Source organism: Euleptes europaea, chromosome 15, assembly GCF_029931775.1.
Source record: "Euleptes europaea isolate rEulEur1 chromosome 15, rEulEur1.hap1, whole genome shotgun sequence".
Lineage (NCBI taxonomy): Eukaryota > Metazoa > Chordata > Lepidosauria > Squamata > Sphaerodactylidae > Euleptes > Euleptes europaea.
In genome coordinates this window covers 54,491,460-54,625,268 of record NC_079326.1, presented here as the reverse complement: position 1 = coordinate 54,625,268, position 133,809 = coordinate 54,491,460, and the positions used below count along the sequence as shown (strand labels likewise).

Here is a 133,809-nt window from a genome sequence, read left to right as displayed (position 1 = left end):
CGCCTGGAGATCAATTGTAGTGGGTGATCTCCAGCAACCACCTGGAGGTTGGAAATCCGGCTTGTGGGAAGGGTTGGCACGCAACATCACCTGGGCGGGAATACCTGGCTGACTCTGACCACACATTCTACAAGACAATGTGTGGTAAAATACTTTATACTGCCAGGTAGGATAATACAGATGACATGGCTGATCCTGGGGGAACTTTGGATGTTTCTGCAGGTTTATCAATAAACTCACTCTGGTGTGAGTTAGCATTCGGAAATGCAGTATTTTGTGATGCGGTTTCATTCAGTCGGAACCATTCCATTTTCAATTATATCTGTCTTCTGCAGCCTCCTTCGTTCTTCACAAGATTTATAATTTCGTTTAAAGATGATCTGTACAGTGGTAACATTCCCAAACGGGCATTTTGCTCAGTTAACCCCAGGAAACCATATTGTTATCTGTTTTGCTACAGCTCTCCTGGTTACGAAAAGGAGAAACCTTCTGACACTGTGGTTTTCCACATGCGCTGAGATAAAAAACCCTATGAACCTCTGAAAGAGATGATAATTTCTTAGATGCTGTGCCAACAGTGAAGAGATAATATCAAACTGGACTCAAATCATGAGAAATGTTCTTCAACTGTTTAAAAAAAAAAATCTGCTAAGAAGCCCAGAAAGGGCTCGAGTACAGACCCCAGCTATCTTTGAATCTAATTTTACATTTGTGAAAAAACCCTTCCTGTTTAATCCATGCCAGTAATGGCAGGATGGATTTGGAAATGAACTTATTTCGTTTATACCCCACCTTTTCCCCCAATGGGGATCCAAAGTGGCTTACGTTGCTCCCTTCGCCTCTCCCTCCATTTTCTCTCCACAACAATCCTGCGAGGTAGGTTAGGCCAAGAGTGTGTTGGGACTGCCCCAAGGTCACCCAGCCAGCTTCTATGGCAGAGAAGGGGTTCAAACCTGGGTCTCCCAGAACCTATTCTAGCAATAACTACTACACCACGCTTGCTCTTGGGATACCAGTTCACTTGAGATGAATATAATAGGTTCTTGACTAAATATGTCCAAGCTCAAAGGCTTGGTTGATATTCTGCCAAAATGGCTGAGCTGTGTAAACATTTGGCTGCGTGGAGACCCGGCTTGCATGAGTCTCCCATGCAAGAAAGCATGGAGAAAATAGCCACTTCGGAAGGTGGACTCTATGGCATCGAAGTCCCTCCCCAAACCCAGCCCTCCCCAGGCTCCACCACCAAATTCTCCAGGTATTTCCCAACCGGGAGCTGGCAACCCTACTCCCCTGCCAGCCATGACCCAGATAGTCCAGGCTAGCCCAGTAGCTCTTGGAAGCTAAGCACGATCAGCCCTGGTTCAGTACTTGGATGGGAGACCACCAAAGAAGTCCACAGTTGTTACAGAGACAGACAACGGCAAACCACCTCTGAATATCACATTCCCCCTAAAGACCCTACAGGGTCGCCATAAGTTGCCAGCAATTTGAGGGCACGTCCCACCACCAGTACTGCCTGCTTCCCGGAGAATCATGAGTATGCTTAATTGGCATCAGGTTTCCTTCAAAGGGGGAGGGTTCTTTTAAAGATTTGCTAATATTGTTTGCACACCCGGAGAATAGGGTTGCCAGCCTCCAGGTGGTGGCTGGAGATCTCCCGCTATTACAGCTGACCTCCAGGCGACAGAGATCAGTTCCCCTGGAGAAAAGGGCCGCTTTGGCAATTGGACTCTATGGCATTGAAGTCCCTCCAGTCCCCAAACCCCACCCTCCACAGGCTCCACCCCCAAAATCCCCAGGTATTTCCCAACCTGGAGCTGGCAACCCTACTGGAGAATCACCTCCAGCATGCAGAACCCAACCTTATCTGTGGCTTCGGCGGCCCCATTTCATCGCCCCACTGAACGCGCTCAATACTTCTGTATTAGAAGGAACTGGCTGGGGGGCTACATGGAATCACTGGGAGGGGGAGGAACGCTGGGGGAACCCTCCCCCTCCCCTCCATCATCTCCCCCCATCCAGGACTGTCCAAGCTCTCGGGACAGTTAATTTCCCCCTCCCCCTGGTTTTCCCTTTAACTGACTTCCAACTGTTTTCAAATTCCATGCTTCTGAAGCATAGTTCGTCCTAATCGGTATGGTTTTGGAGGGGTTTCCTTCCTCCCTTTTTCTCTTGGTTAAGTTACAGTCATGTTTTCCTGCATACTGGGGGAGTTCCCCAAGGGGGGGGGGTGCACCCTGGCTTTTCTGTGGTCTCAATTTTGCAGCGTTTTAAGATTCAGCAATAGGATGATAAAGCCTTTCCTTGTATTCGGCTTTTGTTTTGTCGGTTCTGGCCCCATCCTGCTTAGGTTTATCTCCAATTTATGCATGCATTTTTTTTTTTGAAATTTCGGGGTTTTGTTGTGTTTTTTCCCCCCCTCCAGGATTCTCCCGGTCCTTTTCAGACCACTTTTACCCAGATCTTTTTCTGGAAGATGATTTTGGTGACTTTTTCCTCGTGCATAAAGTTTCTGTAGGGTTTTCTTGGTCCCACCCACCTCCAGCCCCTTTTTCAATGGGTGAAAACGCATGGTCACTTTATCCTCCTTTAATCCCTATTTCGGCCAGGATTCAGCCAGGATCGAACACATGCATTTCGCCTAATGTGCGTTCGATCCTGGCTAAAATAGGGATTAAAGGAGGATAAAGTGATCATGCGTTTTCGCCCAATGATTGTCAGCATCGTCAAACCTCTCCCTAACCTCCCCCTAGACCTGAAGACACATGCTTTTTGTTTTCGTTCTTTTAAAAATGGCACTAAAATAGTGATACATTGATATATCATTGTATTGATAGGTCAAGCAGGTTCTCTTAATTCCCAGCTTTCATTTTTTTAAAAAATCTCTGGACCCTTCTTTTGCACACATACAAGGAAAAAGGAATATCTCCATATCATTCCAACAGTATCATTTACCTATCATTCCAACGGCTATATCGATATATCAATATTTTAGTGCTGTTTAAAAAAATGCAGCCATTAATAGTTATTTCGATATAAGCATGTGCAAAAAATAAAAAGGGCCATGCTATGACGCCACTGATGTTCAAAGCACCCCTCTCTTGAAAATCCTGATTTTTAAAGGCACGTGTGGAAGAAAATAACCAACTCCACAACGGTGAAAATGCACAGGGAGGACAGGGGTGCGGAAGAACCGTGCCTAACCCGACTACAGTGCTTGTGGGTAGACTTGCCAAGAAAACCAGGAGAAAGTGGAGCGTGCGGAAAAACCCCTACACTCAGGAGACTCCAGTCCCCCACTCACAGTTTTTCTCGGCAAGTACATCTGACCACAAGTCCACCAGCTGCTTCGACTTGCAGCAGCCACCAACCGAAGAAGAAGAGTTGGTTTTTATATGCCGACTTTCTCTACCGCTTAAGGGAGACTCAACCCGGCTTACAATCACCTTCCCTTCCCCTCCCCACAACAGACACCCTGGGAGTTAGGTGGGACCAAGAGAGTGTGACTCGCCCAAGGTCACCCAGCTGGCTTCATGCGTACGAGTGGAGAAACAAATCCAGTCCACCAGAGTAGCCTCCGCCGCTCAAGTGGAGGAGTGGGGAATCAAACCCGGTTCTCCAGATCAGAGTCCACCGCTCCAAACCACCACACCGCGCTGGCACCGAGAAAGTCAACAAATCGGAAGGCGTTGTTATTGACCCCGCGCTGTTATATGCTTAATAAAACATGAATAATAAAAAGGCAGTATGTGCTGCTTGTAATTCATCCTCCTGACGCAGCCGACAGGAACCACATAGCTGATATTTACAGCTGAGCTGCATTCTTTTCTTGACACGATTAGGCAGTCCAATTTCAGGGGAGGTCTCCAGGGAACCGGAAGCACAATTAGCTTGTTTATGCCCAAGCCTGAGTTCAATAAGACTGGCTTCCTAATGTGAGCTTCTAGAGGAGCCTCACTCCCGGGAAAAAAAAGCATATTCTGGTCAGCTACAGCGGTGTAGACCCACTGAAGTCAAGGGGACTACACCAGGGCAGAACGATCCCAGCCCTCCAATGTCCCTTTGGGCTTTTATCATTTGCATATAAAAAGCTTACAAGACAAGTTTACAGGGTGTTGCTTGTCGCTGAGAAGATAAATACAGGTAGGGGAGGGGCCGTGGCTCAGTGGCAGAGCAGCTGCTTGGCATTCAGAAGGCCACAGGTTCAATCCCCAGCACCTCCAGTTAGGAAGAAGAGCCAGCGTGGTGTAGTGGTTAAGAGTGGTAGTTTGGAGCGGTGGACTCCAATCTGGAGAACCGGGTTTGATTCCCCACTCCTCCACGTGAGCAACGGAGGCTAATCTGGTGAACTGGGTTGGTTTCCCCACTCCTACGCATGAAGCCAGGTGGGTGACCGTGGGCTAGTCACAGCTCTCTCAAAACTCTTTCAGCCTCACCTACCTCACAGGGTTGTGGGGAGGGGTCTGTTGTGGGGAGGGGAAGGTGATTGTAAGTTGGTTTGATTCTTCCTTAAGTGGTAGAGAAAATCAGCATATAAAAGCCAACTCTTCTTCTATGCTGACTTACTCTACCACTTAAGGAAGCACAAACCAGCTTACAATCACCTTTCCTTCCCCACAACACACACCTTGTGAGGTAGGTGGAGCTGAGAGAGCTGTAACTAGCCCAAGGTCATCCAGCTGCCTTCACGTGGAGGAGTGGGGAAACCCACCTGGTTCACCAGATTAGCATCCACCGCTCATGTGGAGGAGCAGGGAATCAAACCCAGTTTTCCAGATCAGAGTCCACCGCTCCAAACCACCGTTCTTAATCACTACACTACGCTGGCTCTCTAAGGACTAGGCAGGTAGGTCATGTGAAAGACCTCAGCCTGAGACCCTGGAGAGCCGCTGCCAGTCTGAGTAGACAATACTGACTTCGATGGACTAAGGGTCATATTCAGTATAAGACAGCTTCACGTGTCCATGTAGAGTATCCCTTATCCGGACATCCCATATCCAGACTGATCCAAAAACCGGACTCTTCGAGCTGGGATGCAGGCAGATCAATCCTTCCTGCTTTCAATGTTTCCTTTCACCTAAAAAACAACAACATACAGTGTACACTGCATCGTAAACCTGCCATTGTTAGTTTGTTTGTTGTTGCTCTTCTTTAACAGCTGATACAGGTAATTTGGTGCGATGATTACACCTTTGCTTTCTGATGGTTCAATGTACACAATGTTATTAAAAGTATTGCTTAAAATTTCATTCAGGCGATGTGTATGAAGCGTACATAAAACACAAATGAATTTGGGTCCCATCCCCAAGATATCTCATTATCTATATGCAAAAATTCCAAAATATTCCAATATACAGAAAGATCCGAAATGCGGACCAGTTCTGGTCCCAAGCAGTCCAGATATGGGATACTCAACCTGTTTGTGATCTGAAGTTGGGTACAATCTGCATGTATTATAAAGGCTAAGCTATTGATTCATGCCACCCTCTCGAGCTACTAGTCAAAATGGATAGTAGTCATGATGCATATCTATTCTCTCCAGGATCAGAGGAGCATGCCTATTATATTAGGTGCTGTGGAACACAGGCAGGATGGTGCTGCTGCAGCCGTCTTGTTTGTGGGCTTCCTAGAGGCCCCTGGTTGGCCACTGTGTGAACCGACTGCTGGACTTGATGGGCCTGCGTCTGATCCCGCAGGGCCTTTCTTATGTTCTTATAAGCAACCATGCCACATTTTACATGCTCTATGAACGCCTACTTCGAGAGCTGGGAAAAGTACCGAAGAGGGCAACCAAGATGCTTATGGGGTTGGAGCACCTCTTCCTATGAGGAAGGGCTGAAGAGTCTGGGACTTTTTAGGTTAGAAAAGAGAAAACTAAGGGGGGCATGATAGAGGTTTAAAAAAATTATGCATGGGGTAGAATGAGTGGACCCTGACTTGGATAGCCCAGGCTAGCCTGATCTCTTCAGATCTCAGAAGCTAAGCAGGGTTGGCCCTGGCTAGTATTTGGATGGGAGACCACCAAGGAAGTCCAGGGTGGTGACGTGGAGGCAGGCAATGGCGAATGATCTCTGAAAGTCTCTTGCCTTGAAAACCCTACGGCAGGGGTTGGGAACCTTTTTTCTGCCAAGGGCCATTTGGATATTTATAATATCATTCGGGGGCCATACAAAATTATCAACTTAAAAATTAGCCTGCTATATTTGGTCAAACATTTAGCCAAGAGGCACCGGAGACGGCTCCGAGTGTCTGCCACATAGAGCGACTCACTTTTGAGCTCTGGTGTCCCCAGCTGGGCCCAAGAGATTCAGGCAGGGCAGCATCCTTCTGAGCTAGAGATCTACCAGGACCCATGAAGGGCCAGACTAAATGATTTCGAGGGCCTTATACGGCCCCCGGGCCTGACGTTCCCCACCCCTGCCCTATGGGGTTGCCATAAGTCAGGTGTGACTTGACGGCAAAACAAACAAACAAACCCCTGTACTCAGTGCCATTTGAACTAAACATCTGGGAAGAATTGGAGAGTAATGACACCTATTCCTGTATTCAGAGATATATTGACATGAATTATACCTTAGGCTGGAAGAAGGCGGGAAGTTCCTCAAGCCAAAGGAACCTTCCTCAGCCTATTTTAGGGCTCTATCGCTAATACTGCACTCAAGAAAAAAAATGGCTTTCATGCCTATAAGAGGATGCGTCTAAAATCTAAATGGAGGGCGGCAAATGAGCCCAGTTCTGTTCCATGCACCAGAGGACTGAAACTGAGTCACGGTGAAACTGACCAAATAAGCAGCAGCATATATTTCAGTGTAGCTACTCCTGCACTCACAAAAACTGTTCAATCTGAAACTGACCAACTCGCAGTGAAACTGACCAAATAAGCAGCCTCATTGTATTCCAGCATCTTGCAAACAAACAAACAAAAAGATGGCTTCGGGGTTGGATGAAGGCTGGGAAGGAAGAGGGGGAAGCGAGAACAGGGGCATAGGGAGACAAACTCGAAGTTAAAACTATGCACAGAAGCGGCAATCGATTTGGGCTCGACAAACCTCGTGGTAAAACAGTATCCAGAAAATTTTGTTGCTACTGGACTCGAATCTAGCTGTGATTATTCTCTCTCGCTGACTCTGTATTTAACTTGAAAGTTGACATTACGGCACTTGGTGGCCTTTGATGGCTCTCTGTGGTTACTACAAGTCCCTGGAATGTGTATCTCATCCTACCTGCCTGGAGAGATAATTTTGCATTGTTGAATGCAGACGGAAAAAAAGAACGCTACAGGTAGGTTTGCTTTTTGGAGCTTGCTGGCATTAGGAAACAGCAACGGTCTGGCGTGGCGTTGAGGAACAGATGCGACTGTAAGGAGTAAACAGGAGTCTTGTTACCTTCGAGAGAACAAGAGAGCCAGAGTGGTGTAGTGGTTAAGAGCAGGTGGACTCTAACCTGGAGAACCGGGTTTGATCTCCCACTCCTCCACATGAGCAACGGACTCTAATCTGGTAAAACGGGTTCGATTCCTCACTCCTCCACATGAAGCCTGCTGGGTGACCTTGGGCCAGTCGCAGTTCTCTCTGAACTCTCTCAGCCCCACCCACCTCACAAGGTGTCCGTTGTGGGGAGAGGAAGGGAACTAGATTGAGACTCCTTAAAAGATAGAGAATAGTGGGGTATAAAAACCAACTCTTATTATTATTCTAGCATAAACTTTCATGGCCTGTTTGGTCAGATGCAATGAGATTCAGATTTGACTTCTGCACCTTATCAAGTGGGCTGAAGTCCGCTAGATTTTAGTATAAATGTGTCCATAAACCGATGTGCATCTCATGAAGTGAGCTTGGGCTTATGAAAGCGGATGCTGGAATTGATTTCTGTTAGTCTCTAAAGCACCCCTGGACTCTTAAACGTTCGTTTCAAAATACCATAAAACGGGAAGGCATTTTGGTTGTTTAAAATGAAATCAGGTATTTTTAATGCCAGGGCTATAAAAACACTATCCCCATGAAGCTAAAGTAAAGACAAAGCCTGTGTATGCTTCCATGCCATTCTGGGACAAAAAAGAATGTTCTAGAAAGCCCACCGTTGCGCTTGCCTACAATTGCCAACTCCGGAAATTCCTGGAGATTTGAGAGGTGGATCCAGAAGAGGATGGGGTTTGGTGAAGGGAGGGACCTCTTTAGAATACAATGCCATAGAGCCCACCCTCCAAATCATCCATTTTATTAGGGTCGCCTGCTCTGGGTTGGGAAATACCTGGAGATTTGGGGGGGGGGTTGGAGTCTGGAAAAGGTGGAGTTTGGGGGTGCCATAGAGTCCACCTTCCAAAGCCATAGAGTCCACCTTCAACGCCATAGAGTCCACCTTCCAAAGCGGCCCTTTTCTCCAGGTGAACTGATCTCTGTTGTCTGCAGATCACTTGTAATAGCGGGAAATCTCCAGGTCCCACACGGATGTTCGCAATCCTAGTATAATGCCATACAGTCCGCCCTCTGAAGCAGCCGTTTCCTCCAGAGGAGCTGATCTCTGTCCCTTCCAGATCATTTGTGCTTTTGGGAGATCTCCAGGCCTAGGGCGGCCAGCAACAGGATGAGAAATACCTGGAGATTTGGGGGTGGAGCCTGAGGGGGGCGGGGTTTGGGGAGGGGAGGGACTTCAATGCCACAGAGCCCACCTTCCAAAGCGACCCTTTCCTCCAGGGAAACTCATCTCTGTAGTCTGGAGATCACTTCTAACAGCAGGAGGTCTCCAGCCACCACCTGGAGGCTGGCGACGCTACATTTTTCTCCAGGGGAGCTGATCTCTGTGGCCTGGAGATCAGCTGCAAACCCGGGAGACCTCCAGCCCCCACCTGGAGGTTGGCACCTCCGTGCCCGGCCGCCGGCCAGCCTCCCTTCCCCTCCCCACCCGCGGAAGTGGCCGCCCGGCTCCGCCGCTGCGCGCACCAGGAAAAGAAAAACGCCCAGCTGCCAGATGGGGAAAGCCGGCTTTCCCGGGAGCAAGCCCCCTTCGCCAACACGGGCCCTGCCCCTGAGTAGACCCCCTCCCTGAAAACCGTGCGGACTTTCATCTAGATGATATGAGAGTCTATCTGTGATCTAGGAAGCAGCCCCAGCCAGGGCGAAGCAGCCAAGGCGGGCGATGCCCACCCGCCCCGCCGGGATGGAGGGAGGGGCAGCCGGGCAAAGAAGAACAGAAAGAATAGACACCCCCCCTCCTCCAAAAGGCGCCCCCCCCGCCGCCGCCACCCCCATCCCCTCCCCATCCATTTGCAAGGTGGGGGAGCGCGGCAGGGATCGCGATGCAAATGATAAAGAAAGAAAACACCCCCCCCCCGGGGCGCGCGCCTGGCTCCCAAAGGCGCATCCGCCGCCCCCATCCCCTCCCCATGCATTTGCAAGGGGGGGGGGATCAATGCAAATGATAAAGAAAGAAAACACCCCCCCCCCGGGGGCGCGCGCCTGGCTCCCAAAGGCGCATCCGCCGCCCCCTTTCTTCCCCAGGCATTTGCAAAGGGTGGGGTGGGGGGGAAGCGCGGCTCCTGGCGCCCCTCTCCGCCTGGGCCCCCGGAGGCGCTGCGGGGTCCCCCCTTCCCTGCTGCGCGCCCCCGGGAGGCCCGGAGCGGCGTCCCTCCCTCCCTCCCTCCCTCCCTCGGTGCGCGCGCGCCCCCGGCCTTGGCTGGACTCACCTTGCTGGCTGCGGCTACGGCTGCAGGTGGCGGCGGCCCGGGCGCTGCTGCCATCCCCGGGGAGCGCTGCGGAGAGGGAGGGGAGGGGAGGGGAGGGGGCGTCGCCAGCCCGGCCGGCAGCGCTCGCCTCCCCCGGCGGGCTCGGGCGGAAGGTGCGAGGAGGGGCCGCCGCCAGGTGCAGCCCGCCGCCCCGCCTCCCGCTCGCCTCTCTCCTCCCCCCCCCCCCGCCCGAGCCGGCCCGGCCGCCTCCTGCGGCCGCCCTGCAGCCCCACGGCCCATGTGCAGAGAGCCCCGGGTGGCCAGCCTCCAGGTGGGGGCTGGCGATCGCCCGCCCGCGGTTGAAATGCAAAGGTGACCATGCAGTTATCAGAAAGACGGAGGAGGAGAGAGGGGAAGCCGGCGTCAATATTTGAATTAATTAGTGATATAGAATGGAGAAATGTTGTTTAGATCATATAATTATCTTAATGAATGATGGAAACTACTGTAATATAAAAACAATTAAAAATGTTATATATATAACACACACACACACACACATATATATGTATAACATATATATGTTAGATAGATAGATAGATAGATAGATAGATAGATAGATAGATAGATAGATAGATAGATAGATAGATAGATAGAGGGAGATCTCTCTCTCTCTCTCTCTCTCTCTCTCTCTCTCTATATATATATATATATAAAAGAGATCTCCCTCTATGACAGCTGATCTTCAGGCCACAGGTGCCAGTTCCCCTGGAGAAAAAGCAGAGTGGCCAAACCCACCGGGGCTGGTGAATTATTTGTTTGAACAACCCCCAGGGGCTGGCTGGAGATCTCCTGGATTTGCGACTGATCTCCAGGCCACGGAGATCAGCTCCCCTGGAGGAAATGTAGGGTTGCCAACCTCCAGGTGCTGACTGGAGATCTCCTGCTATTACAGTTGATCTCCAGACTACAGAGATCCTGGAGAAAAGGGCCGCTGGGGAAGGTGGGCTCTATGGCATTATAGCCCTGGCAGGAGTCCTTCCCCTTCCCAAACCTCTCCTCAGCCTCTACCTACCCCGAATCTCCAGGTATTTCCCAACCCAGAGCTGGCCACCCTAGGGCCAGGATATGAAGAGGCTTGTGCTATGACTGGGGTTGCCAACCCCCAGATGGGGTGTGGCGATCTCCCGGAATTACAAAAGATCTCCAAACGAGCAACCACTTCCCATGGAGAAAATGGCTGCTTTGGAGGGGAGACCCTGCAGTGTTATATATCAAGGAGGTCCCCCCTCCCCCAAACCCTGCCCTCCTCAAGCTCCATCCCCCAAATTTCCAGGTATTTCCCAATCCCGAGTTGGCAACCCTGGCGCATTGAGGTCCCTCCCCTCCCCCACACCCACCCTCCTCATGGCCTCTCCCCAAATTGTCGGAAATGTCCCAACCCAAAGTTGGCAACCATGGTTTCGACGCCGCACTCTTTCAAAGGGAACCCTTTGGAGGAAGGCGGGAGAGGCCGAGCAGGGCCTTCCATGCCAGGACTGGATTTCCCCCTTTTCCAAGACGTCACACAAAACCTTGGTGTCACGAAGCTCTCCAATGTGCTTGTCTGAATGCCAGCTGCTCCCATGACCATGGCTAGTTGGTGGTGGGAAAGGCCATCAAGCCACAGCTGACTTATGGCGACCCTGTAGGGTTTTCCAGGCAAGAGACAGTCGGAGGCGATTTGCCGTTGCCTGCCTCCCTGTGGGTGGAGAGGGTTCTGGGAGAACCGTTACTGGCCCGAGGGCACCCAGCAGGCTTCATGTGGAGGAGTGGGGAATCGAACCCGGTTCTCCAGATCAGAGTCCGCCGCTCTTAACCGCTACGCCACACTGGCTCTCCTAACCAGGAGTTGAGGGTGCCAAGCAGGTTTGTTAACTGGCGTTAATCTGAACTCATGGTTTTTGTGTGACCAACAAACACAGCCATTCTTGTTAAACCCCTCACATGCCCCCATGGCCAGAGCAAAGGAAAAGAATCATGGAATCGTAGAGTTGGAAGGGACCACCAGGGTCATCTAGTCCAACCCCCTGAACAATGCAGGAAATTCACACCTCCCTCCCTCCCAGCCTCCCTGGAGCTGAGCCAGGATTCGACCATTTGCAAAGCACATCCTAGTTTCACATAGGCTAGGTTCATGCTGCGTCTGCATCGTAAGAATAACAATCTCCTTCTCTTACTTGCTTTCACAACAGTCCTGCGAGGTAGGCAGCCCATATTGGTTCTGACGCCTGAGAATCCATTCTTCGGCTAAGACATTGTACTCCACGTTCCCGGAGGCCTTCTAGCGGCCCACAGGAGAGAGCTGGGTTGACGCTGCAAAGGATGGAGAGAAACTGGAACCTGGGCTCTGAATTCAAGTCTCCTCCTGGGGCCCCGCAACCTCCTTGCTTCACAGAGCTGCTGCCCTTGGACTTCCCGCGCCTCCCCTGCTGGGATTTGGCTCCGCAGAAGGGAAGGGAATTACGCAGTGGCTCGGCTCACGCTGTTTGTATAAGGAGGGAGAGAGAAAGCCGGCAGCCTCCCCTTGCAGAATCAACTTTGGGAGTGTCCCGGCAGGAAAGGAGGCTGCCTGGTCCGTTGAGGAGGGTTTGTTCAGCGAGGAGCAGAAAGCGGACCTCAACGTCCTCGAGAGGAAGTAGCTTTGCGATCCTCGTTGTGTCAGACGACAGTTGGACACCACGTGGATCTGTGGTCACAGGGCTTCTGCCACATGGTGGTGCCGGATTAGGATAGAGCCATAGGCCCTTGTGTGTGTGTCTTTGTGTGTGTTAAGAGGGGTGGATTCTAATCTGGTGAACTGGGTTTGATTCCCTGCTCCTCCGCATGAAGCCTGCTGGGTGACCTTGGGCTAGTAGTCACAGTTCTCTCCGAGCTCTCTCAGCCCCACCTACCTTACAAGGTGTCTGTTGTGGGGAGAGGAAGGGGAAAAGATTGAAAGCCGATTTGATTCTCGGAGTGGTGTCGTGGTGAAGAGCGGTGGACTCTGATCTGGAGAACCGGGTTTGACTCCCTACTCCTTCACATGAGCGGCGGACTCTTACTTGGTGAACCGGGTTCGATTCTCCACTCCTCCACATGAAGCCTGCTGGATGACCTTGGGCAAGTCACAGTTCTCTTAGAACTCTCTCAGTCCCGCCTACCTTAGAAGGTGTCTGTTGTAAGGAGAGGAAGGGAAGGTGATTGTAAGCCTGTTTGATTCTCCTTAAAAGGCAGAGAAAGTCGACATATAAAAACCATTTCTTCTTCTTCTTCTTCTTCTTCTTCTTCTTCTTCTTCTTTCTTCTTCTTCTTCGCCATCGAGTCACAGCCTACTTCAGATGACCCTGCAGGCTTTTCAAGGCAAGAGACATTCAGAGGTGGCTTGCTATTTCCCTACCTCTGCACAGCAACCCTGGACTTCCTTGGTGGTCGCCAATCCTAAGTACTAACCAGGGCCGACCCTTTAGCTTGCAAGATCTTATCAGATGGCCAGCCTGGGCCATCCAGGTCAGGGCTCCCAAGGACTTTGGGGGGACGGAATTCTTTCCCTCATCATTTTTTGCAGCCGGATCCTTAGGCACATTGGCTCAGAAATACACCCTTCCGAGCTCAATGGAAGGAGTTGGATAGGATTGTAAACCTTAATCCTTACCACTGACCACTCAGAGAGAACGAGGTGTGACCTTGCCTGCATGTTTGAAATAGGGCAGGGTATCTGTATTTAGTCAAAAGGAAGCTAAGGATTGTTGAGTCCTATTCTAAATTCCTCTTTATCACAAACTGCCTATGTGGCTTCTTATTTGGTCAGCTTCACAGCGTTTGTGGGTCAGTTTCAGTTCTTGGAAGGATGGAACAGAGCCAGGCTGATTTCCACCCTCCTCTTATATGCGTCCTCTTATAGGCATGAAAACCTTTTGTGTGTGTGTGAGTGCAAGACTACCGATAGAACGATTAATGTCACAAATGACCATGCAAGTGTTTTTATGTGTTTATGACCCCTGCATTAAGTTACTCAGAAACAAATTGGTCGGGGTGTGTGTGTTCGGACCCTTCTCTGCTTTGACTGTATTATGGCCGCGTTTCAGATAAAATGAAAGAATCCTGCTTTGGGGCTGGTGACGTATTTCAAAAAGATACACCGCAGCTAATTACAAAGCAGCATTTTCAGAGGGGAGGGACTCACGCGTGGTTCAGAAGCTCCACATTTTCGCTGTTGGTCACAAGGTACTCCTGGAATTTCTTTGGGGCAAAAAGCCCCTGTGCATAGCGTTTTGAGAATTTGACTACAAATACTGTGCAGTTAGAAAACAGCAGATTCAGCGGAAACAGACCGTCCATAAAAGACCATTTATAGGCACACTTTCTCCAACCGTGGACTTAAAATTGTCCAAACTATCTGCAAATGTCCAAACATGCTGCAAAATCAACACTATTAATTTTGAAACTGATAAACCAGATTCAAGTAAGTAGATTGCTACCAATAAACCCTTTGAAATAGTTTCGCTTAATTTTCACTTTCTTCCTAGGCCTGCCTTCACGTGTTTCTCTATCTGATCCTACTTAAAATTCAGCCATGGGCCCGATTAAGATAAGAACTATGAAGTTTTAAGTCTCTGTCTAGTACAGTTTTTCTCATCTAAAAGACCTCTGTTTTTCCCATTGGGGAGACGTATGATTACTGATACAGGTGTAGTCTAAAACTAGTCTGACGTATCGCTATGCCCTCGGAACAGAAGCCTTTCACTGTCAAAATACAGCGGAGCCATTTGGAAGAGGGTTAATTCAATCAAACTGCCCGAGACAGGACATTTTGATTTATAACTGAGATGCCATAAACTCTGGATTATGACATCAGTGAAGTGACTCAGCTATCTGGAGTGGCTGGCAACAGCTATAAACGGAAACGGTGGAGAGAACGGTGAAAAATAAGCTTTTGCCGTTTCCGTGAGAGCTTCCTTCTTGCCATATGAAGAAACAGAGGAACCCGGAGAAGAACAGAGAGCCAGCATGAGAGAAACAGAGGAACATCACCCAATATAATAGGCATTCTCCTCTGATCCTGGAGAGAATAGGGATGCACCATGACTGGTATTCATTTTGACTAGTAGCCATGGATAGCCCTCTCCTCCATGAACATGTCCACTCCCCTCTTAAAGCCTTCCAAGTTGGCAGCCACCACCACATCCTAGGACAGGGAGTTCCACAATTTAATTACGCATTGTGTGAAGACATGATTTAACTATGGGTAGCGTGAAGCCTTACCTACCCCACAGGATTCCTATGAGGATAAAATTGAGAGAGATACTATTCTCTCCAGGATCAAAAGAGCATGCCTATTATATGAGGTGCTGTGGAACACAGGCAGGATGCTGCTGCTGCAGTTGTCTTGTTTGGGGGCTTCCTAGAGGCACCTGGTTGGCCAAAGTGTGAACAGATTGCTGGACTTGATAGACCTTAGTCTGATCCAGCAGGGCCTTCCTTAGGTTCTTATGAATACTAGTCATGATGCATACCTATTTTCTCTCCAGTATCAGAGGAGCATGCCCATTATATTAGGTGCTTATTGGGACACAGGCAGGATAAATGCTGCTGCAGCCGTCTTGCTTGTGGGCTTCCTAGAGGCACCTGGTCGGCCACTGGGTGAACAGACTGCTGGACTTGATGGACCTTGGTCTGATTCAGCGGGGCCTTTCTTATGTTCTTATAAGAGAGTCATATACACTGCACTAAGTACATTAGAGGAAAGGCAAAAGATAAGAAATATAATAGAATGGATCACAGCCGTCTCCCTCAACAACAAAAAATGCAGTGGTGAGAATTGGTTCACCTCGTGATTTGATTCCTGGCAGGTGACTATTAAAGGGACAGGAGCTCTGGAGAGAAAGAGGCCAGCAGCCTTTTTTTAAAAGCCTGTTATTCATTTTTGTGGCATCTTTTCCCCAACCCTTTCTTGATTGATACCATCAAACTAGATCCTGTTTCTTGAATGCAGATCAGTCCCCAAACCTGCCTAGCCGGTTTCTGAGAGGCAAATGTCACAGACAGACGGGATGTTCACAAGTCTGAGGAGGAGGGCGTTGTGGTCTCACATATCTTCCCTAATTTACGCAGTGCAGTGAAATTTATGGTTGCCGGCTTTTAAAACCAGGAACTGACCCTGTTACCAGTCTTAGTTCTTGCAAAAGCACATTTGGCCATGAATGAAAAATAGAGCTGTCCCTTTGGCATTTTCAGCATGTCTGTTAATCAGACGGCACAGGGAGAGCATTTAGCAATGAACAGCTAAAGCAAGTGTCCCCAATAGGGTTGCCAACCTCCAGGTGGTGGCTGGAGATCTCCTGCTATTACAACTGATCTCCAGCCGATAGAGATTCACCTTAGAGAAAATGGTCGCTTTGGCAATTGGATTCCATGGCATTTAAGTCCCTCCCCTCCCCAAATCCCGCCCTCCTCGGGCTCCATCTCCAAAACCTCCCACCGGTGGCGAAGAGGGACCTGGCAACCCTACTCCCTGTGCATTGCTGCACATTTCTCCTGCGTTTTCTGGATTCATGTTTAGCCAGCATCCAGAAAACATGGGGAAAACACACAGAAAAGTGGGGGAAACACATGGGGGAGAGCGAGGCGACCTCTGACGGTCAGAAAATGCCAGCAGTATCAGAACTGTATTAGAGAGAAGTTGGAAATAATGACAACAATAGACATGAGAGATATCAAGATATTAATTCTTTGGAAGATGAAGTAGTCCGTGCGCTGCTGAATAGTAATGAATGTATTTTCCTTTCCCTATTTCACTACCTTTTCTGTATCCTGAAAATATTAATAAAAAAATATTTAAAAAACAAAAAAGAAAATGCCTGCATAATCAAAGCAAAGGGCTTTAAATTTAAGTTGCTGCAAACCAGCACTTTGCAGACCCGGGGAAGTTCCGGTATTGGGTGAGTCGATCATGCAGGCCATATGTGTAGGCTCATTAGATTTGCCACAAGCCAGGGAGTTTAGCCGGATAAACGGATGTTGCCTTTGTCATTTGTAAAACGTCTGCAAGGTTTATCCAGAAATAGGCTCTTTAGCCTGTTCTCTGGCACATTCAAAAAAGAGCTGACATTCTTTATATTTGGGGCGGAGCCTGAGGAGGGCGGGGTTTGGGGAGAGGAGGGACTTCAATGCCATAGAGTCTAATTGCCAAACCTCTGTCGGCTGGAGCTCAGTTGTAACAGCAGATCTCCAGCTAGTACCTGGAGGCTGGCAACCCTACCCCCTGTGCCAGAATTTCCTTCTACCGTCCATCATTTGGCATGGCCCGGTTAGCATTAGAGAAGTACCTAGGTGGTTCTTGCTTTTTGCAAAATAGAGCCAAAGCAATTGTACATTTTTACTATCCAGTTATCAGTTCTCACTGGCCTATTTTCCAGAGTAGATCACATCTCTAGCCTTTGCTCAAACCGTCTGCGAGATTATTTTTGCAAGAGGAAAGTCACCCCTGGCAGAGGGCATAGATTTATTGATTTGCTGTTTACATAACGCAGCGGCAGTTCCTGTGATAAAAGCCCTTCAGGAGTATTATTAGACAACCAAAACAATATTTACTGGCAACACACGGGTTACCTGCACATTAAAGGCCTCGCCAATTAAAATAGCTAAGGGATAAAAGGGATAAAAAGGTGAACAAATAAAACAGTGTGCTTGCTATATGGCTTTCAATTAAAACCAATTTAGTCCAACTGTCAAGCACTGGCTCTGCTGCCAGCGGTTCAGGGCTTGTGAGAATATTCCTGTCAGGGAAGGGAGGAAATTGCAGCAGAAACCAAAGTGCTTTCAGAAGAACTGCCGTTGCGGAGTTCACAGGACTTATTGCCAAATTTAACTTGTGTAGGGTTGCCAGCCTCCAGGTGGGGCCTGGAGAACTCCTGGTATTACAACTCATCCTGAGAGATCAGGTCCCCTGGAGAAAACGGAGGGTGGACTCTATGGCATTATACCTAGGGTTGCCAGGTCCCTCTTCTCCACCAGTGGGAAGTTTTCGGGGCAGAGCCTGAGGAGGACGGGGTTTGGGGAGGGACTTCAGTGCCATAGAGCCCAATTGCCAAAGTGGCCCTTTTGTCCAGGGGAACTGATTTCTATCGGCTGGAGATCAGTTGTAATAGTAGGAGATCTCCAGCTAGTACCTGGAGGTTGTAATCAAAGTTACAGTTGTAGGCTTATTATAAAAATGTAAACCACTGACAAAACATATAGTGATTAATATATTTACAATGATAATTATTCAGTATGAGACATATATTATAGACACATTATTGTTTGCATAATGTTAACATAGAAGTAGCATGGTTATATGCTTCACCATGTACATAACATCTCATCTCATGGACATATCCATGGAGGAGAGGGGTATTCATGGCTGTTAGTTAGAATGGATACTAGTCATGCTGCATACCTATTCTCTCCAGGATCAGATGTGCAGGGCTATTATATTTGGTGCAGTGGAACACAGGCAGGATGGTGCTGCTGCAGTCGTCTTGTTTGTGGGCTTCCTGGAGGCACCTGGTTGGCCCCTGTGTGAACAGACTGCTGGACTTGATGGGCCTGGGTCTGATCCAGCAGGGCCTTTCTTATGTTCTTAGAGAGTTTCGAAGATTGCAGAGACCTTTTTAAACATAATTGAACTGAACCCCAGGTGGAGACCCCACGGTTCAGGTGCATCGAAGGAGCACCCACTCCTCTGGTTATGCGCTGCCCTGGAGTAACCGCAGCAAATGCGTGTGGTGTAGCAGTTAGAGTGCCGGACTAGGATCTGGAAGACCCAGGTTCGAATCCCTATTCGTGCCATGGAAGCTCGCTGGGTGACCTTGGGCCAGTCCCATTCTCTCAGCCTAACCTACCTATCTCACAGGGTTGCTGCGATGATAAAATCGAGGCGAGGGGAAGGATGCAGGCTTGGCCAGGGATCCTGGAGGGTTGGTTTTTTGTTTTGCCATCTTCTGGGCATGGAATAGGGGTCACTGGGGGTATGGGGGAGAAACCACATTCATGAGGGCGTCTTCCAGAATCAGACCTTTGGTCTCTCAAGGTCCGTAATGTGTACCCAGATTGGCAGTGGCTCTCCAGGGTACTAGAGTGGCCAGGCTGCATCTGGCAACCATCAGGAGGTTTCGGGGGCAGGGACATGGGGGTGGGGGGGGGACAACATTGTGTGTGCTGTTATATCACTTTCAAGGAAAACCCAGAAGTGACATATGGTAGCTCTAGAAATCTTCGGTAAAACCACAGTTTGCGGCAAGTCCTAGAGCTGCCTGCCCTCACTTCCAATGGGATGGCAGCTGCCACCGAAACCACGCTTTAAAAAATGTAGACAGTCAATCAGCTGCCCTGCTGGACAAAAGCACCCCTTTTCACCACCCACTTTCTATAAACACTTGGCAGGTGCCAGGAAAGGTGTCAACAGGCACCATGGGGAAAGCACTGTGTTGGGGAGAGCCAGCGCGGTGTTAAGATTGGTGGTTTGGAGCAGTGGACTCTGATCTGGAAAACCGGGTTTGATCCTCCACTTCTCCACACGAGCGGCGGAAGCTAATCTCGTGAACTGGGTTGGTTTCCCCACTCCTCCGCATGAAGCCAGCTAGGTGACCTTGGGCTAGTCACAGTTCTCTTAGAGCTCTCTCAGCCCCACCTACCTCACAGGGTGTCTGTTGTTGGGAGGGGAAGGGACGGTGAATGTAAGCTGTATTGGTTCTTCCTTAAGTGGTAGAGAAAGTCGGCATATAAAAACCAGCTCTTCTTCTTCTTCTCTGGTTTAGAAGGCGCTTTTAGGTTTGTTATGCTAAACCTGAATTTATTTTGTTTTTCTCAATACATTTCATTTTTGTTTTAACGGTTTCGTTATTTAGCCCAGTGTCACTCCAACGCCGTTGCCGAGCCAAGCAGAGTTGTAGCTGCCTCTCACACGTCTGCTTGTTCTTGAAATACAGAGGCGAAACAGTCATCCAAGCAAAGAACGCAAAGCCCTCAAGAGGATTATCCAAACCGTCTACCCCTACAGCTATTCTTGTGTTTTTTTCCCGATGCCTACACACATGTCAATTTAAATAAACTCGTTTGGGAAATTATGCAGAAGAGACCGAGCGGAGCTGTTGTGTGCCGGCATTGCGACTCCCCCCTCTCCCCACCGAGCCTGGGAAGAGAAATCAAATTGCTCCAGACTTGGTTTCTCACTTCCATTTCGTAATTTCTCCCTTCTGGGGAAGCTCTTCAGAATATAAACTGACATCTGTTGCTCTGTCTTCGCTGTCAGGCATAAGAGAGAAGATCTTGGCCTTTTATGCATGGCCGTTTCCCTCGTGGTCACCCCTCCGAGGACTCCGGGTCTTTGTTTGGATTATGCACGCCGTTTCCGACCGTCAGAGGCCACCTCGCTCTCCCCCTGCGTTTCTCCGCTTTTTGCCCGCATTTCCAGGGACCTGTTTTATCTCAAATTTGAAAGCGGGGGCAAAATGCAGGGAAATGCAATGAGAGAGCAAGGCGACCTCCGACGGTCGGAAACGGCATGCATAATCCAAACAAAAACCTGAAGTCCTCGGAGGGGTGACCGCGAGGGAAACGGCCATGCATGAAAGGCCTTTATATAGCCCACTGGACCATTGTGAGCCCAGTGGGTATCCTACAGTGCTATCCTAAGCAGAGTCACATCCTTCTAAGCTCATGGACTTCAAGCTCAGAACTCCACTGAGGTCGCCACTGCCAAAAAGAGATCCTTTTCTGGCCCACAGTAATGCGCCTCCTTAGCCGTCTGCTTCCCCGTAGGCTCCTCCTTACAATAAACTATACACAGCAGTATGGACCACAGGGTTGCCAAGTCCCCGGTGGTGGCGGGCAAAATCCCACCAATCCACCCCACAGCCCTCTGGCCAGCTGAGGGTCGGCGAGCAACATGTGCTTGCGCACCTGCACACCGCACCGTCATTTCCGGGTTTACCCGGAAGCAACGTGGACGTTCTAGCAACCTCCATCAAAACTATGAAAACCCTAGAGTTTCAGTGGAGATTGCTAGAGCGTCCACATTGCTTCTGGGTAAACCCAGCAGTGATGTAGGTGTGGCATGCAGGGCATGTATGCGCATCAGGCCGGGCGAGTGTGTGCAGCGCGCGCCCCAGCCATGCACCCTGAAAAGCTCCCGCCGGTGGAGCTAAGTGACCTGGCAACCCTAACCACAGTCCCTAACCAGGTTGTCAGCTCCGGGTTGGGCAATACCTGGAGATTTTGGGGGGTGGAGCCTTGGGAAGGTTGGGTATGGGGAAGGAAGTGACCTCAGCAGGGTACAATGCCATAGATTCCACCTTCCAAAGTGGCCATTTTCTCCAGGGGAACTGATCTCTATCACCTGGAGATCAGTTGTAGTCCCAGGAGATCTCCAGCTACCACCTCGAGGTTGGCAACACCAGTCCAGGTAACTTTGTGAACCCAATCATTGATCCGGGTAACTTTGTGAACCCAATCACCAGTGCAGAAAAGTCCTCTCTAATTGTTCAATTTTGCGTAGTTTGTGGAAAGCCAGGAGAGCGGGAGCTGTCCTGACCTCCTTGGGCAGAACGTTCCACAGAGTGGGGGCCACAACGGAGAAGGCACATGTTGATTTTGCCCATTAGCAGGGTGGCCCCTGCAGAAGTCCCTGCTGACCTGAGCAAAGTTGTTGTGGCAGAACACAAGGAGAGAGGTGGTCCCACAAATAAGAGGGGCCAAGGCTTTGCATGTGATGTGTGTGTGTTAAGTGCCGTCAAGTTTCTTCCAACTCATGGCGACCCAATGAATCAATGTCCTCCAAAACATCCTATCCTTAACAGCCTTGCTTAGGTCTTGCAAACTGAGGGCCATGGCTTCCCTTATAGAGTCAATCCACCTCTTGTTGGGTCTTCCTCTTTTCCTGCTGCCTTCAACTTTTCCTAGCATGATTGTCTTTTCCAGGGACTCTTGTCTTCTCATAATGTGATCAAAGTACGACAGCCACAGTTGAGTCATTTTTGCTTCTAGGGTCAGTTCAGGCTTGATTTGATCTATTGATTTATTTTTTTGGCGGTCCAGGGTATCCATAACACTCTCCGTAACACGCTCCTCCAATACCTTAAACTGAGCCTGGTATCTCTTATATAGGAATGGTATCTAAGAGAATGGGTACATTAAATCATTACATTTGACTGATCCTGGATGTAATGTAATGTAACCTGATACAGAAGAGTTTTAAAAACGAAACCCAAGAGCAAGATTGCCACCTGGGGACTCTCTCTACCATTTCTGCAACATAACATTTGCAGATTTCATCAACAAACGGGTTGTTTTCGTGTCTTTTAAAAATTCTCAAACCAGAAAATGGATGCCAAGTCCTCATCCAGCGCCTTAACATTTGAATGAGAGCTCAAGCAAATTCCTACATCCATAAATCTGGCCTTTCAAAGGAACTACTTTGGCAGTGGGGTGTGTTTCATAGCTTCTACTCATACCCTGACCTGGATTGCTCAGGCTAGCACCGGCAACCCTCTCTAGAAAGAGTACTTAAGACGCAGGGGCCACAACTCAAAAGGCCCTGCTAAATGCCACCATCCTTTCTGCTTCTCTTGAACCTAGGGCTGCCGAACTCCAGGCTGTGGCTGCAGATCTCCAGGAATTACAACGGATGTCCAGACTACAGAGATCAGTTCCCCAGGAGAAAATGGCTAATTTGGAGGGTGGACTCTAAGGCATTATTATACCCACAACGAACTCCCTCCTCAAACTCCACCCTCCACAGGCTTTACCCGCATATCTCCAGGAATTTCACAAACTAGAGTTGGCAACCTTAGCTGGACCAAGTGACTCTGGAACAAGGTCTCCCAACTACCCTAGGGAGTGGGGTTGTTCAAATGGCGAGAACGCTCCTCCATTTCTAGTTTTGTCATATATACATGGTGTAGTGGTGTAGTGGTTAAGAGCAGTGGTTTGGAGCGGAGGACTCTGATCTGGAGAACCAGGTTTGATTCCCCACTCCTCCCCATGAGCGGCGGAGGCTAATCTGGTGAACCGGGTCGGTTTCCCCACTCCTCCACATGAAGCCAGCTGGGTGACTTTGGGCTAGTCACAGCTCTCTTAGAGCTTTCTCAGCCCTACCTACCTCACAGGGTGTCTGTTATGGGGAAGGGAAGGTGATTGTAAGCAGGTTTGATTCTTCCTTAAGTGGTAGAGAAGGTCAGCATATAAAAACCAACTCTTCTTTTTCTTCTTCTGTACTACTCATTGAACAAGTATTTTTTACTAATGATTCAGCATTTTTGTGTGGTGGAAAGCGCCGTCAAGTCACCGCGGCCCCGTAGGGTGTTCAAGGCAAGAGATGTTCGGAGGTGGTTTGCCATTGCTTGCCTCTGTTTAGGCTGAGAGAGTTCGGAGATAACTGTGACTGGCCCAGAGTCACCCAGCAGGCTTCATGTGGAGGAGCGGGGAATCGAACCCAGTTCTCCAGATTAGAGTCCTCCACTACTAACCACTACACCATGCTGGCTCTCAGCATTTTTAGCACACCCATAAGATGTTCACCCTATTTTTCATGGTTTAAGATTATCTAGGCATTTCACAACCATGAAATTTAAACTGCTTCCAATTTAAGAAAACAGTGCACATATTTATGTTTTTAAAAAAGACAGATGTAGCTTCTTACAAAATCGTTCCTGCTTGGAAAACAGTACATAAATTGGCTGAAACGTGCCTTGCATTTCTTTTAAACGGGTTCCCATCTTGTATTTTCACAGCACCCAAATACACTGAAATGTGTAAAGTAAAGCTTTTCCTGGCATAAAAATAAATAATGGGTAAAGGTCCAACTGCTACATTTCTCTGAGTTCTGAAACAACAGCAGATGATACAATAACAATATAATTAATAATCATTGGGATTGCCAGCTCCGGTTTGGAAAATTCCTGGAGATTTGGGGGGGGGGGGGTTCAGGCTGAAGGGCAGGGTTTGGGGAGGGACTTTAAGAGGGTTTAATGCCAATGATTCCGCCCCACGCCCACCTCCCAGGCAGGGCAGCTTACGTGCCAGGCAGAAACCCAACAGGGCAGACTACGTGCCAGGTAGAAACCCAACAGGGCAGCCTACATGCCAGGCAGGGCAGCCTATGTGCCAGGCAGAAACTTAACAGGGCAGCCTACGTGCCAAGTAGAAACCCAACAGAGCAACCTATGTGCTAGGCAGGGTAGCCTATGTGCCAGGCAGAAACCCAACAGGGCAGCCTACATGCCAGGTAGATACCCAGCAGGGCAGCCTATGTGCCAGGCAGAAACCCAGCAGAGCAGCTTACGTGCCAGGTAGATACCCAACAGGGCAGCTTACGTGCCAGGTACAAACCCAACATGGCAGCCTATGTGCCAGGCAGAAACCCAACAGGGCAGCCTATGTGCCAGGCAGAAACCCAGCAGAGCAGCCTACGTGCCAGGTAGATACCCAACAGAGCAGCCTATGTGCCAGGCAGGGCAGCCTATGTGCCAGGTAGATACCCAACAGGGCAGCCTGTGTGCCAGGCAGAAACCCAGCAGAGCAGCTTACGTGCCAGGTAGATACCCAACAGAGCAGCCTATGTGCCAGGCAGGGCAGCTTATGTGCCAGGTACAAACCCAACATGGCAGCCTATGTGCCAGGCAGAAACCCAACAGGGCAGCCTATGTGCCAGGTAGATACCCAACAGGGCAGCCTATGTGCCAGGCAGAAACCCAGCAGAGCAGCCTACGTGCCAGGCAGAAACCCAACAGGGCAGCCTGTGTGCCAGGCAGAAATTCACTTGGGCTAGGACAGGAAAGGGAGGGGTGGAGGCTGGAGCACGCACTTCCCTCCCCAGCCGCTAGGTGGCGCCGGCGCGAACCATAGAGACGGAGAGAAAGAGAAGGCGAAGAAGGCTCCCCGTTCTCCCCTCCGCCTCCCTTCGGCCGCCTGCTTCCGGGTTGCCCGCTTGGGTGACGCCATTCTCCTGCGCCGCGCGTCTTCCGGCGTGTGTGTGTGGGGGGGGGGGGGAGGCGATGGGGCCGCTCGTGGTTCCGGCGCTGAGGCAGCGGCTGCCCAGGTAGGGGCCCCCCCTTCAGCGGGCTGGCGGGGGGGGGAGAGCTGACGTCACGAGGGCGGTTGCGTCTGCTGACGTCACGAGGGCGCAGGCGCAGTCATCCCAAAGGGCCTGGCTGTCTTATAGGGCGCTTTGGGACCCAAAGTTTTCAGCGTGCAGCATGTAAAGTGTGTGATAGACTTGTGCACGGACCGTCTATTCTGACAGCTTGCAAACGTAGGGCAGTTGTAATGAGACAGCAAGGTAGACTTCCCCTGACTATGGAAGATCCACCGATTTAGCAATTTGTAATAATCTCCTTTCCTTTCTGCAAATGTATTAGGACAGCCAGGGAATAGCTTGTGGCTGGGCAGGGTATCTCCGTGTGTCTGTGTGCTCTAAGTAATTGGGGCAAAAGTCATGGAGGGTTACAGTGAACCATAACAAAGAACAGCTTGCAAACTTAGGACAGTTGTAATGAGACAGCAAGGTAGACTCCCCCTGACTATGGAAGATCCACTGATTTAACAATTTGTAATAATCTCTTTTCCTTTCTGCAAACGTATTGAAATGTATTAGGACAGTCAGGGAATAGCTTGTTGCTGGGCAGGATATCTCTGTGTGTCTGTGTGCTGTAAAGATAATTCACAGTGAGCATCCGTGTTAGTCTGTCTGCAGTAGTAGAAAAGGGCAAGAGTCCAGTAGCACCTTAAAGACTAACAAGAATGTTTTCTGGTAGGGTATGAGCTTTCGTGAGCCACAGCTCACTTCGAAGAATATTTTCTGGTAGGGTATGAGCTTTCGTGAGCTCATACCCTACCAGAAAATATTTTTTTTAAAACTTTTTATTATTTTATTTGTATAGTTGGGGGGTACAGGAAAGAAAAAGGAAGGGGCAAACGTTGTCATTGTAAAAACAATACAGTATTGCTAAATATTTTCTGATAAAACATAATTTCAAAATATCTTTAGTTTGTTATACTTGCATCAGACTGATTTCTAATGTTTTAAAAGTTCATGTTCTACTTGGCAATTAGTTAAGATAATAAAATATAGTACAAAGTTAGCAATAATGTTTAAACATACTTCGTTTGAATTAGCTGCATTTCATGTAGGTATAAAAGGACGCCCACTTCTCCTCGAATTGCTCAGTGGACTCACTAGGTTTAGGATTTAATTCAAAAGTCATTTTGGCCATGGTTGCATATTCCAGAAGTTTTTCTTTCCAATCATCAATTTCCGGTATGTGAGGTTGTTTCCAGGTTCTTGCTAAAATTATTCTGGCAGCTGTTGTAGCATATTTAAAAACGTCATGAGATTTCGCAGGTAAATTTGATGGCACTATACTAAGTAGATAAAATTTAGGATCAAATGTAAACTTCATATCTAACATTTTTGTTAGTCTTCAAGGTGCTACTGGACTCTTGCCCTTTTCTACTGTGTGCTATAAGTAATTGGGGCAAAAATCATGGAGGGTTACAGTGAACCATAACAAAGAACTGGGTGAAGCCACTACTGTACTGCCACCTCTCTGTCTGTATTACAATCAGACATGGCCTAAATGTTGATGGGCTGTCACAACTTGAATTTGGATAAATATCTCTCCCTCAGTACAATCGGGACTCAGAGATTTGGCTCGCTAGAGCATCTGGGTCGTAGCTACAGAATAAATAACTGTTTTCTTGATAACGGTCTCAGGTTTCTCCCCCCACGAACCCCGGTTTTACCATAACAATAATGTGACATTAGAAAAGAGCAAGAGAGTCCAGTGGGGCCTTAAAGGCTAGCAAAATCTCTGGCAGGGTAGGCGCTTTCGTGAGCCACACAGCTCTCTTCTTCAGATCTGTTCAGAAGGGAGCTGTGATTCGCGGAAGCTCCTACCCTGCCAGAAATTTTGCTAGCCTTTAAGGGACTACCGGACTCTTGCTCTTTTCTATGGCTATTGACAGACCAGCACGGCTACCCGTTGTGATCGGTGTTTAAAAAGACTGGCTTAAAGACTTACTGGGGGTAACGTGTAGATGGCTGGGGAAGGCAATGGTAAACCACCCCGTAAACAGAGTCTGCCTAGTAAACGTCGGGATGTGACATCACCCCATGGGTCAGGAATGACCCGGTGCTTGCGCAGGGGGAATATAAGAAAGGCCCTGCTGGATCAGACCAAGGCCCATCAAGTCCAGCAGTCTGTTCACACAGCGGCCAACCAGGTTCCTTTAGGAAGCCACTATCAAGACGAGTGCAGCAGCACCATCCTGCCTGTGTTCCACCGTACCCAAAATAATAGGCATGCTCCTCTGATACTAGAGAGAATTGGTATGCAGCATGACCAGTATCCATTCTAACTAATAACCATGAATACCCCTCTCCTCCATGAATATGTCCACTCCCCTCTTAAAGCTCTCCAAGCTGGCACTACCTTTACCTATGAGCATTTGTAAGTGTGTGTGCCGTCATGCCACAGCCAACTTATGGAGACCGTGTAGGGGTTTCAAGGTGGTTTGCCATCGCCTACCTCCACGTGGGCTAAGAGTAGGGTTGCCACCGTCCAGGTACTAGCTGGAGATCTCCTGCTATTACAACTGATCTACAGCCGATAGAGATTAGTTCACCTGGAGAAAATGGCCACTTTGGCAATTGGACTCTATGGTATTGAAGTCCCTCCCCAAACCCTGCCCTCCTCAGGCTTCGCCCCAAAAAGAGGGACCTGGCAACCCTAGCTGAGAGAGAACCGTGGTTGGCCCAAGGTCACCCAGCGGGCTTCATCTGGAGGAGCGGAGAATTTAACCCAGTTTTCCAGATTAGAGTCCCCCACTCTTAACCACTACACCACGCTGGCTCTCATAATGTGACATGCTCCGTATTTTTTCCAGGAATGGGATGGGTCCCAGAGCCTCTTTAGGAAAACGGAAACAAAATGTATGGGATTTGCCATGTCCCACACATTTATTTATTGACTACATACTGCTTTTTCTAATTGCTCAAAGTGGCTCACAATAACAGAGCAATTATAATTCTGGGAGACTTCCAGGCCGCATCTGCTTGCTGGCAACCAACTGCTGTCCCCAGGGGTAATTCAGTTACGTTCTCCTGTGCTGGGTGGATTAGAAGCCCCACCCGTAAGCATGGACTACAAGCACCTGGTCTCCTGGACTGGCAGGATGCCACCCATCGGCAGCCCTCTTGCCCTGCCAGTTCTTGGAGGACCAGCAGCGGGGAAATGGGGAAATCATTATAAATTGCACAAGTCAACTTTCCAAAATTACGTTGGTTTTTATATAAAGTTGGTATGTCAACAGATTTCTCCTTTAGAAACAGTGTATGACTCCTCGGTTCTCTCTGGCTGATTGTTGTAGAATAGAATAAGAAATAGAATAGAATATTGGGGTGGGGGTCGTGGCTCAGTGGTAGAGCATCTGCTGGCATGCTGAAGGTCCCAGGTTCAATCCCCGGCAACTCCAGTTAAAAGGACCAGGCGGCAGTTGATGTGAAAGACCCTGCTTGAGACCCTGGAGAGCCTTCTGGTCTAAGTAGACAATACTGACCTTGCTGGACCAGTGGTCTGATTCAGTATAAGGCAACTTCCTGTATGTTCATGTATTGTAATGTTGCTTACGACTGTGTGTAGTGTTGGCATAGCTAACTGGGCTAAAAAACAGTCTGGTCTCCATTGTTAACGGGACCTGTTACTGAAGAAGGAAACTATGTTTAAAGGTAAAGCTAGTCCCCTGTGCAAGCACCGGGTCAAGCACCCATGGGGTGACGTCCCATCCCGACGTTTACTAGGCAGACTATGTTTATGGGGTGGTTTGCCAGTGCCTTCCCCAGTCATCTTCCCTTTACCCCCAGCAAGCTGGGTACTCATTTTACTGACCTCGGAAGGATGGAAGGCTGAGTCGATCTTGAGCCGGCTACCTGAAACTGACTCCCATCAGGATCGAACTTGGGTAGTGAGCAGAGCTTTTGACTGCAGTACTGCAGCTTACCACTCTGCGCCACAGGGCTCTTACATGTAGAAAAAAGATTTAGTAGAGTAAGAATGGATTTAAAATGTTAAAAATGGCTGAAATTGCTGTTTCTAGAATCAAGTCCAAAAGGGACACGTGTGTGATTTGCTTCAAGGAGTTGCGTATCTGTGGCAGAGGCACTGCTGATCTTGATTTTTTTCTCTTTCAGGTTACAACCATTCCACAGGTTACAGGTCATACTGCAACACTTAGTGAGTATGCCGGTCTCTGTCATATCGGGTGGGTTAGCAAGGGTTTGATGCTTAATGGCCAGGATACAAAGAGCCCTGGCTAGTCTGGTGTAGTGGTTAAGAGTGGTGGATTCTAATCTGGAGAGCCGGGTTTGACTCCCCACTCCTCCATATGAACGGCAGACTCAGATCTGGAGAACCGGGTTAGTTTCCCCACTGCTCCACATGAAGCCTGCTGGGTGACCTTGGGCCAGTCATGGTTCTCGCCGAACTCTCATCCCCACCTACCTCACAAGATGTCTGTTATGGGGAGAGGAAGGAAAGGTGATTGCAAGCTGGTTTGAGACTCCTTTTGGTAGAGAAAAGTGGAGTATAAAAACCAATTACTCCTCCTTCTCATTCTTCTTGTTTTTTAAGCCGCAACGCTTTATGATTCTTTTGAAATCTCTCTGCTCTTAATCATTAAGACTTAATGGGTGAGAAAAAGCAGATATCCTGGTGGGTGTGCAGAATAGGGATGCTAACACCATGTTAGGAAATTCCTAGAGATTTGGGGGGTGGGGTCTGGGGAGGGCAGGGTTTGTGGAGGGGAGGGACCCCAGTGGGGTATCATGCCATAAAGTCCACCCTCCAAGGCTGCCACTTTCTCCAGGGGAACTGATCTCTGCAGTTTAGAAAGGTTGGGCTGGAGATCTCTGGAATTACAACTGATCTTCAGAATAAAGAGATCAGTTCACCTGGAGAAAATGGCCGCTTTGGAGAGTGGACTCTACGGCATGATACCCCACTGTGATCCCTCCCCTCCGCAAACCCCACACTCTGCAGGTGCCACACCCAAATCTCCAGGAATCTCCCAACCCGGAATTGGTAACCCTAGTTGTAATTCCAGGAGGAATTGTTAGAATTGTTATTAGAGAGCCGAGAGATTTTTTAATTTATGTGTGGTGTCGATGTGCGGTAGCGCCTAGTTCTTCTCATTTCTTTATTTTTTGCCTCTTTGCACAGAATATGTCCAGGTCTGCAGATTCTTCAGCTGAGGTCCTGCTGGAAAAAAAGGGTTGTGCTGCTGTTATAACCTTGAACAGACCGAAGGCTCTCAACTCGTTAAACATTTCCATGATTCGACAGATATATCCCCAGTTAAAGGTTGGTGGCTTCGTTCCAGTGATGTGGGGCTGTCAGACACAGGGGGTTCCGACCCACCACGTCCTTGCAAGGATGATTTGATTCCCTCGTCTCCAAACCTGGGATCCTGGAATAAATCTCCTTTTGATAATTGGACCAAAACTGGGTTTGGACTCTCACACATGCAGTAGAACACACCAGTAAAAGCAACAGGCTTGATTGAAAAGATCAAAGAAAAGGTCCAGACTTAAGTATAAACCGAAGGACAAGCCAGCGTGGTGTAGTGGTTAAGAGCGGTGGACTGTAATCTGGAGAGCTGGGTTCGATTCCCTGCTCTTCCGCATGGAGAAGAAGAGTTGGTTTTTATATGATGACTTTCTCTTACCACTTAAGAGAGAATCAAACTGGCTTACAGTCACCTTCCCTTCTCCTCCCCACAACAGATACCCTGTGAGGTAGGTGGGGCTGAGAGAACTCCAAGAGAGCTGGGATTAGCCCAAGGTCACCCAGCTAGCTTCATGTGTAGGAGTGGAGGAGTGGAGGAAACCAACCCCGTTCACCAGATTTGCATCAGCCACTCATGTGGAGGAGTGGGGAATTGAACCCGGTTCTCCAGATTAAAGTCCACTGCTCCCAACCACCACTCTTAACCACTACATCATGCCGAAGCCTGCTGGGTGACCTTGGGCCAGTCACGGTTCTCTCCGAACTCTCTCAGTGCCAGACCAATCTCTCTCAGAAGGGCATTTTATTATAACTGGGACACCACCACTGGAGAAAAACACGTTTCTCCGGTCTCACTCACCTGGTGTCTATTAGCAAGGCCACCCTAAGAAGGAACTCTGAAGATGTTAAAGAGTAGGCAGGTTCCTATGGAAACAGGTGGTCTTGTAGGTACTGTGGTCCCAAGCTCTTTCAGCTAGAATTCTGAACTATGCGTGGGATCTGACTGGGAAGGAGTGGAGAGATTTTAGCACTGGATATAGAATCATAGAGTTGGAAGGGGCTATACAGACCATCTAGGCCAACCTCCTGCTAAATGCAGGATCTGCCTAGAGCATCCGTGACAAGTGTCCATTCTGCTGCTGTTTGAAGACTGCCAATGAGGGGGAGCTCAGTGCCTCCCTAGGCAGCCCATTCCACTGTTGGACAACACTTACTGTAAAAAAGATTTTCCTAATATCCAGCCGGTACCTTTCTGCCTGTAATTTAAACCCATTATTGCGTGTCCTGTCCTCTGCTGCCAAGAGGAACAGCTCCCTGCCCTCCTCTAAGTGACAGCCCTTCAAATACTAAAAGAGAGCAATCATGTCCCCCCTCAACCTCCTCTTCTCCAGACTAAACAGTCCCAAGTCCCTCACCTTTCCTCGTAGGGCTTGGTCTCCAGGCCCCTGATCATCCTCATCGTTCTATCCCATGAGGAAGGCTAGGCTGAAAATTTGTGACTGGCCCAAGGTCATCCAGTGAGCTTCCATGGCACGCGTGGAGATTTGAACCTGGTTCTCCTAGATCCAAGTCTGACCACTACATCACACTGGCTCTTTCTTTTAGTAACATGAGAGTGACCCTAACTGAAAGAGAAGGGACAGCTCATCTCAACAGCATCTGATTTTTCTGTCATAACTTTTTTTTTTCTTTTCCAGAGATGGGAGCAGGATCCTGAAACCTTTCTAATAATAATAAAGGGGACCGGAGGCAAGGCATTTTGTGCCGGGGGGGATATTAGAGGTGAGAAATATTCCCGGATTTCACAAAATACTCGGTAGCTGGCAGAAGCGATGCCATGCAACATCCAGTTACGGCACTTAAGTCAGGGGTGTCGAACTCATTTGTTACGAGGGCTGGATATGACATAAATGTCACTTGGCCGGGCAATGCCTCGCCAGCCCAGATCGGGACTGGGGGTAGGTGGCTGCCTCGGCTGGATCGTGGGCCAGATAGGAGCTCTCAAGGGGCCGGATCCAGCCCGTGGGCCGTATGTTTGACACCCCTGACTTAAGCCATTACAACCTCTTGGTCTACACACTTTCTCCCTTGTCTTTCTGGGCTTTGTCTCTCTCTTCAGTGGATTCATTTGGTTCCCCAGGCAGCACCAGTAAACTCCCTGTCGCACTGAGGTTGCAGATGGGAGGTTTATAGAATGATAAGGGGCGGGGGGGGGGGGGAACGGGACTGCAAGGACTTGCAGGGAGAATCTTATTTTCTCTCCCCTCTCTATTTCCTCTTTCCCTCCTCCTGAAAGCCTCCATGGCCTCTCCCCTTTTCCTGCTTTCTTCTCTCCTTCCCACCCACCCACCAACTTACCGTTATCTGCCCCTGTCTCCAGCCGCTTCCTGGAGAAAATCTGACCCAGTTGCATCGTGGGTGGTGGTGCTGGACCAGGCCTAGTTGCACAGTGGGTAGAAGCCGTGCTGCCAGGCCTGTCACAACTGAGTTCTCCTTCATCAGGGACACAACAAGGGTGTGCGTGTGTGTGTGGGGTGACACCTTTCCAGGCCTGTTTTGACTCCTAAGTCCACCCGTGCTCCCACCCCATGGCTTTGATTTTCAGAAACCGAAGCTTGGAAGGATTAGCGATACTGTTGTTGTTGCCTAGTAGCCTCCAGAATGGCGACAGATCTCAGTGGGCCTTCTTTTCTCAGTTGATTTACATTATTTATAGTCTGCCTTTCTCTCTGAGATTCAAGTCGAATTGCGCAGTGTAAGTCAAGACAGTCGACAGGATGGGACACCCAATAAACAGTGCAGTAGTGTTTGGATTGCATAAATCTGAAACAGCAGAAACAAAGCATAAGCATTTAAAGATGACACATTAAACAATGCAAAAATAGGAGCATACTTACAGCAACAGATAGTACACAGTAGTGTAGTACGCAGTCACTGTGCCTTTGCCAAAGCAGCTCACAGGTGTTTTTTCCATTATTTTGGGGAGTTCTAATTCCCCCCTCCCTTTTGAAAGACTTCATATTTTTCTGTAAATCTGGGAATTCCTTCAGGTTTGTAGAGAATTCCCCCCCCCCCCATCTGTCTCTAGGTTCATTTTACTAATCTATTAATCCATACTCTTTGGTCCAGTTTGGAATTAGGTATATGATGACTTGCTGTTATAAAGGTTTATTGCTGAGTCCAGTTGTTTGGTACCTCTAAGCTGGTAAATGTTTTGGTACTTACGTTTGACTTCCGTTGTTTTGTTTGCCAGCCATCACTGAAGCCGGGCGAGCTGGAGACAGGTTGACGCAAGATTTCTTCCGAGAAGAATACATCTTAAACAATGCTGTTGGTGCGTATACCATAAAGTCAGAGTATACTACTTAACGGCCATATCTTAAAGGGGAGGGGTTGATACCAACTCGTCATACTTAATCTGTACAAGAAGAAGAAGGAGAGTTGGTTTTTATAACCCGCTTTTCTCTACCGAAAGGAGGCTCAAACTGGCTTACAATCTCCTCCCCTTCCTCTCCCGCAACAGACACCTTGTGAGGTAGGTGGGGCTGAGAGAGTTTGTCAAGAACTGTGACTGGCCCAAGGTCACCCAGCAGGCTTCATGTGTTGGAGTGGGGAATTGAACCCGGTTCTCCAGGTTAGAGTTCGCTGCTCATGTGTAGGAGTGGAGAAACCAACCCTGTTTACCAGATTATAGTCTGCTTCTCATGTGGAGGAGTGGGGATCAAACCCGGTTCTCCAGATTAGAGTCCACCACTCTTAACGACTACACCACATTGGCTCTCAAGAGATTGAAGTGGTTTGTGAAAGGGATGCAACTGAATTGACTTGTTCCCATGGCTTCAGTTCAACAGTGGGATACTTTTTAGACATTCAGATATTCATGAAATATGAATACTCTATACAGAGTGTTGTATAGCGGTTTGAGTGTCGGATTCGGATCTGGGAGACCCTGGTTTGAATCTCTGCTCTGCCATGGAAGCTTGCTGGGTGACCTTGGGCAGGTCACATGCTCTCAGCCTAACCTACCTCACAGGGTGTCTGTTGTGGGGATAAAATCGAGAAAGAGAGAGAGAAGTTGGTAAGCCATTTTGGATCCCCATTGAGGAGAAAAGTGGGGTGTGAATAAAGTACATAAATAAATATTTTGCATCCAGTTTTCAGACTGTTGAATAACTGCCCTGTTTCTTGGTTCTTGTAGGTTATCCGGGCTGTGTAACCGTGGTCTTGGTATTTTCTGACGTTTCGCCAGCAGCTGTGGCAGGCATCTTCAGAGGAGTAACACTGAAGGACAGAGACAGTGTCCTTCAGTGTTACTCCTCTGAAGATGCCTGCCACAGCTGCTGGCGGAACGTCAGAAAAGAAAATACCAAGACCACGGTTACACAGCCCGGATAACCTACAAGAACCAATGAACTCTGACCGTGAAAGCCTTCTGCAATATTTTGCCCTGTTTCTCTTTGGAGAGAAATCATTCTTATACGTGGGTAAAAAAAAAAGTTGGTGTAGTTTTCTTGGAAAAAAACCTGTCAGAAAAGTAACAAGATAAAGTAAAAGTCTTTCTTATTAAGTCTGTTACACATGTTATGTTTACTATAATGTGCTATAAATGCCTAGGTGTAAACCAGAATATCATACTGGTTCACTTTTTAGGGGGCCATGGCTGGCTGTGGTCCCAATCCGGTGGCAAACCTGGTTTGCTACTTCGTGGTCTGAAACAGTGCTTCCTGTCTTTTTCTGTAGCAACTTACAAGTAAGGAAAGCACCAGTTAAAATACAAAGGAAAAGGGGGGAGGGAAGAAAACAAATAAAATAAATAGTAACAGTGAATCTGTAGATCAAATCAAGCCTGAACTGACCCTAGAGCGACTCAACTGACCCTAAAACGACTCAACTGAGGCTGTTGTATTTTGGTCAAATTGTGAGAAGACAAGAATCACTGGAAAAGACAGTAATCCTAGGGAAAGTTAAGGGCAGCAGGAAAAGAGGAAGACCCAACAAGAGATGGATTGACTCTTATAAAGGAAGCCACAGCCCTCAGTTTGCAAGACCTGAGCAAGGCTGTTAAAGATAGGATGTTTTGGAGGACATCAGTTCATAGGGTCGTCATGAGTCAGAAGCGACTTGATGGCACTTAACACAAACAGCAGTGAATAATAATAAAATGTGACTTGATTTCTTGGGCAGCTTTCTCTACTATGGTTTCAAAGTGCCTTTACTTACATCTACCATTTGCATTAATATTTCAAGATTAAATTCAAATGCATTACATATAGAAAGTAAAAACGATAGAAAGTCTCACGGCTCCTTATTCGTTTACATCGTATCATAAATTCTCACCCATCACAAATATTTTCACTGTGTTGGCCACAACGGACTAACATGGCTACCCCATGGAAGTTTAGAATGGAATCATTATCAGTAATACAGGTTGAGTATCCCTTATCTGGCTGCTTGGGACCAGAAGTGGTTTGTATTTTGGATTTTTGGATTTTGGAATATTTGCATATACATAATGAGATACCTTGGGGATGGGAGCCAAATCTAAACACAAATTTCGTTTGTTTTATATCTGTTTTATATACACTTTATACATATCGCCTGAATTTAATTTTAAGCAATATTTTAAATAATTTTGTATACATTGAACCATCAGAAAGCCAGTTGGTGTGCTGCTGAGGGCCTGAGTCATGCCTGCATGCCGACTCAAAAAGTCTGGTTTTTGGGTCAGTCCAGATAGTGGATATCCGGATAAGAGATTCTCAACATGTAGTTACAGATGGGTAGCAACAGAAGAGCAAGAACCGAGTCCAGTAACACATACCTGACGAAGGGAACTTTGATTCTAGAAAGCTTATACCCTGGGGATCTTACATAAGAACATAAGAAAGGCCATGCTGGAGCAGACCAAGGTCCATCAAGTCCAGCAGTCTGTTCACACAGGGGCCAACCAGGTGCCTCTAGGAAGCCCACAAACAAGACAACTGCAGCAGTATTATCCTGCCTGTGTTCTACAGCACCTAATATAGTAGGCATGCTCCTCTGATCCTAGAGAGAATAAATAATGCATCATGACTAGTATTCATAAGAACATAAGGAAGGACATGCTGGATGAGACCAAGGTCCATCAAGTCCAGCATTCTGTTCACACAGTGGCCAACCAGGGGCCTCTAGGAAGCCCAGAAGCAAGACTACTGCAGCAGCATTGTCCTGCCTGGGTTCCACATCACCTCATAGAATAGCTATGCTCGTCTGAGACTGGAGACAATAGGGATGCATCATGACTAGTATCCATTTTGGCTAGTAGCCATGGGTAGCCCTTTCCTCATAAGAACATAAGTCCTTATGATCCTGGAGAGAACAGATATTCATCATGACTAATTGGTCTTTAAGTTGCTGCTGGACTCGAATTTTGATTATCGGTAATAATGAATGATCTCTTACCATGATAAGGTGTTTTGGCTTCCTGTTTCCCCATAAAAGCATGTACCGTGCTATTTCAGACATCTAACTTTGCTGCGTCCTTTTGCAACAGGAACCTGCCGGAAGCCTTACGTGGCGCTGATCGATGGAATTACGATGGGTGGCGTAAGTAGAAAACTTTTTTTTCCCTGAGTGAAATGGCTTACCTTGCGTGTTCAGCTGTTTTTTAAGACTTAATGGATGCAGCCACTTCAAAGTGTGCGTGAGACTTTGAAAAAACCCTTTTGGGATTAAAATAAGAAGTGTTTTTGTTCCTTGGCGTTTTCCCGTTTAGAAGTTGTATTATAATGTCCTTATGAATCTTGCTCTGGCGAGGGAGCCCTTGGTCTGATGCTGCAAAATAGCCACACTCTCTTCTGAGGGAAGTTTTCAGCCATAGAATGTTGGCACCATTCCACTGTCGTGAGCTGTAGTGAAAGGGTTGTCTGGCTGAGAAATGTCCCCGGCCAGGGCCAGGGCTTTCTCGGCCTTGGCCCCCTCCTGGTGGAACTCTCTCTCTAGTGAGACCAGGGCCCTGTGGTATCTCAAGGAATTCTGCAGGGCCTATGGCTGAGGGCAGCAATGGTTTCCCTCACAGCTGGCCTTCTTGCCCTTCCTTTCTTTTTTCCATCTTAAATTTAAGCAGGGACTCTGTTTGCTTTCCTGTGGCCCTTTCTTGCATGCCCAGGGTAGTGCCGATCGCCATTTTGGGGTCAGGAAGCAGTTTTCCTCCACGCCAGATTGACTAGGGATCCTGGAGGGTTTTTGTTTTTTTTTTACATTTTCTGTGCATGGAGTAGGGGTCACTGGGGTGTGTGGGGGAGGCATTTGTGAATTCCCTGCATTGTGCAGGGGGTTGGACTAGATGACCCTGGTGGTCCCTTCCGACTCTGTGATTCTGATTCTGTCTCTCTCTCTCCTGGAGATCAGTCGTAGTTCTGGGAGAACTCCAGGCCCTGCTTGGAGGATGGTAACCTTACTGGATAATGAGAAGTGGAAGAAGGGGCTCTTAGGGGGTAGAGGGGCAGGCAATATATTGTTGATGGGAGAGAAGGGCTGAGCAGGCCGGGCGGCTGGCTGAGCGTCTCCGAGGGTATCATGCTGTAGTGGTTAAGAGCGGAGTTTGGAGCGGTGGAGCTAATCTGGAGAACCGTGTTTGATTTCCCCACTCCTCCACATGAGCGGCAGAGGCTAATCTGGTGAACTGGGTTGGTTTCCCCACTCCTCCACATAAAGCCAGCTGGGTGACCTTGGGCTAGTCACAGCCCTCTTAGAGCTGTCTCAGCCCCACCTACCTCACAGGGTGTCTGTTGTGGGGAGGAGAAGGTGATTGTAAGTCGGTTTGACTCTTCCTTAAGTGGTTGAGAAAGTCGGCATATAAAAACCAGCTCTCCTCCTCCTTCTTCGCTCTGTCGGTGTAGCTGGTTGCCCCAGGTGCCGGATCCCGGCCTGGACTGTTTATCCACCACATCGTGTGTTCCAGCTGCTAATTCAGTGCCGAAGGCGCTCACGGAACGCACATCACGGAACATTAGACGATCGAATCTTCTTTTTCCTCAAGGATTGAATCAGTCCTGCAGATGTTCCCTTGTTTAAGCTATCTGTCTTCAGATGACGCTGGCCAGATGGGAACAGAGGCGGAAAGAGGCAAACATCTGTCACGGTAAAATACTGCCTCGTAGGAGAGGACAGAAAACAGACCGCTTTTACACTTAGGTCAGGCAGCAGGAGCTTTTAGGAGAATTTTTCTGGTTTCCAGGCTGCGATTTTATCAGCGTTTTCCTGTCCATGAACGAAACCAGGGATTAAATGAGCTCTCTTATGTTTACCTAATGCAGCCTTTTGCATAGAAATCAACTACGTGTTTATAATATTAGTGACACTGGCTTGCGCTACAGGGAAATATGCAGGCACTGCCAGGAAGAGAGTCAAACTAGCAGCAAAGAAGAAGAAAAGAGTTTGGTTTTTATATGCCGATTTTCTCTACCACTTAAGGAAAAATCAAACCGGTTTACAATCCCCTTCCCTTCCCCTCCCCACAACAGACACCCTGTGAGGTAGGTGGGGCTGAGAGAGCTCGGAGAGAGCTGTGACTGGCCCAGGGTCACCCAGCTGGTTTCATGTGGAGGAGTGGGGAAACATCCAGTTCACCAGATTAGCCTCCGCTGCTCATGTGGAGGAGCAGGGAATCAAACCTGGTTCTCCAGATTAGAGTCCACTGCTCTTAACCACTACACCACGCTGTCTCTCCTAACAGATTCAGCCCCTCTGTAGGGAGGCAAAAGGGAAGTCCCGTTTCTCTTGAGAAACAGGGGAAACCAGAATAATGACTGCGTCAGGTCACCACGGTCGGTCACTGTGGGCAAGTGCCCTGGGTTCACGGGGTGCCTTTAATTGTTTAATTTTCACGGCGTGCACTTTGGGGATTAGTGCCATAACGGCTACGTATCTAATCCAAGGAAAGTGATAGGTTAAATTTAAGAGGCTCTGAACCTCTTTATCTCAAGTCCTTTCTGAGTGCCATCTGGCATAATAATTCCAAAGGCTTCTTCCCTTGTTTTTTGCACCAGGGATTTGTGGCACGGTAAGGCTTGTGATAAGAAGAGGAGGAGGAGGAGTTGGTTTTTATATGCCAACTTTCTCTAACAGTTAAGGAATAATCAAACCAGCCTACAATCCCCTTCCCCTCCCCACAGCAGACACCCTGTGAGGTGGGGCTGAGAGAGCTCTAAGAGAGCTGTGACTGGCCTGAGGTCACCCAGCTGGCTTCCTGTGGAGGAGTGGGGAAACCGACCCGGTTCACCAGATTAGCCTCCGCCGCTCATGTGGAGGAGTGGGGAATCAAACCCGGTTCTCCAGATCAGACTCCACCGCTCCAAACCACCTCTCTTAACCACTACACCATGTAATGGAACTTGGACCGGGCTTGTATCCAAGAGCTTCACAAGCGGAATGGAACTTTCCTGCCTCTCCCCTCCCACTGCTCCCCCCTCCTGAAATTTTGTCTCTCTAGGTTCAGAGAAACCTACCAGAACAGAGATTTGGGTCTCTGAGGCTGGAAGCCAATTGGTGAAAATTACCCCACCCCTCCCGTGCCTCGACATCTGATTGTTTTGATGTGCAACCTGTACTCTGGACAAGAAGCTATTGTTAGAACGGTATGGAAAAACGGTACGGTTTCCAGCCAAGGTGTCAGACAAGTATGTATTTTATCTCCCTATCTCTTCAGTCTTTATGTAGAACGTATCATAAGGAAAGCTGGATCAGATTTAGATGAAGGTGGATTGGAAATTGGTGGAAGGAAGGGACTCTAACTATTTGAGATATGCAGCTGACATCAAACATGATTGGCAGAAAATAGTGAGAACTTTTTGGTCACATTAGACAGCAGTCACTGGAAAAGACAATGGTGCTAGGAAAAGTCAAAGGCAGCAGGAAAAGAGGAAGACCCAGCATGAGAGGGATTGATTCAATCAATGAAGCCACGGCCCTCAGTTGGCAAGATCCGAGCAAGGCTGGTAACAGTAGGAAGTTTCGGAGGTCATTAATTCATAGGGTCGCCATAAGTCGGAAGCAACTTGACGGCACTCAACACCCACACATCCCACCCCTTTGCTAGCCAAAGCGCTGTTTCCCCAGTGGAAAGCAACTGTCAGATACAAACCTTATGTTCGTACTTACGTATTTAATTTATATCACAGTTTTGTCCCCAATAGGAACCCAGAGTGTCTTACAATATTCTCCTCTTCTCCATTTTATCCTCACAACAACACTCTGAGGTAGGCTAGGCTGAGAGCGTGTGACTGACCCACAGTCACCCATCAAGCTTCCATGACGGAGCTGGGATTTGAACCGGTGTCTCCTGGATCGTAATCCAGTTCTGTTGCAAAAAGAGCAACTTTATGTAAATGAGCATTTAGGTGTAACCTGATAACAACTTTTGGCGTATCTTTAAAGCAGCCGTTAAATAATAAACCACGGAGGATCCTAATCCAACACTCTAACTGCTACACCACACCAGCTGTATCGTGAACTCTTGTTCTTAAAAATCCCGGCTTCTCCCCGCTCCTCGCCCGAGCAGTATTCTGCTTCGTCGGATTTCTTCTTCCAGCCTTCAAAATGTGAATAAAACGAATTATGAACACGATAATAACGAGACGGCTCTGAAGAAGAGTTTGGAAGCTCTCTGCAACCTTCGAAACATTAGATAACTTAAAATAAGGGGGGCTATTAATGCATCAGAAGGGAAATTGAATGTGATATCCAGTTAGCGCCGTTCGCCTTTGCCCGCCGCTCCGGGTAATGGAATGCATTTCATCCTTCCCTGCACTTACAGGTGTGGGCAAGAGTAGTAAACAATTGCTGTGATAACAACACGCAGGTAAACGCCGATTAGCATCTTGCAAGGAGCACTTAGCTGAGCGTTCCCCGCTAGCATTATCGGCAGCGAAGAATTCTAGCGGTAACATTTCGGTTGTCAACCTGTGCATTTCAGGAGGCTCAACAGACGCAAATTGCACCATTTCACAGTTATTAGCGATTACCTCTGCCTCTTTGTAGTCTTAGTCAAGCTCTTCCTTGAGCCTCTAGCTGTTGATTCTTTAATGGGCTCTTTCTCATGTCTTATTTTTGCTGGATGTACTGCCGTGTAAGCTCGCGCCTTTTTTCATTTTCTGCTTGTGCTTGGGTCTATCTTGATTCTAGATCGGGCTCTGTTCATTATTTCCAAAGCTTTCCCCCAAGCGCTTCAACCGTGATCCTTCCTTTTAAAGTGGAACCTAATCGGCTTGACTCTCTTTGTAAAATCCCTTTCTCGAATATGTTGTTGGTCAAAATCCCCCCCTGCTATCCACCATTCAAATCCACACACCCCTGGATCCCTTGTATACCCTCCCCCCTTCCTCCTCCCTTCTTTTTGATCATTGCATTTCTCCTCCACCCCATATCATGCACTAGCATTGGTGCATTGATCTACTGGTCACTCGCGAACACAAAAGTGTCCATGTTTCGATGTTGCTGTTTTGCATGAACATGTAGGATTGCGGAAACCAAAATTATTCCTCTCCTGCAGCGCTTTTCCCTCCACCGAACTGCCATCCTCTTTTCTCCCCTCTGTTTTGTCTTCGCCTTTTAAAGAGCTGCAAGAGATGCCTCCCCTGCAGTTGGGGGAGATTGTGGATCCATAAAGGATGCTCACATCTTCTTTTCTCTCCGTTTACCCCCCTTCCCCTCACAGAAGAAGTTTAAATCCCTCTCATGGGGTGCTCTGATTTTATCGATGGTGTGTACCATCGTTAGAAGGCATGCACAATTATTATTTTTTAAAGGCGGGCCGGGTTTCTGACGCCACACGTGACAGCATCAATGATGTGTGTGCTGACATACACAGCAAGGAAGATCGTCCCCCTGAATGCCAGTATCTAGGGAAAAAAAAAACCAAGCATGCAGGGGAAACTAAAAGGTACAAAGTGGATCGCAGCTAAGCCGATCTTTAGGATGCAGCTCGATCCTGCACTAAATCAGGGACTAGGGCAGCTTGCAGAACTGGCCAACTGTGATAGGCCAGGTCTTCTCGGGTTACTGCCGGCTACTGGTCTTGAGAGCAGGCTGTTATCTCAGGAATGCAGGAATCCGGGGGAGTCCCGCCAGGAGCTGGAAACCAAAATAAAGTTGGTGTGCAGAGGCAAAGTCAAAAGTCCGGTCCAAGGGTCAGATGTCCATTGATCAAAGTCTAGGAGCGTCAGCAACAAAAGTCAGAGATCCTTTTGCAACAATTGCTTTCGCAACGTCTGTCTGTTCCAAGCCTGGTTTTAAGCTGTTTCTCTTTGCCTTAGTTCTCATCCTCAGACAACTCACAGTCTTGGATCCGTCTCCTTAGTGCCTGTAGGCGTGCACTTCTCCTTTTACTTTGCAACTCCATTCTCCCTTTTTGCCTGTGCTGTTGAGTGGCTTCAGGTGAGCTGGGTGGGTCCTGCTTCTGTGGAGTTACAGCTGCGTCTGGTTGTGCCGAAGGAGGTGATTCTGTGTTTACTTCCAATTCCTCAGCGGGGCTGGTGTTTACTCCTACCTGTTGTCCTTCACCGTGCCCTGCATTCTCAGCTGCCTGAGGTGCAATGCCCGTTATTTCTCCCTGCTCGGGCTCTTCCTCTGATGATGCTTCGCATGTTGAAGTCTGGGCCATGACACCAACGTCTAGTGAGAATTCAGGGGATATGTAGGGTGCACAGTTTATCATGCTGGAACGCCAATGTGGTTAGCGGAAGAAGGCTGCTAGCTAGGGTTGCCAACCTCTAGGTGGGGCCTGGAGATCTCCTGGAATTATGACTGATCTCCAGATGACAGAGATCAGTTTGCCTGGACAAAATGGCTGCTTTGGAAGGCGGAGTCTGTGGCACCCATATCCCTGCTGAGCACGCTCCCCAGGTTCGGCCCCCAAATCTCCAGTAATTTCCCAGTATGGAGTTGGCAACCCTATCGCTAGCTGTTGTGACCTCTGGCCTTCTGATCCTTCTACCAGCATCAGTACAGCTCCCGATGCCGTGGTTCTTAACACATTTTAACCAGCTTCAGTTGGTCGCACCTGCCTCAGAAGCAAGTTCTAATCATAGGTACCCACCCTCTGATCACATCCAGGTCCGACTGCTGCATTGCTGTTCACATAGGAGACTATTTGGATACTTCAGTTGGTTCAGGATACAACTTTGAAACTTGCTACCTGGAGCAAGTTTCTTGGAGCGGGTTGACTTGGTGGTGGGAAGTGCTGTCAAGTCACAGCCGACTGATGGCGACCCTGTAGGGTTTTCAAGGCAAGAGACCTTCAGAGGTGGTTTGCCGCTGCCTTCCCCTGCGTAGCAACCCTGGACTTTTTCGGTGGTCTTACATCCAATTACTAACCAGGGCCGGCCCCGCTTAGCTTCCAAGATCTGACAAGATCGGGCTAGACTGGACCATCCAGGTCAAGGGAGGTGGTTGCTTAACAGCAGCATTCAAAAAACTTTTCTGGCTGCCCGTTCATTTTGGAGCACAATTCAGAGTGCTGAGACATTCCTTTGAACCTGAGACATTCTTTTGAACCTGAGACATTCCTTTGAACCTTCCATGGTGATCTTAACAGTCGAACTATCCACATAGGTATCTCAACCCTAGGACCTTTGAACCCCGGGTGGATAGTTCGACTGTTAAGATCGCCATGGAAGGTCCTGCTTGGTGTGCCCCAATTTCTGGAGCAAAGTTGCAATCAGCGACTTTTTTTAGCCATGGCTCTTTGCCTGTCGAACTCTCTCTCATCTGTTCATCTGGCAAAGTGTGTTCCGAGAGTCGGAAATGATCTTCACGGATATCCATTTGTGCTTAGTCTTACATCTGGCACCTTTAAAATAATATCTGAATTAAACAAAAAGCAGAATTCACCTTTGTATAAAAATCTAGATGCGTCCCTGTTGTAAATATAAGAACAGAAGAAAGGCCATGCTGGATCAAACCAAGGCCCATCAAGTCCAGCAGTCTGTTCACATAGGGGCCAACCAGGTGCCTCTGGGAAGCCCCCAAACAAGATGACTGCAGCAGCCGCATCCTGCCTGTGTTCCATGGCGCCTAATGTAATAGGCACGCTCCTCTGGTACTGGAGAGAATAGGTGTGCATCATGACTAGTATCCATTTTTACTAGGAGCCATGAATACCCCTTTCCTCCATGAAAAGCTGTACTAACCGTGCTTTAACCCAGTAGCAAATCAAATTTATTTAATACAGCCCGAGACCAATAAAAACCCAGTACCAATAATGTGTGGAAAGAGACCAGTGAGTCTTCCTTTCCTTTTCAGTCCACGTGCTATTTGTGTGTGTTTGCGGGATGCCATCTGATGAAATTTTGAAGCAGCCAATAGATGGGGCTGTGGAGCTTCTCGCGCATATCCTTTGGAAGTGCAGTTCTTTCGAGGGCTCCCAGTGGCTTATTTGCATACCGTTTGGTATGTGTAATGGCTTTTGAACCATTTCTGCAAATTCCCAAGGAGACGAAAGCGGGCGTTTCATTACGCTTTTATCCGAGCAGTCAATAGTGCAGATAAGGGTGACCTATTTCTGTGTCGTTTACGCCGAATGCAATGGTGTTGGTACTCGAAAGCCGAGATTTGAGGGTTGAAATCTGTAGTCCTGAACAAGAGTTTGTATTCTGTGCGCTGAATAGAAATGATTTGTCGGTGGTTTGGTTTTTTTGGAAACTATTCCGCCTCTAATCCTCTCTTCCAGCTGCTTGCTCTAATGGGAAACTGGTGGCACGAGCCGTCTGCTGTCTCCCACCCTCCGAGGAAACTGTATAACTGCTTCCAGAAAGCATCTCTTCATTTACAGATGCAGATTTGGGCCTAAGCCTTGATAGTTGGGAAGACAGATGCCAAAAGAACTGTGAAAAACAGATTTCACAACGGCTCCCCCCTCCTCCCGTTTTTGCAAACGTCAGAACCGGACACACCAATGAAGCAGTATTTTTTATTTAAGGGTATTCAGAGAATTTCGAAGACTATTTCTGGGTCCCCCCCCCCCATTTTTACAGCATTTTAAATTTATTTGATGGGGTGGTGTAGTGGTTAAGAGCAGTGGTTTGGAGCGGGGGACTCTGACCTGAAGAACCGGATTCGATTCCCCACTCCTCCACATGAGCGGCGGAGGCTAATCTGGTGAACTGGGTTGGTTTCCCCACTCCTGCACACGAAGCCAGCTGGGTGACCTTGTGCTAGTCACAGCTCTCTTAGAGCTCTCTCAGCCCGACCTACCTCACAGGGTGTCTGTTGTGGGGAGGGGAAGGGAAGGCGATTGTAAGCCGGTTCGAGTCTCCCTTAAGTGGTAGAGAAAGTTGGCATATAATAATCAACTCTTCTTCTTCTAATTTTTTGTGACTTCTCTGAAGCAGCTTGTGAAGCGCACACAAGTTGCAGATATCTCCCTCTGTCACCATCTTCCACCAGCGGATGAAGATGTCTTTGCTTTCTTTCATGTTCCATCACTTCTCTGATCACCTTCCTCCCTGTCAGTGTGCTTGTGTTATTTAAAAAAAAATTGAAAAGACCGTATATATATTTGTGAGAGCCAGCGTGGTGTAGTGGTTAAGAGCAGCGAACTCTGATCTGGAGAACTAGGTTCGATTCCCCACTCCTCCTCATGAAGCCTGCTGGGGGACCTTGGGGCAATCGTGGTTCTCTCCGAATTCTCTCAGCCCAGGCGGAGGCAGGCAATGGCAAACCATCTCCGAACGTCTCTTGCCTTGAAAACCCTACCGGGTTGCCATAAGTCAGTTGTGACCTGATGGCACACACATACACAGTTGTACTTAATTTTTCATTTTTTAAAGTTTTTATTTTTTAAGAATAAAAGGAGTGAACATAAAAAGGGGGTAGGGGGAATGGGAGGATTACAATAATGTATCAGAAATCTTATATCTACTGTTCAATTATATTAAAAAAATTATATATCTACTGGGTGTGAATATACCTTATGTCCCAGTTCAATCTCTAACATTCTAGAGTATAATGTATTTGTTCTCTGTTTCTCTTTTTCAATGTTTATGTTAAGCTTAAACAAAAATGCATTTTTAATAACTCATTTTTAATATCCATATCAAAGTTTGACATTTTTAATAACACATTTTTAATATCCATATCAAAGTTTGATACACTTGTTTAAAATACACTTTTAATGTTTGAAATGTTGAAATGGTTTCATGTTTTTGACACTCGCCACCTTGGCACAGGGGGGGAAAAACATTTGGATAGAAAGGTGGCATACAAATGTAATAAATAATAAATAAAGTATGTCATCATCATCACCTTTATTAGGCATTTCCCACACTGTAGTTATAAAACAGGATTACACAAACTGGCCGGTCTATAAAAGCATTAAAATAACATTGTCAGTAACGTTATCTAGGAACACGTATGAGCTGTCCGCATATCCTTGGTACAACTAGCAGGTATCTGGCTACTTGTTGAGTAATAAAAGAATTTCTATCCGATAAAAGATACACCACCGACTGCTGATCTGAGAAACTCTGAGCGTTCGACAACAGAGGTCTGATATAAACATTCCTCGGCCTCAAGTAAAACTCACAGAGCAATAACACATGAATTAAGTGATCCAGTATCCCAACCATACATGGACAACACCTGTCGCTGAGAGGAATTCTCTTGTATCTTCCATATAAAATTGCTGATGAATAAAGTATATAGTTGGCAAGAAAATAGCCCCCCTCCCCGCTTTTAGCAGGGAAAAGGTTTTTGCTGAGCTTAACAGGGCAGAATGATGTTTGTCAAGCCAACGAACAATGAGTCCCGGTACTCATTATGTGAGCTCAATGGAAGCCGCAAATCAGCACGTGGATCAGTTGACCGAATGACCGCCGAACTTGGGTGAACAGATCAGCAGTTTCTTTGTCATGAGTAGTGCATCAGCTCTAAAGACCTATGCAAACACATTTTGCAGTGCACCCCTCCCCCACTTGGTTTGGCCTTGGCGTGACGATCCTACATTTCTCTTATAGAAAACAGGAGTGCAGTAACCTGCCAATGCATAATGGAGACGTAAACAGCCTTGCTAGGATACAGGGGAAAGAGGACGGTGCTGCCATTTCGCTTGCCAGAGGGGTGTAGTGGTTTGGAGCGGTGGACTCTGATCTGGAGAAGCGGGTTTGATTCCCCACTCCTCCTCATGAGTAGCGGAGGCTAATCTGGTGAACTGAATTGGTTTCCCCACTCCTACACACGAAGCCAGCTGGGTGTCCTTGGGCTTGTCACAACTCTTAGAGCTGTCTTAGCCTCACCTACCTCACAGGGTGTCTGTTGCGGGGAGGGGAAGGGAAGGTGATTGGTAAGCCAGTTTGATTCTCCCTTAAGAAGAAGAAGAAGAGTTGGTTTTTATATGCTGACTTTCTCTGCCACTTAAGGGAGACTCAAACTGGCTTACAATCACTTTCCCTTCCCCTCCCCACAACAGACACCCTGTGAGGTAGGCGGGGCTGAGAGAGCTCTAAAAGAACTGTAACTTTGCCCAAGATCACGTAGCTGGCTTTGTGTGTAGGAGTGGGGATACCAACCCGGTTCACCTGATTAGCCTCCGCCGCTCATATGGATGAGTAGGGAATCAATCCCGGTTCTCCAGATTAGAGTCCACCGCTCTTAACCACTACACTGTCAGAATATTCAGTACTGACCTTGATGGATCAGTGATCTGATTCAGTGTAAGGCCATTTATGCATGGGCGGTTTTGCCTTGGATTTGCTGCTCTTTCCCCATTCGAATTCTCAAATATCTGCATGGGGACTTACTGTTGAGTTTTGAGAATTTGGATGGAGAAAATGTGCGTCTAAAGAGTGGCAAATCCAAGGCAAAACCTCCCATGTATAAATGGCCTAAGGCAACTTCATGTATGTTTGTGTTCTTGGGTGGTTGATAAACCCCGTAAGTAAACAAGCAATGCGCAGTGCTTTTATGGTGCACAGTCACAAAGCAATTACAGTCCACATGAAGTCAGCTGACTGAGAAGTGTAACTGTGCTTAAAATGGCACTGATAATCCTTAATTTTCTGTGTGTTTGTGAAAAACGGAGCCTGCGTCCTGGAGGATTTTAACAATATAGTCAGCATGGTGTAGTGGTTAAGAGCGGTGGTTTGGAGCGATGGAGTATGATCTGGGGAACAGGGTTCGATTCCCCACTCCTCCACGTGAGCGGCAGAGGCTAATCTGGTGAACTGGGTTGGTTTCCCCACTCCTCCACATGAAGCCAGCTGGGTGACCTTGGGCTAGTCACACTCAGCCCCACCTACCTCTGTTGTGGGGAGGGGAAGGGAAGGTGATTGTAAGCCCCCTCCTCCTCTTCTTCTTGTCTGACATTACCTGATGGACAATGTCTTTCAGATACAATAATAATCAAACCTATATTTGACTCCTCACTCAAAAAAAGAAATTCTTGGGGACTCAGTGATGCACATGGTCCCAGGTTCAATCTTCCGGACCTCCAGTTAACAAAATTAAGTAGTTGGTGATGTGAAAGACCTCTGCCAGAGACCCTGGATAACTGCTGGAATTCCGAGGTCGTCTTTGCATGGCTGTTTCACTCGCCGTCACCCCTCCGATGACTTCGGGTCTTTGTTTGGATCATTCATGCCGTTTCCGACCGTCGGAGGTCACCTCGGTCTCCCCCTGTCTTTCCCCGCATTTTGCCCATGTTTTCAGGGCCCCTTTCTATCTCGAATTTGAAAATGCGGGCAAAACGCAGGGAAATGCAGGGGGAGAGCGAGGCGACCTTTGATGCTTGGAAACGGCACGCATAATCAACACAAAGGCCAGAAGTTGTCGGAGGGGTGACCGCGAGGGAAACAGCCATGCACAAAAGGCCCAGGTAGACAACACTGACCTTGCTGGACTTTGGGGAGGGGCCGTGGCTCAGTGGTAGAGCATCTGCTTGGCATGCAAAAGGTCCCAGGTTCAATCCCCGACATCTCCAGTTAAAGGGACCAGGCAGGTAGGTGATGGGAAAGACCTCTGCCTGAGACCCTGGAGAGCTGCTGCCGGTCTGAGTAGACAATATTGACTTTGATGGACCAAGGGTCTGATTCAGTATAAGGCTGCTTCATGTGTTCCTGTGACTGATGATCTGATTCACTGTAAGGCAATTCACACGTTCATGAATTGCTCTCTGTTGTCCCGGGTAATATCAGCTCTTTAGTTTCTAGGTGATTGTGGTTTCTCCAAGGCAGTGACGAGCAGCAATTTAAAGACGGGAATCCTTTTGCTTTTCATACTTCCTGCCTCTTGTATAGAACAATCAATTATCCTATGAAAACCGCTTAACTGTTTCAGCCTCTCGTCGTCGTTTTGCACGAGCTGTGACTCATGCCGTAGAAGTGAAAAGTGGGGGATCCGGCGGTGGCAAGAGTTCTTCATTTACGCCTCGGTCTCTGGAGAAATGATTCCATTAGCAGTTCAGTTTGCCGAGCTGGGTGAAGCTGGCCGTCTGCTCGATACAAATTGTGCAGCAGTCTGAGCAGAACATCGTACCCTGAGCAATGACCGTGTGGCCAAAACCCACACCCTATCCCAGGTCTACGCAGTAATGACTTAGTCCAGAACGATAGACCACCAAACATAAAACTTCTGAAACCACCTTGAACGCCTGGGGGTTAAGGCTGCCAAATCCAAGCTGGGAAACTCCTGGAGATTTGGGGATGGAACCTGGGGAGGACAGGGACCTCAGTAAGGTACAGTGCCGTAGAGCATCCCTTTTCTCCTGGGGGAGTGATAAGGTTGCCAGCTCCCCCCAACCACCGGCAGGTTCCCTACACCTACACACGAAGCCAGCTGGGTGACCTTGGGCCAGTCACACTCTCTCAGTCCCATCCACCTCACAGGGTGTCTGTTGGGGGGGAGGTGATTGTAAGCCAGTTTGAGTCTCCCTTAAGTGGTAGGGAAACCAACTCTTCTTCTTCCTAGAGGCCCCTGGTTGGCCACGGTGTGAACAGACTACTGGACTTGATGGGCCTTGGTCTGATCCAGCATGGCCTTTCTTATGTTTGTATGTTTCTTCCCACAAAACAGTCTCTCTGCACATGCAGACTTTCTACTCTGTGTGCAAGCTGTTGAATTTGAAGTACGTGTACGTGACTTCCTTCCTCCAGCACACGGCTAGTTCATTGCATTAACTAGGCTATGAGATTCACCGTTCGATGTATGTGGTAATTGGAAAAATGAGCACAATTGTTTTCCAGTAACGAGCTAATTACATTTTTAAAATTGAATCGCTGCTGCTGTATTTTAGAAGGAAAAACCCTGATCCAGATTTCAGACAAGGAAAGTTTTCTCCACATTTGTTCTAAATCAGACGCTGGACTAACGTCCAGCTGACCCAGACGGCTTTGAGTTCAGGCACCGGTTCAGCAAGCTCTGTTTGCGTAGGAATGACATCATTCTGGGATTATGTGAACTCCACCATGAGTTATAAAATGGTTAGAATGGGTTGGCCAAGTGTGCAAAAGTAATAATTTGCTGTGCTGATGTTTTTACGTTGTTATAAACAATAAAGACATCACAAAATACTGATAATATATTGGTAATCGTGCATTCTTGGGTACCTGTGGTCCCATTTCTACTTATTTTATCATCTAAGGACATTAAAAAAAATATCTCTAGAGAGAGAGAGAGTGTGGTATAGTGGTTAAGAGCCATAGTTTTGAGCGGTGGACTGTGATCTGGAGAACCGGGTTTGCCTCCCCTCTCCTACAAATGAGCAGTGGATGCTAATCTGGTGAACTGGGCTGGTTTCCCCACTCCTCCACACGAAGCCAACTAGGTGACCTCGAGCTAGTCACAGTTCTCTCTGAACTCTCTCAGCCTCATCTACCTCACAGGGTGTCTGTTGTGGGGAGGGGAAGGGAAGGTGATTGTAAGCCGGTTTGATTCTTCCTTAAATGGTAGAGAAAGTCAGCATATAAAAACCAACTCTTCTTCTTCTCCTTCTCCTCCTTCTCCTTTTCCTTCTCCTCCTCCTCCTCAGTATTTTGTTGGTCATCATAGCTGTCTCTGTATGTTAAGTGCCATCAAGTCGCTTCCGACACACGGTGACCCTATGAATCAATGTCCTATCCTTAACAGCCTTGCTCAGGTCTTGCAAACTGAGGGCTGTGGCTTCCTTTATAGAGTCAATCCATCTCTTGTTGAGACTTCCTCTTTTCCTGATGCCTTCAGCTTTTTCTAGCGTTATTGTCTTTTCCAGTGACTCTTGTCTTATGTGACCAAAGTACGATAGCCTCAGTTGAGTCATTTTAGCTTCTAGGGTCAGTTCAGGCTTGATTTGATCTATAACCCACTGATTTATATTTTTGGCAGTCCGCGGTATCTGTAACACTCTCCTCCAACACCACATGTAAAATAGCTCTGAAGAAAATATTTTCAGTCCCCCAGGTCAGGGTACGCTCCAGAAATTTCTGAAATGCTGCTGACTGCTTGGTTATTAAAATGACTTATGTACAAGCAATGGGGTGTCAACAGGGAGCATTCAGTTCGAGGAACAAAAGGATCCATTCCAGAAGAACGATGAAAAGACCAAAGCAATGTTGTATTCCCCCCCCTTTTTTTGGGGGGGGGGAAAGCTGGGGACGTCCTCTGAATAACTGGTACAAAGCAAACTTTCTGAGAGGAACAGAACATTTAAATTACCGAATGAAGGAAGTTTTTATAGCGCAAATATTTATTGTTTAATAATAACCCTTTAATGTCCCAAGTGGCAGATTTGGGCTAGGAGCACGGAATGAAGCAGGAGAACGCCTCGTAGAATTCTGTGAAGACAACAATCTGTTCATTGCAAACACATGTTTCAGGCAACCAAACAGACGATTGTATACATGGACATCACCAGATGGCCAGTATAGAAATCAAATAGATTATATAATTGGAAGCAGAAGATGGAGAAGCTCTATTCTCTTGGCCACAACAAGACCAGGAGCCGACTGCAGTACAGATCATGAATTGTTAATATCGAATATCAAGATAAAGCTTAAGAAAAATACCAAAACATTCATAGCACCAAAATACAATCTAAGCAATATTCCGGAAGAGTTTAAGACCATGTAAGGCACAGATTTGCATTACTGAGTTCAAGTGAATGTAAACCTGAAGAACTATGGGTGGTAACTAGAGATATTATCAAGGAAGAATGTGCAAAGACTATTCCTGTAGCCGAAAGAAAAGAAAAACCTCTATGGATGTCTGAGGAAACTCTTAAAATTGCCAGAGATAGACGAGAAACAAAAGTAGAAGGTGATAGAAATAAAATCAAAAGTCTAAGTGCAACGTTCCAGCGACTCACACGTAGAGACAAAGAGACCTATTATAATAACTAGTGTAAAGAAATAGAAGAGAACAACAAAAAAGGAAGAACAAGAGATCTGTTCCACAAGATCCAAGAAATCAAAGGGAAATTTAAAGCATGGTTAGGCATGCTGAAAGATCAGCATGGAAATATATTAACTGAACAGGACAAAATAAAGAAAAGGTGGGAACAATACACTGAAGAACTATTTATGAAAGGATAAAAGATTTTTTCCAAGAAGAATCTTTTGAAGAAGAACCTACAATTTTAGAAAGTGACGTGAAAGCTGCATTGAGAGCAATCGGGAGAAACAAATCACCAGGAGCAGATGGGATATCAGTAGAGCTATTCCAAGCCACAGAAACGGAGTCCATCAAAATCTTGACAAGAATATGCCAACAGATATGGAAAACAAAACAATGGCCCACAGACTGAAAACGATCCATTTACATTCCAATTCCCAAGAAAGGAGACATCAAAGATTGCAGCAACTATCGGACCATCGCATTAATTTCTCATGCAAGTAAAGTGATGCTCAAAATCTTACAGCAAAGGCTGTATGGAACGAGAAATGCCTGATGTTCAAGCTGGTTTCAGAAAAGAGAGAGGTACTAGAGATCATATTGCAAATATACGCTGGTTACTGGAGAGAATTTCAGAAGAAAATCAGCTTGTGTTTCATAGATTACAGCAAAGCTTTTGACTGTGTGGATCATGAAAAGCTATGGCTGGTTTTAAAGGAAATGGGTGTGCCACTACATCTGATCGTTTTAATGTGCAACCTGTACTCTGGACAAGAGGCCACAGTTAGACAGAATATGGAGAAACGGAATGGTTTCCAATTGGCAAAGGTGTCAGACAAGGATGTATTTTATCTCCCTATCTCTTCAATCTATATGCAGAACATATAATTAGGAAAGCTGGATTAGATTTAGATGAAGGTGGAGTGAAAATTGGAGGGAGGAACATTAATAATTTGAGATATGCTGATGACACTACATTATTGGCAGAAAATAGTGAAGATTTGAAATGACTACTGCTAAAAGTTAAAAGAGAAAGTGCCAAAGCAGGACTACAGCTGAATATCAAGAAAACACAAGTAATGACTACAGGAGAATTGAAAATGAGGAAATTGAAATTGTTCAAGACTTTCTATTCCTTTGCTCCACCATCAACTAAAAGGGAGACTGCAGCCAAGAAATCAGAAGGAGATTGAGGCTGGGAAGGGCAGCCATGAAGGAGCTAGAAAAGATTTTGAAGTGTAAGGATGTGTCACTGGCCACCAAGACTAGATTAATTCATGCCATCGTATTCCCTATTACTATGTATGGGTGTGAAAGCTGGACAGTGAAGAAAGCTGATAGAAAGAAAGTAGATTCCTTTGAAATGTGGTGCTGGAGGAGAGTGTTATGGATTCCTTGGACTGCCAAAAAAACAAATCAGTGGGTTATAGATCAAATCAAGCCTGAACTGACCCTAGAAGCTAAAATGATAAACTGAGGCTGTCGTATTTTGGTCACGTCATGAGACGACAAGAGTCACTGGAAAAGACAGTCATGCTAGGAAAAGTTGAGGGCAGCAGGAAAATAGGAAGACCCAACAAGAGATGGATTGACTCAATAAAGGGAGCCACAGCCTTCAATTTGCAAGATCTGAGCAAGGCTGTCAAAGATAGGACATTTTGGAGGACTTTCATTCATAGGGTCGCCATGAGTCGAAAGCGACTTGACGGCACTTAACACACACACACACACACACACACACACAATGTCCCAAAGTAAGTGGGATAAAAGTTATGTTGGCAATCGTCTTATAAATTATGGAACTCCTTACGTCCTTGGAACTTATTTAAGGGCCTGTGAGTTTTTGGGAGCTTTTCCATTTGAGTCGGGTTTGGGCGTTCAAGGATCCTCTTGTGTGTCGGGTGGAAGGGGGAAAATATTTTAATGTTTTATGTATGTATTTAATGTTTTATGTATATATTTTGTATTGTAAATATGAAACTTGGGGAACTCTGACCAGTAGATTTAAAGATTTTTTTCAGGAGGCCAATGAAAAATATCAGAAAACTCTGGCTAGGTCTCAGGACGTGACGGAGTAAATGAGCAAATTTAAGCATCATTTCCGTCATTTGTTGGTAAAGCACGGCATATGCCACAATGCAGGTAGAAATGTCAAAAATCAGCTTTGCAAGGCAATAATTTCCGACATTCACTGGTACAGTTCAACTCTCAATAAACGACTGCTGTCAGTAAATAACCCAATTTCCTCGTTTCTTTTAGTCAGCCTTTATCAGGACAGACGTAGGTTCTTGCATGTATTCTGTAGTTAGCTTGCAAAAATGCCCCATTATCTAGGATAATACTGTACTTAAAATGCTATTTTTAAAGAGTTCTCCTTTTATATAAGCCTCTACTTATCTGCTCCCCTAGGTTAGTTCCTCCGCAGTTATGGATTTCCATTTTCTTTAGAGGCACGGATACTGGAGTAGTGGAAAGGGTTGCCAGTTCCAGGTTGGGAAATTCCTGGTGATTTTGGGGGTGGAGCCTGAGGACGGCGGGGTTTGGGGAGGGACTTCAGTGGGGTACAATGCCATAGAGCCCACCTTCCAAAGCGGCCATTTTCTCCAGGGGCACTGATCTCTGTCGCCTGGAGATCACTTGTAATTGCAGGAGATCTCCAGCCACCACTGGGAGATTCAGGAGAAGTACTGTCAAAGTTGGTATTGTCAGACAGAGTTGCCAGGCACAGACTGGCAGCCAATGGGAGTGTTGTGGGCAGGGACATGGGTGGAGCTGTGTCATCCTCTGCGCCACTATATCACTTCTCTAGAAAACACGGGAGTGACGTAGGGTCGCTCCAGGAATCACTGGGAACTCTATGGTGAAACCATAGAGTTTCCGGCGATTCCTAGAGCTACCATCTGTCACTTCTGGGTTTTCCTTGGAAGTGACATACGAGCACAGAGGATTCCAACTAAAAAAAAAAAAGTAAAATTCTCCCACTGCCAGCGTGGTGCAGTGGTTAAGAACAGTGGTTTGGAGCGGTGGACTTTAATCGGGAGAACTGGGTTTGATTCCCCACTCCTCCACATGAGCGGCGGAGGATAATCTGGTGAACTGGATTTGTTTCCCCACTCCTACACAGGAAGCCAGCTGGGTGACCTTGGACTAGTCACAGTTCTCTTAGAGCTCTCTCAGCCCCACCTACTTCACAGGGTGTCTGTTGTGGGGAGCGGAAGGAAAGGTGATTGTAAGCCGGTTTGATTCTCCCTTAAGTGGTAGAGTAGTAGGCATATGAAGACCAACTCTTCTTCTTCTTCCTCTTCCTCTTCCTCCTCTTCTTCTTCTTCTTCTTCCTCCTCCTCCTCTTCCTTCTCTTCTTCTTTACGTGGAGTGGTGGTGAGCAAGATCAATTGCCAGCAGGAGGCATCCCCATTGTCAGAGCAGGAGTGCAAGCTGCATTACCTAAATTCGGGATGAATCTGGGACGTTGCTGGGAACATTCTGACACCACCCAGGCTGGAGTGTGTTCCTGGGGTTGGGCTTTCAGGGTGGTTGATTAAGGGCAGGGCAGGCAGTGATCAAACAGCCAGTGTGGCCTCTCTCTTATCTGGTTTCCATGGCACCTGCCATCAGGGTAGCAAATAATGAACCAGTTTGCTTCCAGCCCTGGGAAACGTAGCTGCAGCAGCGTGTGAAACACTTGGAAGGTAGGAGGAGACATGGTTCAGTGTCAGAGCATTTGCTTGGCATGCAGATGGCCCCAGGTTCAGTCCCCAGCATCTCCAGGTAAAAGGACCAGGTGAGAAGTGATTTGAAAGACCTCCACCTGAGACCTTGGCAAGCCACTGCAGTCTGATACAATACTGACCTTGATGGACCGATGGTCTGATTCAACATAAGAAGAAGAGCTGGCTTTTATACCCTGCTTTTCTCAATCTCAAGGAGTCTCAAACCGGCTTACAATCACCTTCCCTTCCTCTTCCCGCAACAGACTCCTTGTGAGGTTGATGGGGCTGAGTGAGTTCAGGAGAGAACTGTGACTGGTTAAGGTCACCCAGCGGGCTTCATGTGGAGGAGTGGGGAATCGAACCCGGTTCTCCAGATTAGAGTCCGCCGCTCTTAACCACTACACCACACTGCATGAAGGTGTTTGTTGATGTCTCTGACTTAACAGTGCAGTCCTACACCGTCTGTGTAGGACGGTACCATAAGGCATTTAAATTGGGACGGTACCATAAGGCATTTAAAATCTCGATATCTAACACAGCCTGCTTTCCCTCAGTGAATGTCAGCAACAGAAGCATGACCAGACTCATCTGAGGCAGTTGCCCTCCCAGCCACAATAAAGCCCTTTACATAGAAACAAGACAGCCAGCATGATGTAGTGGTTAAGAGTGGCGGACTCTAATCTGGAGAACTGGGTTCGATTCCCCACTCCTCCACATGAAGCCTGCTGGGTGATCTTGGGCCAGTCACGGCTCTCTCAGAACTCTTGAAGGACTTGAAGGGCTGTCATATAGAGGAGGGTGCCGAGCTGTTTTCGGTTGCCCCAGAAGGTCGGACCAGAACCAAGGGGTTGAAATTGAATCAAAAGAGTTTCCGTCTAGACGTTAGGAAGAATTTTGTAACAGTTAGAGCGGTTCCTCAGTGGAACAGGCTTCCTCAGGAGGTGGTGAGCTCTCCTTCCCTGGAGGTTTTCAAGCAGAGGCTAGACAGCCATCTGTCAGCAATGCTGAGTCTATGACCTTAGGTAGTTCATGAGAGGGAGGGCATCTTGGGCATCTTCTGGGCATGGAGTAGGGGTCACTGGGGGTGTGTGGGGGAGGTATTTGTGAATTTCCTGCATTGTGCAGGGGGTTGGACTAGATGACCCTGGTGGTCTCTTCCAACTCTATGATTCTGTGATTCTCTGATTCTCTCAGGCCACGTGGAGGCAGGCAATGTTAAACCACCTCTGAACGTCTCTTGAAAACCCTACCTGCAGGGTCACGTGAGTCAGCTGTGACTTGACGGCACTTTAAACCACCCCATAGAAACAAGGGTGACATTTTGCCATTGACTAAATGCACTCAGTTTTCCAGGAAGTGTCAGAATTTCCTTCTGGCTGCTTGCCTCTTACAACTTTAATTACGTGTCAACATTTATCGCGATGATAATTGCAGGCTTTCAGGGAAGGAGGTGGCTCGCAGTGTACCGTAGTCTAGAACAGAATGGAAAATGGAAAGTTCCGGCAAGTCGCAGCCAACTTTTGGCAATCCCGTAGGGTTTTCAGGGTAAGAGCCAACAGTGGCGGTTTGCCACTGCCTCTGCACAGCAGCCCTGGACTTCCTTGGTGGTCTCCCACCCAAGAACTAACCATGGCTGATCCGGCTTAAGTTCTGAGATCTGATGAGATCAGGCTAGCCTGGGCCAACCAGCTCAGGATGCCATAGTACATAAAAGGTAGTCCCCTGTGCAAGCACCGGGTCATTACTGACCACCTCCATGGCTTCTTCAAAACTCAACTTTCGCTCCTTCTGACCGAGGCTCAAATGTACTGTTGATTTGCCTGTAAAAATAAATCGTAATTGCCCGAAGCATGTCCATGTAAGCTTGGGCGTGCACCAGTGAGATTGCCCAATCTGATTGAAGGGTAGACCTCGGTTCAGTTCCACACCCTGCCTTTCAAAGACTCCTTCCATTTCAAAGGTCATTTTTTGTGCCACACGAGAGCTTCCTGTTTCAAACTCTGAGCCTCGAAGGCAAGTGGAACTGGGAAAAGTTCCTCTTCATTTTTGCACCTGTATAAGTCGGCTGCGACTTGATGGCACTTTACACACACACACACACACACACACATCTGCCCTAGAGCCCCGTGGCGCAGAGTGGTAAAGCTGCAGTACTGCAGTCAAAAGCTCTGCTCCTGACCTGAGTTCGATCCCGACGGAAGTCAGTTTCAGGCAGCCGGCTCAAGGTCGACTCAGCCTTCCATCCTTTCCAGGTCGGTAAAATGAGTACCCGGCTTGCTGGGGGTAAAGGGGAGACGACTGGGGATTGAAGGCACTGGCAAACTACCCCGTAAACATAGTCTGCCTAGTAAAAGTCGGGATGTGACGTCACCCCATGGGTCAGGAATGACTTGGTGCTTGCTCAGGGGGACTACCTTTACCTTTTACCTGCCCCTGGATTTGATCCACGGAAGAGAGCCCCGTTCTCCATGTTCAGCCCTCACGCTGTGCGTTTTGCCAATTATTTTCCTCGCGTATCGCTTGGCACGCCGGGCTCCCTTCTAAATATAACCTTGAGCCACTTCAAACTGTTTAGCGCCTGAATAATGGAATGTGCTGTGTAAATTTAGAAACACATAGCACGGAGGTGGCGCTATCATGCAATGACTGGAAGAACGCAGACTAAAGACGCGCCGGTCGACTAACAGGGGCTTGGAGACGGAGTTCTGAGGCTGGATGACGCAGACAGACGAGGGTGTGTTCCCCCCCTCCTTATCAAACAGAAATCCACAACGTTAATTATTGGCAGGTTGCTTTTCCGTGTGTAATAAATGCCTTATCAGTTCTTGCAGCGCTGCAGTTGTAGCGTTTGGCAGTACTGATATCAAACATTTACACGTAGGGCCAAAGCTATAAAATGCACTTTCATAGAATCACAGAGCTGGAAGGGGCAATAGAGGCCATCTAGTCCAACCCCCTGCTCAATGCAGGAGCAGCCTAGAGCATCCCTGACAAGTGTTTGTCCAGCCTCTGCTTGAAGACTGCCAGTGAGGGGGAGCTCACCACCTCCCTTGGTGGCCGATTCCACTGTCGACCAACTCTAACTGTAACAAAAACTTTTTTCCTAATATCCAGTCGGGATAGGGTTGCCAACCTCCAGGTAGTAGCTGGAGATCTCCCACTATTACAACTGATCTCCAGCTGATAGAGATCAGCTCACCTGGAGAAAATGGCTGCTTGGCCAATTGGACTATATGGCATCGAAGTCCCTCCCCTCCCCAAACTCCACCCTTCTCAGGCTCCGCCTTAAAAACCTCCCGCCGGTGGCAAAGAGGGGCCTGGCAACCCTAAGTCGGGACCTTTCAGCTCACAATTTAAACCCAGCAGATTTTCGTCAGAGTGGGGATTGAAACCTTGAATTTCCCAGATTCTAACTACTACACCGCACTTCAAAAAAACCGGTCTAAAATCGATAAAATAATATTTATTTCGATCAACTAAGCCAGAAGTTACTGCCATCCAAAGCCAGATAAGCTGCTTTTTTGACCTCTCCCATTCCTGTTTATAGCGGCAAAAACACCCTGCTCAGTTTTTTCTGAATTTTCATTTTCAAAATAGAACGCAGTTCTTATCCTAAAATATGCCGGATGTATTGAGGCACATTAATCTCCTGTTCCATGATAGAGAGCGTCGGAGGTTGACCTGTGTACTATTTAGCAATAACGGCTGAGAATATTTAAAGCTGCATTGATTCAAGAAAGACCGACGCAGATCGGATCTCAGCAGATGCCACAGCGTGTTCCCCATCTGGCCTCCGCTTGCTGTTAAGCCCCTCAGCGTTTATCCTGGAGACAAATGCTGCAGTTAATTCTGTGGCACATCTCTGGTAATCTTAGTAAACTCCTAAGACCGAAAGCGCGGGATCAGTAAATGGCACGGTTGATTCATGTAAGATTGGTGGTTGATTATTTGACACGTTAAACACATGTAGGTAAAGGTAAAGGTCCCCTGTGCCAGCACCGGATCATACCTGACCCATGGGGTGACGTTACATCCCAACGTTTCCTAGGCAGACTTTGTTTATGGGGTGGTTTGCCAGTGCCTTCCCCTGTCATCTTCCCTTTACCCCCAGCAAGCTGGGTACTCGTTTTACTAACCTTGGAAGGATGGAACGCTGAGTCCACCTTGAGCCAGCTACCTGAAACCAACTTCTGTCGGGATCGAATTCAGGTCGTGAGCAGAGCTTGGACTGCAATACTGCAGCTTACCACTCTGCGCCACGACACTCTTTAAACACATGTAGCCACACGGAATAATTCTGGGGAGATTTCAGAGAGTGCAAAACATCAGACCTGCTCAAACAAGGTATAAGAATGTTGTAGTTGCAACTCAGTAATGTATTGAACACATCAAGAACACATGAACACATAAAGCTGCCTTCTACTGAATCAGACCCTTGGTCCATCAAAGTCAGTATTGTCTACTCAGACCAGCAGCGGCTCCTCAGGGTCTCAGGCAGATAGTCTTTCTCAGCACCTACTTGCCTAGTCTCTTTAACTGGAGATGCCAGGGATTGAACCTGGGATCTTCTGCATGCCAAGCAGATGCTCTGCCACTGAGCTATGGCCCTTCCCCATGTGACACATTGAATATGTGTCACTGGCAACCAAGATCAAGATAATTCATGCCATCGTATTCTCTATTACTATGTATGGGTGTGAAAGCTGGACAGTGACAAAGCTGACAGGAAGAAAGTAGATTTCTTAGAAATGTGGTGTTGGAGTACGGATATCGTGGACTGCCAAAAAAACAAATCAGTGGGTTATAGATCAAATCAACCCTGAACTCTCCCTTGAAGCTCAAATGACTAAACTGAGGCTGTTGTATTTTGGTCACATTAAGAGAAGACAAGAGCCACTGGAAAAGACAGTCATGCTAGGAAAAGTCGAAGGCAGCAGGAAAAGAGGAAGACCCAACAAGAGGTGGATTGACTAGAAAGTAAGCCACGGCCCTCAGTTTGCAAGACCAGAGCAAGGCTGTTAAAGATAGGACCTTTTGGAGGACATTGATTCATAGGGTCGCTATGAGTCCGAAGGGACTTGACAGCCCTTAACACACACGTGCGCACAATGTATTGAACACTTTGTGGGAATTGGAAAATTTACTTTTTAAAAATGCTATTGAAGAGGGATAAAGTTATACTTAATAATGGGTCCCCAACCTTTTTGAGCCTGCAGGCACCTTTGGAATTCCGACACAGTGTGGGTGGGCGCTGCCTCGAAATGGCTGCACAGAATGGCACCCAAAATCTCCAGGTTCTTCCCAACCCAGAGCTGCCAACCCTAGCAGCTGTCTTGATACGTAATTGCAGGTCCTGGCTGTTTGGACTGTCATCTTAGGAATGTATAGGTCCTTGGATAGGGTTGCCAGGTCCCTCTATCAGCTGGAGATCTTCTGCTAGTACCCGGAGGTTGACAACCCTATCCTTGGTGTACCTGGCGCGATACTGTCTCCTGAAACGGCTCTCGAGGGTCTTGTGGGAGGGGAGGAAGAGATCCGGCTCTTGCGCTTTTGTTATATCCTGTTGTTTTGTGAGTCTCGCGTGGTTTCCTCTGCTGGGGACCGATACTACAGGCTCTCAGCTCATTCATCATGCTGCCTCCTGGGATTCTCTTTAACTGGAGATGCCCTGGATCGAACATTTATCACGTGGTGTTCTGCCACTACGCTCTGCCCTTCTGTCTCATTATCAGATGGGCACTTGGACACCAGGGCTTTCCTTCGGGATGAGAATGTGAAACAACTGCTTCTCCCTCAACGGGGAGGGGGTGTGGCTCAGTGGTAGAGCATCGGTTTGGCATGCAGAAGGTCCCAGGTTCAATCCCTGGCATCTCCAGTTGAAGGGACTAGGCAAGTAGGTGATGTAAAAGACCTCGATGGACCAAGGGTCTGATTCAGTATAAGGCAGCTTCATGTGTTCGTGTGACTTTGTACTAGTTTACAACCCAAACATCTGGCATTTTTTGGGCATTGTCATCACTGTGTCCTGTGCGTTACCCCTGACATTTTTCAAAAATTATTGCAAGTGACTGGTTCCTGATAAGTCATTACAGTAGTTAGCCTCTATGACACATATTTGTTGGCATCTTTTATCAAACCGCAGTACATCAGAAATGCAAATTTCCTTTTGCCTTGAAAGCTTAAATGAGCCTGTGGTTGAACGAAGCGCTTGAAACAAGAGATCCTTCATCAGCATAAAATCGTTTTATGAATCCATAATATGCATTAGTGTTAAAATTGTAATACATTCATAAACGAATGAGTCTGATGTCTTTGTCTTGCATTTTAGCGTGGCCTGTTTTTTTTTTTTTCTTCACAAGTTGCGATAAACGGGCAACCCGGCATCATGCGACAGTAGCGGTCTTTCATGTACCCTGATACCCCAAACTCCAATAATACTGCCGCTTGACTATAATAGTGTTTTGTCATAGTGGAACTCTCCCCCCCCCCACCACTTATTTGCAGTATTGTTAACTGTCACTACATGTATTAGGTATGTGGTTCACCAGCATGGTGTAGTAGTTAAGAGCGATGGGGTTTAATCTGGAGAACCAGGTTCAGTTCCTGACTCTTCACACGCAGCCTGCTGGTTGACCTTGGGCTAGTCACAGTTCTCTCAGAACTCTCTCAGCCCACCTACCTCACAAGGGGCCTGTTGTGGGGAGGCGAAGGGAAGGAGATTGTAAGCCACTTTGAGACTCCTTTCGGTAGAGGAAAGTGGGATATAAAAACCAATTACTACTCCTCTTCCTCTTCCTCCTCCTCCTCTTCTTCTTCTTCTTCTTGAGTTAGAAAAAACGAAGTGACCGTTGATGCATCTTTGTCAGAATCGCCCATATTTTTCACCAGTAAATTTCTCGTTCAAGTTGCAAAATACGCGTATTGAAAAGGTTCTCATTTCTCGCCTGCCCAAAGGATGCATTTAGCTGGCAGCTCTGAAACGAGGCAACCCATATCCTGAAATGACCTGGCTTCCCCACGGAGACGCAGTGCTAGGGAACAGCCTCAGTGAATTAATTAAGCCTTTCCTTGTATTCTGAAAGTCAAGGCCCTGGCATCTCTATAGGGCAGAGATAGCCCGGTGCCAGGGGGATGTTATGCCATCTCCAGATTTCAGTTCTTGGGATGGTTTCTTGACAGCATCTTTTGCAAATGACTCATCAGAAATGGATGAAGAAGGAGAGTGACATCCTAGGTCATACTTCCGTAAATAAAAATGGATGCGGTGCGCAAAATGTCAGAAGTGGGGAAGGAGTTGACATTGGCTCCATAGCTGAAATTCATTCTTGGGTCAGTTGGGTCACAGGAGAAGTCAGTTAGAAGAAAAAGGGTAGGCCTGTGTGCATAACCCCTTCCATTTATCACCCGTCATTATATGTAATTTTTCTCTACCTTTTAAGGAGTCTCAAACTGGCTTACAATCACCTTCCCTTCCTTTCCCCACAACAGACACCTTGTGAGGTAGGCGGGCCTGAGAGAGTTCTGAGAGAACTGTGACTAGCCCAAGGTCACCCAGCAGGCTGTGTGTGAAGAGTCAGGAACTGAACCTGGTTCTTCAGATTAAACCCCACCGCTCTTAACCACTTAACCACTACACCATTCTGGTGAACCACAGAAATGTGTCTGTGCATGCAATATAAACATATTTATTATCATTTCTTCCTTTCTTTCCTTTTTTTGGCAGGGTGTCGGTTTGTCTGTCCACGGGCATTTCCGAGTCGCCACAGAGAAGACTGTGTTTGCTATGCCAGAGACAGCAATAGGTAAAGGCCAACTGTGCGGTTTCTGTTATTTTGAAGTAGAGAAGGCAGTGTGAGGGAAGAGGGTGCGCGCGCGAGAAAAAACAGGGTCTCACTTACCTATAACTGCTGTTCATCAAGTGGTCTTCTGTGCAAGTGCACAACCCTCCCTCCTTTCCCTGCTGTGTGCTAAAATGTCTCCAGGGAGGCGAAGGGAGAGCTGAAGAAGGAGTCTCCTCCACTTACGTAGTTGCGTGCCAGTTTGGGCAGGAAAATTGCGGCTCACGGCGGACGAGGGGAGTGCTTGACATGCCTGGGAAAGCACTGGGAATCTTTCCAATCTTCACCTTTGCAGCCGCCCTGCGCATGCGCATTCCCGTGTGGGCCTGCGCGGGAGCCACGAAGATGAACACCCAGATAGCTCAGGGAAGGGAAAGTATCGCTGATCCAAGAGAGAGGAGGGTGTCTTCTCTGCCTTCTCGCACGACCTCTTGCAGTTGCGCCGAGTTAGCCCCAGGGCCTGTGAAGGTGTTAACTCACCTTGCCTCAAATTCTGGTAAAACAGTTCCAGGCAGGGGGGTGTAAGGAGGCAGCTGTTTACTCCATCTGAAGAAGTAGAGGAGGAGTGACTGTGGCTCCGTGGTAGAGCCTCTGCTTGGCATGCAGAAGGTCCCAGGTTCAATCCTCGGCATCTCCAGTTAAAGGGACTAGGCAAGTAGGTGATGTGAAAGACCTCTGCCTGTGACCCTGGAGAGCCGCTGCCGGTCTGAATAGATGATACTGACTTTGATGGACCGAGGGTCTGATTCAGTATGAGGCAGCTTCATGAGGAGGAGGAGGAAAATTAAAGGAAAGCACGATTCGACTTTTAACTTGTAGCAAATAATATTTTGCACTGCCTCAGTGTATGCTCGTACTTTTCTAACAACGTAGGCGCACTCCTTCCAGTGCTCCATTCTGCAGAATCTAGCCTTATGGCCAAGAAGACCAGCAGGAAGGAAGTGCCAGAGTCCATTAGCCGGGAATGCCAATGCGGTGCCCGCCAAGTGCTTGAGAAAGTGGGTGGGGTCAAGAGAGGCTCCTGCCCAGCAGGGCTTCTGCTTGGCCAGTGGAGACCTCATTGTCTGTGCAAATTAAAATAACGTCATTTCGGTGGTAGCAAACGCTGCAGTGTTGATCTTATTCTCTTTCACTGTGCTCTTTCCCAGTGTGTTTTTAAACTTACTCCCTTTGTCCCCTGCACTGGGGCTTCCTTTGTAGTTGGTTCCAACTCCAAAGGCAGCCATTCTGTGGTCGGTTCCCTCTCCCATGGCAGCCATTTTGTGGTCTGCTGCAACTCCAATGGCAGCCATTTTGTGGTCAGCTCCACCTCCCATGGCAGTCATTTTGTGGTCGGCTCCAACTCCCATGGTGGCCATTTTGCGGTCGGCTCCAACTCCCATGGCAGCCATTTTGTGGTTGGCTTCAACTCCAGTGGCGGCCATTTTGCAGTCGGCTCCAACTCCAATAGTGGCCATTTTGTGGTTGCACCCTCCAGCCTGTGTCAGAATTCCAAAAGGTTCTCCACCCACATGCTCAGAAAGGTTAGGGACCCCTTCCCTAAGCAAAACAAGGGAGCGTGAAGGGGCCACGGGGGGAAGACTGGAAAAGCAGGGCGAGGCGGTCCGTTCAGGCCGAAAGAGCCCGCTGGCAGGCACAGAGATTGTGTGAGGAAGAGCCAAGCGAGTAGGAAGTGTTGATTACTGGTGTTGCTGCCTTCGTAAACTTTGTCTTCTTCTTAAATTTACAGGTCTTTTCCCCGATGTAGGTGGAGGCTACTTCTTGCCCAGGCTGTCAGGGAAGACTGGATGTTTTCTTGCCCTGACTGGATTCAGGCTGAAAGGGAGAGATATTCAGCGAGCAGGAATCGCCACTCATTTTATAGAGGCGGAGAAGGTAAATTTAGCTGAGCGGGCGGCATAGTGTATTGAATAGAATGCAGACCCTAATGCGGGTGGGTGGGTAACAGGTGGTTTTCAAACCACCTCCTTAGCACTTTTTGGGCACCGTATGGGAAAGAAGAAAGGCAGGGTCTGGTGAGTGGGGCTGCCTTGGCTGGCCGTGGCCCAGATAAGAGCTCTCAAGGGGCTGGATTCAGCCCCCAGGCCATATGTTTGACACCCCCCTGCTCTAACCACTACACCGCACTGGCTCTCTGTGTGTTGGATCATGGCCTTGGGGTTCTGCAGCCTCATTAGAGCTCTTTCTGAGGAAAAGCAGTTGACTTTGTAGAATTCTCCTGTGCAAATAACTTTGGGGACTGGTTTTTACACTCTTTGACGCTTATCTGCAGGTGGCGGCCCTGGAAAAAGACTTGACCGAGCTGAAGTCTCCCTCTAAGGAAAATGTTGCTGATCTCCTGGATTCCTATCATACGAAGGTACCCGGGTAGCCAGCTTTTGTCCTGGACTTTGTAGCGGAGAACCTTTGGACAGCAACGGAGCCGGTGTGGTGTAGTGGTTAAGAGCAGTGGTTTGGAGTGGCGGACTCTGATCTGGAGAACCGGGTTGGTTTCCCCACTCCTACACATGAAGCCAGCTGGGTGACCTTGGGCTAGTCACAGTTCTCTCCGAGCTTTCTCAGCCCCACCTACCTCACAGGGTGTCTGTTGTGGGGAAGGGAAGGTAATTTAAGCCGGTTTGAGTCTCCCTTAAGTGGTAGAGAAAGTTGGCATATAAAAACCAATTCTCCTCCTCCTCCTCCTCTTTTTCTTGCTCTCGAAGTAGGCTTTCATAGAGCATGTAAAATGTGGCATGGTTGTTCGAGAGGGATGCATGAATTAAGGTGATTGTAAGCCGGTTTGATTCTTCCTTAAGTGGTGGAGAAAGTCGGCATATAAAAAACCAACTCTTCTTCTTCCTCCTCAGCCTTTGTAGATAAAAATGTGCCTGCCATGCGCATTTATTTCTTCTAGCTTCGAGTGCTGAAATATTACCTAGAACTTCCATCTATTTCCAGCTCATTTGTGCCGTTTTGTGTTCCATATCTAAAGATGGAGTAGGGGTTTTAAGGGATGATGTTCCGTGTTTTTCCTTAATCCTCCATTCTAAACCTAAACTACACGAGTGAATTTCACTTTTTTTTTTAAATACTCCCAAGATTGTTTCGGAGGCTGCAGCCAGGAATGTGCTTCTGTGTAGGAAAATGAATGAAAGCCATAGGCAAAGCTCCCCCCCCAACATGGTGCCCCTGGGTGCCATGGCATCTGCCAACACATTTTCTGGCACCTGTCAGTGATGTGGAGAGGCTGTGATTCAGTGTTAGAGCATCTGCTTGGCATGTAGAAGGTCCCCGGTTCAATCCCCAGCATCTCCAGTTAAAAGAACCAAGCAGTAGGTGGTGTGAAAGACCCCTGCCTGAGACCCTGGAGAGCCACTGCCAGTCTGAGTAGATGATACTGACCTTGATGGACCAATGGTGTGGAGGGGCTGTGGCTCCACTTTAGAGCCTCTGCTTGGCATGCAGAAGGTTCAATCCCTGGCATCTCCAGTTAAAGGGACTAGGCAAGTAGGTGCTGTGAAAGACCTCTGCCTGAAACTCTGGAGAGCCACTGCCTGTCTGAGTAGACAATACTGACTTTGATGGGCCAAGAGTCTGAGTCAATATAAGGCAGCTACATGTCCTCAATCGCACTTTCCCCTTTCCCCTGCAACCCTCTCTGCATCCCCCCCAATTTTGCTCCGTGGGGTGGGGGGAGGTTCCGCAGTGGCCTGCCAGCAGGAGACAACCCTGAATCCCACCCTATCTAGATATTCAAGGGGCTTTTTGTAAGCAAACTTATTAGTTTGATAAATGAAGGATACAATCGTATCCTGGTTTTTTTATAAGGAAAATACCTAGTCACAACGGCAGATATATTGGCTATTCACAGAACGTGTTACAGTAGATACAAATCCTCAGTTCAAAAGAAAATAGAAAAAACATGAAATAATGTGATGTCCTAAAGAACCCAAACAGATGGTGTTAAAATAAATGATCGGCGTCTGATAGGGAATGGAATGATTTATTTGTGCAATATGTTTTGTTGCAGCACTTGGGTTCGCAAACTCACTGGGCGTTTATGAGCCCATCCCTTCGGAATTTCATAGAATCCTAGAGTTGGATGGGGCCATAGAGGCCATCCAGTCCAACCCGGCTCAATTCAGGATCAGCCTAGAGCATCCCTGACAAGTGCTGGTCCAGCCTCTGCTTAAAGACTGCCAGTGAGGGGGAGCTCACCACCTCCATAGGAAACCGATTCAACTGTCAAACAACTTCCGTAACATGCAGCCGGGACCTTTCTGCCTGCCATTTAAACCCATTATTGTGAGTCCTATCCTCTGCTGCCAAGAGGAACAGCTCCCTGCCCTCCTCAAAGTGACGGCCCTTCAGATACTTAAAGAGAGCAGCCATGTCCCCCCTCAGCTTCCTCTTCTCCAGATGAAACATTCCCACCTCCTTCAGCCTTTCCTTGCAGGGCTCGGTCTCCAGGCCCCTGATCATCCTCGTCGCTCTCCTCTGTACCCACTCTATTCTGTCCACATCCTTTTTGAAGTGAGGCCTCCAGAACTGCACACAATACTCCAGGCGCGGCCTGACCAAAGCAGTGTATAGCGGAACTAGGACATTTTGCGATTTCAATCAGTACCTTTGGATGTAAAAGTGTGAGATGATTTTCTTCCTGGTACAGACAGTTGTTTTCAGCCATCCCGATATGCCTTGCAGTATACTTTCCAAAGAAAACAAAAATACTGACTGCTGCCAAAGATTATTTGCTTTTTTTTACCTTTGCGGAGTATTCCCACACGGGACTCCGTTTCCCATTTACAGAACTGCTAGAGTCACTTATGATCAATTAAAATGTGTCAGATGCTGTCTCCTATCCCTTTCTCTTTAAATATGCATGTTTTTTCAGTTCCGCAGATGGTTTCTTTGGGCAGAAAGGAAAGACAGCCGCAAGGAAAGAGAGCTAGGTTCAAGTCCCATAGAGCACCTTCAAGACCCAACGAGATTTTCAGGGTATGCTACGGGACTCGAATCTAGCTCTTCTACTGATGACCAGCATGGTGAACCCTCCTGAAACTGTCTTCAAGGGAAGAGCAGAGGTGTCAAACGTACAGCCTGTAGAGCGGGGAAGAGCCAGCATGGTGTAGTGGTTAACAATGGTGGTTAGGAGCGGTTGAGTCTGATCTGGAGAACCGGGTTTGATTCCCCACTCCTCCACATGAGCGGCGGAGGATAATCTGGTGAAGTGGATTTGTTCCCCCACTCCTACAACGAAGCCAGCTGGGTGACCTTGGGCAAGTCACACTCTCTCAGTCCCACCTACCTCACAGGGTGTCTGTTGTGGGGAGGGGAAGGGAAAGTGATTGTAAGCCGGTATGATTCTTCCTTAAGTGGTAGAGAAAGTCGGCATATAAAAACCAACTTCTTCTTCTTCAAACTTATGGCCCAGGGGCCGGATCCAGCCCCTTAAGAGCTCTTAGCCTGCCCGTGAGCTAGCCGAGGCAGCCAACCCCCCCACCCCTAGGCTGGCGAGGCATGGCCTGGCCCAACCAAGTGACATTTATGTCATATCCTGCCCTCCTAACAAATGAGTTTTACACCCCAGCCTTGTTTGTTTGCGCGCCTGCAGAAATTGGCCCTGTACTGAACATGTGTGTCTTTCAATCTTTGTCCCGCCTGGGCACTGCTCCCTTTCCTGAGGATCTGTGATAAGCAGGCGGCAGAAATATATTATTGGACTTAATTCCAACACTGCCACGGTAATAAATTTGCAGCAGAGGAGAAAGAGACGGAGCATCGTCGTTCGCACGCTGAGAGTTAATGAGCTGGAAGCTGTGAACAGGAAGGCGAGCAAATGCCAGGCGTTTGTGTCTGATCCACCCCGATGCGATTGTCGGGGAGACACATCCTCAGAGTTTCGCCCGAGCCCCTGTTGTGCCAGAAGGTCGTGGGGTGGGGGGGAGGGAGTTGTCACAAGCTACAGTTCAAAAGCTTCCTGTGATGCTGCTCTCTCAGCTGGCTGAAAATAGTCAATATGTGTCTCCCAGTGTATAGTTCTGGGCTGGTTATAAATAGGCAGGGAGGTTCATTGGTTAGGGGCTGGAGATTAGCATGGTGTAGTGGTTAAGAGCGGTGGTTTGGGGCTCTGGACTCTAATTTGGAGAACCACATTTGATTCCTCAATTCTCCATATGATCGGCGTTGAACTGGATTAAGAACATAAGAAAGGCCCTGCTGGATCAGACCAAGGCCCATCAAGTCCAGCAGTCCGTTCACACAGTGGCCAATCAGGTGCCTCTAGGAAGCCCACAAACAAGACGACTGCAGCAGCAGCATCCTGCCTGCGTTCCACCGCACCCAAAATAATAGGCATGCTCCTCTGAGAATAGGTATACAGCATGACTAATATCCATTCTAACTAACAGCCATGAATACCCCTCTCCTCCATGAATATGTCCACTCCCCTCTTAAAGCCCTCCAAGCTGGCAGCCATCACCACATCCTGGGGCAGGGAGTTCCACAATTTAACTATGCGTTGTGTGAAGAATTACTTCCTTTTATCTGTTTTGAATCTCTCACCCTCCAGCTTTAGCAGATGACCCCGTGTTCTAGTATTACGGGAGAACATAGTATTATGTTGGTTTCCATAGTATTATGGTTGGTTTCCCCATTCCTCTACATGAAGCCAGCTGGGTGACCTTGGGCTAGTCACAGTTCTCTCCAAACCTTTTGAGCCCCACCTACCTCACAGGGTGTCTGTTGTGGGGAGAGGAAGGGAAGGTGATTGTAAGCAGTTTGATTCTTCCTTAAGTGGTAGAGAAAGTCGGCCTATAAAAACTAACCTTCTTCTCTCATCTATGGAACTGTGAAAGGTAGAGGGGCCCTGCCCACCTTGACATCTGGCCACTTCGTTTGTTGTGTGTGATCTTTCTTTGCCCCAAGGAGCCCAGGGTGGCTCTTATGGGTCCCCCCTCCTCCATTTTATCCTCACAACAACCCTGTGTGGTAGGTTAGGCTGAGAGTGAGTGACCGACCCAGGAACACTTACAGTGCCGCCTGAAGAAGAGTTACACTCTACTGTGTCCATCAAGGGCATGCGTTGAACACATGAACACGTGAAGCTGCCTTATACAGAATCAGACCCTTGGTCCATCAAAGTCAATATTGTCTACTCAGACGGGCAGCAGCTCTTCAGGGTCTCAGGCAGGGGTCTTTCACATCACCTACCTGCCTGGTCCCTTTAACTAGAGATGCCGGGGCTTGAACCTGGGACCTTATGCATGCCAAGCAGATGCTCTACCACTGAGCCACGGCCCCTCTCCTCTGTCTTTCTTTGGCTCTGCTTGGTGGTGGTGGAACGTGCCATCAGGTCCTAGCCTAGTTATGGCCACCCCATAGGGTTTTCAAGGCAAGAGGCATTTGGAGGTGGTTGGCCATCGCCTGCCTCCGCGTTGACTGAAAGAGTTCGGAGAGAACTGTAACTGGCCCAAGGTCACCCAGTAGGTTTCGTGTGGAGGAGCAGGGAATCGAACCCGGTTCTCCAGATCAGAGTCTGCTGCTCTTAACCACTACCCCATGCTGGCTCTCTTGGCTTTGCTTAGGATGGCTCTATGAGTGAGCTTCATGGCAGGATCGGGATTTGAAGCCAGGTCTCCCTGGTCAGGGTCTGTCGCTCTAACCACTGTCCGCACTGACTCCCTACTGATGACACGGTGTATTTTTTTAATCTTCCTGAAAATGTGGCTGTGTTTTGGGGATGCCCTTGAATTATTTGAGCACAGACCAATATCTTAACTACTTCATAGAAATTCCATTTTCTCATGCTTTCTTAAAAGTACCACAGCAAATGACTGCTTTTGCTTGCATTTTCAGAATATGGGGGAGGAAACTACAGGGTTTTCTTCTTTTTTTGTTTTTCTTGGTCAACAGTGCAAACTTGATCAAGAAAAAGAGTTCATACTTGGTGAACACATGGACAAGATTAACAGGTATTGCCAATTGCTGTTGATTGTTTCATTCATTCTTTCTTGTGTATTTTATCCCCCCTTCCCTTCCCTTCCCTTCCTTCCTTCCTTGCCCTCAGCCCAAAGGCCCCTTGGTTTGCAGCATAAGACAGAGAAGCATATGACTGTATTAGAAATCTGCCAAAGGCAATATCAGTGGGATGGATTCTACCCCTAGCATCTCAATTCCCTGAGCAAAGTTTATTAATTTGCTAAAGCAATTATCCCCATTTTCCCTTTCAGCTCACATTTGGAGCTTTCCCGCGGTCAGAGCAGCTCGCAACAAAATTCCTCCAAATTAAGCGGCCCATCTAGTGGAAGAGGAGCCACCTTAATTGGAGGCAGGCTAGTTCGAGGACAGTTGGGTACACCCCATTATACAATAACTTAATTCATAAAATTTACCGTGCAATCCTGAAGGGGGTGGGTGGAGCCGCTGAGAAGCCTGTGCGACCCCACCACCGGCAGCTTACTCCAGTGGGGTGTGGTGGTTAAGAGCAGTGGTTTGGAGCGGTGGAATCTGATCTGGAGAACCGGATTTGATTCCTCACTCCTACACATAAGTGGCGGAGGCTAATCTGGTGAACTGGGTTGGTTTCCCCACTCCTACTCATGAAACCAGCTGGGTGACCTTGGGCAAGTCACAGCTCTCTTAGAGCTCTCTCAGCCTCACCTACCTCACAGGGTGTCTATTGTGGGGAGGGGAAGTGAAGGTGATTGTAAGCCAGTTTGATTCTGCCTTAAGTGGTAGAGAAAGTCAGCATATAAAAACCAACTCTTCTTCTTCTAAAACATAATAAAAACATAAACGTTATTTAAAAAAACACACCAAACCTGGTGTAAAAAACCCAGCGAGAGCATAACATCCTTAAAAAAGTCTCATAAAACTACTCGGGCTAGAAGCAGACCATAAAAGTGATATTAAAAGATCTACCTTTTATTTTAAATCCTGGGTAAATAGAAATGTTTTGGCCTGGTGCCTAAACAACAGTAGACAGGCGAAGTTCAAGGCAAGATTCTGTTAACAGCAAGGGTGTTGTGCTGGATCCGGTTCTTTTGTTAGAGAGACGTCCATGACGGTGAAAAATACTCCCCCCCCCCCAGCTACATCTAGTTAGGAAGCTGGCTTCCTATCTGCAGATATAATATGTTTCTCAAACTTAAATACAAGCATACCTCAGAGATATTGCATGTTCGGTTCCACAATAAAGCAAGTCACGCAGGTTATTATTATTTTTGGTTTCCCAGTAAATATAAAAGTTATGTTTACACTATACTGTAACCTGTTAAGTGTGCAATCGCATTATGTCTAAAAAAATGCACTGTAATATTAATGCAAAAGTTTGAAAAATCGCAAGAATTACCAAAATGCGACACAGAGACACGAAGTGAGTACTTGCTGTTGGAAAAATGGGGCCGATAGACTTGTACAAAAATGGAATATCTGCGAGGTGCAATAAAAACGAGGTATGCTCGTAAAGAAATCAGGGAAGGACATTTCACAGGTGAGGGGCCACCACTGAAAAAAACCCTGTCATTGGTCATCACCTTGTTGGCCTCTGTGTGAGTTACGATGCTGGACTAGATGGACCACATCACTAGTCTGATCCAGCAGGGCTCTTCTTATGTTCTTGAAGGCTCAAAAACGTCACATTCAGTTTAATGATAACTTGTACTGTATCTTGTGTCTGCTATGCTGTAATAAATATGTAAAGGTGTATAATAATATGTAAAGGTTGCTCGAACTTAGGAATTCAGTATTTTTCTGATTACAAAATAGATTGACCATTGGCTGATCGGTGACACTTTTCTGTTTTAGTCTCTTTTCAGCCAGCAGCATGGAAGAAATCGTCCAAAACCTGAAGCAGGATGGTTCTCCTTTTGCGCTCAAGCAACTAGAGGTAATATTACAATACATTTTTATTGTTGGGGTACACACTGAGCCATCAGAGGGGCATTACATGGTGATTGAGTGCAGGGAACTGTGGCACGGACTTCCAGCTTCTGGTGTGATACTGCAGGACGCTTGATGCTGTGCTCCGTATCTGGAGCTTTTATCTTTCTTTGTTTTAGCTTTTATTTAGGGCTTATTTTATTTGTTTTTTTAATCTCCCGCTGCCTTTTTAAAGTCTACTCAAACTCCTGTCTTGTTTTCTAGTTTTATTGGCACTGTCTTTCTTGAGCCAGTGTGGCGTAGTGGTTAAGAGCCGTGGTTTGGAGCAGTGGATTCTGATCTGGAGAACCGGGTTCGATTCCCCACTCCTCCACATGAGCAGTGGATGCTAATCTGGTGAACCGGGTTGGTTTCCCCACTCCTACACATGAAGCCAGCTGGGTGACCTTGGGCTAGTCACAGTTCTCTTAGAGCTCTCTCAGCCCCACCTACCTCACAGGATGTCTGTTGTGGGGAGGGGAAGGGTAGGTGATTGTAAGCCGGTTTGATTCTTCCTTAAGTGGGAAAGTCAGTGTATAAAAACCAACTCTTCTTCTTCCTCCTCCTCCTCCTCCACTTTCTCCCTGGTCTCCAGGCACCCCACCTTTCATCTATTGATCGGCCAGTTCCTCCTCCAGTTTTCCCACCCAATTGCCACTGCCTTTTACTGTAGAGAAACTGAGTGACCCGCTTCTCTGTGCTGCTCTCCTTATATGATTCTTCCATTCCCTTTCCTGCGTCTTTTCTTCCTTGTGGCTACTGGCAGACCGTCCACCGTCAGCCCTTCGGGGATTCCTTGTCCCCGGCCAACAATTCCAGAAGCTTTCCACTGGTTAATGTATTGGGACCATCTTGCTCTACAAAATAGAGCAAATGTGTATTGAAACAGGAGCAAAGTGCCTAGCCTGGTCTCTCTCGGGTCTTAGGTGTGTGCTGAGATTGTAGTCAGTGTTAAGATGTAACAGCAAACCCTGATTTTCTGGGAACCTCCTGCTCGAATGCTCTTTCTCCCCTCCTACTCTGAGGGGAATTAGTTATCTCTACTTTCTTCCGAGCAGGCAAACTATGATTTGCACTTTCCTTACAAGCAAGGCCTTCTGAACAGGATTGCCGACCTCCAGGTGGGGGCCTGGAGATCTCCTGGAATCACAGTGGCTCTCCAGGTGACTGAGCTCCGTTTCCCTGGAGAAAATGTCTGCTTTGGAGGTTGGGCTCTATGGCATGATACCTGGCTGAGTTCCGTTCCATCCCCAAACCCCACCTTCCCCGGGTTCTACTCCCCAAATCTCCAGGAATTTCCCAGTCCTGCACTGGCAACCCTACTTCTAAACCAAGATCAAGCCAGTGTTTGGAATCTCAGTTTAGAGGGACAACACAAGCTGAAGGCGCGTCCACTTATGAACCCTGGCTCACTGCGATTCTGTAAATAATTATCTTAAATAAATGGCATGTAAGACCTTTTATCCAGACACGTCAGAAACAACACAACTTTTTTGTCGGGGTTGTTTGGTTGTTATTTTGGTTGGTCTTAAGGAAAGATATTAGACAGCTGTTGGTTTGGGATTTTGCTATGGACCAATGTGGCTTCCTCCTTTTTTTTGTTCAATCTGTGCAGGAGGAAAAGAGGGAGCACAAGCTGCAGGACCCCCCCAGGCGTGGTCATTTAGCAGCAAACTACAGATCATCGTTGCATCTTAACTAGGCCCATAAGTAGGGTTCTGATTCTTCCTTTCTTCCCGGTTAACTCAGGCCCATGCTAGGCTTGCAGCTACATAGGGTTAATGTTTTGCTACAGCAGGCAAAGTGTAAACTGTTCATGTGCATGCTGACCTCGTTTTATTGCTCTTGTTTTATTCTGCTTTGCAGATATTTAGTTTGCGATCAAATCTATCGGGGCCATTTCCCCAACAGCACATTCTCACTTTGTGTCTCCGTGTCACGTTTTGGTAATTCTCACAATATTTCAAACTTTTTCATTATTATTACAGTACAATTTTTTTTAGATATAATGCTATTGCACACTTAATATGAACACATGAAGCGGCCTTATACTGAATCAGACTCTTGGTCCATCAAAGTCCGTATTGTCTACTCAGACTGGCAGCGGCTCTCCAGGGTCTCAGGCAGAGGTCTTTCACATCACCTACTTGCCTAGTCCCTTTAACTGGAGATGCTGGGGATTGAACCTAGGCCCTTCTGCATGCTTAGCAGATGCTCTACCAATGAGCCAGGTAGTGTAAACATAACTTTTATATGCACTGGGAAACAAAAAAATTTATGTGACTCACTTGATTGTGATATGCTTGTACACCCTAATATTCACACTTTATAATGTACCTAAGGGAGGAAAATCTGGACTGTTAATGCCCAATTGATGAAAAATGCATCGTCAATTAAGAGACATTCCAGTGGTCAGAAAGACTAGTGGCAACCACGCCTTGGTTCATGACCCTGTATAAAGGAACTGGAACATTAAGCAGCAGTCGAAGGCAGATGCTGTCCACTAGGATTTTTCTCGCCAGAGCCACCTTCCTTCTCTCCCCACGGCTGCTCTTAAGCCAGCTGGTAATGATTCACATTCACAAAACCGGAGGCAGAACGCTCCGTGTCCTCTCACACTCCCAGATCTGCCCGGCAGCTGGGAGTTTGCAGATGAAAGGACACAAGCAAAATGGGTCACTGTTTTATCAGCCGGTGTCTGCCGAGAGAGGGGGGGGGGAGCGTTCAGGAGCCAGAGAAGCCGCGGACATTGTGGGTTGGACGGTTGCCATTTCCACCCTGTGGGTTAACGGACCTGCTGGAAACAGCAGCGAGAAGTAAATCACACCATCTGCCTCTTCCCCGCGCACCACTAATACGTCTGCCGTAATGCCGAGGGGTGCAGTTTAGCCCCCGATTTGTCGGGCTTATCCTTTGGGTTTTTGTTTTTCACGTGCTCTCTGGGTATTGGCGGAGGGACGTTATCCAGAAGCGGGAAGTCCCTTCGCCAGGGCCAGGAGACAGGAAGCTGAAATGGATCTTACCAGGGGGAAGGAACTCCTGACCCTCAGTCAGATGTTAGATGAAGCTGCCTTTTACTGAATCAGGCCATCGGTCCATCAAAGTCAGTACTGTCTACTCAGAACGGCAGCAGCTCTCCAGGGTCTCAGGCAGAGGTCTTTCACATCACCTACTTGCCTAGTCCCTTTAACTGGAGATGCCGGGGATTGAACCTGGGACCTTCTGCGTGCCAAGCAGATGCTCTACCACTGAGCCACGACCCCTCCCCAATTCTTTGGATTTATTCTTTCAGGATCTTTGAAAGGAGCAGCACACTCTAACAATCTTCTCCGATGTGTCCTTTTCCTGTTTAAAATCCCTCCATACAGTACTGGAGCTGGGGTGTTCTTGGAAGTCTTCCTGATCTTAACGAAATATAAGACTCATATGGAAAATCTTTGATTTGCTCCACAGATAATCGCTAAAATGTCCCCGACGTCTCTGAAGATAACCCTTCGGCAGCTTAGAGAAGGTGCTTCCTTGAGCCTGCAAGATGTTCTCACCATGGAGTACCGGTTGAGTCAAGCATGCATGGTAAAATGTCAATCCCACCATTTTTTTCTGGCCCATGCGCACCATATGACAAGAAACATGTCATTACTTGGAAAAAAATTAAAAAATTCAATAGTATGTAGAAGAATATGCAATATATGGTAAGAGAAGTAATTAAATGATATAAATCGCCACACTATATATATTCGTCCCTATATGTAGATGGTTTCTCAGATCATTTCAGTAAATAATTATATTTCTACTATGAGTAAAGTTCCAAATTCTATTACCGTATATACTCGCGTATAAGCCGAGTTTTTCAGCCCCAAAAATGGGCTGAAAAAGCCGGCCTCTGCTTATACGCGGGTCAATACGGAGGGAGGAGGGAGGAGGGAGGGGGGAAACTTACCGCCGTCGCCGCCGCCACCGGGCCCGTGCCGCTTCCTGCCGCCGGGAGCGGCCTGGGGCAGCCTCCTGCAGCCGCAGGAAGGCTGCCCCGCCCCCCCGGCCCCCGCCGCCATTTTTCCCGGGCGGGAGGGGCCTTGGGCAGCCTCCTGCAGCCGCAGGAAGGCTGCCCCGGCCCCCCCCGCCATTTTTTTCGGGCGGGAGGGGCCTTGGGCAGCCTCCTGCAGCCGCAGGAAGGCTGCCCCGGCCCTTCCCGCCCCCCCCGCCATTTTTCCCGGGCGGGAGGGGCCATGGGCAGCCTCCTGCAGCCGCAAGAAGGCTGCCCCGGCCCTTCCCGCCCCCCCCCCCGCCATTTTTCCCGGGCGGGAGGGGCCATGGGCAGCCTCCTGCAGCCGCAGGAAGGCTGCCCCGGCCCTTCCCGCCCCCCCCCCCCCGCCATTTTTCCCGGGCGGGAGGGGCCTTGGGCAGCCTCCTGCAGCCGCAGGATGGCTGCCCCGGCCCCCCCGCCCCCCCACCATTTTTTTCGGGCGGGAGGGGCCTTGGGCAGCCTCCTGCAGCCGCAGGAAGGCTGCCCCGGCCCTTCCCGCCCCCCCCCCGCCATTTTTCCCGGGCGGGAGGGGCCTTGGGCAGCCTCCTGCAGCCGCAGGATGGCTGCCCCAGCCCCCCCGCCACCGCCGCCATTTTTTCCGGGCGGGAGGGGCCTTGGGCAGCCTCCTGCAGCCGCGGGAAGGCTGCCCCGGCCCTTCCCGGCCCCCGCCGCCATTTTTCCTGGCCGGGAGGGGCCATGGAAAGCCTCCTGCAGCCGCAGGAAGGCTGCTCCGGGTCCCCCTGGGCCTCGCCGCCGCTTCCTCCCGCCGGGAGCGGCCTGGGGCAGACTCCTGCAGCCGCAGGAAGGCTGCCCAGGCCCCCCCGGGCCGCGCCGCCACCGGACCCTCGCCGCTGGAGAGCCCTGTCAGGTAAGTCGCGGGGGGGGGGGGTTATAAGCCGACCCTCGGCTTATACGCGGGTGCCTAATTTTTCCCCATTTTTGGGGAGAAATTAGGCACCTCGGCTTATACGCGGGTCAGCTTATACATGGGTATATACGGTATTACTTTACAGTGATTCAACTTGAGTTAACTCCATCTTATTTGAGATTACAGAACAGTAAATGCAATAAGCATCATCAATAATTCATGACTTTCACATCAGAACATTATGCTTCTCACTGTGTTATAAATGTGTTTTTGTTTTGTTTTGTTTTTGATCTTCCAGCGAGGCCACGACTTCTATGAAGGTGTGCGAGCAGGTAACGGTTAGGCCGGAGACTCTGCGTCAAGCGAGGGGTGGGGATTGCTGTCGCCAACTTCAGGCTTCCTGTTGTTGTCAGTAGAGAGGTGGCAGGCCACCGGGTGTCGATTTGTGACATTGCCACTCATTCCAGCGGGGGGGGGGGAATTCTCTGCAAGACCTGGGAAACTGAAAAAAAGATGTCACCTGCTTCTTGGCTTCAGAAAGTGTAACGTTAAACAGCTATATTTGTGTCCAGTAGCGCCTTAGAAGGCAGCAGGAAAAGAGGAAGACCTGACAAAAGATGGATTGACTCAATCAAGGAAGCCACGGACCTCTGTTTGCAAGACATGAGGAAGGCTGTTAATGATAAGACATTTTGGAGGACATTGATTCATAAGGTCGCCATGAGTCAGAAGCGACTTGACGGCACTTAACACATCACACATCACTTTAGAGACCAACACAATTTTCGGGGGGGGGGGCACGAGCAGAGCAAGAAAGCAAGCTGTCTTAGCACTTTTCCTTCTGACAGCCGGGCTTTCCATGGCCAAGAATTACAATGTGCGATTCCCCACTTGCATTTGGAGATGTAGAATCCTAGAAGACCTGCCCTCTCTGAATGGGGAGACGAGCGCACCTCGGGCCTGCTTGTGAAATTGTCCATGACAGAGAGATCCCTGTTAAACATTCTGAAAAGGATGCTATAAATATATAGGAAGGCAAGCAGAGTTCAGGGAAACCTGTGAGGACCCAGGGAGCCTTCTGTCAGAGCTGAGAGGAACACCGATAATTGTGATTTTCATTGGGAATGAGCAAGGTTATTATCACACCCTAGGAGTCAGAGCCCAGAAACAGATTAATCATCATGCCGATCTATATACCTACACGAAGTGCTGATTGAGAAATTGCTCTCCAGGGATGGCTGTACTTATCAATAATCCATTTCCTATTTAAGTGCTTTGATTCTTTAGAGCAGTAGTTCCCAAACTGTGCTCCATGGAGCACTTGGTGATCCACGAAACATCTCCTAGTGCTCTGTGAAGAGATTGGAAAGAAAAATACTACTGTCATTCAGTTTACTATATGGGTTCTAGGTGAAAATTAGTGCTCTACTGAAAAGTGCTCCATGACTCAAAAAGTTTGGGAACTGCTGCTTTAGAGCAGAGTTGAATAAGACAAAACGGAGGGTGAACACGTTGGCGGCAGCAGTGCCTGGCCTTCTAGGACAATATCACTTCCAGCCTGGTTTTGCCCACCTAATTCATAGGGAAGGCTACCTGGCTAGTAAATCTTCTCGCATCTCCTTTCGCTGTTCTTTGTCTCATCACCACTGTGGTATGCCAGTCTGCACCATAATCAGCTCTTCGTTGGTTTTACCATGTGCATCCGCCTCTCAAGACTGAGTAGGGGAGCTATTGCCACAATTGCAAAAGCCGAATCTGCAAAGGAGCCCCCTGTAATGTTTGCGGCTAGGGCCTTGGTAATTGTAAAGGTAGACAAAGGCAACATACTTTGGGGCTATCTGTATTGTGTACTCAAGGGGGGACCTCTCGTCCCGTGGGCTTTTCTAGCAGCAGATTGTCAGGGGGCCTTTTTCAGAGACCCCCCAAGTGGTGACAGTTTGGGGGCGAAGGGTTGTCACTGAAACTTGTCTGTTGTCTTGTTTGGTGGGGAATCAGTAAGGGTCCTAGAATCCTTAGAGCAGGGGTGGGTTACAGAATGGAGAAAATTAGCGCCCACAAGGTTATAGTAAGTTTTCTTAAGGCAAATATTAAAGATGAATAGGCGGTTAAGATAAAGAGGAGGGAATATAATTGGGGTGTGTGGCATTTTGAATAGCAGAAATTCGGCAGTCATGCTGGACTAGGTATGTAGCAGGATACAAGTCATTATACAATTCGTGGAACAGTTCATTTCGTGGAGTGCAGGCCATTCAAAGAAATGCTTAATACTTAACGTTTAATTACATGCCATTACTTCTCAGAAGTCGAGAATGCAAATATTTACTTTTCCTTTCAAGCTATTCGTTGAATGGCTTTCTCTTCTGCAGAGGAAGAATAGACCACATGAACATGGCTGTAGGCACTGAGATAAAGTTTCGTCTTGCAATGCAACCAGCGGAGGGAATAGTTGATCGGCTGCTCCTAATAGTTCTATCACCAAAGGCCTCTTGGCTGAAACAATAGTTATTATTTTTTCCCTTTTTTTTGGCAGTGCTCATTGACAAAGACCAGTCCCCAAAGTGGAAGCCTGCGACCTTAGAAGAAGTAACAGATGAATTTTTGGACTCGTGTTTTAAGTCTCTTGGAAGCAACGATCTCAAGCTACAATAGATTTGGACTCAGGCCAGCCTAATTACGTGTTAATTCCGGTTTCCTTCAACTCAAGGAAGGAATGTTCACAAATTCTGCCTTGAAGGAAATAACCCGCCTTGAGCAAATGCTTTTTACTGTTACATAAGGAAGAGGATTTACGTTTTTGAAAACAAAGCTTGGCCTACTAGAGAACTGGTGCTATCATCAGCGGAGTTTATACTCCAGTTTATGCTGCAGTGCTTTTCCAGAGAAAATTATGATTGCATATATAAAGATTCAGATATTCTTTAGCAGACCAAAGTAAATACTGTCTGCATAGGTGGTCAACCACACCGCAAAGAGGAGCCAGAAGTGAGCTGTGGGACTAATAAGGTATCTCGGTCACCTTTGACTTCTTCATTGATAGATCAGGAACTGACTTGCAGAGAACGAAGTGATAAACATGGAACCCATAAAAATGTGGCTGTATTTTCCCCATAGGGGTGTCATTACCTTAAAACAAAGTTGATTAATTGTACAAAATTGATTCAACGTGCATATATGTACAAATTAATTAAAAAATTGAAAAGAAAAAAATACATTTTTTTAAAAAAAAGGCTATGTGTAGAATAGGAAGGGAAGGAGACATGATATGGTCCAATCTTGTCACATCTTGGAAGCTGAACAGGAGCTAAACTCAGAAGGGAGACCACCATGGAAGGCTCTGCAGAGGAAGACAATGGCAAACCACCTTGCCTTAAAAACCCTCTGGGGTCGCCATAAGTCGGCTGCGACTTGAAGGCACTTTACACATACACTCTACACATTTGTAGAATGGAGAAGGTGCCATCTTAGAGGTGTGTGAGAGAGAGAATGGGATGGGGAATTTCTAAGCTGCCCACCGTTGTTATAAGAATATGCATTCAAATAATTGTGTGTGTGTTATGTGACAACGAGCGGTTTCCAGCTTATGGCGACTCTGTGAATTAATGACCTCCAGAACGTCCTGTCACTAATACCTCTGTTCAGGTCTTCCGAACTGAATGCCGTAGGCTTACAATTATTATTATTTTCTTAATCTGAGGCTCTGGGAAAGCTTTTTAGTTAATCGAGCGGTTCTTAATTGCTTAATCTTTCCAATAAATCAAACTTGCAGCCTCAATTTTGTGACACTTGCTCTGTGCCCGTTTGCTGCCCCCTTCATCCTCTTGCAGACACGCCGTTCACGCTTTGCTTTGGATCACTGGCTTCAGGTTGACACCTCGTTCATATTTCTACCACTGTAGGAAGTTCCTAGCAGCTTGTCCAAAGTTTCTCTTTGCTGACATTGCTCTTTTTGCTGTCCTTAACATTAAACCAGACGCTTAATGAATCTTGGCGGGCTGGCCACAAAGAACTGTTTCAAATTTTATCTGCTTAAAAAGATTTATATCCTGCACACTTGAGAACGGGGGTCCCCAATTTGGGCACCCTTGGCGCCATGGTGCCCGCCAAGTGTTTTGAGAAAGTGGATGTGGCCACAAGGCTTTAGCCCAGCAAAGCTTCTGAATGCCTTTTGGAGATTTGATGTGGAGGAGAGGGGAATCGAACCCGGTTCTCCAGATTAGAGTCTCCCGCTCATGTAGAGGAGTGGGGAATCGAGCCCGGTTCTCCAGATTAGTCTGCCGCTCATGTGGAGGAGTGGGGAATCAAACCCGGTTCTCCAGATAAGAGTCTGCCGCTCATGTAGAGGAGAGGGGAATCGAACCCGGTTCTCCAGATTAGTCTGCCGCTCATATGGAGGAGTGGGGAATCAAACCCAGTTCTCCAGATTAGAATCCGCCACTCATGTGGAGGATTGGGGAAACAAACCCGGTTCTCCAGATTAGAGTCCGCCACTCGTGGAGGAGCGGGGAATCAAATCCCGTTCTCCAGATTAGTGTCTGCCGCTCATGTGGAGGAGTTGGGAATCAAACCTGGTTCTCCAAATTAGAGTCCGCCACTCATGTGGAGGAGTGGGGAATCAAACCCCGTTCTCCAGATCCGAGTCCACCACTCTTAACCACTACACCACTCTGGCTGGATTAAGCCTGTGTGGTTAGTATTCAATAAAAAGGTTTTGTGGTTATGAATCTGAACCCTTCTCTCCTGCGTCTTGTGCTCTAGCAACTGCTACAGTGCCCTAGAACCAGATTCCATTGATTTAGCTAGAATAGTGACAATTGTTTCTACCTGCATCTCCCAAGTGATTGTAGATGTTTTGTTCTACAGGCTGAAAGTTCACACTTAGTATGCTTTTTATGGTTAGGGGAGTCAAACCACAGGTTCTCTCCTCCTGCTTGTTTCCATGACAATAGACGACGAAGTGACATTTTCAGAATTTAGATTTCTCTCAAGAAGGAAGTTAAGTTGACAAAATTGGAAGAAAGTGCTTCAGCTTATTCCAAAAACGTTCAGTGACGGTTATCGAGAAATGGGAATGACAAAGCAAAAAACGAAAAGTCAGAAACGCAACCAGTCATTATACCAGGACAGCCTCCTTCTTATGGGATAACTTCTTAATTAAACGGACTGACCAGCAAATCTTACCCAAACCTCATTTGTTGGCAAAACTTTGGTGTTCCCCTCCGCAACATCTGTGTCCCACTGTGATAGTGAATGGGGTGCTTAGCTTTTCCCACGCTTGGACTGTGCATGCTTTTTCCTGTAGCAGTTAGCTGCTTTCTGTAGCCATTTCAGCTTCCGAAGTCGCTGTCCTAACACTTGGCTCTCTCTCGTTTGTGGTCTTTGCGCTTTGCAATCTACCAGGCCTGCAACAGGTCTCCCATCTCCCCCACCCCTGCAATTTTTTGAGCCCACTCCGTCCAACAAAGCTTTTCTTCAGCCAGCACAAACTCTCCCTTTTGGGTTTTCTGCTTCCAGTTGAATCACAAATGAAAAGCACACACGAAGCTGCCTTATACTGAATTACAACACTGATTCACGGAGGACAGTATGGCCTGCTCAGACTGGTAGAGGCTCTCCAGGGTCTCATTCAAAGGCCTTTCACATCACCTACCACCTGATCCTTCTGACTGGAGATGCCGGGGATTGAACCTGTGACCTTGTGCATGCAAAGCAGAGGCCCTTCCACTGAGCTACGGCCCCTCCAATTTTGTTTGAAGAAGGAGTTCGGTTTTATATGCCGATTTTCTCTCCCTTTTTTAAGGAGAATCAAACCGGTTTCCAATCGCTTTCCCTTCCTCTCCCCACAACAGACACCTTGTGAGGTGGGGCTTAGGGAATCCAGAGAGAATTGTGACTAGCTCAAGGTCACCCAGCTGGTTTCGTATGTAGGAGTGGGGAAACCCACCTGGTTCATCAGATTAGCCTCCGCTGCTCATGTGGAGGAGTGGGGAATCAAGCCCCGTTCTCCAGATCAGAGTCCATCACTCTTAACCACTACACCACGCTAGCTCACTACACCTTGTTTGACTTACCGGCAGCATATGACCGTTGTGCGTTTTCTGGTTCTTCTCATTTAGAAATCCTCTTGACCTTCATGGCTTGCTTTATTTTAGTTGTACAAAAGAGCAAGAGTCCAGTAGCTCCTTAAAGACTAACCGAATTTCTGGCAGCTTTCATGAGTCACAGCTCACTTCTTCAGATATTTTAGTTGTCAACCACGCCACTATCTCCTTCATTTTGACGATGATGAGGATGTGTGTGTGTGTGTGTACAGGTTGAGTATCCCTTATCCAGAATACTTAGGACCAGAAGTGTTCTGTATTCAGATCTTTCCGTATTTTGGAATATTTGCATATACATAATGAGGTATCTTGAGGATGGGAGCCAAGTCTAAACATGAAAGCCATTTATGTTTTATGTACACTTTATACACATAGTGTGAATGTAATTTTAAACAATATTTTAAATAATTTTGTGTACACTGAACCATCAGAAAGCAAAGGTGTAACTATCTCACATTGGCTCAAAACGTCCGGTTTTCGGCTCATTCTGGTTTTTGGATGTCCACTTAAGAGATACTCTACCTTTAAAAAGTCTTTAGACAAACACACAAAAGTATGAAATTTCTTTTTATTCAAACACAATTCCAAGAGGTTAATCACAACTTCATCTGGGTAGAAAGAAAATGTAACAAATATTGTAAAAATATATTGTAATACACTATAGCTGAGGGCGCATCTCCCTTTCCTTATAGATGAAACATCACATTTACAATGTTGTGCTGCAGCTGAAAGCACAGTTGCCATGTTTCCTTTCTGTTTAAAAGTTTTTTTAAAAAAAGTTAAGTGTGACTCTTGTTATGAACTGTGCTATGGCATTATCACACAAAAAGTTTGACTTTCTGTGGTATATTTGTATAACGCTGAATCTGCTAGAGCTCTGATCGTCTAATACGGAGCTCCGTCTGGTATTCGGTCAGTCACATCAATGGTATTAAATGGTGTGGAGAGACAAACGTGTCTTTAGAAACGCTAAGCACTTCATCTCGCGATCCAACCCAGGAGAAGTGAACTTGCTTTCCTCTGTGCTTCACTGACTGTCTCTCCCCAATCCGCTCTGTGCCTATCAAACCCAGCTGTAGCCACACACTGTTAGAAGAGTTCATTGTCGTGGCCTCTGTGCAGTCCCACATGGGTACTGCGCATGCGCAAGCCAGCCGCTGGCCTGCACAGAGGACTACTCAATGAACAACAGTTACAAGTAAGTGCAACGTTTATTTGGCCCCTAGAGGAAGGATCTTTTCCCCCCACCTCTTAGGGTTTTTCATCCACTAGAACAAGAGTGCAGGGATATTCGGTGATCCTTCCTGCTATTCTGAATATTCGTATATCTAGCAACATTTGGAAATGGTACCATTCGGCGGGTGAAGAAATATTGTCCACGGCTACTAACAGTCATGAGTTTAGGTTTCCTTTTGACCCGTTATTTAAGTTGGCAAACCATGAGCATGCCTCCTCCTCTCTCTCCACTCAGACAGGTTCTATCACGTTAGCCATATTTCTTCAGCCAACACTGTCGAGATAAACCAACACTTCTAAGAGATCATTTCAGAGGGTAGCCATGTTGGTTTGCAGTAGAACGGCTAAGATTTGAGCCCGGTAGCATCCTTAGAGACCAATGAGATTTGGGAAGGGGGGGTATGAGCATTCGAGAGGCAACGCTCCCTTCATCAGATATGAAGGGAACTTTGATTCTCAGAAGCTTTATCCTCCGGAAATCTTGTTGGTCTCCAAGGGGCTACCGGTCTCGAATCCAGCACTTCGAAGAGACCGATTTGTTAGCCATTTTTTTTTAACTTCACCCATCAATCACTGATTTAACATTTCTAGCTTTGGCCACTTTCTCTTCATTCTCTTACAAATTGCACTTTAAAGCTTATCCTCTCTTTTCCCCAGTTTCTCTGGCTTCTAACCACCAGCTCCCCTAGTTGGTAGGATAGATAAGATCAAAGAAATGGAATGGTCCATTTTGGGGACTGTTGACCTGCCATGTCGCCCGACATTGCCACTAGCATTCCAGAACTTGCACCGTCATTTGAATAGTTTCACTGTCCCCCCCCCCACCCAGTGTTTTTTGGCAAGTCTTTGGTATTTGTGAGCTCAGCTGAATGAAGCTGTAAACAACTGGCCACAGGGTGATATGTTCAGGAAAGGAAGCCCTGGTGGCAGCGGCGTTATAACGCATTGCGATGGTCCCCCCTGAAGTTAAGAAATTGCCCCGTTTCTTTCAGTAGCCGTGATTAAGCTCCTGCTTCCCTTTCTCCAACGGAGATAAATGGGACTTAAGTGCTTAATTTAACCAGATTTCCCCATGTGCTTCGTTTCCATTAAGCGAATTATCAATCTGCATACCCGGCAGAAGTCTGGATCCTTACCTACTTTAGCTCACATACTTCTGGCCCCAATTAGTGTGCTCAACTCTATCCTCTGAGACAGAGCATGAGCTCCTGCATTCCTGTGCATCTTTAGCGCTACTGTTGGCACTGAACAGGATTTGTCAGTGCAGGGGGTATAAGCCATCCCTAGAACCACAAGACGCTACTATGGCTCTATAAAAAGGGACTGCGTTGCCTCAGTCGAGCCTCGCTGCATCTGTCAAATGGGCGCCTTTGAGACACAACATTTGTTGTGTGGACGTGGCTTTATTTGCACTAGCACCAGAACGCAAGACAGCCGGCGGATGTCATGAACAGCCTGGCCCGGCCCTTCATGGCATGTCGCTTTCGATGAAGGGGATGTCACTGTACTTGCTTTCCGTCACCGCCCACTGCTTCACGGCCTGATCCAGAATTTCTTGGGAGAGGCGGTGGGCAAAGTCCAGGATGACGGTACTTGTGGACGAAGTTACCCCAGGCCTTCCATGGATAAAAGATGGGGCGTCTCCGCCGTAGCCCCCGTTGTATGTGCCAAGGGCCTTGCTTCCATCGTCCAAAATTGTGTTTGAAGCCGCAAATGTGCCTTTGGATTTAATACATCCCATGGTACAACTGTGGTGAAAAAGCTCAGCTTAGCTGCACACTCCGTACTCCTTGAAATAGTATCCTTCAGAGAGGAACAGAACGCTGCTTGTTTTTGAGATGAAGTGAGAGTAATCTGTCTCTCCCAGCTCGTAATACCTGCAGAGGCAACATTTTTACATTGCGGGGTTTAGTTTGTTAGCAGCTAACTGTTCTGCACGTACAAAAAACAAACAGTTTTCTAATATTTGGGTTTGCTAGTAGAAGTTGTGAACGAGAATCTTATCTTTTGTTTTCTACGCAGCCTTGAAATAAGTCAGTTCTCATAATTACTCGCACAGTAAGCTTCTATTAGGTCACCATTAATTGCTGTTTCCCATTTAATCAGCGGAAATGCCCAACAGGCCTGGAAGCATCCAGCTTAGATGTTCCAATTTTAGTTACTAATGACAAACCGGGCGTTAGAAACATCAGTTGTAAACTCGTCTTCTGAGATCTAGGAGCAGCTTCGAGGCGTTCGACAGGAGGCGAACAAGAGAACACACGGCAGCATGAACGGACACTCTGCGGAATGACCAAAGGGAAGGAATCAAAGAATTTGGGGGGCAAACACTACTTGACCCCCACTGCCATGAGATTCAGCATACTTGGGGGTAGTGTGAAAGGAGATTAATTCACCTGTCTCTCTCGAGACATGGAGGCTACCAAAGATAGATGGTATGCTGGTATGGAATCTTCCCCCTCACAGAATCCAACTTCTAAATTGAGGATTCATAGCCACTAGCTCAGGGGTGTCAAACATAAGGCCCACGGGCTGGATCCAACCCCTCGAGAGCTCTTATCCGGCCCGCGAGCCAGCCAAGGCAGCCACCCCCACCCAGTCCCAATTTAGGCTGGCGAGGCATGGCCTGGCCCAACCAAGTGACATTTATATCATATCTGGCCCTCGCAACAAACAAGTTTGACACCCCTGAACTAGCTGTTGCCCTCTGTGGCTTCACAGTTACTCTCTCTGAAGTAGACTAAATAGTTGTCTTAGGCGCTAGTTGTTAAAATGAATTTCCTTTTGTCAAAAGCATCCTGAAGATTCTGAGCAGTGATATTTGCTATGCAAGGAAAACCAGCTGGGCTTGTTTAGACTTCAGACTGATGGTCGGGGGTGGTTTTAGAAATAATTAGAATGTCATGATAAGCTTGTATAGATCATCTCTTGTTGGAAACTTAAGATAACCACCTCTGTTCATCTCTTGCCCTGTCCTGGATGGCCCAGGTTAGCCTGATCCTGTCCAAGCTCGGAAGCGAAGCAGGGTCAGCCCAGGTTCGTCCTTGGACGGGAGACCACCAAAGAAGTCCAAGGGTGCTACGCAGAGGCAGGCAAAGGGAAACTACCTTTCAACAGCTCTTGCCTTGAAAACCCTACTGGGTCACCCTAAGCCAGCTGTGGCTCGACGGCACTTTTCAACACTGCCATAAGATCCCACGAAGATCACCCAGAGACCAGCACTCTGAACAGAGCTTTTCTTACTACACAGTGTGTCCAACAAGACAGCTAGAGTGTGCAACAGTGAAAATATGCCACCGCCTTCCAAACGCACCCCCAAGATCCTGTACCGGTGAAAAACCACTGCATTTAGTACATCTTCTAGCAGAAAAGCTTAACTGCTCACACCTTCCTCTGAAATCAAATCTAGGGCAGCCAGCCAGGAAAGCTTCTAGCTTGCACTGACTTCCGCCTGTGCTAACGTCGCCCGACACTCGAGGAGAGCTGCATCCTCCTCGCAGACAGCAGAGGCCAAAACTGCTAAGCAGTCTGAACTAGACAAGCACTTGGCAGCATCTAAATCATCACTTGCTGGTTCAAAACACTTCCTCCTGAGAATTAGCCCTGTTACAGGCCGGCTTAAGTATTTCTTTGAAGACTAAGGTCTTCTATGCATAGCTGTTTCACTCGCCGTCACCCCTCTGACGACTTTGGGTCTTTGTGTTGATTATGCATGCCGTTTCCAACCGTTAGGGGTCGCCTTGCTCTCCCCCTGGGTTTCCCTGCGTTTTGCCTTATTTTCAAATTTGAGATAGAACAGGTCTCCGAAAACGTGGGCAAACCGCGGGGAAATGCAGGGGGAGAGCGAGGTGAATTCCGACGGTCGGGAATGGCATGCACAATCCAAACAAAACCCCGAAGTAGTCAGAGGGGTGATGGCGAGTGAAACAGTTATGCATAAAAGACCTAAGGGCAAACAGACCCCTTTCTCTTGGGACCCACAACACGTATGCATGCACAACAAAAGCCCTGGATGCATGATGAAGTTGTGTGCGCATATGGTTTCTCAGCAACAAGTCATTCTCCTCCAGGTTTTTTTTTTGGGGGGGGGGAATTAGGTGGGAAAGTTTTTGGGCTTTTGAACACGTATGCAAGTTTTAGTTCTGTTCTCAGAACATGGTGGAATTACTAGGAAGAATAATGTTGCCGATACAATCCCAGCTGAATACGTGCACAACCCTTCCCCATAACTATGGCCACAATTAAAGACTAATATTAGAGCTTTTAAACACACTTTGTGCTCAAACTCAGAAAGCTCAGGGAAGAAGATATAACGGCTACGAGCAGCTATTACCCATGTGTACCCCAGAGCGAGAACTGCAGAGTCACAGAAGGAAATCATTAAACATTCCTCGTTGCATAGCTAGCGTGGCTCTCCGTTCAGAACTGGGCCAACCTTCCCTTGAGGCAAGGACTTGGTTGCAAGCATTTAGATTGGGGATGTCAAACATAAGGTCCGTGGGCCAGATCCAGCCCCTTGAGAGCTCTTATGTGGCCCACGAGCCAGCCGAGGCAGCTACCCCCCTCGATCAGGGCTGGCGAGGCATGGCCCAGCCCGACCAAGTGACATTTATGTCATATCCAACCTTCGTAACAATTGAGTTCGACACCCCGAATTTAGATTGTCCATCAAGTCATATTTGAGCAGTCAGGGCTATCTGACACCCCCAAAGACCCTTATAGGTCAATATGGTTTAAGACTGTCTTTGAGAAACTGCTGGCTCTCGGGGTTACCTGGCTACTATATTGGACCTCGGCTTTCGTGCAGCATTTGCTTTGAGGAGAAATCGTGTAAGATTAATTGATCACCTAAGCTCTGGTTTTAGAGAACGCCGCACCTGTTCATCCCAATTTTCCGGTATCCCCCCTCCAAAACCTCTTTCCTCCTATACCTATCTGTTGACTTCCCAAAGCCTTTTAAGAGCACTCATCCTGGCCAGACTAAACACCCATTCCTCAGTAGTCATGAAGGGAAGGTTCACATGTTTACCTTTTTCAGAACGAATCTGCCCCTGGTCCTTAGGTAAGATTAACCCAATTGCACATATTGTTCTGGTGTGTCCTTTGTATGCTAATCTCAGGAGGCGTTACATTTCACCGTGTTTGCCAGTACATGCTGATATATATATATATGTTCATATGACCTAGTCACATATCTACTCACTGATAGGGATCCAAAAAGAACTCTAAAAGATAAAGATAGTCCCCTGTGCTAGCACCAGGTCATTACCGACTCACGGGGTGATGTCACATCACGACGTTTACTAGTGGGGTTGCCAACCTCCAGCGGTGGCTGGAGATCACCTGCTGTTACAGCCTGTAGAGATCAGTTCACCTGGAGAAAATGGCCACTTTGGCAATTGGACTCTATTGCACTGAAGTCCCTCCCCTCCCCAAACCCCGCCCTTCTCAGGGTCTGCCCCAAAAACCTCCCACTGGTGGTGAGGAGGGACCTGGCAACCCTATGCACTAAGCAGACTATGTTTTACGGGGTGGTTTGCCATTGCCTTCCCCAGTCGTCTACACTTTACCCCCAGTAAGCTGGTTACTTATTTTACCCACCTTGGAAAGATGGAAGGCTGAGTCAACATTGAGTTGGCTAACAGATGCAATGTCTTTTTACTCCTTTTGTCTACCGAGTGGTGTCTAACAAGAAGTATTCACTGCTCAAGATCGATGTATCATAAAGTTTTTATTGGATAAAAGGAAGGGAAAGAAGGTGATCTAACAACTATCACCTTACCTACTTTAGTAAACTGTTAATGAACACCCACTCAGAAGTCTTTTAGTGTAAACGCTGAAGGATTTTTCTGGAAGACTCACTGATCTGCAGCCTGCTAGCTGAAATGTGCACTAGAGTAAGGCTTTGTAGATGTTTCCTCAAGAGCAAGCTGAAGGAAAGCCCCCAGCTTATGCAAACAGAAGCAGCAGGAAGATTTTGGAGCAGCGACAGGAAGATTTTTTTTTTTTTTAAGACCAGCATCACGCGCATAATGTAGTTTTAGGCATTTTACCATGGAGTGTCCAGCAATTCCTAGAGCTACCCTACAACACTTCTGGGTTTCCCCCAGAAGTGACGTAGGGATGCAGCTGACTTTGCATGCCCCCCCTGTTCCCCCCCAACCCTCCCTCTAGTTGCCAGGCAATCCTATCCCAATGCCACATGCAACAAGTACCGTGTTCAAGAGCTCTTGACCATGTGCACAAATCCCAGGGCACACAATGTTCACATCCTACTGCTACTGGTAAAATAACAAATGGAGCTTTAGAGAGCCACACGTCCGCCGCTGGCACAAGTTTTCCGGTGGCTTGAACAGAAGGAGAAAGAGAAGAAGAGTTGGTTTTTATATGCCAATTTTCTCCACCACTTAAGGAAGACTCAAACTGGCTTACAATCGCCTTCCCTCCCCCTCTCCACAACAGAACCCTGTGAGGTAGGTAGGGGCTGGGAGAGCTCTAAGAGAGCTGTGACTAGCCCAAGGTCACCCAGCTGGCTTCATGTGGAGGAGTGGAGAAACTAACCTGGTTTACCAGATTAGCGTCTGCCGCTCATGTGGAGGAGTGGGGGATCAAACCTGGTTCTCCAGATTAGAGTCCACCGTTCCAAAACACCGCTCTTAACCACTACACCACACTGACTCTTACTGGAAGAAGGGTAGGAGATTGTAAACTGGTTTGATTCTCCTTAAAAAGCACAGAAAATCGGCATATAAAAACCAACTCTTCTTCTTCCTGACGAAGACTGTCTGTCTAGTTTGCTCGTAGTCACGAGCACTACGGTCTTACTTAACTGGGATCTATAAATGAAGCGGTAGCTCCAGTTTTCCTTATTCCTGTTGAAACAGGTCCCTTTTCCTTCTGCTATTTAGATATTCTACTGGAAAGCCCCTACAATCCTACCAAACAACAGAAACAAAGTCAACTGCTCTTTGCAATACAGCTGGCAGGAAGCGTTCTTCATTTACAGGCATCTGGAATTTTAAAGCCTAGATTCAGATCTAATAAATCTTTTATAAAGGGGAAAGGATTGTAGCTTATAGCTTTTCTTATGATTTTGTAACCCAGTCTTCGCATTGTTTAGGGTATGTCTAATACTGCTTTTAAATTTAGTAATTAAAGAACATAAGAAAGGCCCCACTGGATCAGACCCAGGCCCATCAAGTCCAGCAGTCTGTTCACACCGTGGCCAACCAGGGGCCTCTAGGAAGCCCACAAGCAAGACAACTGCAGCGGCATTTTCCTGCCTGTGTTCTACAGCACCTAATATATTCAGCATGGTCCTCTGATCCTGGAGAGAATAGGTATGCATCATGACTACTGTCCATTTTGCCTAGTAGCCGTGGATAGCCCTCTCCTCCATGAACATGTCCACTCCCCTTAGGGTTGTCAACCTCCAGGTACTAGCTGGAGATCTGCTATTACTACTGATGTCCAGCCGATAAGAGATTGGTTCCGCTGGAGAAAATGGCTGCTTTGGCCATTGGACTCTATGACATTGAAGTCCCTCACATCCCCAAACCCCTCCCTCCTCAGGCTCCACCCCAAAAACCTGCCGGTGGTGAAGAGGGGCCTGGCAACCCTAACCCCCCCTGTTAAAGCCTTCCAAGTTGGCAGCCATCACCACAGCCTGGGGCAGGGAGTTCCACAATTTAACTCTGTATTGTGTGAAGAAATACTTCCTTTTATCTGTTTTGAATCTCTCAATGAGTCTCAACGAGAAAGGTGGGGTTGCAAAAACAAACAAACAAACATTGTGACAAATAAGGACTGCCATCTCCTGCTTGGGAAATTCCTGGAAATTTTTCTCAAGGGAAACTTACCTTTGTAGTCGGAGATCAGTTGCAATCCTATCACAGGTAGGGGTATTTTACATCACCTGCCACCTGAACCTTCTAGCTGGAGATGTCGGGGATTGAACCGGAGACTTTCTGCATGCTGAGCAGATGCTCTGCCAATGAACTATGGCCCTTACCACAGTTTCTTACAATGCTGCCTGCTACTATGTCACACCCTTGGTCTACCTGGGCCAGTCTGATCTTTTTTGCCTGGCAGAAGTTCTCCAGGGTCTCAGGCAGAGGTCCTTCACATCGCCTGGGACCTCGACCTTTTCACTGGAGATGCCGAGGATTGAACCTGGGACCTTCTGTAAGCCAAGCAAAGGCTCTCCCATTGACCCACAGCCCCTCCCCGACAGCATCTTGTCTTGACACGTCATGAGAATCCAGCGGATCTCCCGTTCTACCACCAAGGAGTCAAACTGCAGCAAACCGAATCTTGTAATTAGTATTAAGGAAGTGCGCCAGCTGAGCCCTCCGCGATTTGAACGCTGCCCATAACGTATCCATCCAACATTTCTCCAACGAGGGTGCGCACAGAGCATGACAAGAACAACTGGGACATACGGAAGCTGTCGCGGGGGTCCCTGAACGGCAGGATCCTGAGAAACCCATGCCCAGCTGTGCCTCTCGGCTATGCGTAAGCCTCCTGCTAAAACCAACGGATCTTAAACGTGATTTAAAATCCGGCTGAATCCTGCCCGACCATGTGAGCAAATGCTGCCAGATGCTCACAGGTTGTGCGACTAGAAAACTTGGTGTGTGGGGGAGAAGAAGAAGAAGAAGAAGAAGAAGAAGAAGAAAGAGAGAGGAAGAAAGGAAGGAAGGAAGGAAGGAAGGAAGGAAGGAAGGAAGGAAGGAAGGAAGGAAGGAAGAAAGAAAGAAAGAAAGAAAGAAAGAAAGAAAGAAAGAAAGAAAGAAAGAAAGAAAGAAAGAAAGAAAGAAAGAAAGAGAAAGGAAGGAAGGAAGGAAGGAAGGAAGGAAGGAAGGAAGGAAGGAAGGAAGGAAGGAAGGAAAAGAATTTGGTTTTTATATGCCAACTTTCTGTACCCCTTAAGGGAGACTCAAACCGGCTTACAACCACCTTCCCTCCCTCTCCCCACAACAGACACCCTGTGAGGTAGGTGGGGCTGAGAGAGCTGTGACTAGCCCAAGGTCACCCAGCTGGCTTCATGGGGAGGAGTGGGGAATCAAACCCAGTTCACCAGATCAGACTCCACTGCTCCATACCACTGCTCTTAACCACTACACCACGCTGGCTCCCAAGCTGAGAATTTGAGCCATCTGCGCAAATGGCTGCTCCCCGTCCGACACCTTACCGATGTTTCACCCCTGTTTATTCAGCGTAGTAAATCCAGCCCGGTCGAACCCAATGGACGCGCGAGGAGCGTTTCTCATGCTCAAATGCCCAGCTGCCAGAATGTGACCGTGCTTCGACCAGAACTGTCCTCCCCCCTCCTCCCCGTGCAACAGCCCAATGTGCCAAACCCTTCCCTTCCAACAGGCCAAATCCTGCCGTAACCCTTCTCCCCCCGCCAGCGTTACAACGGGCCACTTACCAATTAGTATCCCGCCTGGAGTATGTTGCTCCTCATGATCCAGGGAGCGCGAGGCACCGCTCCAAGACTGGGTTCCTGTGCAGACAGAGAATTCATTCTTGTTCGGACAAGCGACAAAGCCCCACCGCCATACACACACAAACACCATTCCTATGACCTCTTTGTCCTCGGATTAATAGTTCTTAATTTGGAAAGTATTTTCAGGCGGAAAAGCACATTCACAATGAAGGGGGGAGAGCTGAAGTGTGGGAGAGGATTGTTTTTTTAAGCTTATTTAATTTTATTCTTCTTTTTTTTTTAAACTACACACTGCTAGGTCATGACTCCAAGAGAGTTAACAGGTTGGAAAGGAAAGAAAATGCAGATTGGGGGGGGGGGGGGTTATTTGGCAAGGAAGGCTCATACTGGGTGAAATTTGCAACTCCATTTCCTGAGTCCTACTCCAGACTTTCTGAATACTTTTTGGCTAAGATATTGATAACTGTATTTATGGCTGCAATATTACATCCCCTCATTTAAGAGGGATACAGACACAAGGATTAGTTTTCCTTTTGGATGGAAGTCTAAAACAGAGGAAGTGTTAAAGTTTCCTATTTTAAATGTTACTTTGCAATAACAACGGACACATTAGTCATAAAGATTTTTTTATATATTTATATATTTATGTACATCTTTGAGTCTGGGATGTTGATTGCTTAGACCACTGAAGACAGCTATATGGCTGAAATGCGTACTGTGTTATAGTATAATTGTGTTATTTTATGTCTTACTGTGTTACATGAGTATGTCAATTTGGTAGGCTATTGCAATGTCCTATTATGTTTTATATGTGTTATTTGATTTTATCCTGAAATAAATGTATACACATTTTGTACTTACAAATTTTTTACAGTGTATAACCTCGGCCTTGGATTTTTTACATTTATTTATATTTTCTTGACCTTTTGGGTACTTAATTCTGAAATATGCAACTCTTCAAAAGTACAGGAGCCTTCCTGAAATTGCCAATTCCAGCTTGAGAAATTCCTGGAGATTTGGGGGCAAAGCCTGGGGAAGGTGGGGTTTGGGGAAGGGGAGGGACTTCAGCTGGGTATGATGCTATAGAGCCCTGATCTCTGTCTGCAGATTAACTGTATTTCCGGGAGTTTGCCAGGACCCACCTGGAGGTTGGCAACCCTAAGGACGAAAAGGAGTTGTCCAATATCAACACAGAATCATAGAGTTGGGACCACCAGGGCCATCTAGTCCAACCCCCTGCACAGTGCAAGAATTTCACAATTACCTCGCCCCCCCCCACACACACACACCCAGTGACCCCTTCTCCATGCCTAGAAGATGGCCAAGATGCCCTCCCTCTCATCATCTGCCTAAGGTCATAGAATCAGCATTGCTGACAGATGGCCATCTAACCTCTGCTTAAAAACCTCCAGGGAAGGAGAGCTCACCACCTCCCCCCGAGGAAGCCTGTTCCACGGAGGAACTGCTCAAACTGTTAGAAGTTCTTCCTAATGTTTAGACGGAAACTCTTTTGATTTAATTTCAACCCGTTGGTTCTGGTCTGACCTTCTGGGGCAACAGAAAACAACTCTGCACCATCCTCTTGATGACAGCCCCTCAAGTACTTGAACATGGTTACCATATCCCCTCTCAGTCTTCTCCTCTCCAGGCTAAACATACCCAGCTCCTTCAACCTTTCCTCATAGGACTTGGTCTCCAGACCCCTCACCATCTTCGTTGCCCTCCTCTGGACACGTTCCAGCTTGTCTACATCCTTCTTAAATTGCAGTGCCCAAAACTGAACACAATACTCTAGGTGAGGTCTAACCAGAGCAGAGTAAAGTGATACCATCAATTTATGGTTCTTAATTTATGGCAGCTTTTTGAGGCAAACCGCAGTCCCTGTTAGGGTTTTGTAGAGTTCAAGGTCCTATCTGGCAGGTTTCAGTCCCGTTCCCAGGTGCCTAGAAGATTAATTGAACTGCATCTTGGGGTGGGGGGCACATTTTGACTCTGGTGCCTAAGGATGCCAAGTGGCATGCATGGACCCACATTGCCAGCGTACTGCTACCCTCTCTGTCCAATTCTCCCACAGCCACCTAATTCAGAATACAAATGTTATGGAATGTGCCTTAGGGTTGCCAACTCCAGGTGAAGAAATCCCTGCAGATTTGGGGGCACAGCCTGAGTTTGAAGAGCGAAGGGAGCGCAGAAGGAAACTGACGCCACAAAATCCTACCTCCAAAGCTGGCTTTTCCTCCACGGGAACTGATCTCCGTAGCCTGAAGATTAGTTGCAGTTCCAGGTAGGGATGCCAGCCTCCAGGTGGGACCTGGAGATCCCACAGAATTACAGCTCATCTCCAGACTACAGAGATCAATTCCCCAGGAGAAAATGGATGCTTTGGAGGGTGGACTCTATGGCATTGTAACCCACTGAGACCTTTGTCCTCCCCATCTCCACCCCCAAATCTTCAGGAGTTTCCAAACCTGGAGCTAGCCACCTTACCCCACTCATTCTTCGCCAGTGGCTGGGGTGGGTGGGTGGAACAACCAGGCAACCCTAATTCCAGGAGAGCTTCCAGGCCCCACCTAGAAACTGGCAACCCTAGCGTGCCTGGATTGCAGCTATTCCATAATAAGCACAGCCCAATTCCTTCTGAGATTAAACCTTCTACTAATACACCCTGTATCAGAAGCCAGCAAAAAACATCCTATAGCAGAGCAGGCCCAAAGATTGCTTTCAGCAACGTGCAAATAGGGGAAAGGGTGTTCAGGCAAAGATTCCCAGCGCAAGAACAGAGCGTGCCGCACATCTTGTGTCACAGGTGTGAGGCGTCCGGGGAATGCAGTAAGAGCAGAGAGAGGTTTTTAAAACCCCAAGGGGGAATAAAAGCCAAATACGCCACCTTTAAGTATCCCTGGATTCTCTTGGCTTTTGCAAAATGCCGACATTTTTTAAAAGCACAATTTTAAACCAGACTCTTCTTCTGCTCCATCTTGGCATCCCTCACTCAAACTGTGTGGCTACCAATAGCACCCATTTTAATATATTCGTAATTTATAGGGTTGCCAACCTTCAGGTACTAGCTGGAGATCTCCTGCTATTCCAACTGATCTCCAGCCACCAGAGATCAGTTCACCTGGAGGAAATGGCTGCTTTGGCCATTGGACTCTATGGGACTGAAGTCCATCCTTTCCCCAAACCCAGCCCTCCTCAGGCTCCGCCCCAAAGACCGGTGGTGAAGAGGGACCCAGCAACCCTAGTAATTTAGGACTTTCTGATAGTTTGATTTAAAGAGCACGTTTGACACAATAAAGCCGCTTCCTTTTATTTCAGACCAGGAAGTCTGAACCAAATGTCGGGACGAAGCGTTCCGCCTCTCTTTCTGTATATTTCAGGGTTGCCAACTCTGGGTTGGGAAATTCCTGGAGGTTTGCGGGTGGAGCCTGGAGAGGCAGAGTTTGGGGAAGGGGAGGGTACCTCAGCAGGGTATAATGACGTTGAATTCACCGTCCAAAACAGCAATTTTCTCCGGGGGAACTGATTTGTATCATCTGGAGATCAGCTGTAATTCGGGGAGGTCTCCAGGCCCCACCTGGAGGTTGGCAAGACCCTATTTACACCATCTCCATGTCTCTAATTATTGTAGTCCATATGGATTCAGCGATTTTCAGACAGCCCACTCGATGCTGTCAAGTGGGAGGTATTCCCAAGGCACTGAAGGAAAATTACACCCACCCCCCAACGCAAGATTGTGCTTTACCTAGCCTGTGTGGGATTAACTCAGAAAACATCTACCTAGAAAGGCGAAGGCACTTGTGAAAAGATGCCAGCCGCAGGCCTTTCTGCGCTCCCCGTTTCTGCATGCCCGAGAACACAGTGCCACAAACAGCTGCCAATACGGCCTGCGGGTTGAAAGAGCCCGCCCAAGATTTCCAGCCCGCTGGCTGTTGTGTTAACAGAGAGTGGTCGGCTTTGCAAGCTTTTGATTCTGGGAAGCAAGCGGTTAGCATGCAGCCGCCGTGCTAGAAAGCATTCGTGGCTGCAATTACTAATCAGTCAAGAATGGCTTTTTACCCCTAGTAGAACACTGTACAGTTAAAAAAAACATCTAATAAACATAAGAACATAAGACAGGCCCTGCCGGATCAGACCAAAGTCCATCAAGTCCAGCAGCCTGTTCACACGGTGGCCAACCAGGTGCCTCTAGGAAGCCACAAACAAGACGACTGCAGCAGCACCATCCTGCCTGTGTCCCAAAGCACCTGATATAACAGTCATGCTCCTCTGATCCTGGAGAGAATCGGTATGCATCATGACTAGTATCCATTTTGACTAGTGGCCATGAATACCCCTCTCCTCCATGAACATGTCCATTCCCCTCTTCAAGCCTTACAAGTTGGCAGCCATCACCACATCCTGGGGCAGGGAGTTCCACAATTTACCTATGCGTTGTGTGAAGAAATACTTCCTTTTATCAGTTTTGAATCTCTCACCCTCCAGCTTCAGCAGATGACCCCGCATTCTAGTATTACGTGAGAGGGAGAAAAGCTTCTCCCTATCCACTTTCTCCATACTACACAAAATTTTATAGACCTCTATCATGTCTCCCCTTAACCGCCTTCTTTCCAAGCTGAACAGCCCTAAGTGTTTTCACTGCTCCTCATAGGACAGTTGCTCTAGTCCCCTGATCATTTTGGTTGCTCTTTTCTGCACCTTCTCAAGCTCTGCAATATCCTTTTTTAGGTGTGGTGACCAGAACTGAACACAATATTCCAAGTGTGGTCTCACCATAGATTTGTACAAGGGCAGTACAACAGCAGCAGTTTTATTCTCTATCCCTCGTCTAACTATGGCCAGCATGGAATTTGCCTTTTCCACAGCAGCTGCGCACAAATTCATTGCTTAAAAGTAAGCAATTAATTTTAAACAGGTACCCCCTTGCAAAAAAAAAGGATAAATACAATTACCGGGCATGCGCATATAGCAATTTAATCTTGTACAAATATGCAGGATTAGTTTTCTACAGCATTATTTCTAGTACCCTGTTTCTAGTATTGCCCTGACCTGGGTAGTCCAATCTAGCCTCATCTTGTCAGATCTCAGAAGCTAAGCAGGGTCGGCCCTGGTTAGTATTTGGATGGGAGACCACCAAGGAAGGCCAGGGTTGCTACATAAAGGCAGGCAGTGGCAAACCACCTGTGAATATTCTCCTGCCTTGAAAACTCCACGGGGTCACCGCAGGTCGGCTGCAACTCGACGGCAATTTCCACCACATTTCCAGCATCAGTATTTTCCATCAGCCCTCTCTCTCATTCACTAAACTGTCCCCTTCCTGAGCGTTCACGACCAACCAAAGCCCAGGAAAGTATCCCAGGGAACAGCTGGTCGCCGCTAATCTTATAGTCTGCCAGCAGCTGCTTCCAACTGTTTGTGAAAATATTAAACGTGTAAGACGGGAGAGACGTTTCAGGCTTAACAGGTACCCAAGAAGGATTTCAAGCACAGCCCATTCATACCTACATCTCCTAAATGCTTTCAAACAAACAGCTGGAGAGATGCCTCCATCCCGGTCTCTCCCATTTCTGCCGAAACATACACAGCCCAGCAAACACGCATGCGCTTTTCAGCACAGCGCACAGGTTGCCTTGGAACAAATATGGAGTAAGGCATTGCAAGACCTAACGATTCTCCCCGTCCATCCACATGCATGCAGCCCATGGCTTTATCTTATGCATGTTTACTCAGGAGCAAGTCTCTTATGCATGTTTACTCGGGAAATACACACACAGCCCAGCAAACATGTACGTGCTCTTTGGCACAACCCATTTTGGCGCACAGGTTGCCTTGGAATGAAGACGAAGAAGCAGAAGAAGAAGAGTTGGTTTTTATATGCCGACTTTCTCTCCCACTAAAGGAAGAATCAAACTGGCTTACAATCACCTTCCCTCCCCCTCCCCACAACAGACACCCTGTGACGTAGGTGGGGCTGAGAGAGCTCTAAGAGAGCTGTGACTGGCCCAAGGTCACCCAGCTGGCTTCATGTGTAGGAGTGGGGAAACAAATCCAGTTCACCAGATTAGCCCCCACCGCTCATGTGTAGGAGTGGGGAATCGAACCTGGTTCTCCAGATCAGAGTCGACTGCTCCAAACCACCGCTCTTAACCACTACACCATGCTGGCTCTCCAAGTAAGGCATTGCAAGACCCAGCAATTCTCCCCATCCATCCATCCACACGCACGCACCACACGGCTTTATCTTATGCATGTTTACTCGGGAGCAAGTCTCATGGGGTTCAGAGGAAGTAAGCTGGAGAAGAGGCGCCTCGCTTTGTTGCTTGAAAACAAGCAACACTGGCTTTTATTATTTTGGTTGGGCCTACGAGAGAGGTTGACGCGGCCTTTGGATCAGTGTGGCCATGCGCTCGCTCGATCTGCAATTCTGACCCAAGGCTCTGTTTTTAAAACATTAAGGTGGAGACGGACAATTCCCAGGCGCCAAGACACCGTGGCGCCTGGAAATTTCACTGTGGAGCCTAGGTTTTTGTTTTGCAGTAGCAATAATTAGGAAATATGCCATACATTTACTTATTTATTTAAGAACATAAGAAAAGCCCTGCTGGATCAGACCAAGGTTCATTGAGTCCAGCAGTCTGTTCACACAGTGGCCAACCAGGGGCCTCTAGGAAGCCCACAAACAAGACAAGTGCAGCAGCAGCATCCTGCCTGTGTCCCAAAGCACCTGATATAATAGGTATGGTCCTCTGATCCTGGAGAGAATAGGTACACATCATGGCTATTATCCATTTTGACTAGTAGCCATGAACAGCCGTCTCCTTCATGATCATGTCCACTCCCCTCTTCAAGCCTTCCAAGTTGGCAGTCATCACCACATCTTGGGGCAGGGAGTTCCACAATTTAACCAGAATATTTAACACGATTTATTTAGAATATTCATTAGCTGCCTTTCTACCTTATGGAAGATGTAAATAATAATATTTTCAATGTAAATAGTAATATTTACAGGGGGCTGGACTAGATGACCCTAGTGGTCCCTTGCAACTCTATGCTTCTATGAACTAAGAAAAATCCCTCAAGGTCTGCATTACATCAGCCTTCCAGAAAAGGACAGACTTTATTAGCCTCAGCTGCATGCCTCTACGCAAGGGACAGAACACAGCTTGACCAGCGTCTTTTGCAAGGACACAGAGTTGCCTCAGAGCCAGGATCTTACTGCGTGTGCCACTGCCTCCTCATGGAGCCTCCTTTGCTTGGCTACTCTGCCCCCCTCTTGAAGAGCAAGCGGGCGGCCCTCAGGGCTAGGCAACGGCAGACCAAATCTGGACACAGGGAAGGGGCCTTTGCTCCGGTTTCACACCCAGGCAGAGTCTTGCTTTATTGGCTTGGCACTGCCCCTGGGCTGGGTGAAGATCCTTTGCCACGCTAGGGTTGCCACTCTCCAGGTGGGGCCTGGAGTTGTCCCACAATCGAATGCACACGCAGCTGCCTTACACTGAGTCAGCCAATCAGCCTGTCGAGCCGAGAATCATCTACTCAGGCCGGCAGCCGCTCTCCAAGCCTTTATAAGAACATAAGAAAAGCCCTGATGGATCAGACCCAGGCCCATCAAGTCCAGCAGTCTGTTCACACCGTGGCCAACCAGGGGTCTCTAGGAAGCCACTAACAAGACGAGTGCAGCAGCACCGTCCTGCCTGTGTTCCACAGCACCTGATATAATAGGCGTGCTCCTCTGATACTAGAGAGAATTGGTATGCATCATGACTAGTATCCATTTTGACTAGTAGCCATGGATAGCCCCATCCTACATAAGAACATAAGGAAAGCCATGCTGGATCAGACCAAGGCCCATCAAGTCCAGCAGTCTGTTCACACACAGCGGCCAACCAGGTCCCTCTAGGAAGCCCACAAACAAGACGACTGCAGCAGCCTGTGCTCCACGGCACCTAATATAATAAGCCTGCCCCTCTGATCCTGGAAAGAATTGGTATGCATCATGACTAGTATCCATTTTAACTAGTAACCATGAATACCCTTTTCCTCCCTGAACATGTCCACTCCCCTCTTAAAGCCTTCCAAGTTGGCAGCCATCACCACCTCCTGGGGCAGGGAGTTCCACAATTTAACTATGAGCTGTGCGAAGAAATACTTCCTTTCACATCCCTTCCCACCTGATCCTTTTACCTGGAGATGCTGGGGATCAAACCTGGGGCCTTCTGTATACCAAGCAGGCACTTTGCCACTAAGCCAGCTCTCCACCCCGGAGCTCCAGAGCCCAATTTCCCTAGAGGCAACGGCAGTGCCCCTTGCAGGGTGGACTCCCCCACTGAGCCCTGCCCCCCACCCACAAAGCTCCAGGAATTTCCCAAGCCAGAGTTAGCAACCCAGGAAAGGCACCCCTGCAGTGTGGGCACGCCGGCCCGTGCCCTGTGGCACCCCAATGCCCTCCAAGTGAAAGACCCGACCCAGCGGCTATGGAAGGGCTGGCAGCAGCTTCCCCCCCCCCCAAGCTGCCCCCCCCGATGGGTTTCAGGACCGCGGAGCTGCACAGAAGAGACCTGGGGGGGTTTCAAAGGCTGGACCCCCACTCTTGGAGGGGCGCGACCCCCAACTGTGCCCCCTCCCCCCACAACTGCAAGATGCAAGCGTGCATGCATGCAACTGGAGGGGCTGAAACGAGCCCCACCTTGCCGAGACGAGGGAGGGGGGCTGCCCTGCCCCCTCTCCCTCCCCCCCACCTCCTGGGGTTCAGCCCCCTCCCACCCCGGGACGGCTCTGGGAGGAGGGGGCGTCCTTCTGCCCCGGCCACTCACCCGCGTCCTGCCGGCGGCAGCCCCCCGGGCGGGGCGGGGGCGCATCTCGGGCGGGGGGGGTCCGGGGTGGGCTGGGGGGGGGGTCTCCGCCAGCCGCCGCTCCGCCGCCCGCTCCGCTCCGGGTCCCGTTTCCAGCCTCCCCGGCGCCGGAGCCCCAGCCCGGCCGCCACGGGGCTCCGCAGCGGCGCCTGCTGGCCGAGCGGAGAAGTGCGCGGAACGGGGAGCGCGGCGGAGGCGCCTTCGGGCTCGCCCGGGGAGGCCAACCCCCGGGTGGGCAGATCCCCATGAACACGGGAAGCTGCCTCCTACTGAACCAGACCCTCGGTCCATCCAAGTCAGCATTGTCTGCTCAGGCCGGCAGCGGCTCTCCAGGGACCCAGGCAGGGGTCTTTCCCATCACCTACGTGCCCGGTCCCTTTAACTGGAGATGCCGGGGATTGAACCTGGGACCTTCTGCATGCCAAGCAGAGGCTCTACCACTGAGCCACGGCCCTTCCCCAGAACATAAGTCAAGCCATGAACACGGGAAGCTGCCTTCTACTGAATCAGACCCTCGGTCCATCCAAATCAGTATTGTCTGCTCAGACCGGCAGCGGCTCTCCAGGGTCTCAGGCAGGGGTCTTTCCCATCACCTGCCTGCCTAGTCCCTTTAACTGGAGATGCCGGGGATTGAACCGGGGACCTCCTGGGACCAAGCAGATGCTCCACCACTGAACCAAGGCCTCTCCAAGTCTCTCCAGGGTCTCAGGCAGAGGTCTTTCACATCACCTACTTGCCCGGTCCCTTTAACTGGAGATGCCAGGGATTGAACCAGGGACCTTCTGCATGCCAAGCAGATGCTCTACCACTGAGTCACAGCCCTTCCCCATGTGACACACTGAACATGTGTCACTGGCAACCAAGATCAAAATAATTCATGCCATTGTATTCCCTATTACTATGTACTATGTATGGGTGTGAAAGCTAAAGAGATGATAGACAGATAAAATAGCTTAGATAAATAGACAGACAGAGAGACAGATAGATAGATAAAATAGATTAGATAGATAGATAAAATAGATTAGATAGATAGATAAAATAGATTAGAGAGAGAGAGAGATAGAGAGACAGAGAGAGGCCATACCTTAAACAAGAGCCGTATCTGCTTCTTTTTTCAGTGGTTTGTTGCCAGGACCTGAATTCTGGTCTCAGGTAACCTCTTGCCTCCCCTCTCTACCACCTCTTAGTAAGCAGCTCAGGCTTTCTGTGCCAGAGTTGCTGCCCATGCCTGGCAGCATTGTGACACAACTATCAGCATCAAGACATTTAAGGGCATTTGAGTTTTAGCTCAAGGAGCAAGGAGTCAGAGCTGGGGAGATGACAGCGAGGGTCACACTAACTGCCGAGCGAGGGGCTGATCAGGCTGTGCCATCACGCCCCATTTTGGAACATCTGTTATAGCCAATTCCGGAGGGGTGGCTGTATGCGGGTTCGCACTGGGCCAAATAAGAGGGTCTTGTGTCAGAACCAGCGTGGTGTAGTGGCTAAGAGCTGTGGTTTGGAGCGGTGGACTCTGAACTGGAGAACCGGGTTTGATTCCCCACTCCTCCACATGAGTGGTGGACTCTAATCTGATGAACCAGGTTGGTTTCCCCACTCCTACACATAAAGGCAGCTGGGTGACCTTGGGCTAGTCACACTTGCTCAGCCTCACCTATCTCACAGAGTGTCTGTTGTGGGGAGGGAAAGGGAAGGTGACTGTTAGCCGGTTTGAGTCTTCCTTAAGTGGTAGAGAAAGTTGGCATATAAAAACCAACTCCTCCTCCTCCTCCTCCTCCTCCTCCTCCTCCTCCTCCTCCTCCTCCTCCTCCTCCTCCTCCTCCTCCTCCTCCTCTTCTTCTTCTTCTTCTTCTTCTTCTTCTTCTTCTTCTTCTTCTTCTTCTCTAGTCCAGAGGTCCCCAACCGTATTTGAGCCTGCACAAACCTTTTTGAAACTTTGAGAGGAACTCCTGAATTAGGAAGTGCATTAAGCTGAACTGGTTTACCTCAGCCTAGTAGGTCTCAAGCTTAGGCTTGCCAACCTCCAGGTGTTGGCTGGAGATCTCCCGCTATGACAACTGATCTCCAGGTGACAGAGATCAGTTCCCCTGGAGAAAATGGCCGCTTTGGCAATTGGACTCTATGGCGTTATACCCCATTGAAGTCCCTCCCCTCCACAAACCCCATCCTCCTCAGGCTCCACCCCCAAAATCTCCAGGCATTTCCCAACCCAGAGCTGGCCAACCTACCCCCGGATCATTTCTCACCTGTTTCTGCCAGCCATAATTTCAAAGTTCTGGAATGGGGTGATTATGCACGGGGTTGTTGTATATGGTTCCCAGTAGGGTTGCCAGCTCTGGGTTGGGAAATAACTGGAGGTTTTGGGGGCAGAGCCTGAGGAGGGCAGGGTTTGGGGAGTGGAGGGGAAGGACTTCAATGCCATAGAGTCCAATTGCCAAAGCAGCTATTTTCTCCAGGGGAACTGATCTCTATTGGCTGGAAATCCGTTGTAATAGCGGGAGATCTCCAGCTAGGACCTGGAGGCTGGCAGCCTTAGTTCCACAGGAGCTTTTCCTGTGGAAGTGAAGCCAGTAGGCTCGACTAGAGCAACAGGGCTCCACGGACGGCCACGCAGCAAGGATTGGCATCTGAGGTGAAAGTGGAGGGGATATATCTGACCCATGTGGCAGAAAGGGGGCTTGAACTCATTTTAAACACAAGTCAGTGATGTCATCACGCTCACCATGCTGGTTCGTTTTTTTGTAATTTCCCCCCACACTGCTACTTGGGGGGGCAATGGAAACTCAGGGTGGGGGCTCCCCTGTCCCGTGGGGGGGGGGTTGTTAGCAGGCCTGCATGCTGATAGAACTTGGAGTGAATGAAGAAATCCCAGTCCTTAGTCAAACCTGATGGATGTCTTGATGAATCCTAATTCGGCACACGCTTGCATTGGATTTTCCCTTTGAAGTATTTTTATAGGAGCAAAGTAACTTTTCGATCAGTGACAGTATGTCCCGGAAGATTAAAATGTTTCTGAATATTGGGATTTTTAATGTCAGATGTGTATCCAACAGACTAACACAGCTTTTATTTTGGCCATCGATTCTCAGGCGACTTATGGCAACCTCGTAGGGTTTTCAAGGCAAGAGACTAACAGAGCTGGTTTGCCATTGCCTGCCTCGGCGTAGTGACCCTGGTAGTCCTTGGTGGTCTCTCATCAAAGTACTAACTAGGGCCGGCCCTGCTTAGTTTCCGAGATCTGACAAGGCTGGTCTAGCGTGGGCTCTGCTGCAGCTAATACAGCTAATTTTAGAATTATGGACTAAAAATTGACTGTGTGATTGGCCAAGTGTGACATCACAATGCATTAGTTACATCAGCAACTGGCTGTTCATTTAAAAGTAAATGTCAGCAGCAACAAAGCCAAACTGTCGGCTAAGAAATGATAGAGTTAAAGCAATGAGTCAGACTCACTTTACTCTGGTGAGAATGAAGGATGCATTTGTAGGCGGTTAATTCACATTATCATTTTGATTTAATGTTCGCTTTGTGGATATGGTTTTTCTTGGAATGGGTTAGCTATGTCTCTTCCTTCCTTCCTTCCTTCCTTCCTTCCTTCCTTCCTTCCTTCCTTCCTTTCCTTCCTTCCTTCCTTCCTTCCTTCCTTGAGAACCAGCGTGGTGTAGTGGTTGAGAGCAGTGGTTTGGAGTGGTGGACTCTAATCTGGTGAACGGGGTTTGATTCCCCACTCCTCCACATGAGCGACAGACTCTGGTGAACTGGGTTGGTTTCCCCATGCTTGCACGTGAAGCCAGCTGGGTGACCTTGGGCTAGTCACAGTTCTCTTCGAGCTCTCTCAGCCTCACCTACCTCACAGAGTGTCTGTTGTGGGGAGGGGAAAGTGATTGTAAGCCGGTTTGATTCTCCCTTAAGTGGTAAAGAAAGTCAGCATATAAAAACCAACTCTTCCTTCCTTCCTTCCTTCCTTCCTTCCTTCCTTCCTTCCTTCCTTCCTTCCTTCCTTGTTATTTATAGTCCCCTCTTTTTCACTGGGGCTCAAGGTGGATCACACAGAGTAAGTCAATACAAACAATAGGATGGGACGTCCAATAAAAGGTGCAATAGGATTTGTATTGCAGAAATCTGGAACCAACCAGAAATCTGAAAACAGAAGCAAAGCATAAGTATAAACATGACATGTTTTCCGCATATTAAGACGAGGGGAGCATTAAAGATGTGCACACCTTCCCTTAGTTCTTCCTTTCATTCTCACCTTCCTTTCCTTTTTTCATTATCTGTCCAGTTTTGGTCATCCATTGGATTTCTCCCTCCAGGATTTCCAGGTCGTCTCTGACCACTGGAGGGGGATGGGGAGGGGCACGGTTGCCAGATCCAGGTTGGAAAACTCCTGGAGATTTGGGGATGGAGCCTGGGGAGGGGAGGGACCTCAGTGGGGTACAATACCACAGAGTCCGCCCTCCAAAGCATCCCTTTTCTCCAGGGGAACCGATCTCTGCAGTCTGGAGATGGGCTGTAATTCCGGGGGGATCCCCAGGTCCCACCTGGAGGTTGGCATCCCGAGTATGTAATTTGTTGAACTGGAAATTATTCCTGTTTTAGCGTTTTAAAACCATGGCCGTTTATGCTTGGTAATTAGCACCGCGTTCCCGGCTGACGTGCCCACATATTTTTTCGAGTTCTTCACACTGAACCTTGATTCCAGATGTCTTTTTAGTACACTTTGGCCATTTATGCGTGGCTGTTTCCTCGTGGTCACCTCGCCGACTACTTCGAGGCTTTGCTTGAATTATGCCGGCATTTTCTGACCATCAGAGGCCGCCTCACTCTCCCTGCACGTTTTGTCCATGTTTTCTGGATTCATGTTTAGCCAGCATCCAGAATACGTGGGGGAAACACACAGAAACATGCGGGGAGAGAGACCTCTGACGGTCAGATAATGCATGCAGCTCCTATTAGGAGAATAGCTTATGCAGCTTATGCTCCAAACTGCCAATTTCTGCGCTGTTGCTATTAAAATATGCAAATATAACTTTATTAGAATGATTGTTAGAATATTTTACAATTTTATCAATTTTAATGTGATAATTTTAACCAGGGGTTGCTTTTATTGACCTTAAACCTTTACATGTACGGGCAGTCTGTGATTCTGCGGTGCAAAACTATTGTGTCTGGAAATTTTGATGTGTTGGCACGTGATCGGTCAGTCGACCGGATTAATGAACTTGACTTGATAATGCATGCATAATCAAAGCAAAGCCCCAAAGTCATCGGTGAGGTGACCGCGAGGAAACAGCCGTGCATAAATGGCCATAGTGACTAACTTGTCTTCAACCACAATTCTGGGGTGAAGGGGATCCTGATTTTCCTAACTGAGGCATGCAAGTCCCAAACAATCCAGCAGAGGTCAGTATGCGAACGCTGCACTTTACAACTGAATAATATTTTGTTTTTGTGATACAAAGATCATTCCTGTTACACAAAACCTTAAGTACCAAGAATATTTATTTGCACAGAGATGGGAAACAACCCTTTGGTGAGGCTGTACTACTTTGGTGATGCTGCATACTAATGTATCTATAGCACATCTGCATTTCTGGCCATGAAACTGCTCTGCAAACTTCCAACAGCTAAAACTTAGAAAGTTATACATTGTTTCCCAAGAAGTTAATTCACAGTGGGCAGCCGTGTTAGTCTGTCTGCAGTAGTAGAAAAGGGCAAGAGTCCAGTAGCACCTTAAAGACTAACAAAAATATTTTCTGGTTCGGTATGAGCTTTCGTGAGCTGAAGAAGTGAGCTGTGGCTCACGAAAGCTCATCCCCTGCCAGAAAATATTTTTGTTAGTCTTTAAGGTGCCACTGGACTCTTGCCCTTTTCTACTATTGTTTCCCAAGCAGCAGATTTCCTGGGTGTTTCAAAAGGGGTGGGGGCTCTTCTATTGCGCAGGGGCGGGGGACCTTAGGCAAATCGGATGTAGCTCTTTGGATCATAGCGTGCATTCTTTATGGAATAAGTTTAGGGATGCCAACCTCCTCCTGCTATTACAACGGATCTCCATCCAATAGAGATCAGTCCACCTGGAGAAAATGGCCACTTCGGCAGTTGGACTCTATGGCATTGAAGTCCCTCCCTTCCCCAAACCCCGCCCTCCTCAGGCTCCACCCCAAAAACCTGGTGATGAAGAGGGACCTAGCAACCCTAAATAAGTTGGATCTTACCAGCTTGCGAGAAGAAGGCACAGCCTCTTTTAAGCCCCGCTGCCTGCTACGGCAAGGATGGTGAGTAGGGTTGCCAGGTCCCTCTTTGCCACCAGTGGGAGGTTTTGTCCGTACCCCACCACTGGATGTAATTGTCAGTACCCCACAAAGGGGGAACGAAAGATGCTGTGACGGCAAAGGTCGTCCAAGAATATACACTGACACATTTTCTCCAGCATTTGGTTACCAATAATGCTTAATATTTGTACTGTTGTTTCCTTGTACATATGAGTTTTCAAGGTTTCATGACCATCTAAAATCTGTCACACAATTTACAAGGAGTATGTTTGTCTCAGCCTTCCATCCTTCCGAGGTGGGTAAAATGAGTTGTAATTCCACCTGAACATTCAAGAAAAAAAATAACATACAACTGCTACAGTGGTATTCAATAAATTTATAGACTATAAAACAACTTTTGCATGAGCAAGGCTTGTATCTTATAATGTATTTATTTACAATCACTTCAATTTAACTTATACAAGCCTATTTTTTGGTTTATTCAATTTGGCGTGTAAACTCAATTTAACAACACAAAAATATATTATTTTGCAATTCATACATTGATAGTTGAAATCTCATTTGAGGGTCTCCCATTAGGCAGAACAAAGTTCCGGTAAGAATGTCTTTGTTTCACTTTTTTTTCTTCAGCTGTCCAAAGTCACAGGGAGATTTTGATATAATTTAAGAGCCGCATTTCTTTATGACGCTTGCATTTGCAACTTACACTGTTGGTTTCACTATTTTGTAAGGATCCTTCTTTCTATGTGGTATCCTTCAAGAAACCCGATAGTCACCTTTGTGAAGCACTAACGGGAGACCCTAAAATGAGATTTCAACCATCAATGTATGAATTGCAAAATAATATTTTTTTGTGTTGTTAAATTGAGTTTGCACGCCAAATTGAATAAGCCAAAAATAGGCTTGTATAAGTTAAACCCACCTGAACATTGGCAACCCTAGATGCAACCCTGTTGCTACTACCTGTGGTCTGTGAACTATATGTGAATGGAAGGGACATGCTGTAAGTGGAGATAAGAAAAATCAAAGGATGTGGATTTCTGGGAATTTCTTTGCCAGATGCATAAGTTCCAGAGCGAGATCCTAGTCCGATACTCTAACCACTAGGAATAGGATGGAAACAGTTGCTTCTGGAGGATTGGTGGGGGAAAGTATCAAGTTGGATTCAATAATATACAGATAGTACTTTCCTTTCCCTGGATTTAACAGCCATTGGCTTTTCATCTACCATTTAACACTTTTAAAAAAGGGGGGGTGAGATGGAAAAAAATTCCTTGACACTATAGAGAGAAAAGTTGCCACATCTCTCACACAGTTCACTGATCTGCTTGGCAGCAGAGAATGAAGTATCCGCTTCTCAGAAAGTGCCATTAGCTGTTTCATCCAGGGAGTAATATATTTATTTCATGCAGTATTATTTTGTGAACATGCTAAAATAACATGAGCTAGGGAAGCTGCTTGATCCAGACAAAAAAGGCATTTGCATTCTTCTGCAATAATGTTATTGCATCTCTCTTGCATCCTGGCTGAGTCTAAGGAGGAGGAGGAGGAGGAGGAGGAAGAAGAAGAAGAGCTGGTTTTTATATGCCGACTTTCTCTACCACGTAAGGAAGAATCAAACCTGTTTACAATTACCTTTCCTTTACAATGCTTCTCTATGGAGGAGGGGCCCATAAAATTGGACTCCCAATTTCAGGACCCCATAAAATTGGACTCCCTGTCCCAAACTTTGCCAAACTAGAGGGCTCATGCAAGGAGAGTCCCTTGCAGATACTCTGCGAATTTGGTGACTCTACCTCAAAAAATGCCCCCACGGAATAATTTTAAAAGTACTTATTTTTTAGTCTTTAATGGCCGCATCCCTACCCAAGAGTCATGGGAAAACTCAGTTTCCCATGAATGCTTGCAATGGGCCTGTGCAAAGCAATGCTTCTCTGTGGAGGGGGGCAACCCCTTCAGGACCCCATAAAATTGGACCCCCTGACCCAAACTTCACCAAACCTTGGGGTTCATGCAAGGAGAGTCTCTTGAAGCTACCCTGAAAATTTGGGAACTTTACCTCCCCAAATGTCCCCACAGGAGCTTCAAACAAAATCCCCATAGACTAAAATGGGCCCGAATTTTTTCGGTAAACCTGGCAATAAATCCGAATACCCCTTTACCGGTATGGGTATTTGCCATATTTCGGATTTACTGGAAAAAAACCCAAGCCTAATAAACCTGAACCCGAAATTTACCCCCCCCCCCCATTTTTTTTGCACAACCCTAGTTGCTACTGTAAGTATGGCCATTCTACTTGAGGTGGCAAGTGATATCTAGACCTCAGCTCCAAAAATGGCAAAAACATATCATCATAACCTGTCAATTTGGTCATAGAATCATGGAAGGTGCCATAGAGGCCATCTAGCCCAACCCCCTGCTTAATGCAGGATCAGCCTAGAGCATCCCTGACAAGTGCTTGTCCAGCCTCTGCTTAAAGACTGCCAGTGAGGGGGAGCTCACCACCTCCCTAGGGAGCTGAGTCCACTGTTGAACAACTCTTACTGTAAACAACTTTTTCCTAATATCCAGCTGGTACCTTTCCGCCCTCAATTTAAATCCAGTATTGCAAGTCCTATCCTCTGCTGTCAACAGGAACAGCTCCCTGCCCTCCTCTAAGTGATAGCCCTTCAAATACTTCAAGAGAGCAATCATGTTCCCCCTCAAACTCCTCTTCTCCAGACTAAACATTCCCAACTCCCTCAGCCTTTCCTCATAGGGCTTGGTCTCCAGGCCCCGATCATCTTCGTCACTCTCCTCTGTACCCATTCTGTCCACATCCTCAGCTCAGAAAATGGCAAAAACCCATCATCATAACCTGTCAATTTGGTCGTAGAATCATGGAAGGGGCCATACAGGCCATCTAGTCCAACCCCCTGCTCAATGCAGGATCCTCTCTGAGGACAAGATGGGTTTCACTTGTCAAAAGTGTACGTTGATAGCGCTCTTAGTTTCGGAGCCTGGAGGAAAGAATTACTACTCTCCATGAAATCAAGGAAGGGGAGGGTTTCATTAACACGATTCCATGATGCCCTGCATAAGGATGGGGAGACCCGTCAAAGGGACAACAGAGTGGCCAGCTGCCCTAATGAGACTCCTCTGAGTGCTATAGCACGAATCTGAAGGCAACGAGTGAGACGGCCCTCGGTGCCACTAGAACTCAGGAATCGATTCCAAGCCCTTGCTGAGGCAACAGAGATGGAAACACTGCCAGTGGAAGAATAGTTAAGTTGTGGAACTCCCTGCCCCTGGATGTGGTGATGGCTGCCAACTTGGAAGGCTTGAAGAGGGGAGTGGACATGTTCATGGAGGAGAGGGCTATACATGGCTAGTAGTCAAAATGGATGCTAGTCATGATGCATACCTATCTCCAGTATCCGAGGAGCATGCCTATTATATGAGGTGCTGTGGAACACAGGCAGGATGCTGCTGCAGTTGCCTTGTTTGTGGGCTTCCTAGAAGCACCTGGTTGGCCACTGTGTGAACAGACTGCTGGACTTGATGGGCATCGGTCTGATCCAGCATGGCTTTTCTTAAGAACCACAAAGACAAGAAAGACAGAGAGAGAGGAGAGCAGGGGGGAGGTACGAAGAAATGGCACTGGAAGGAAAAGGAAAGTCATCAGTGACTTTCTGCTGAGGGGTATGGAGCGTCATGTGTCTAGGCCTGACCCCCTGGTCTCAGAGGTGTGTTGCTTGCCAAGGGCAAAGACTAAAGATATTACAGACTGGATCCCAAAACTGATCAAACCTACAGAGCATTACCCATCTGTGATGGTCCATGTGGGAACGAACAACACGGCTGTGAACATCATTGAAAGCATTAAGGCTGACTATGAAGCTCTTGGATTCCGTGGACTGCCAGAAAAACAAATCAGTGGGTTATAGATCAAATCAAGCCTGAACTGACCCTAGAAGCTAAAATGACTCAACTGAGGCTGTCGTATTTTGGTCACATCATGAGACAACAAGAGTCACTGGAAAAGACAGTCATGCTAGGAAAAGTTGAGGGCAGCAGGAAAAGAGGAAGACCCAACAAGAGATGGACTGACTCAATAAAGGAAGCCGCAGCCCTCAATTTGCAAGATCTGAGCAAGGCTGTCAAAGACAGGGCATTTTGGAGGACTTTCATTCATAGGGTTGCCATGAGTCGGAGGCGACTTGACTGCACTGAACACACACACACACATATGAAGCTCTCAAGGAGGGAAGGCAGCATGGTACAGCCTGATCTCGTCAGATCTTGGAGGCTAAGCAAGGTCAGCCCTGGTTAGTATTTGGATGGGAGACCACCAAGGAAGTCCAGGGCAGCTGTGCTGAGATAGGGAATGGCAAACCACCTCTGTTAGTCACTTGCCATGAAAACCCCACAAGGGGTCGCCATACGTCGGTGCGACTTGACGGCACTTTACACACGCACACATGAAGCTCTCGGGAGGAAGCTGGAGGGAGGGAATGGGGGTCCAGGTGGTGTTCTCTTCGATCCTTCCTGTCAGAAGAAGAGGAATGCGACGGGAACAGAAGATAATGGAGGTGAACCACAGATATATGCCCATGTAGTTTGGCGGCGGCAGTGTTTTAGTTTCTGCACGATAGTCCTTTTCATCAAAGCATATCTCCATGCTATTCATTTTTTAAATCAATGCTATGAACTATAACAAATAGGAATAATTTGCATTTATTTGTTTTTTAAAATGTATTTTGTTTGTTTGTTTGTTGTTCATACTTCTCATCTGCCCTCCCCCAACCAGGCCAGGCTCAGGGCGGGTAAAATTAAAAATTTGCAAAGATAACAATAAAATGTATAAAACCATAAAACCAATCCTCAATTATTAAAAAATATAAGCGCCATATGTATAGAGGGTCTATGGCAGCAAAAGATGCCAGACCCAAGATAGATCAGAAGAAGAAGAGTTGGTTTTTATATGCCAACTTTCTCTACCACTTAAGGGAGAATCAAACCGGCTTACAAGCGCCTTCCCTTCCCCTCCCCACAACAGACACCCTGTGAGGTAGGTGGGGCTGAAAGAGTGTGACTACATGCCCAGCAGATGCTCTACCACTGAGCCACCGCCCATCTCCATGGCTCTCCAGGGTCTCAGGCAGGGGTCTTTTCCATCACCTACTCTCCTAGTCCCTTTAACTAGAGATGCTGGGGATTGAACCTGGGAGCTTCTGCATGCCAAGCAGGGGCTCTACCACTGAGCCACAGCCCTCCTTCAGAAAAAGAAGAGTTGGTTTCTATTTGCCGACTTTCTCCACCACTTAAGGGAGAATCAAACTGGCTTACAAGCGCCTTCCCCTCCCCACAACAGACACCCTGTGAGGTAGGTGGGGCTGAGAGAGTTCAGAGAGAACTGTGACTGGCCCAAGGTCACCCAGCTGGCTTCATGTGTAGGAGTGGGGAAACAAATCCAGTTCACCAGATTAGCCTCCGCCGCTCATATGGAGGAGTGGGGAATCGAACCTGGTTCTCTAGATCCGAGTCCGCCGCTCCAAACCACCACTCTTAACCACTGCACCACACTGGCTCTCTGCTTGAAACCTGTTCGGCTATCCACCCCCAGCAAATCGATTGTACAATAAAAGGGTGGGGTGAGGTGGTGGAAGGCCAGGATTGATCTCACCTGTGGGCTGTCCTCAGTTATAGGCCTGGTGGAATAGCTCTGTCTTACAGGCCCTGCGGAAAACAGATGATATAGAAAATACAGAATGCGAACAGAGCAATACAAAATAATAGCATTAAAATATTGAATAATAATCTGAGTTTGCTGCCATATAAGCTTTTAACCTCACATGTCAGAATTATTTTCATACATTCATATACTCTACCTTTGCATAACTTAACACCACTCTCTACATGTTTTTAAATATTTCTATAAAGGTGATACCTTAGATATTCTGTCTTTCTGGAAGAATTTGTATTTATGACGGAGGCAGTCTTTTAAAAGTCTGCTTGTTTTTGAAACGGAATCGTATCGAGTGGCCTTTTAAATACAGGAGGGACACATGGATTGATTCATAATAAAAGAAACAGCTGATTCACATTTAAGAATGGTAACACTATCTTTCGATACTGCTGGCTGTACTTCTTGGAAATATCCTTTCAGCATGTGAGTAGATATCCTCTGTGGAACAGGCAGAAAATCAACTCACCCTTGGCAGCAACAAAATGCGGTCCAGCAACTTATGACAGGCATGGCTTTAACATCTGACAGCTAGATTCATTTTTGGTTTAACAGCCAATCGTTGGTTTTGACGACACCCATCTAATGTAGGTTGGAATATAAAAAGCCCCCTTGGAATATACAAGATTCAACCCCGAGTGGTGAGTTGTCTCAGATTGCATTTGGCCTCCCGAGATTCGCCGTGCACTGAAAGGTTACCAAAAAGAAAGAAAGAACTAAACAACCGTAGAAAGTCAAAAGAGACGGGAAGGAAAAGAACGGCTCCGAATGTAAGGCCATGTTGAAGCTCAAAATGTATCTTTATATTTACCTCTTCGCGTTGATCATACCTGGCCCAGCGGACCTTAACGAAAGCAACCAGGCCAACGAGGACATGGAGAAAGAGGGACTGTGCAACGCGTGCACCTGGAGGCAAAGTACGAAATCGTCCAGAATAGAAGCGATAAAGATCCAGATCCTCAGCAAACTGCGCCTGGAGCAAGCGCCCAACATCAGCCGGGATGCTATAAGGCAACTTCTCCCCAAAGCCCCTCCGCTCCAAGAGCTGATAGATCAATACGACGTCCAGCGAGACGACAGCAGTGACGGATCATTGGAAGACGACGACTATCACGCTACAACTGAAACGATTATTACAATGCCCACGGAATGTAAGTACTTTTTAATCGGTTTCTCGCGTACTTCTTGGCTGACTCTGTGTTCAATTCTCTTGCGACGGACTGCTGGTTAATGCAGGCAACAGGACGGGAGAAAAGCATTTCCCACCCCCGCACCCAAGAGTTTGATTTGTGACACATCAACTTTCTTTCCCTCCCGGTAGTATGCTTTTCCTTTATGTACAAAGTCATCGGCGAAAAGCACACCCCGTTGGCTTATCTCGTTGATTGCTGAAGATGCGTTCACAAGTTACAAAACGAATTAATCTCGGCATTCCCGTTATTTCTTATAGCATGTGTAGACTGGCAAATCAGCAGAAAAGACATTGCTTAGTTGCCAGTTTATATTAGCAAACTTTCTCAGAACATCAGGGGCAGCTGAAAACTTTTTTAAAAACTCAAAGAGCAAAACCCCTACTTAACTGGCAATATAATCCCATTAACATAAACACACCACCCTCACTCTTCTGTGGGTATATATACCTGTACATATCTCTATCTCTCTCTATATATATATCCACATACTTATATGCACTGCCTTCCACTTCCTCATAATTGTTTGCTTTGCTTTTCAGACATTTTCCCCAAATCTGCTGGTATCATTTTTAAAGATTCTGCTTCCACCTTTACTATGTTGTCCCAGCCAACTAGGGAACCTATAGTAAACATGGAAACAGCATGAAGCCACATAAGCAATGGGCTATGTTATGTGGTAACAGCACTGAGGGTTAAGCACACCTCCACTACTCTCAAACTGAAGATCTTCTCCAGCTTTGGTTGTGCCTGATTGCACGGCGCATTTGGATACATGGGTGCATGGGTGAAATGCACATTCAAGCATGCATGTCATGTGCGGCTAGAGAAGCGCTGCCCTTTGACACCTCTTCCGAAGTTTATCTGGGCTGACGCTTCCTATTTTGCCACACTGCGCCGTGGTGGTTCCCTGTCACCACAGAATGGCAAAACCGGGAACTTGTTGCGTTGCCAAGGAAGGCGGCAGCAGCCGATAGTTTCGCACCCTTCTGAGCGCTGAACACCATGAGTGTTTTTGCAGGGATGCAAAAAGGTTTATGATTCTTGGGCCCTGATTTGGCTCCCCGGTAATATACACGGGCTTTCTCCCGATCTCCTAAATAACGAATGCAACCTGTCTCTTTTAAATGAACACTTTATAAAACCATCCTGCCAATTACTTAGTCAATGCCAACAATGAAATATTCCCTGCGTTATAATGTGCGTAACTCTACCGACTCTATTAGCTGCGTTAAGAAGGAATGAAGGTATCTACTGAATGAGCAGATTCTTGGTTATCTTCTCGCTGGTCAGCATCTGCTATAGCTCCTATCAAGTGTCTTTTACACAGCTTATATTATAGTATCTTATGTTCTTCATTAGCTGAAGTATTTGGCGATGGCAGCTGCTTTTGGAATAACACTTAAGGCAGTGATGAAATAACGTAAAAGGGAAATTTGTGCACACGTGACTCAGATTTCTTATTAGCAGCAGGGATATACAATACTCAGACTTAATTCGGTGTAATGCTCTCTGCTCTTTTACCTAATAATAAATACACATTCATACACGTAAGACTGACTAGTGCTATTTAGATTCCATGACATGGATATCTTTAAAGTTTCATTATAAGGAGTTTTAAAGGAAAGAATAATGACAGTTTATATTCTAAAAACCATCGCTTCGGGGGGGTGGGGGAAATTACATACCGCGTACAGAACAAATAAATACTCTGGGATCTCTTTTTCTTCTCCTTTATTTTACTCTTCATCAACAGTATGTTTTTAAAGTAAAAACGTCTAGGAAATTGTGTTGCCGCTTTAAAAGATTTGTGCTCCTATGCAATCCTAAATAGAGTTATGTCCTTATAAATCAATTGATTTCAATGGACTTAGAAGAATGTAACTGTGTTTAGACAGTATTGTAACAGTAGACAGTATTGTAACAGTAATGCTATGAAGTGTCTTGTAATGTATGTTGTGTGTGTGTCTGTGTGTTAAGTGCCGTCCAGTCGCCTCCGACTCATGGAGACCCTATGAATCAAAGTCCTCCAAAATGTCCTATCTTTGACAGCCTTGCTCAGGTCTTGCAAATTGAGGGCCGTGGCTTCCTTTATAGAGTCAACCCATCTCTTGTTGGGTCTTCCTCTTTTCCTGCTGCCCTCAACTTTTCCTAGCATGACCTTCTTTTCCAGTGACTCTTGTCTTCTCATAATGTGACCAAAATACGACAGCCTCAGTTTAGTCATTTTAGCTTCTAGGGTCAGTTCAGGCTTGATTTGATCTATAACCCACTGATTCGTTTTTTTTGCCAAATTAAAAAACAAACAAACCAGAAGTATTACAGTTGTTAAAACAACAACATTGTTCTTATTAGTATGTCACTATCGACAAAACATTTATTACCTGGAAAGCAAGGAAAGCAATTTGCAACGCCATCTAAAGCAGGGTTACCCCCCTCCCATTTAAGTCTTCAAGAGACTTACACTGTGGGTTTCTGTTCTTACAATAGGCTCACTTCCAATTATCTGTTAGTTTGAATCACAAAACATAAATTGAGGATTGGCGTTCGTGGTGTTCAGTTTATTTACAGTCATTTGACCAGCATTCATGGTGGTTTTATAAAGCAATTTTAGGAGTTTGGTGCTAGTGGAAAGATGTTAGAAGTCACCGTTGTTTTCATGTTGAGTACATTGTCTGGAGTGCCTGGTTTCCCAGAGGATTTCTGACTAGGGAAGAATATATTTCACATACTGACTTGTACAGCTGGTCAGCTATTCAAAACCCCCAAGATTCCCAGAGTGTATTCTTCTGCAACTTTCTCCTTACTGATGGTCCAGATATTTTACCCCCTTAATTTCATTGTGTGCTTTACAGCAGAAACCAATATAATAGTTCGGATACTATAAGCTACACTCATGAAAAAGTTAATTAAAACACTGAAATACAGGGGGGGGGGGAAACATAGCGCTTCAGTCATCAACACTTTTCACTTCCACTGCAGTTCTCAGATTACCGGAGTGATCCCGTTAGATTCCTGAGGATATCAACAGATATGTTGGTCTTTTGAGTGCTGCAGTCTAAAATGCCCTAAGACTTTAAAGCAAGTTTTTAAAATATATATATATATTTTAAATTTTAAAAAAATCTGTCTTGTATTCCACCTTCTCCTATTTTCCCGTTTGTTCTTGTCGATCCCTTTTGTTTATGGTTTCCATTTTTTAAACAGTAAGGTTTTGGATGGCACTGTTGCATTTCATTAATGCATATGGCCACATCTCTTGTACAGTAGGGTTGCCAACTAGGGTTGCCAATCTCCAGGTAGTAGCTGGAGAGCTCCTGCTATTACAACTGATCTCCAGCCGATAGAGATCAATTCGCCCGGAGAAAGGTTTCGCCCCAAAAACCTTCTGCTGGTGGCGAAGAGGGACTTAGCAACCCTATTGCCAACCTCCAGGTGGTGGCTGCTGATCTCCCGCTATCACAAAGGGAGGGGCTGTGGCTCAGTGGTAGAGCATCTGCTTGGCATGCAGAAGGTCCCAGGTTCAATCCCCGGAACCTCCAGTTAAAGGGACCAGGCAAGTAGGTGATGTGAAAGACCTCAACCTGAGACCCTGGAGAGCTGCTGCTGGTCTGAGTAGACATTCCTGACTTTGATGGGCCAAGGGTCTGATTCAGTATAAGGCAGCTTCATGTGTTCATGAGTACAACTGATCTCCAGGCAACAGAGATCAGTTCCCCTGGAGAAAATGACAGCTTTGGCAATTGGACTCTATGGCATTGAAGTCCCTCCCCTCCCCAAACCCCACCCTCCTCAGGCTCTGCCCCAAAAATCTCCCACCAGTGGCAAAGAGGAACTTGGCAACCCTACTAATTCCAGACCTGCAGGCCCCAAACATGGTCCTGCATGCATTAATCAGTGCCAAGATGAGAAGACTGGGTGCAGATTGATGCCTTTGGGACAATCCACGGATTTCTGCTTGTTCCTAATTACTGGATGTGCGTTTTCCTCCCTCTTATGCAGCAAGCGTCTACATGCCTGGTACGCACAAATTAGACTGGTCATATAGAGTCACATATCAAGAGCCAGGGAGTGGGGGGGGGAGTATAGTTATGATTAAAGACAGGTTGCTTATGGATTAAAAGTAGGGATGCCAGCCTCCAGGTGGAACCTGGAGATCCCCTGGAATTACAATTGATTTCCAGACTCCAGAGATCAGTTCCCCTGGAGAGAATGGATGCTTGGGAGGGTGGACTCCATGACGTTGTACCCCACTGAGCTCCCTGTCTTCCCCTGACTTCACCCCTGGATTTCTGGGAGTTCCCCAACCTGTAGCTCGCAACCCTACCCCCCCACCTCCTGCCAGTGGCCAAGGGGAACCTGGCAACCCTAATTAAAAGGGGGTAACACGTGACACGAAGAGCCCCGTGGCGCAGAGTGGTAAGCTGCAGCACTGCAGTCCAAGCTCTGCTCACGACCTGAGTTCGATCCCGACGGAAGTCGGTTTCAGGCAGCCGGCTCAAGGTTGACTCAGCCTTCCATCCTTCCGAGGTCGGTAAAAGGAGGACCCAGCTTGCTGGGGGTAAAGGGAAGATGACTGGGGAAGGCACTGGCAAACCACCCCATAAACAAAGTCTGCCTAGTAAACATCGGGATGTGACGTCACCCCATGGGTCAGGAATGACCCGGTGCTTGCACAGCGGACTGCCTTTTCCTTTAACAGGTGACGTGGAGTTACGAATATAACAGAAAGGCCTTTGAAATGTGGACATACATTATGGATGGTCCAATTAGATCAGGAAGAATGCCTTCATTGCCAATAATGTTGCTGATCAAATGGACAAATGCTGTTTTGTGTCACTGTAGCTGGTCCTCATAAAGGTGTTATGGGGACTGTGGTTTGCTGATAAAATGGCCTGTGAAGATGTTTCAAAAATGTCGTTCACGGTGAGAGCCAGCGTGGTGTAGCAGTTAAGAGCAGTGGACTCTGATCTGGAGAACCGGGTTTGATTCCCCAACTCTCCACATAACCGGCAGACTCTAATCTGGTGAACCAGGTTGGTCTCCCCACTCCTCCACATGAAGCCAGCTAGGTGACCTTGGGCTAGTCACGGCTCTCTTCGAGCTCTCTTGGCCCCACCTACCTCACAGGGTGTCTGTTGTGGCGGAAGGAAAAGGGAAGGTGATTGTAAGCCAGTTGGATTCTTCCTTAAGTGGTAGAGAAAGTCAGCATATAAAAACCAACCCTTCTTCTTCATGCTTTATTTTGAAGTGTCTCTTAGTGTTTGCCACTGAGTAATGTCTTCTTTCCATTCATTTGTAGCTGACTTTCCTATGCCAGTGGAAGGAAAACCCAGGTGTTGCTTTTTTAAATTTAGCTCTAAAATACAGTATAACAAAGTAGTGAAGGCCCAGTTATGGATATACTTAAGACAAGTCCAGAGGCCGACGACGGTATTTGTGCAGATCCTGAGGCTCATCCGACCGATGAAAGACGGGACAACCTCTACTGCAATTCGATCTTTAAAACTTGATATGAACCCGGGCACCGGCATTTGGCAGAGTATCGATGTGAAGAGTGTGTTGCAGAACTGGCTCAAACAACCTGAATCCAACTTGGGCATTGAAATCAAAGCGTTGGATGAAAAAGGGCGAGATCTGGCAGTAACTTATCCAGGACCAGGGGAAGAGGGCTTGGTAAGTTGTACGGGACAATCTACAAGAACTTTTCTGTCTATTGAGCGCTGGAAAAGGATGTTTTTCACATGGATAAAACAAGGATTTTTCTAAGGTTGCAGTAATATTTAATTGTAGTCTTTTGGCCTGCATTTTGAGGGACCTGTTTTATCTCTAGGGTTGCCAGCCTCCAGGCACTAGCTGGAGATCTCCTGCTATTACAACTGATCTCCAGCTGATAGAGATCAGATCACCTGGAGGAAATGGCTGCTTTGGCCATTGGACTCTATGGCATTGAAGTCCCTGCCCTCCCCAAACCCTGCCCTCCTCAGGCTCCGCCCCAAAAACCTCCCACCAGTGGCAAAGAAGGACCTGGCAACCCTAATTGAGCACTGGAAAAGGGACCTGCCCTCCTCAGGCTCTGCCCCAAAAACCTCCCGCCGGTGGCAAAGAGGGACCTGGCAACCCTATTTATCTTGAAGTTGAAAACGCGGGCAAAACACAGGGAAATGCAGGGGGAAAGTGAGGTGAACTCTGACAGTCAGAAATGGCATGCATAATCAAAACAAAGACCTGAAGGAGTTGGAGGGGTGACGGGGGGGGAAACAGCCATGCATAAAAGGCCATCAATAACCTTAATAGGGTGGATCTTACACTTATCCTACCACTCTACTGAACAAAGTTTATTTGTATATTTAGTAATTAAAGTATGCCCTCCCCCTCACAAACCACCATTCTTTTTGGCTCAGAGTTTCAACTAGGGTTGCCAGCTCCGGGTTGGGAAATACTGGGAGATATTGGGGGTGGAGCCTAAGGAGGGCGGGGTTTGGAGAGGGGAGGGACTTCAACGGGGTACAATGCCACAGAATCCACATTCCAAAGCCGTCACTTTCTCCAGGTGTTCAGCTGATTGGCTCCTTCTCAAAGCACACAAACTCAAGCGAGACACTTCGCATGTAGAAAAATGACTGAATACTCAAAACAAACAGGAATGTGGATCTTTAAACCCCAATTTGCCATTTCGTGTATTTCTTTGAATTGTGCTATTTTGTTATCTTGTTCCCTTCTGTACCAATAGGGTTACCAACCTCCAGGGGGTGGCTGGAGATGTCCCACTATTACAACCGATCTCCAGGCGACAGAGATCAGTTCACCTGAAGAAAATGGCCACTTTGGAAGGTGGACTCTATGGCATTATACCCCCTCACTTTTAAGAGTGGTTGTCACATGGCTGGGGGAAGGGTAGGGTTGCCAGCTCCAGGTTGGGAAATACCTGAAGATTTTGGGGGCAGAGCATGAGGAGAGCGTGGTTTGGAGAGGGGGGACTTCAATGCCATAGAGTCCAATTGCCAAAGCAACCATTTTCTTCAGGGGAACTGATTTCTTTCGCCTGGAATTCATTTGTAATAGCAGGAGTTCTCCAGCCACCACCTGAAGGTTGGTAACCCTAGGGAAGGGTGGGTGTTCAAGAAGCACCAAACGCGAAGTACACGGAGGTAGCTGCTGTTCTTTCCAAAATAATAGGATATTTAATAACTACCGTTTAAAGGTTCAGAATTACTTACACAGATTTACTTTAAAGGTTTTACTAGAGTCAAATTTTAACACACTGGGTTGAAACTTACACTCAGCTAAGTTCAGGGCCTTCTTCAAGTTCGAGGAACCACAGGAAAAGTTTCCTCCATCAGATGAATGGCTGCACTTAAATAAGCAGAATACTAAATTCCAATCCAATATTATGGGGGTTCATCATAGGGTTGACAACCTTCAGGTAGGTTCTGGAGATCTCTTGGAATGACAACTGGTCTCCAGATGACAGAAATCAGTTCCCCTGGAGAAAATGGCTACTTTGGAAAGAGGACTCTATGGCATTATATTAGGGTTGCCAGCCTCCAGATGGGGGTTGAAGATCTCCTTGGATTACAGTTGCTCTCCAGACAACAGAGATCTGTTCCCCTGGGTGAAAATGGCTACTTTGGAAGGTGGACTCTACGGCATTATATTAGGGTTGCCAACCTCCCAGTGGAGCCAAAGATCTCCTGGGATTCAGCTGATCTCCAGACAACAGAGATCTCTTCCCCATAAGAAAACGGCTGCTTTGGAGGGTGGACTGTATGGCACTATACCCTGCTGAGGTCCCTCCCCTCTCCAAACCATGCCCTCCCCAGGTTCCACCCACAAATCTTCAGGTATTTCCCAAGTAGGAATTGGCAACCCTACATTATATGCCGCTGAGGTCTCTTCCCAGCCTCCACCCCCAAAATCTCCAGGAATTTCCCAAAACAGAGTTGGCAACTTTAGTACATCATGATGATAGCCCTCAAAATGTTGATCAATGTGTTCAGAAAATATATGTAAGGTGTGTCAGATGCCGACTGGGTCTACCTTCATACATGCTGTTCCTTTCCCCCTTTTATTCATAGAATCCATTTCTAGAGGTCAGGATTACAGACACGCCGAAAAGAACTCGTAGAGATTTCGGCCTCGACTGTGACGAGCACTCGACAGAATCGCGATGTTGCCGCTACCCCCTGACTGTGGATTTCGAAGCTTTCGGATGGGATTGGATCATTGCTCCTAAAAGATACAAGGCGAACTACTGCTCCGGGGAATGCGAATTCGTATTTTTGCAGAAATATCCACACACCCACCTGGTCCACCAAGCGAATCCGAGAGGCTCGGCCGGACCTTGCTGCACACCGACTAAGATGTCCCCCATTAATATGCTTTACTTCAATGGAAAAGAACAGATCATATACGGAAAGATACCAGCCATGGTAGTAGACCGTTGCGGGTGCTCATGAGATCTTCAATAGGCTTGCTGCTTCATAAAATGTGGAATCTACCAAAATTACCCTTCAGCAATTTTTATTTGAGACTGTGAATTTTGTACTCTAGGCCTACCTCTAACAGGCTATACAAAAGGCTATTAGAAAATTTCCTCCAAGACAAGCTACAGTATGTGAACTGCAAGACATTTGTGTACGTGAGAGCTGGTTTCAGCCAGTGAAAAAGATAAGCTACAATCAATCGCACAGGATTTCACAATGAATTTCTTATTCTGGAAAGGGATTATGTTTTCATTTTATGCAACCACGTAGTCATACACAGTTTCAACAGATAGAAATAGAGAAAAGCAACTCCGTGTATTCCAGAGAATGAAAAGGAGCAAGCGATAAAATGTAGTCTAAACAGGTTTAGTTTACTGTTGTATTTGCGTTAGAGGATATATTGGTAACGTATCAGGTGCCGCCACATTATCCTCAGACACTTGAACTGAGTTTAGATGATTAAAAACTGATAAGATGAAATTCCACAAAACGTTGACAAATCCACAAATCCGCACAGGTACATTGTATGCCTATTATTTCCATTCCTTTTATAATTAGTGCATTCATTACTTACTGCCAATGGTGCTATCACAGTACACCACCACTTACAGTCCGATCCCAAGATTTGCCGCGAAGGTGCATAACAGAAAAGTCACGACACCGTCACAAAATCTGATACTGCTGCAGAAATGCAGGCTGTAAGGTGAAACACGCGAGCGTGTGGCACAACCATGAATCCCAGTCTTCTCGAGAACAATTTCACCACTTATTCACATGGAATGGAGCCTTTAATGGGTTTTTTTTTTTTTTAGTCGAATAGACGTCCCCATTACGAAGTTACAGAGAAGGCAAAAAACAGCTCATTATGGGTTAATTCTAACAGTCTATGCTTGCAACATTACAGTTTGCACTATGAAAAGCCAATGGGAATAAAAAAAATCATAAATACGAGAATGGTAAAATGCCAATACATTGTTTGTGTAATATATATATACAATATTATATTGTAAATAAGCATTTTTTTTTTTGTATTTACTGTGACTATGCTATGAGAATACAGGTTCCATTGCAGAAAAGTACACCTCTGCCAGTATTTTGTTTCTGCACTACAAATTTTCCATAAATTAATAACTGGTCAATATACTGTAATAGCACAAACCCTAATATTTTCATTCACTGTATTTTTCTTTAGAGTTCAAATATTGCAAAAAAATATTTTATTACCTTTATTTTATAAGTATGTAATAAACTTTGATTTTTTTCACACATTACTGTATATTTTGCTCTGCATAATCAGTAATTTTAAATCAAAAACAAAGTTTAGAAATCTACCTATTTCCTGCGACGGAACATTATATTCAAATGTGAAAGTCGATTGAAAATACAGCTACTGTTAAATAACCACTATAATTTCTGTTAAAATATTGTTCCTTTTTTTTGTATATCAAAGTTCTATTTGTTGTATTCTGGATTTCAACTTATCATTTTATTTGTGTGAAATTACAACAAAATATTAGTCTGTTGGTTGTCTTTCCATTCCATTCATGCTTACATGTCTGTGAATAACTAAAAGTTATTTTCAGTAACAGAGCCAGCGTGGTGTAGTGGTTAAGAGCGGTGGAGATGTCAGGCGGTCCCATATGTGTGAACATGTCTCAGTTGTCAAGACATCCTCCAGCCCAATTTTCTTCTTTCCTTAATCTGGATAAATTTAGTTGCCCCCTCCCACTTTTGCTGTCATGTCCCATCTGACATATGGCAAGCCCTGCTGGGGTTTTCAAGGCAATAGATGTTCAGAGGTGGTTTGCCATTGCCTGCCTCTGCATCACATCCTTGGTATTCCTTGGAGGTCTCCCATCCAAATTCTTGCCAGGGTCAACCCTGCTTAGCTTCTGTGATAGAGAGCCAGCATGGTGTGGTGGTTAAGAGCGGTGGACTCTAATCTGGAGAACCGGGTTTGATTCCCCACTCCTACATATGAAGCCAACTGGGTGACCTTGGGCTACTCACAGTTCTCTCCGAACTCTCTCAGCCCCATCTACCTCACAAGGTGCCTGTTGTGGGGAGAGGAAGGGAAGGTGATTGTAAGCTGGTTTGATTCTCCTTAAAAAGGGTAGAGAAAATGGGCATATAAAAACCAACTCTTCTTCTTCTTCTTCTTCTCCTCCTCCTCCTCCTCCTTCTATTTCAGTGGGACCTTTCTGGTCATACTTCAGTGATATTATGCTCATTTATGGCCCGCTGTCAGCCCATGTGAAGAGCTTGTACACACATACGATGCTGCTGCCAATTTCCCATTCCAACACCAGCTAATCTCCTGACCTTGTGGGAGCGGAGCAGCTGTTTGGTGAGCATAGCGCTCTGAAGGAAGGTGCGGAGACTAGAAAGGGCTCTGGGCACCTGGGGAAGACACCTGTGGTCCTTAGGATGCCAGTGATAAACAGTAATGCGGACTGTATGTTGAATTATGCAGTGCTCTGCCAAATGGAATATGCATGTACATAAAGCATATTTTGACACCATATTGGCTGTCAATTAAATGGTAGTAAGGTGGCTCCTTGAATGTAATATAGAAGGTGTGCTTGAGATCTTGTTGGGTTGCGAGCTCTGGGTTGGGATATACCTGGAGAGTTTGGGAGTGGAGCCTAAGGAGGGCGGGGTTTGAGCAAGAGAGGGGCTTCAAAGGGGTATAATGCCATAGAGTCCACCTTCCAAAGCTGCCATTTTCTCCAGGTGAACTGATCTCTGTCACGGGGAGATCGGTTCTAATAGTGGGAGATCTCCAGCCGCCACCTGGAGGTTGGCAACCCTAAGAACTTATGATGAACCTCTTCTCCCTGCACCGGTAAATTCTCAGAGTTTGGGAAGGGGCAGTACTTGGGGAAGGTGGCGTTGCAAGAGGATGTGATTTCACTTCTGCGTGATCGAGGGGAAATTCCTAGAGCGTTACCACTGGGCAAATTGCAAGCCCGCTCTTCAACCACGATGCTGCATATTGTGTTTTACGAATATGCAGGTTAGCAACGAATAACTCTGAAAACCAAGAACAACATTCTGATGGATTCACTAAATAATAGCTATTAGGTACTATAGTGGCTGGCATTTTCATAAGCAGTAAATGCATGCAGGATAATAAATAGAGCCTCGTTTTAAAACCCACCCCAACGTCACAGGTCTCTTCTAATGCGAAGTTTGTTCGATAATTGGCAAAGAAGTACTCCTAAATCATATGCATATCCTTTAGAGCAGGGGTTTCAAACTCAATTGTTACGAGGGCCGGACACAACATCAATGTCACTTGGTCGGGCCGGGCCATGCCTTGCCAGCCCGGATCGGGAATGGGTGGGGGGATGGCTGCCTTGAGGGCCGGATAAGAACTCTCAAGGGACCCCCAGGTGGGAGCCCACCAATCTACCCAGCTGCTGAAGAGCAGCAATAGCCCCCCAAAACCTCCTCAGGTTCTGCCCCCAAAACCTCCTGCCGGTGGTGAAGAGGGACCTGGCAACCCTACACATCACAAACAATCTATTTGCCATGCTTTCATTCTGGCCTTCTGCCAAGAGACGTAGGGTGGTGTACCTGGTTCCTGTCTCCTCCTTTTCATCTTCATAATAACCTTGTGAGGGAGTTCAGGTGAACACAGAGTGAATGACCCAAAATCACCCAGAGAGCTTCCACGCCAGAGGGATCTGAACCCAGGTCTCCCGGATCCCTAGTCCAACACGCAAATCCCTATACCACTCTGGCTATAAACTCTATGAAAGTATGTGATGAAAAACAATCCGCATTGGGGAAGTCAATAAAAATAGTCCCGCGTTGCTCGTCTTGGGGGAGAATGTTTTCCCTGGCTTCGCCCAAAAACCAGCCGAAGCCCTTACGGACTCTTCGGGGTCAGTTAAATCTAGTCCTCTGACGTGCTGAGATATATAGCCCAAAGCAACAACAGTGGGGGGAAGAAATTTGCTTGATCTTCATTACATAACTATTCGGTGAGATTCAAAACACAGAACTGCGTGCCAAACCATCTCAGTGACAGGGAAAGAACCGTATTACCGAGATGCTTGGAGGCAGTCAGAAGACGATTGCTGTGTCATGGTGCTTCCGTCACATGGAGTACGGCACGGCCCGGGTACTGGGCCGTAGACAAAATGCCACGCGTTCCTTTACCGCCGCCGACACGTGCCACGAAACGCTGCAACCTTATCTCCTATTTGAGAGAGCAATTTCCATTCAGATGCACTTGCTCCCATCCAGTATGGTAAGAACGACGCGCTGGTTCCTGATACAGGTCGAGACATCCAGACATCCGATATCAGGCCTGATCCGAAAACGAGACCTTTTGAGACGGTATGCAGGCGTTACTCACAGGCCCTCAGAAGCGCCATTGATGGTTCAATGTACACAAAAGTATTAAAAAATATTGTTTAAAATTACATTTTTATGTGCTTTGGATCACAGGCAGGACAATGCTGCTGCAGTTGTCTTGTTTGTGGGCTTCCTAGAGGCACCTGGTTACAGTGGCAGACTGGGTCTAAAAAATATTGGTTGCCAGGAGAAAAAGGGGGCCCATCCACAACTATAAGGCTATCATTTAATTTTTATAACAAATAAATAAAATTTTCAAAAAATACATAAGTGGAAAAAAGGTACAATTAAAATTTTAGTTGCATACAGGAATCGTATCGGAACTTCTATTATATTTTCAAGCTACTAAAAGGTCATTAATATTTTAAACATATTGTCTAATGTTTAAGGGGGCCCACTTGCCATCGGGCAAGCTGACACCCTGGCCAGTCATGATGCATCCCTATCCTCTCCAGGATCAGAGGAGCGGGCCTATTCTATGAGGTGCTATGGAATACAGGCAGGATAATGCTGCTGCAGTTGTCTTGTTTGGGGGCTTCCTAGAGGTTGGCCACTGTGTGAACAGACTGCTGGACTTGATGGGCCTTGGTCTGATCCAGCAGGGCTTTCATTATGTCCTTATGGAGGATGGGGCTATCCATGCCTTCTAGTAAAAATGGATACTAGCCATAATGCATACCTGTCCTCTCCAGGATCAGAGGAGCATGCCTATTATATTAGGTGCTGTGGGACACAGGCAGGACAATGCTGCTGCTGCTGTCTTGTTTGCGGACTTCCTAGAGGCACCTGGTTGGCCACTGTGTGAACAGACTGCTGAACTTGATGGGCCTTGGTCTGATCCAGCATGGCCTTTCTTATGTTCTTATGTACATTCAGGCTATGTGCATAAAGTATATAGAAATCAAATATAAAGCATAAATGCATTTTGTGTTTAGACTTGGGTCCCATCCCCAAGATATCTCATTATGCATATGCAAAAATTCCAAAATATTCCAAAATATGGAAAGATCCAAAATACGGACCACGTCTGGTCCCAAGCAGTCCGGATAAGGAATACTCAACCTGTACCCATTTTTCTGCCTCTGCCTTAGTCAAGAGACCTGGAAGCATCTTGCATATGGGCAGGTGCCTATTCACTCTCCAGTGGACGGCAGAAAAAAAAGATAACATCTGCCCTCCAAAGCAGCCCTTTTCTCCAGGGAAATAGATCTCGGTCATCTGGAGATCAATTGTAATAGCGAGAGGTGCCACCATCAAGACCACAAACAGGATGACTGCCACAGCATTCTCCCGCCCTTGTTCGCTGGTAACTGATACAAAAAGGCAAACTGCCTCTGTTACTGGAGTAGGGTTTCCAGATCCCTCTTTGCCTCCGACAGGAGGTTTTTGGGGCGGAGCCTGAGGAGGGTGGGGTTTGGGGAGGGGAGGGGCTTCAATGACATAGAGTCCAATTGCCAAAGTGGCCATTTTCTCCAGGTGAGCTGATCTCTATCGGCTGGAGCTCAGTTGTAATAGCAGGAGATCTCCAGCTACTACCTGGAGGTTGGCAACCTTATACTGGAGTGAGTAGCTACCCATCATGACTAGTAGCCCTCATGACTAGTAGCTATTGATAGCCCTGCCATCTATGAATTTGTCCACTCCCCTTCCAAGTTGCTGGTCATCACCACACCCTTCAGGGACTGTATGGCCTCAGAATCTACAGGAGGTATCTTTGAATGCTTCTCCACTTTCAAAATGGCCTGCATATAGCAAGTAAGCCAATAGCAAGAAGGTTATGCTAGAACTCTCATCCCTGATATGCTAGTTTTCCCTGGGCAGGAGCTTTTGTATGTATGAGGCTAGGCAAATTTCCACTTGTATTCTGCAGTAATAGTCATCAGAAGGATTTTTTCTGGGAACGGGTACATAACTGCAATAATAGTAAGTATAGTGTCTCAAATTGTTAACGTTCCTCCTTCCAATTTTAACTTCGCCTTCATCTAAATCTAATCCAGTTTTCCTGATTATATGTTCTGCATACAGATTGAAGAGATAGGGAGATAAAATACATCCTTGTCTGACACCTTTGCCAATTGGAAACCATTCCGTTTCTCCATATTCTGTTCTAACTGTGGCCTCTTGTCTAGAGTACAGGTTGGGCAACAAAACGATCAGATGTAGAGGCACACCCATTTCCTTTAAAACCAGCCATAGCTGGACTTTCTTACACAGATTATATTTATCCCCATGTTCCCTTGGCTAGTTTATCAGCAAACTATGCACGATGGTATCCAATATCTTAATAAAGTCTATACCTGGACTTTATGTGGAAAGGCTGGCTCTGACATAGCGATTTAGTTTATCGGATATGGTCCAGTTCTCTTGCACGTCTACAAGGCTCATGCTGGGATGTAGTCCTAGAGACTACTTTTGCTCCAGTGTCTTTTCTGATTTGAACCTAAAGTCAAATGGAAACTTTCTAAACTGTTTCCAGTCATCTTGGACTCCTGTTTCGTAGATGATTACGTCACATTTATAGGGTTGCCTGGTCCCTCATTGCCACTGGCGGGAGGTTTTTGGGGAGGAGCTTGAGGAGGGTGGGGTTTGGCGAAGAGATATGGCAGCTTTGGCAATTGGACTCTATGGCATTGAAGTCCCTCCCCTCCCCAAACCACGCCCTCCTCAGGCTCCGCCCCCAAAAACCTCCTGCCCATGGCAATGAGGGACCTGGCAACGTTATTGGTTACATAGCAAATAGGATTTTTAAAATAAACCAAAACATAGTCGTTAACAAAACGTACTATTTTAAATTTCAATTTTTTTGATGTTTTTAATATATTTTATTTTATGTGTTTTGTCTATGACATGCTGCCTCCAGCTCCGTAAGGAAGAAAGGCAGCTAATGAACGTTTTAAATAAATAAAATAAAAACAAATGCTGAAGAAGGAAGAATACCTAACAAAATAAAGGCAAAGACATTGGCAGGCGTGCATATTTCTTTTCCTTGAGAACAGATGTTTACACTAAAAGGAATATGCTCGGCCAGAAGGGTATATTTGTTTCCCAATTGTAAATATAGTTACATATTTCAAGGATATGTTTTCCTCCCAATGTGAGCACGTAACTACCATTAACACTAATTGGAGCGACACATGCACGCTGAAAGCAGATATACCCCTTTTCCTTTTATGTCACTGTCGAAAAGCATTAGAGTCCTGCCAGCTGCCTGCTGGATCAGGCTGCAATGTAATTGTGGGGCTAATGTTAGCAGAGCTATATCAAGGACTGATGTAGAAATAAGGCCATCGATGCAAACATTTTAAATAGAAAAAAGGTTTCATTGAGGGCTGGTGCGGGGAGAAGGGGCACAGTATTTTGTGCTATTCATTAACCACCCTCTTCAGGTTCTTATACTTTGGTGCATGTGAAATGATCCCCGCAGAACCTTTATTTATAACTTTGACCGATGTTATTTTG

At 47.3% G+C, this 133,809-nt stretch overlaps 3 protein-coding genes across 3 annotated transcripts; 2 read left to right on the top strand and 1 right to left on the bottom strand.

Annotated features, from left to right (window-relative positions):
- Positions 1–24,714: 24,714 nt before the first annotated feature.
- On the top strand, positions 24,715–81,364 carry HIBCH (3-hydroxyisobutyryl-CoA hydrolase). Its single transcript, XM_056861232.1, has 14 exons — positions 24,715–24,758; positions 28,908–28,950; positions 29,935–30,075; positions 31,698–31,782; positions 33,254–33,334; positions 36,533–36,585; positions 63,769–63,847; positions 65,613–65,758; positions 66,156–66,242; positions 71,777–71,835; positions 73,670–73,751; positions 77,237–77,356; positions 78,974–79,007; positions 81,206–81,364. Exons 1-14 carry the CDS (start codon positions 24,715–24,717, stop codon positions 81,322–81,324), a joined length of 1,173 nt encoding a protein of 390 aa, XP_056717210.1. The 3' UTR covers positions 81,325–81,364.
- Positions 81,365–87,469: 6,105 nt separating this feature from the next.
- Positions 87,470–95,502, bottom strand: C15H2orf88 (chromosome 15 C2orf88 homolog). The gene is made up of 2 exons (XM_056861645.1): positions 95,443–95,502; positions 87,470–87,886 (listed from the first exon to the last, which is right to left on the bottom strand). Exon 2 carries the CDS (start codon positions 87,748–87,750, stop codon positions 87,478–87,480), a length of 273 nt encoding a protein of 90 aa, XP_056717623.1. The 5' UTR covers positions 87,751–87,886; positions 95,443–95,502; the 3' UTR covers positions 87,470–87,477.
- A 21,585-nt stretch (positions 95,503–117,087) lies between these two features.
- MSTN (myostatin) lies at positions 117,088–126,576 on the top strand. Its single transcript, XM_056861643.1, has 3 exons — positions 117,088–117,460; positions 122,802–123,175; positions 125,578–126,576. Exons 1-3 carry the CDS (start codon positions 117,088–117,090, stop codon positions 125,956–125,958), a joined length of 1,128 nt encoding a protein of 375 aa, XP_056717621.1. The 3' UTR covers positions 125,959–126,576.
- The last annotated feature ends 7,233 nt before the right edge of the window (positions 126,577–133,809 follow it).

Bases quoted from the DNA above. Each gene is read 5' to 3' on its own strand.
- HIBCH (XM_056861232.1), top strand. From the start codon at position 24,715: ATGGGGCCGCTCGTGGTTCCGGCGCTGAGGCAGCGGCTGCCCAG. The intron at 63,848-65,612 runs GTAAAGGCCAAC...TTAAATTTACAG, and splicing joins TATGCCAGAGACAGCAATAG to GTCTTTTCCCCGATGTAGGT. The intron at 77,357-78,973 runs GTAAAATGTCAA...TTGATCTTCCAG, and splicing joins GGTTGAGTCAAGCATGCATG to CGAGGCCACGACTTCTATGA.
- C15H2orf88 (XM_056861645.1), bottom strand. From the start codon at position 87,750: ATGGGATGTATTAAATCCAAAGGCACATTTGCGGCTTCAAACACAATT.
- MSTN (XM_056861643.1), top strand. From the start codon at position 117,088: ATGTTGAAGCTCAAAATGTATCTTTATATTTACCTCTTCGCGTTGATC. The intron at 117,461-122,801 runs GTAAGTACTTTT...ATTCATTTGTAG, and splicing joins TATTACAATGCCCACGGAAT to CTGACTTTCCTATGCCAGTG. The intron at 123,176-125,577 runs GTAAGTTGTACG...TTTTATTCATAG, and splicing joins GACCAGGGGAAGAGGGCTTG to AATCCATTTCTAGAGGTCAG.